Genomic DNA, 144,179 nt, shown 5'->3' with positions numbered 1-144,179 from the left:
CTGTTAAAAGTCTTAATCTCTCTTGCACCTGCTTCTGCAAAAAGTCCAGACAATGCAGCACCTCTGCTGTCATTCCCTCTTCCTGTTTAAAGCCCTCCAAATTTTCCTCCAGAAAATTAACTATAAGGATGATGTCAGCCAAGGTGGCACTTCTGGAACTCAGCTCCTCCGTGGCATCCTTGAAGGGCTGCAGAAGTTTTACCAGCTGACTCATGACTAACCAATCAATCATGATGCCCTAGGGGACTATGCCACCTATCTCCATTTCCAGAGAAAGGTCATGAAGGGGTGTCTGCTGCTCCACTAACCTCTGCAGCATCATATAGGTGGAATTCCACCGGGTGACAATGTCTTGCATGAGACGCTTGTGAGGCATCTCCAAATCAGTCTGCTTTTGTCAGAGAACTTGCCCTGCCTTCACACTTCTGTGGAAGTGTGCTGCTATGTTCCTGCACTTGTGTATTAAGTCCTGTAGGTATTCATTCTCTTGGTGCTTGGACTCCAACCCCAGAGCTGACTTCACTACCAGGTGCAGAATGTGTGCAAAACATCGGATGTTCTGAAAGCCCCCGTCGGATATTGCCTTTACCATGTTTGTATCATTGTCTGTGACAAAGAACCCTGCCTGAAGATTCCTGTCTCACTGGTGTAGCTGCCAGCCCGGCATCATCTGTCTGATGCATGCTAGAATGTTGGCTGAGGTATGGGCGTCGTCCATCAAGTGGGTGTGCAGTAATGCCCACCTGAACCCTGATACTTGTTCACTAATAGAGCTGCTGCCTGCCCCTGCCTCAGCCAGGTCCCACCAGTGTGCTGTCAGGGACAGGTAAGAGTATGCAGCATTCTGTGCAGTCCAGATATTGCAGGTGAAATGCACACTCCCCTGTGCCTTAGCTAGCAGTGCTTGGATGCGACTGTGACACTGGTTGTACAGGCTGGAGATGACCTTTCTGCTAAATGTGGTTCTGGAGGGAACTTTATAATTTGGAACTAAGACCTTCAGCAAATGCTTGAAACATACATTCTCCACTATCTGCAAGGGCTGGTCATCAAGGGCATTCATTTCCCCAATGCTTTTGAGGCTGCCTGCCTCCTTCCCCAGGATAGTGTTACCAAACAGCACCCCATTTCCTCCATGGTGGGTTGTCGCTTCTGACACATGGCAAGGGGCTGCTGGCCTGCCACCTGACTGCTAGAAGGGGCTGAGGGCGTGGGGTAACTCTGCTCCTTTTGAACCACTTTACGCTGCCTGGAAAAACGGGTCCCCTGACTGGTACTGCCACCATCCCCAGATGGCTGTACTGTTGGGTGTTGCTTCGGCATATGATGCATCATGCCAAATTAGTTAGATGTCCCATTTGCTTGCCTCTGCTAATAGCCCTGGCACAGTAATTACACTGAGCAAAACGCGGGTCCTCTGTCACTTTAAAGTGGCTCCACATCGCAGGTTTGTTTCATGATCCCTTCTCTATAGCCTTCGGGGTGGTTGCTGGCACTGGACCTGAAGTAGTGGGTGCACCCTGAGAAGCAATGCCAGGGGTGTCAGTCAAACTATGTGCCTGCACTGACTGCTCTTCCTCATCATCAATTTCATTTCTCCCCTGCAGCACTGGAGTAGAGGCTAAGACAGAACTCATTAATCCACCTAAACCTTCTTCAGCTATTACTTCTTCCATTTCTGATGATGAGAATCCTGAACAAGATGATTCTTCATCGGAATAAGAAGCAAACAGTGCCTGCGCTACATTTTCAATGCTAAGTCAAGTCTGCTGTCGCACTGCTGCTTTTGGGTCTCGCCCTTTTGTCTTGCATGGCTCAGCCTCCCCTTCCCTCATCTCTAAAACTACAGGGTCAGAAACAGGTGGTGGCGATGCATCACCTTTAAATTTCATTTTTTTCTGGATGGAACTGCCTGGCCCTCCAGAGATTTTAGATTGGAACAGATCCCTTTTTAACTTTAATGGGGAACTGGCACTGCCTTTTGAAATGCCTCCTCTGCCAGTGCCTCCTCTGCCAGTCCCAATTAGTCGACTACATCTAGCTTTCCCTGACATCATGGATTTAATGTCACTGCCTAATAGGGATTTCAATTAAAAGAATTATTTCCAAAAGAGGCCTACTGGGGATTTCGCTTCAAAGAGCACCGCTGTCCCAATATATGTGAGTTTGCAAAACTGCCCACTGATGTCCATTGCACTGCCTTGTTGGATTAAAAGAGCACTGCTGTACCAATATATGTGAGTGTGCAAAACTGACCACTGACACTGACACTGCCTTGTTGGCTTAAAAGAGCACTGCTGTACCAATATATGTGAGTCTGCAAAACTGCCCACAGATGCAGTGCCTTGATGTACACTACAACTGGGACCGCTGTATGTGCACACACCAAACTTGTAACTACAAAAGAGGCCTACTGGGGATTTGGCTTCAAAGAGCACCGCTGTCCCAATATATGTGAGTCTGCAAAAGTGCCCACTGATGCCCATTGCACTGCCTTGTTGGCTTAAAAGAGCACTGCTGTCCCAATACATGTGCGCATAGGTGCAGTTCCTAGATGTACACTACTCTATGGGCCAGATTTTCAAAGACGTACGCGTGTAAGATACGCGCGTACCCCCCGAAAACCTGGCCCAAACACCCCCTGCGCGCGCCGAGCCTATGTTGCATAGGCTTCCAGCGTGCGCAAAGTCCCGGGATGCGCGTAAGTCCCGGGGCTTTCTTCAGAGGGGGCGTGACGGGGGCGTGTTGCGATTCGCGCGTCATCGATGGGGCATATCGGGGGGCCTGATGCGGCCGGCGCATCATCTGGGGGCGGCACCGTGGGCGTATTCAGCCCGGGGCGTTCCGGGGGAATGGCCGCGGCCTCCAGACCAGCCCCCGGACCGGAACATGGCGCACGGCAGCCGGCCCGGCGCACACAAAGTTACGCCTGCCTCGAGCAGGCATAACTTTCGCGACGTAGGGGGGGTTTAGATAGGGCCAGTGGGTGGGTTAGGTAGGGGAAGGGAGGGGTATGTGGGGGAAGGCGGAAGGAAAGTTCCCTCTGAGGCTGCTCTGATTTCGGAGCGGCCTCGGAGGGAACGGAGGCAGGCTGCGCAGCTCAGCATGCGCAGGCTGCCAATTTTGGGCAGCCTTGTGTGTGCCGACCCTGGATTTTAATGGATATGCGCGGCTACGTGCGTATCTATTGAAATCCCGCGTACTCTTGTTTGTGCCTGGTGCGCGAACAAAAGTACGCGTTTGCGCAAGTTTATGAAATCTACCCCTATGTGCACACAACAAACTTGTAACTACAAAAGAGGCCTACTGGGGATTTGACTTCAAAAGCATCACTGTTCCAATATATGTGAGTCTGCAAAACTGCCCACTGATGCCCAGTGCACTGCCTTGTTGGCTTAAAAGAGCACTGCTGTACCACTATATGTGAGTCTGGAATACTGCCCACAGACACCCAATGCACTGCCTTGTTGACTTAAAAGAGCACTGCTGTACCAATATATGTGAGTCTGGAAAACTGCCCACAGACACCCAGTGCCTAATATACTGTATACTGGCTCTACTAACCCAAAATCCCATTATTTGCTAGAATCCCAACATAAAACAATAGTCAATGATAGAGAGGAGCAACTTGGTGGTAGGGTGGCGCTTTATGTCCAAAATGGCTTAGAGTCTAACAGGATAAAGTTCCTGCATGAGGCTAAATTCACAATTGAATCTTTATGGGTACAAATCCCTTGTGTGATGGGGAAGAGAATTAGGGATGTGAATCATTTTTCTGACGATTGAAAATATCATACAATATTTTCAAACTTGTCCAAAATTGGGGGGTCCCCGAAAGCGATAGGAAAACCCCACGAAATGTTCGCGGGGTTCTCTTATCGTTTTGGGGGTGAGCAGGAAGAAAGGGCACACAAAAACAACCCCCAAACCCACCCCGACTCTTTAAATCTAATTCTTTAGAATCCCCCACCCTCCCGACCCCTCCAAAACTTTATGAAAGTACCCAGAGGGGTTCCCGGGAGCGATCTCCCACTGGGAGTTCCAGAGCGATCTCCCACTGGGGTTCCCGGGAGCGATCTCCCTCTGGAACTGGGAGTTCCAGAGGGGTTCCCGGGAGCGATCTCCCACTCTCGGGCCATCGGTTACCACTAATCATTTTTAAAGATGGTGCCAGCCGTCCATTGCTCCTACCATGTGACAGGGACCGGCCAATAGTACCAATAGCCTCTGTCACATGGTAAGGGCAGAGGGCCATCGATGCCATTTTGTTTACTGACAGCCGATGGCCCGAGAGCGTGAGATCACTCCCGTGACCCCCGCTGGACCACCAGGTACTTTAAGAAAGTTTTGGGGGATCGGGAGGATGAGGGATTCTAAAGAATTAGATTTAAAGGGTCAGGGTGGGTTTTTTGTTGATCAGCTTGGGCGCAGCCGATAAAAAAAGAACAGTTCGGACGGTGGGAAACAGAATTTCCCAATGGTCCATGAAACCGAAACCAGAACCGATTCCGGTTCTGATTCACATCTCTAAAGAGAATAGTGATAGGAGTATACTGCCATCCATCTGGCCAAAATGATGAGATGGACAGTGAAATGCTAAGAGAAATTAAGGAAGCTAGCCAAATTGGTAGTGTAGTAAAAATGGGAGATTGACTGGGTAAGTGAAACATCAGGGATGGACCCAAAAATCAAAAAGGAAGACAGTCTATCAAAGCCGTGAGGATTAAAAAAGAGATAGATCCAAACGCCCTTGAGAAGTATTTATTGAGGAAATGAATTGCCCAGTAGATGCCCAACTCTGGCCTGAGTTTCACCGATAAACAGGGAGCTGCTTCAGGGGCTACAGAATGTAAGCAATCAATAGAACAATAATTAAAAACAATCATAAAATATTAATAAATAAATACATATGAGAAACACATATATAATGACGTTGTAAAAATCCCACAAAACATAATACATGCATAAAAATTTAAGTCTATAACGGTGTAAATATTAACTGCTGGATCTTTTAAATGTGCATACACACATAGAAGTTATGAAGCCAATAATTCTAGTATACAGATAATGGCCCCCTAAAAAGAAAAAAAACAATCAGCTGCTTAAAAAATTAAAAATTGACTAACAAAGTGGAAAACAAAAATCTATGCTTCATTGCAGATCTAATCTGAAAAACTGATGCCATTTGGCACCAGAGGCACGAAGGATACCATTAATGTACCACTGAGAATTCTAGCTAACAAATGATGGACGCCTACACAAAGGATAAAAAATAAATTAAAATAAATTAAAAATGACTATCAAAAGAAAATTATTTCAGATGTGTTCCCTACTTGAACCATTGTCAACTTTTCTGGATATTTTTCTTAAAAAACAAGACCCCTTGATTCCATCGTACATCAAAGACTCATCAGATTTTATTACTATTTTAGAAAATTTTAAAGACATTGAAGAAGATATGTTAATGGTTACTTTAAATATATGTATTATGTTTTGTGGGATTTTTACAATGTCATTATATATGTGTTTTTCAGATGTATTTATTTATTAATATTTTATGATTGTTTTTTATTATTGTTCTATTGATTGCTTACATTCTGTAGCCCCTGAAGCAGCCCTCGGTTTATGGGCAAAACTCAGGCCAGAGTCGGGCATCTACTTGGCAATTAATTTCTTCAATAAATACATCTCAAGGACATTTGGATATATCTCTTTTTTTTAACCACTAAGTGAAACATCAGGACATGCTAGAGTGATATGGTTCCTGGATGGAATAAATGACAGTTTTATGGAGCAATTGGTTCAGGAACTGATGAGAGAAGGAACAATTTTAGATGTAATTCTCAGTGGAGCACAGGATTTAGTGAGAGAGGTAATGGTGGTGGGGCCGCTTGGCAATAGTGATCATAATACGATCAAATTTGAATTAATGACTGGAAGGGAGGCAGTAAGTAAATTCATGGCTCTAGCGCTAAACTTTCAAAAGGGAAACTTTGATAAAATGAGAAAAACAGGAAAAAACTGAAAGATGCAACTACAAAGGTAAAACGTGTGCAACAGGCATGACATTGTTTAAAAAAATACCATCCTAGAAGCACAGACCAGATGTATTCCATGCATTAAGAAAGGTGGAAGGAAGGTCAAACGATTACAGGCATGGCTAATAAGTGAGGTGAAAGAGGCTATTTTAGCCAAAAAATCATCATTCAAAAATTGCAAGAAAGATCCATCAGAAGAATATAGGATAAAGCATAAGCATTAGCAAGTTAAATGTAAGACATTGACAAGACAGGCTAAAAGAGAATTTGAAAAGAAGTTGGCCGTAGAGGCAAAAACTCATAATAAAAGCTTTTTAAAATATATCCGAAGCAGAAAACCTGCGAGGGAGTCGGTTGATCGAGGAGTTAAAGGGACACTTAGGGAAGATAAGGCCATTGCAGAAAGAGTAAACAAATTCTTTGCTTTGGTGTTTACTGAAGAGGATGTTGGGGAGATACCAGTTCTGGGGAAGGTTTTGATGATTCTGATCAACTGAACCAAATTACGGTGAACCTAGAAGATGTGGTAGGCCTGATTAACAAACTGAAGAGTAGTAAATCACCTGGACTGGATGGTATACACCCCAGGTTTCTGAAAGACCTAAAAAATGAAATTTCAGACCTATTTCAATGAATTTGTAACCTATCATTAAAAATCATTTGTTGTACCTGAAGACTGGAAGATGGCCAATGTAACCCCAACATTTAAAAAAGGTTTCAGGGGTGATCTGGGAAACTATAACCAGTGAGCCTGACTTCAGTGCCAGTAAAAATTGTGGAAACTGTTATAAAGAATAAAATCATAAAACATTTAGATAGACATGGTTTAATGGAACACAGACAGCATGGATTTACCGAAGGGAAGTCTTGCCTCACAAATCTCCTACATTTTTTGAAGGGGTGAATAAACATGTGGACAAATGTGAACCAGTAGATGTGATATATTTGGGCATTTGACAAAGTCCCTCATGAGCGGCTTCTAAGAAAACTAAAAAATCATGGGATAGGAGGCGATATCCTTTTGTGGATTGCAAGTTGGTTAAAAAACAGGAAGTAGAGAGTAGGATTAAATGGTCAGTTTTCACAGTGGAAAAAGGTAAACAGTGGAGTGCCTCAGGGATCTCTACCAGGACTGGAGCTTTTTAAAATATTTATAAATTATCTGGAAAGGGGTACGACGAGCGAAGTGATCAAATTTGCGGATGACACAAAATTATACAGAGTAGTTAAATCTCAAGCTGATTGTGATAAATTGCAGGAGGACCTTGTGAAACTAGAAGACTGGGCATCCAAATGGCAGGTGAAATTTAATGTGGACAAGTGCAAGGTGATGCATATAGGGAAAAATAACCCTTGCTGTAGTTACACAATTTTAGGTTCTATCTTAGGAGTTACCACCAGGAAAGAGATCTCGGCATCATAGTGGATAATACATTGAAATCATCAGCACAGTGTGCTGTGGTGGTCAAAAAAGCAAACAATGTTAGGAATTATTAGGGAGGGAATGGCAAATAAAACAGTGGATGTCATAACGCCTCTATCATTCCATGGTGAGGATGCATCTAGAGTACTGTGTGCAATTCTGGCCCCACATCTCAAAAAAGATATAGCTGCACTGGAGAAAGTGCAGACAAGGGTGGCCAAAATGATAAGAGGAAAAGCTAAAGAAGTTAGGGCTGTTCAGTTTAGAGAAGAGATGACTGAGGGTGGGATATGATAGAGGTCTACAAAATCATGAAAGGACTTGGACAGATTAATATAAATTCGTTATTTACTCTCTCAGATAGTAGGACTAGGGGGCGATCTCCATGAAGTTAGCAAGTAGCTCATTTAAAACAAATCAAGGAACATTCTTTTCCACTCAGAGCATAGTTAAGCTCTGGAAATCATTGTCAAAGGATGTGGTTTCTCACATCCTCTGACAATTCCGAAAGGAGCCCTTGGGTGTGGTCCCCAGCTGAGGACCTGTCGCTGCAGTGACTGTGCTAGGTGAGTTGGGAGGGAATATAAAGCAGGGTATAACAAATCCCCCAGGTAGCTGTACATGAAGGCTCATGGTACCAGATCCCATCCCCGGTTCAGATTAAGGGGGGTCATTTTTCAAAATGCGATAAGGCGATTTCGCATGCGTTAAGGGCTTATCGTATGCGAAAAGCCCTGTTAACGCATGCGATAGGCCCTTACCGCATGCGAAAACGTGTTTACCACATGCGATCGCACCATATTGTATGGTGCGATGCAAATTCCAAAAATAGGAGGAGTTAGGGGCAGAGAGTGGGCTGGGTTAGCCTGTCTGTGAAGTACTATCGCACAGCCATAACGCCGATTTTAACTAGCTGCCGTGACCGTGCGGTAAGGTTTCATCGCCCTTTGCGATGTAAGGGTCCAGAGCCCTGGAGAGAGAGAGAGGGAGATGGCCAGTCTCTCTCTCTCTTTCTCTCTCTCTCCCCCCCCCCCCTGGGATCATTAAAAACGGGTCCCCCAGTGGTTGAATGCAGGAAATACAACAGGTCTGGCACTTATCGCAGAATCTGAAATGGTATCGCAATTTGCACTAACTTAGCTCTTCGCACAGGTAATTAGTGCAAATTGCGATAAATGCTAAATTAGCATAAAACACGCCCCTTTTGCTATCGCATGCGGTACTTACCGCATTTTGATAAATCCACCCCTAAGCTGGAAGTAAAGGAAAAAAAAGAGCGGAAATAAACTGCAAAGTGGGTGTTTTTGTAATTCAGTTACTTTAGTGACCTGCTTCCAGCTAATGCCATGGTTTGATATAGTTTTTATTTTATTTATTTATTAGATTTTTAAACTGCATTCCCCAACTCAAGAGTTTACCCAAAACGCTGTACAATCGTTTTAAAAACTTCATATAAAAAAATTAATACAATAATTAAAAATAACAGCGAACGTCACCAATGAAGGTGATCATGATGTTATCAGCATTTACTCTCCCCTCCTACCCTAATTAACATAATATTGCAGTACCATCCCACTGTATTATAACACACCAGGACTAACCTTCCTAGGTATTACCTAATACCACAGACCCAAAAGAGTCAAAGCTAACATACAATCCCTTCCAAACCATCCCTCTGATCCGCAGTCTCCCATATGTTAGCCTGCTACATCCCTTTTACTGGCCCAGTCAAGCCTTACCAAGGAAATAACCATGCTTTAACCTTTTTCCTAAAGGCAATATTATTTTGTTCCAAATGGATATCTATTAGCAATTTATTCTAAAGAGAAGGAGCTACTATCTTTCAAATATCTTATAGGGACATTTAACACTGTTCCCTGATGAACATATATTCAAGTTGCTCTGTAATCTAAGAAACTGTATTGCTGCTGGTCTCCAGCATTTCACAGTATTGCTACTATGACTACCATCCAGCTGGTTACATGACTTGTACTCTTGCAGGAAACGGTCATTCTAAAACTGGAAATCAGGTGGTACATATCCCATGTACAGGCTATTCCAAGGGGAGCTACAAAAAAACTGGAAGGCGTCATTTTCCATCATGCAGTTCCATTCATAAACCCCTCGCTTTTCTAAAATACACAGACCCTTCCTGTGTCCCAGCACTTTGCTTCCTGTGTACTCTTACAACACAAGACATATGACTAAGGCTGAATTTTTCACTAGAAAAGAAAGATATATCTAGTTTCACACAAAGCAGCCACACCATTCAAATGTTTCAGAAATATTTATTTATTTATTATTTAACAGGTTTTTTTTTATACCGACATTAAAATACACATCATATCGGTTTACAATTTAACAAAAAAGGTGGAAATTACAATAAAACGGGAGGCGGGGGGGGGGGGGGGGGGAAACAGGACAACCAATGAATAATTTATAGGAAGCAGTGAAGAAGTAGGAGTTTACCAGTACGAATAATCGTGTCATGTAAATTTTCCAGTACGAATAATCATGTCATGCAAATTTTAAACATACTTCCTTGTTGAATACGTGTAGTTCTGCTAGGCAAAATAGTATACAGTATCTCTGGAAATTTCACACTGAGTAAACGTGTATCTCACGTTGATATATATATATATTGCTCCGAAGATGTTGGCACTTCATAGACATATTAATGTCATGGTGAGTCACTCACTGCACGCATGCATATCAACAATAGTGTCTTTTTCTTTATTATTATTGACAATTTTTATTAACTATAAAACATAGCCAATAAACCAGAGCCAACTGATAGAAATATAACATGGAGAATAGCATATTCTAGCTAAAATAAGTAATATACTTCTAATAACAATGGCATATTTTGGCTGTATAGTTCCTACTGTCTGAAACAATAGTGTCTTTTAGGGGTCTCCAACTTTGGGTCAACTTCTGAGAGAGACCAAGCAGGTCTAATTTTCAAGGTAACCAATCTATTCAAATCAGCTTTCTTCTTCCACCAAGTGCTTGCAAATACATCGGATTAATATTAATTTGGGATATTTTGAAAACCAGGTCTTGAGGAACAAAGTCGGGAACCCCTGTGGGTTTAAAAGGACTGAGATAGATCTGTGTCAGTACCTCTTAATGACCTTGGACTTCTTTTTAGTCACAGTCATCAGAGCTCATGTAGGAGTACATTTTCAAACAGATTTTGTGCATAAAAATGCCTTGTTCGCATGTATGTTCAACATATGCACTTACAAGCAGTTTTCAAAACAAGCCAGGTATGTGCGTACTCGTTTTCATACAATACAGTGTGCATGAACAAAGTGGGCATGTTAGGGGGGGGGGGTGCCAGGGCAAGGAGTGGATGTTTGTGTGTACTTTGCAACTTTATAAAGAACCTACACGTGAGCACTTATACACCAGCTATTAACCACACCAAATTCAAACTTGCATCGTCTCTTTGGACCCGGTACTGGCTTCTCCTGGTGAGTGGACAAGAGAAGAGGGAGAGGGGTGAGGGGTCTAATTGGGAAATTGTTGTCCTTACATGAAAGTGTGTTTCACTGTATGTTTTTTTTTTCTCAGGTTTGTCCTTCTGTCTTGCACTAAGTTTGCTTCCATTCTTTGAAGGAACCTTGTTGTGCATGGCACTGCATTTTTGTGAGTATGCGTGCTGGTGAGTGGGGCTCATGTCGGAGGGGGGCCCTCATGGGGCTGATTGAGCAGCTAGGTAGGGTGTCACTGGAGCTGACTGGGGATGTGTGAGTGGAGGTGAAGTGATGGTTTTACTGCTTTGGCCCAAGAGGCCCATTCTAGCATCACTGCCTACCAGCTTGGGATACATTGCCCTGCTCTTCTCTGCCTTTTCCCTAACAGGTGCTAGAAGATATCCACTTAAAACCTGGTTCATGATCAAAATGGCATACTTACAGACTACAGCAGATGTCCACGGCAGCAGGACCCACCAGCAGAGAAAAGAAGAGGAGGAGGTACCCCTTAGCAAGTGCATATAGGAGCAGGTCACACTTTTTGGATCTTCCTGAAGAGCAAGTCTTAGTATATATCTTTCCAATGTAGCATAAGAAAACAAAATGTTGCCATACTGGGTGAGGGTCCGTCAAGCCCAGCATCCTGTTTCCATCAGTGGCCAACCCAGGTAACAAGTATACAAACATTAAATTGATCCCATGCTACTAATGTAGTAATAGCAGTGGTATTCCCTAAGACAACTTGATTAATAGCAGTTTATGGACTTCTCCAATGAAACTTATTTAGATCTTTTTAAAACCCAGCTACATTAACTGTTGCGTGTCCCGGTCACGTTGATGCCGTGACTGGGCCTGCTTACATCGCGCTGCCCTCTACAAGCTCTGGCTCCTCTTCCCTTGCTGCGGTTGCCAGCTCCCGATGCCCCCGACGCTCTCCTTGGGCCTCTCTGGCTTCCTCTACATGACAGGCCTCTCAGCAGAGCTCCCGTAGGAGCCATCTTCCAGCGGATAATGAATGAGATCTTTTGAGATCTTCTGTACTCATTCATTGTAGTGTACCTGGACGATATATTGATCATCTCAAAGGATCTGGATTCCCATCACTCCCACGTCCAAATCATACTCCAGCGACTCAGAGACCATCACCTCTACGCCAAACTGGAGAAATGACTTTTCGAGCAGTCCAGCCTTTCATTTCTGGGGTACATTATCTCTAGTCAGGGGTTTACCATGGACTCTGACAAACTCCAAGGTATTCGTCATTGGCCCCAGCCGGTGGGTCTGCAGGCCCTACAAAGATTCCTGGAGTTCATGAATTATTATCGTCACTTTATAGCAGACTACTCTACGCTGGCTGCTCCACTCACTGCCAAGACAAAGAAAGGAAGTGACCTTCGGCTCTGGAGCCCCAAGGCTCAGTCTGCATTCCAAGCCTTGAAAGAAGCCTTCTGTATTGGCCTGTGTCTCTGCCATCCGGACCCAATCCGCCCCTTCGCTGTAGAAGTTGATGCATCTGCCATTGGACCCGGGGCGGTCCTGAGGCAGTATTCTACCAAGGGAGCGCTTGTCCCATGCTCTTTCTATTTTTATAAGTTCTCGCCCACAGAACGGAATTATATCATTGTGGACCGTGAACTTCTAACAGTGAAACTCGCCCTCCAAGAATGGTGCCCCTGGCTTGAAGGGGCGCAACACAGGTTTACTATTTTTACTGACCATAAGAACTTAGAACACATGAAAGAAGCCCAGCTCTCAATCCGAGACAAGCCTGCTGGGCCCTCTTCTTTGCATGCTTCAACTTTGAGCTTCGCTACCGCCTGGCGGCAAAGAACCTCCATGCAGATGCGCTCTCACGCTCCTTAGAGCTGAAGGATACTCCCGAGACGCTGGCACATATTTATCATTGACTCTGTCTGTATCTCCATTGCAGACACCACCACTGTACCAGCCGGTAAGACGGTTGTGCCCTGTTGCCTCTGTGAACGTATACTCCATTGGGCTCACGACTCCAAACTTGCTGGCCATCCCAGCCGAGCCCGAACTCTTGAAACACTCTGCAGACATTATTGGTGGGCTGGTATGGTCAAGGATTCCCGTGACTATTTGACTCATGCCCCGTCTACGCACAACAAAATCTGCCCACTGAATGTCCTTGGGGGCTTCTCCAACCACTTCCTGCACCCACCGAACCATGGACCAGTCTATCCACAGACTTTATCATGGACCTGCCCCCTTCCAAGGGGCATACTGTAATCTGGGTCATAATAGACCGTTTCTCTAAAATGGCCCACTTTGTCCCCTTACCTGGGCTACCATCGGCCCTAGAACTGGCTCAACTCTTCCTGACTCACGTCTCATCTGCATGGGCTTCCGCAAGAAATAGTTTCTGATCGGGGCCCTCTATTTGCCGCAAAATACTGGAGGTCCTTCTGTAGGAAGTTCAATATCACCCTGAATTTAACTTCAGCGTACCACCCACAAGCTAACGGCCATGCCGTGAGAACCAACAGGTCTCTTAAAGCATTCCTTCACTCATATCGTCAACGATCAGCAAGACAACTGAGCTGACCTCCTCCCTTGGGCAAAGTTGTCTCACAACACCCACATTGCCTCTGCTACAGAAGTGTCTCCATTCACAGTGGTCTTTGGCCACCAGCCCCGCCTACCTCTGCCGATTCCACTCAGCATGCCCTCACCAGCAGCCCAGTCCACAGCCCAGATTATTCATTGGCTCTGGGACCAAGTAAAAGAGCGTCTCTGCCAAGTGGACGACCGAGCCAAATGTGTGATGGATGCCCAATGTCGTGCCGCACCAATGTTCCTGGCTCAGCACCAGACATATTTGTCTCTGGTTGTCTTCTCAACGGCTGGCACCTAGATATGCGGGCCCGTTTCCCATCCTTCGGTGGGTGGGAGCTGTCACATACCAGCTCAAGTTACCTCAGAACCTTGGAATCCATAACCCTTTCCATGTGTCTCTGCTCAAGCGCCTAGTACTATCATGGCCATCTCGAAGACCTCCACCACCGTCTCAAGTTTCAGCAGAGTCCAAAAACACCCTGCAAGTATGAGAAGTCCTGAATGTCTGAAGCCGTAGAGGGCACTGGAAATACCTCCTTTCGTGAAAGGGCTTTGGCCCTGAAGAAAATTCTTGGGAGCCCTCTCACCACATCCTTGATAAGAGCCTTCTCCACAACTTCCATCTTCAGCACCCTGAGAAACCCAAACCAGTAAGGGGGAGGCCTAGAAGGGGTGGTGGGGGGTACTGTTGGGCGTCCCGGCCGCGTTGGTGCCACGACCGGGCCTGCTCACCTCGTGCTGCCCTCTACAAGCTCCGGCTCCTCTTCCCATGCCATGGCTGCCAGCTCCCGACATCTCCGACACTCTACTTGGGCCTCTCTGGCTTCCTCCACGCCACAGGCCTCTCAGTGGTGCTCTCGTATGGGCTCCGAGTCTTCGGCGTCCTTGTTCCCGCCCCTAGGCATGTGTCCGGCTGATGTCTCTACGTTTAAAGGGGCAAGGGCGGGAACCTCGGCCCGGATGCCTCCCGATGATGTCACCTAAGCAGGACTATAAATAGCGAGGCCCTATCCCCAGGAACTCGCCTTGGCAATCAGATCGACACCTTCGGTGTAGCTAGTTTGCTGTTCTGTGTTCCTGTGTTCCTGTCTTGTTCCAGTGCTCTTGCGTTCCTGTGTTCCTGTCTTATTCCAGTGCTCCTGCCTTCCTGTGTTCCCGTGGTCCTCTGTGTTCCAGCACCTGTCCTGATTCCTGCTCCATGTTCCTCCTCCTGTCATACCTTCTTGGACTGATTCACGGTACTGACCTCTGCTTGCCTGACTACATTTGACCGCTGCCTGGAACTGACCACTGCCTGCCTTTGACTACATTTTACCACACCTGGAACTGACCTCTGCTTGCCTGACCATATTGACCGCTGCCTGGAACTGACCTTTGCTCATCTTGACTACGCACGGACTGATCTCAGAAATGACCCTTGATTTGGCTGACCACCCTTGGTCGGATACCCTGGCTTTGACCCTTGCGCTACACTCGGATGCTCTGTTTGCTCTTGTGACCACCAGACCAGCCTGCTCGGACACTACCTGCAGCCTACATCAGACTAGACCAGTAGGCGATGCCTATCTTGCCTGGAGGACCTTCATCTCCTGTTGCCTTCCAGAGGTCACTGGTGATCCTGGTTCAGGTCTAGTTCCTCCATTCTTTACCAGCCACACTCCTTTGCTCATGGTGGGCACACCTCTCCGTTACTTCTCTGGGAGACCCTCTGAGGCCCACCATATCCAGGCGGTCCAGGTACCCAAAGGCTCAACCTGCGGAAACCCCGGATTGCTTTTGGCGAAGCTCCAGCTAGCCTCTGACTCCTTCAGTGCTCCGCCTCCTGGTGGCAGGCACTCTCTGGATACGACCAGAGGGTCATACCAATCCTGCACCAGGCCAAGGGTCTACCTCTAGCGCAACATTAACTGCCCTAACCACATCCTCCGGCAACAAATTCCAGAGCTTAATTGTGTGTTGACTGAAAAAGAATTTACTCCGATTTGTTTTAAATGTGCTACTTGCTAACTTCATGGAGTGCCCCCAGTCCTTCTATTATCTGAAAGAGTAAATATCCGATTCACATTTACCAAGTTATTCCTCTCATGATTTTATAGACCTCTAGCATATCCCCCCTCAACCGTCTCTTCTCCAAGCTGAACAGAACTAACATCTTTAGCCTTTGCTCATTAGGGGAGCCATTCCACCCCCTTTATCATTTCGGTCACTCTTCTCTGTACCTTCTCCAGAGCAACCAGAATTGCACACAATACTCAAGATGCGGTCTCACCATGGAGCAATGCAGAGGCATTATGACATTCTCCATTTTATTCACCATTCCCGTCTTAATAATTCCTAAACATTCTATTTGCTTTTTTGACTTCTGCAGTACACTGAGCTGATTTCAATGTATTATCCACTATGACGCCTAGATCTTTTTCATGTAACTTTTTGTAACTACAGCATGGGTTATTTTTCCTTATATGGATCACCTTGCACTTGTCTACATTAAATTTCATCTGCCATTTGGATGCCCAATCTTCCAGTCTTGCAAGGTCTTATCAAATTATCACAATCTGCATGTGATTTAACTACTCTAAATAATTTTGTGTCATGGGGAAATTTGATCACCTCACTCTTCGTATCCCTTTCCATATCATTTATAAATATATTAAAAAGTACTGGTGCAAATACAGATTCCTGAGGCACTCTACTGTTTATCTTTTTTTCCACTGAGAAAACTGACCATTTAATCCTATTCTGTGTTTCCTGTCTTTTAACCAGTTTGCAGTCCATGAAAGGACATTGCTTCCTATCCCATGACATTTTAGTTTTCTTAGAAGCCTCCCATGAGGGATTTTGTCAAACACCTTCTAAAAATCCAAATACACCACATCTCTTGGTTCACCTTTATCTAGATGTTTATTAACCACTTCAAAAAAATGAAGCAAATTTGTTAGGCAAGACTTCCCTCGGGTAAATTCATGCTGGCTGTGTCCCATTAAACCATATCTATCTATATGTTCTGTGATTTTGTTCATTAGAATAATTTCCTGTTAGGATCCTGCCAGTGGCCAGCCAGGCCGCTGACGCTTTCCTTCATCTTCGTGGTTGGAGCCACCGCTGCTGATGCCGCCTCCGCGGCAATGAAGACCCCGCTGGGATTTCTTCTTGCAGCAGGAGGCCGCTGACATCGGGGCTTCGGATCCAGTCTTCACAGCGTCTGTGGTCTTCTTCCTGATACAGGTCCTCCGTGGTCTTCCTGTGCCTTGATGGATCTTCGTTCCATGTTCTTCGTGTTCCTGAACCTCTTCACTTTGATGTTCCTGGTCTCGTCCATTGTCAGAACTCCCTCGTTGACTGTTTCGTGTTCCAGATGTTCCATCTGTCCAGTTCTCCTGATGTCTTGATGTCCTGGTGTTCCATGTCCTGAGGTACCATGTTCCACATTCCTGATGTCCAGTGTTCCTGTCCTGACTTCGTATGACTCATCTTCAGCTCTTCTTCCAGTTCTTCCAGTTCCCAGGTCCCTCATCTGTTCACCCTTCTGGCGTACTACCATCATAGTCCATGCCCAGCCCATGGGGAGCTGTGTAGGATGCCTCATGGTGCAAGGCCTTCTTCTTGTCTGCAGCACAAGCCTCTGGAAGACTCCTGTTTTTAATGCCTTCTGAGAATCCTGAGTCTTGAATCCTGAGTCTTGAATCCTATCCCGGTCTTCGGAGTTCCTTGTGCCTGCTTCCGTCCATGCCCAAGACTGCCAGAACCTGCTCCTTTCCAGCGTGGTCCGCGACCAGCCACAGGCAGCTGTGTAGGGCGCACCCCGGTGCAGGCATCTACTGACTCTTCGACATGTTCCATTCTCAAGTTCCACTTCTTCGCCTGGAGTCTTCTTTGCGTCCAGTGTGGTCCACGACCAGCCATGGGCGGCTGTGTAGGGCACGCTGTAATGCAGTTCTTCCCAGTACTTTCGCCGGAGTAACCTGAATCCTTGTCCGAGTCTTCTGAGTATCCTGAGTCTTCGTCCGAGTCTTCTGAGTATCCTGAATACTTGTCCGAGTCTTATGAGTATCTTGAGTTCTTGTCTGAGTCCTCCGAGTATCCAAGTCTATGTCTGAGTCCTCTGAGTACCCTGAGTCTTCGTCTGAGTCTTCTTGTTCCTGCTCTCAGCCTCCGTCTGGCCTCACTCACTTGTCATTCCCAAGCGGCGGGTACGGAAGTGCTATCGAGTGGCCGGAGGGCTATTCTTGAGACCAGCATTGCGTTGCAGGGTCTCATTGGTGTGTGTAGGTCCAGTGGAGGGCTGAGCCTGCCTTGTTCCTGTTCCAGATGTTCCTCGCCTTGTCTTCAGTCCAGCCTTGCTCCTGCTCTGCCCATGCTCGTACCTGCTCACCTCTCGCTGTGTGTCTTGGAGCTCCTCCCTGAGCTGCGCTATGATCCAAGGGCTCACAACCTCCTTTGAGATAGGACCACGCCTCCGCGCTCCTAACATTTCCACTATTCTTCCCTGCACTGAAGTCAGGCTCACCGGTCTATAGTTTCCTGGATTACTCCTAGAGCCCTTTTTAAATATTAGGGTTACATTGGTCACCCTCCAGCCTACAAGTACAATGGTCCGTTTTAATGATAAGTTACACAGTTTTACTAATAGATCTGAAATTCCATTTTTGAGTACTTTCAGAATCCTGGAGTGTTTATTAGATGATTTGTTACTCTTTAATTTATCAATCTGGCCTACTACATCTTCCAGGGTCACCGTGATTTGGTTCAGTTCATCCAAATCATCTCACTTAAAAATTGTCTCAGGAACCAGTTTGTCCTCAACATCCTCACTAGTAAACATGGAAGCAAAAAACTAATTTAGTCTTTCCACGGTTGCCTTATCTTCCCTAAGATCCCCTTTAGCTCCTCCATCATCTAACAGTCCAACCGAATCCCTCAAAAGTTTCCTGTTTAAGATATATCTAAAAATGTTTTTATTATGAGTTTTTACCTCTACAGCCAACTTCATTTCAAATTCCTTCTTAGCCTGTCTTATCAATGTTTCACATTTAACTTGACAATGCTTATGCTTTTTCCTATTTTCTTCAGATGGGTCTGTCTTCCAATTTTTGAAGGAAGATATTTTGGCTAAAATGTCCTGTTTCTCCTCACTTTTTGACCTTCCTTCCACCTGTCTTAATGTGTGGAATACATTTGGTCTGTGCTTCTAAGCTGGTATTTTTAAAAAATGTGTAAATGGGGTGCCCAAAGTAAATAGAAAAAAAATATGGATTTTCTGATTCAGGGACTGGTGTGAGTGAAGCAGCGCCAGGAAGCCACAGAGTTCCTGACACTGTGATGTCATCGCATTCAAGGATCCCAGAGTGCCTTCAAAACTGCTGACACTTTTAGAATCTGGAGAGAGAGAGAGAGAGAGAGAGAGAGAGAAGCCTGACTATTGTTAGAGCAGGAGCGCTGATGCAGTGCTCGGCTCCTCTGGCCTTCAAAAAGTGTAAAAGCACTGAAACATTTGAAAGGACAGTTGTAACATAGTAAAGATTGTAAATGTGAGTGTTATTAAGGCCGCTCTCAGTCACGGTAAGTACCAAGACAGAATAATTTAAAGATTAAGTTACTGCTGAACCACATTTAAAAGGATGTGTCTGATGTGTTGAATCTTGTACTTTGAATGACTGCACGCTGAGGAGTAAAGCTGGGAATAACTGCATATTAGCGAGGAGGGAAGGAAGAGCTCCAGTCCACAGCACCCTAAAAAAGAAAGAGCTGACTTTTTCTAAAGTGCAACTTTGAGCAGAACCTACCTACAAAGTGTCGTGTGACCACCCCACATCCAGAATGCAACACCCTGTGACTGAGGAGCAGTTCAGAGGGAGAAAGGGAAAACACAGACTTTCTCAAGATATCTAATCAGAGTCCGACAGGGCTAACCATAACATAATCGCCAAAAGAAAGAAAGAACGCAGTTGACAGCAGTAAGCACCATTCCCGAGGAAAGAGAGAAAGAGTGAATAAAGCAGTGAATTGTTCTTTTTCAGAGACGTAGGGCCGGACTAATTATTTTTAATGTATTTACTTTGAAAAAATACAGTTACAATAAGGCAGCTTTGGATGAATGATATAGCTCGCGGAAGATCCACAAACTCGGTGTCAGGGAGTCAGTCTCTTTCATTGTGTTCTTTAAAGCGTAACGTAGTGGGTGAGAGAAGAACACAGAGGAAGAAGAAAAGAAAAAGATAAGAAACACCGAGCTGCATTCATCAAGGAAGGACTTTACCGCCAGAGATAAGTGTGCACTCTTTGCAAAAACAAAGCCAGGCCTGAGCTAAACAGTTCAAGAAAAGACTTAAAATATACACAAGAACAGGGAAAGGAAAGGGAAAGAAAGGGAGAGGAAAGAGCAAGGAAAGTTAACAAAGACAGAATACAATTTACACTACATACCTTGAAAAAGTCCACCTCGGAAGCAGCTGTCAGCAGCGCTGAAAGAAAAACAAGTTTCTGAACCAATTGCTCTATAAAACTGCCATTTATTCCATCCAGGAACTTTATCTCTCTAGCATGCCCTGATGTTTCACTTACCCAGTAAATATTGGGGTAATTGAAATCTCCTATTATTACTGCTTTACCAGTTTGGTTAGCTTCCCTAATTTCTCTTAGCATTTCAGTGTCTGTCTCACCATTTTGGCCAGGTGGATGGTAGTATAAGAACATAAGAACATAAGAAGTTGCCATGCTGGGTCAGACCAAGGGTCCATCAAGCCCAACATCCTGTTTCCAACAGAGGCCAAAAGCAGGCCACAAGAACCTGGCAATTACCCAAAAACTAAGAAGATCCCATTCTACTAATGCAATTAATAGCAGTGGCTATTCCCTAAGTAAAATTGATTAATAGCCATTAATGGACTTCTCCTCCTAAACTCCTATCACTATTCTCTTCCCCAACACACAAGGGATTTCTACCCATAAAGATTCAATTGTGCATTTAGTCTCATGCAGAATCTTTATCCTGTTGGACTCTCTGTCATCCCAGACATAAAGCAAGCACCACCCCGCCACCAAGATGCTCCTCTCTGTCATTGCGATATAATTTGTACCCCGGTATAGCATTATCCCATTGGTTATCCTCTTTCCACCATATCTCTGAGATTCCAATTAAGTCTATGTCATCATTCACTGCTATGCACTCTAATTTTCCCATGTTACTTCTTAGATTTCTGGCATTAGAATACAAACATTTTAAAGTGTGTTTTTTGTTTGTATTTACATTCTGCTTTTCATTTGACAGGCATAAATTGGAATCTTTTAGCTCAGGTGAGTTTTTAATATAGGCACTTGGGCAACTTTTTTTATTATTAGAACCTCACTGTTGGGATGTCCTAACTCTAAAGCTACATTAGTATCCTTTCAAGATACCTCCTTCTGAACCATGCACTGCTGAGTGACTGTTGGCTTTCCCCTTTGTTCTAGTTTAAAAGCTGCTCTATCTCCTTTTTAAAGGTTAGCACCAGCAGCCTAGTTCTGAGAGATCTGCCGGTCGTAATGATTGGCAGGCCAGGGTAATACGGGCCCAGGCACGCTCTGGGAATGGCCGGTCCTTGGAGGGGGTGGGGGGGGGAACGCCTTAGTGAGAGAGGAGGGGTCACAGAAGGGGCAGGGGCAGATGTGGGGCAGGAGGTCGGCAGGGAGTCAGGAATTAGGAGGGGTTTAGGATGGCTCTGGAAGGCAGGGATTGGAGGGGAGCTGGGAGCTGCTGCTGCCGTGCTGGCCGACCAGGATTGGTCGGCAAGCCCGTGCTGGCTGCCTGTAGGGGGGGTAGTCCCGGAGCATCGCAACGCCGTCCTGCACTTCGGCGCGGGTGCTCCGGGAAAGCAGAAGGCCATTTTTCCCTCCCACCCGCCCTTAACTGTGTTGTTGGTGTTTGCTGTTGTTTCGTTGTCGCAGCGGCGGATGGCCCGAGCCAATGCTGTCTATACAATGGTTAAATGTTAAGATGGATTTATGTGGCGATTTGAGAATGGTGGACAACTGGGGAGTTGTGGGGGGTGGACTCCTTGCTGGAAGGCGGCGGGGGTCGTCTGGCAGGCCTGGCTACTTGCTGGTCGGCGGCGGTGGCCCACTGGGTTGGCTCCTTTGCTGGCAGGAGGTGGGAGTCTGAACTTGGTGTGGAGGCCGAATGGCGAGCCGAGTGGCTGGTAAGAGTCGTCTTGCTGAAGGAGCGGCGGACGGTTGGGAGAAGCTTGTTGTTTGTATTTGTAAAGTTGTTTGGAGGGGGGCTCGGGCCTCCAGGTTTTATTAAAGCTGCGGCCCTGTTAACCCATAACATGTTGTCTGTGATTAATTTGGAATGTAAAAGGACGGATGTGAGCGAGTGATGTCCTGGATGCCCGTATTACACCCTGGTTAAGGTGGAGCCCGTCCTTTTGGAAAAGTCTCCCCATCCCTAAAAGGTTCCCCAGTTCCTTACAAAACTGAATCCCTCTTCTTTGCACCATCATCTCATCCACGCATTGAGACTTTGGAGCTCTGCCTACCTCTGGGGACCTGTGCGTGGAACAGGGAACATTTCAGAGAATGCTACCCTGGAGGTTCTGGATTTCAGCTTTCTACCTAAGAGCCTAAATTTGGCTTCCAGAACATCCCTCTCACATTTTCCTATGTCATTGGTGCCCACATGTACCACGACAGTTGGCTTTTCCCCAGCACTGTCTAAAATCCTATCTAGTTGAGACGAGATCCATTACCTTCGCACCAGGTAGGCATGTTACCAGGTGTACCTCACACCCACCAGCCACCCAGCTTTCTACATTCCTAATAATCGAATCACCTACTATGACAGCCCACCTAACCCTTCCCTCCTGGGCAGCAGCTCTGGGGGAGACATCCTCGGTGCGAGAGGACAATGCACCACCTGGAGAGCAGGTCCTTGCTATAGGATTATATCCTGCTTCACCAGGTTGATACTCTACGATCATGAGACCTTCCTCTTCTAGTGCAACACTAGGGCTGCCAGACTGGAAGTAGGACTTGGCTACTATTTCTCATTTATATACCTTTCTATCTGCCTCAGCTCCTTCAGGTCTGCCACTCTAGCCTCCAGAGATTGGGCTCATTGTCTGAGAGACAGGAGCTCTTTGCATTGGATGCAGACGTACAATTTCTCACCAGCGGGTCAAAAATCATACATGTGACAATCGATGCAAAAGACTGGGAGACCCCCGCTTGCTGCTGGACTGCTGGCTTCATCTTAAATTTGTTCAATTCCTAGTTAAGTTTTAGGAGTAGGAATGCGTACAATTCGGGATCTTTAAATGTATTAGTGTATTGACTATATATCTGTTAGTGACCTACAAGGGAATGATCAAACTCTTGATAAGGTATGGGGAATTTCTGAATTTAAGTTAAATGGCTTAGTTTTTAAAAAAAAAATTTTTTAGTATGAAAATGACAACTGTTATAAATTAAAGGATGAGCTAGGTGTGGGTGGGAGAGGGGTGGGGGGCGGTTGGGAAATACAAACACACAAACTTCTGTTTGTTTCCTGCTTTTCTGACTACCTATTTAAAACAAAAGATGCAAACTTCTGTTTGTTGCCTGCCTTTCTGACTACCTATTTAAAACAAAACACAAACTTGTTTGTTGCCTGCCTTTCTGTCTACCTATTTAAAACAAAACACATAAACTTCTGTTTGTTGCTTGCTTTTCTGATTACCTATTTAAAACAAAACACACAAACATACTAAATAATATATCCCAATAGCTTACTTCTCCCCAATACTTCTAAGTTTTAAAAATTTCTCCAAGCAGTACTTACTGATTCTTTCTAGCCACCAGCAAAGTGATCATCTTCTCTCAGTGCTCTCACTGGATTGTGGGTTATATATATATATATATTTCTATTTTAGGGATGTGCATTCGTTTTTCACGAATTAGACAATGTCAACGATATTCTCTAATTTGTCATGGTTTAGCAGCACCGACATACGAAACGATTTTTGCCAAAATTTCAGCAAAATTCGTATTTCGTGTTAGTGCGCACGCGTGTTAGTGCACACGCGTACTTTTGTTCGCACACCAGGCGCGAACAAAAGTTTGCGGGATTTTATAAGGTACGCGCATAGCCACGCGTATCTTATAAAATCCAGGGTCGGCGCGTGCAAGGGGGTGCACATTTGTTCACCTTGCACGCGCCGAGCCCTGCCCTCGCTGCCCGTTCCCTCCGAGGCTGCTCTGAAATCGGAGCGGCCTCAGCGGGAAATTTCCATTCACCCCTCCCGCACCTTCCCCTCCCTTCCCCTACCTAACCCAGCCCCCGGCCCTATCTAAACCCCCTCCCTACCTTTACCTTAAAAGTTACTACTGCCTCCGGGCAGTAGCAACTTTTGGGCAGCCTTGCGCGCGCCGACCCCGGATTTTAATGGATACACGTGGCTACGCGCGTATCTATTAAAATCCCGCGTACTCTTGTTCGCGTCTGGTGCGCGAAAAAAAGTACGCGCTCGCGCTAATTTATAAAATCTGGCCCTCTGTGTGTAGAATTGACTAATAAGCTAAATATTGGGTGAATGTAGATCAAAGCATAATGGGATGATGTACTAATTTTCTGAAGCCTTTTCCCATCTTTTATTCGCCACTCTTCACTTGCATAGCAGGTATTTAATTAGAAAGGGTGATACCCTACAAACATCACTAAACACTTCTTTGTTACTGTATGGGTCACATGTATTAGAAGATGTCAGGCACTTCCTTGAACACGGCTATCCCACGTGTGTTATTAAACACGCTCTCAAACGTGCCTTATTTGTAAATTGTGATTTACTGTTTCAGAAAAATACTGCTGATAGCTCAGATATGGTCACCTGCATATTTCCTTATTCACCAGCATGCCACACAGCTTATAAGATCATTCGTCGGCACTGGACCTGCCTACAGCCTTCCAGAAACATCTCCGTTTCGTGTTTCTCCGTGGACAAAATCTCCGGGGTCTTCTGATATCATCTGGATATCGCCCACCTTCAATTGACAATACACTGCCGGCTGGCCATACTCCATGTGGCCACTTGTAAGGCACTTTCACTCTCATTAACAGCATGTACCCATCCGGTCTTGGCTCATGTATACCCTTTACGGTTTTCCTCTGACTGCTCAACAAAGGGAGTTGTTTATGGTATTTGTCTATTTGATGCCATTGTGCCCATCTCTATGTTGGCAAGGTGTTCCAGACAATTTGTACTCTTATATTTGAGTGCAGCTCCTGTTTATGCCTGGGACAAGAAAACGCCCCTTTGCTCTCACATTGGGTGAATGCACAACATACCCCGGGGATCTCCATTTTTGTGTAATTGCAGTTTATTCCTCCAAAGCCCGCAATGGGAATTTTTCACATTAACTCCTGCAACAAGAACATAGGTGGATACATTGCTTAAATTCCATAGACCCTGATGGGTTAAATGCAGCAATTAAGTGGTCTATATTCTATTGATGTTTTTTGTTATTTAATAATTTTTTATGTTTTTTGATTTTCTGATTTGTCTGACCTTTTTGAGTAGTGCAGCTTTAAAAGGTTTTTTCTTTATTCAATTTTTTTTATTTATAATAATTGTTTCTATTCATTTGCATATCATTTGTATTTATTTACATATTTGTATATCATTTGTATTTATTTACATATTTTTTCTAACTTTTTTTAATTCCTTTTATTTTGTATTTTCTAAATATCTATATATCTATTTATGTCACTTTTGTGCCCTATTTGTGATGCTTTGCTTCCATCCTTGTTTCTCTTGCTAGTAATTCATATATCAGTAAAATGGCTTTACATTGGCACTCCATGTCTCCTATTATTGTGCTGCTGATTCCTGCTGCCTTGGCTTACCACTTTTCACCACAGTTTGTTTACAACTGCTTGCTATCACACTCACTGACGTCACCTGTGACTTAGAATTTGGCATGCTATTTGCATTGATGTTATTTAATGCAGCAGCACTGTCAATGCATTCTGAATGCTGTTCTCGAAAGGTTTACTTTGAGGTTACACTGAGGTAAGAGCGATTTTTTGCCATCTCTCCTCCCCCTCTTGAACTGCATCTCTGTTATTCGATGTATGTGAAGGCAAATCCATTCCCAACTACCTCCCTATGCCCACAGTGGTAATTTTCCTCAATATAGATTATAATTAAAGTAGTTTTTACTTTTTATATTTACTTTTTGTATATTCATATGATTAAAATGCTGTAGTGTTATTTACTGTCTTTTGTGTGTTAATTCTTGTTAAATTTTATAAGTTCTGAGCCCTTCTAAATCACTACCAGTGATTTTGATATTTATTTTGTTAGTGCTGTCTCTTTCATTTGATTTAAGATAGTGCACTTAATTTATTACAGTGTACAAGCCAAATCATTTCTTTTATGTTTCTTTTATGTATCTCAGTACATTGACCTCCTTTATTTATATAGAAACATAGAAATGATGTATTTGGCATGTTACTTGTCTAGCCTCCCTTTTTATTTATTTATTTATCTATTTATTTATTTAAAATCTTTTCTATACCGTCGTTAAGATAGATACCATCACAACAGTTTACAGTAAGGCACCTAAATTAATGTTGCTAAATGTATCAAATTATATCAATTAAACTGGTGCCATAATGGTTCGGTAACATAGTTTTATAATAAATATTAATTGGGAAGTGTGATAAATCATGTCCATTTCTATCTGTATCAGTTTTGATTACAAGACTAGATTTATAATTGTTTCTTATCCTTTAGTGGTAAGAGAAAAATAAAATAAACTACACACATATTGATTAAGGTGATGTGTGTGGATGTTCTACGGTCCGCACCCTACACTTCCCTGGATTCTATTCTCCATTCTCTTTGTGATAAGCTTGTTTAAAGATCCATGTTTTTAAACTTTTTCTAAAGGTTTTGATGTCTCTTTGTAATCTGATCTCTAAAGGCATGTTGTTCCATAGTATAGGACCTGCTAAGGATAGTGCCCTTTCCCTTACTTGGGTTAGTCTTTCTGTTTTGACTGAAGGAATAGTTAGGAGTGCTTTGTTGGCTGATCTCAGGTTTCTGTGAGGGACGTGTATGCGAAGGGCTATGTTCAGCCATTCTGCTTTTTCATTATGTATTAATTTATGTATGGTGCATAGTGTTTTGTACTGTATTCTTTGCTCAATGGGTAACCAGTGTAGTTCAGCTAGAGTTTCGGTGATGTGGTCTCTTTTACTTTTACCAGTCAGAACTCTAGCAGCAGTGTTTTGTAGTATTTGGAGTGGTCTTAGTGTGGTGTATGGTAAACCTAGTAGTAGGGCATTACAATAATCAGTGCTTGCAAAAATTAAAGCCTGTAACACTGATCGAAAGTTGGTAGTTGTTAGTAGTGGATTTAGTCTTCTGAGAATCATGAGTTTAGCGTATCCTTCCTTTACTTTTAAAGATATATGTTGTTTCATGCTTAGTTCCGTGTCAATTATCACTCCGAGGTGCCGTACTTTCTCTGCTAATTCTATTTTTTTGTTGTTTTTGAGTGTGATTGGGTTTTGAATGACCTCTATATTTTTACATTCTAAATGTAGCTCCATTTGGTTTAGTAGCTGTTTGATGATATCTAGATACATGTTAGCTATGTTTAATGTTTTTTCAATTGTGTCGTCGATGGGTAGTATTAATTGAATATCATCAGCATATATGTAATGTGTGATGCCCAGACCAGCCAGCAGGTGACATAATGGTAACAGCTATATGTTGAAGAGTGTAGCAGATAGAGCTGATCCCTGTGGTACTTCTGTTTGAAGGTTTATTTTTTCTGATATTACGTCTTTGATCTGTACTTAGAAGTATCTGTTATTTAGATATGATCTGAACCAGTTGATTGTTTTTTTGTTTAATCCTATTTCTTCTAATCTGTTTAATAATATGTCATGATTTACTGTATCAAAGGCCGCTGACAGATCTAGCATCACTAGAATGTAATGTTTACCACTGTCGAAACCTCTCATGATGTTGTCTGTTAGTGAAAGCAGACAGACAGTGTTAGTTGCTGGGATGATAAATTCTTTTTGCTGGCTATATATATAATCCATGCTGTTTTTCTGTTAGATAAGGGCCTCCCTGTATAATTTGCCTTTTAGCTAAGGACTGTCTACTGAGCCACATCTGCATCCATATTCATGTTCTTCCTTATCTGCGGATCTGTCCCTCCCAATGCAGTTAACAAAACACGATCCATGTTGTGGGACTGTGAACACCATTATTTGAAATGTTATTCCTATTAAGCCAAAAAAACATACATTTTGAACATCTTATAAAATTTGTGGACTTGAACATTTCACCACATGTATTAGAAGACATCAGAGTGTTTGTTTCTAGAGAGCGTCTCCTTTGCTCTATCTACCCTACATACTCCATTTAAAGAAATTTATAACTGGATGGGAGGCAACTGAGAGAACTGACAGTTCTGAGCCTGCTTCAGGTGATTTCTCTCTAACTCTGAAGGGTTGCTTTTTGTGGGTCCTTCACCATTATAATGGTTCTGGTGAGTGAGAGGAAGAGGTAATGTTTATATCTTGGAGTCCCTGAAAGCTCACAGCTGGGAGCTCTAATGAGAAAGCCATCAAATACTCCTTTTGCCTACATGTCTTATAGAAGATAGGGGCCCAAGGGGAACCTCTGTTCTGAATAGCCTTACCTACATTGGCATGTGGGGCTTTCAGAGATATAAGCATTGGCACATGTATGAAAGGATTTCCAGTTGGAAGGTGAGAAGCTTGTGGAGGTTAGCTGGCTTCTACCTGGGAAGAGAGCTGGTGTATGCAGAGAAAAGGTGAGGATTGGGCCTGTACTGTAGTTACACTTGTTGAACTCCAAGTTGTTCTTCATTACCATAGAGTAAGGCTGAGTTTGTGCCTTATTACTTTCATTGATGTAACCAGCTTCTGGGAGAAAGAGAAGAGGTGAAAGACTGGGACTTGATTCAGACAGATTCTGTGGAAAGGAGCTCCTATCTGCACAGCTATATGACACCTTTTGTCTGCTGGAAGGTTTTCTGTTCATGAAGGTGTCACTAAATTTCAGCTTCTTGTCTCCCCCATTGGGTGTTGTTTGTAGTGGTGAAGCAGACTAGATGTTTCCCTCTCTAGGCTGTAACATTGTTCGTGGCTGGGCCACACTCACATCTCTGGCATTTGGAGGAGGTATGTCTTAAGTGATAAATTACAACTTTTATGTTTTGTGCCCATTACAGGAAGGACATGCAGGGGAACTAGGTACAGAAAGCTGGGACAAACAAAGTGGAGTGAAACTGAGGCAGTTGTAAGGGTAGATAAGTGAAGGATAGAGGTCTGAGGAAAGAGCTGCATGCCTAACTATATAGAGGCCTGTGTATGGATGTGAGAGTCAGTGCAGTAGCCTATCCTGAAAGGGGTTAGACTCTGGGATGGCACGGCACTCAGCATGCATAAGTTGAATTTTAAAATTTCTTTTATATAAATATAGCAAAATGTAAAACATTTTTCAGTTCAGCCAAAAAAAAAAAAAAAAGGGGGTAGGAGTGGGAATAACTAGGGAGAAAACTATTTACATAAATTAAAGGGTTCAAGAATCTCTGGACAGGTCCTGATAGGCTTAGGGGGGTTGAGGCTGTTGTAGGTAGCCTCATAACCTCCAGCTCAAGAGCAGCCGTGAATGCCTCTTGAACTTGAGTGAGATGCTACCCCATATCCACCAGCCTCCTGAGGTCAAAGTATATCTCGTTGACATCCTCCCTTATCCTGTGACCTGTGAACCCCGTAGCTGCTAGAGCTTGGACCTCTGGGCTTGGAGCTGGTGCTCCAGCTGCAGAGCCCATCTCCGCAGCCATGAGGTACAGGCCTGAATCAGGGGAAAGCTGCCCTACAATATCCTCACCTCCCTTGCCCAGCAATGACTGGGCACCCTCAGCATTTGTGTTCGAAGGTCCCAGTGCAAAATGTGAAGGCAGTCCTACAGGGGAGGGGAGAGGAAGGCGAGCCTGTTGAGGCTGATGGCCAGGGGCAGCAGTTGAGAAGGTATCTGCTTTACTAAGATTTATTAATCACCTAAAGCCGAGGCCACTAGGTGATGTACGAACTACACATTCATAATTCAAGAACGATACAAAACGATTTCCTTAGAAGAGACATAACTGTACTCCTGTACTGCTTCAGGGTATGGTGATGGTGGTGGTGGCTGCCGGACGATCTGCAACCAGCACATCAGGAGGGGCTGGGTACTCTTTCTTGTCCTCAGAGCTGATGGTGTCTGTGAATAGAATAGAGAAAAAAAATGTGTGTCACTTTGTGAGCTAGGTACACTGCGGTGTGATGTGCAGCACCATAAAAACCGTAGGAGTGCATTCCATTTATGGGAAAAGTGAACACAAATATATATGTTCCCTGAGAAATGGCTTTTGTACTGCGCTCCTTTACAGCATGGTGCCTACCTAATGACAAGGGCTCTGAGGTAGCCTGGGTGGTATGGGTTGGAGTGTTTCATGGATTCAAACCTATCAACAGCCATTATGCTGTCACAAGGCAAAGGGTCCACTTTGGAAACAGTATTTGGCGTAGGTTCTAACACTCTACAATCTTCTATAGTTGGCCTGTGAGTGCATATAAGATCATGAAGCAGAGATTGTGTGGTGTCTACCATGCCTCTGGATGGACAGCTATGGTCGCAAGAAGGAAGAAAATTTATGAGCATGAGAGTTTCTTGCAGCTAATTACAGAAACAGAGTATTGTTGAGTGGAAGGGTAATAGTGAGGACTGTGAAGGAAGAAGACAGACTATGTTGACAATTCCCTGATGGGTGTTTAGGGAAATTACCACCGGCCTCCTCTTGCCTGACACACATAATTGCTGCAACCAGTCTCCCTGCAGGTGGTGAATTTCCCAGGCTTTCTTCTTGAGGTCCTCAATCTATACAGAGGAGAAAGAGGAATAAAATGCTTTTAGTGAAATGTATCAGATTCTGTGACCTCCTCAGTGGCTCTTTGCCATCCCTTGTGATATCCAGATATGCTCCACCCTGCTCCCTCCTCTTAGCTTCCCCCTTTTCCCCATCCCCATCCCCACCCCGACCCCCAACCTTTTCCCTCAGTCTCCAGCCACTCCCCTATTTTCATCAAGGTATTTACCCTGCAGAGATAGGAGGCTTCAAAGTTAAAATCTCTTTGGAGACCTTGCCTCCTGCAAGGTTTAGGAATTTTTTTGGACTCCCTGAATGGGAAACAGCCATTTGTCATCCCTCAACACCAGGGAAGCCGGTCTAGCCACACCCCTGGTGCTGAAGTTTGATTGTCTTGCTGGGAGGGCCATTTCTGAAATATCCTGCCCCAGCAAAACTGGAGGTATGCGTGCATGTATGAAAAATCTCACATGTACTTCTGGGGGTGAAGATAAGCATATTTTAAAATCTATGCAGCTGGATCCGTGCAGGTTCTAAAATATGTTATCAGCCCCATATGCACTATACAAGTGCATATGGGGCTGTGTTGGGATGTCTGAAAGTTATCTGCATATTGTAATATCTCTTTAATGAAGAAAGAGAGAAAATATGTAAAAACAGGAGATGTTTGAAGTGTTGTGGCTCAGTAAGCAAGATCCAAAGAGATAGATAATAGTTCAGTGATTTCCAAAGTTTTCATGTCTTTCCCAAGATACTGCAACTCACATTTTTTCAACTTCTGTTTTATTGTTTATAGTTTCTAAAAAACAAGAACAGAAAAAGATAACATATATCTCATATATTCTCTCACACAGGGGAGATTGTTTTACTAGCAGAAAGCAGGACAACTGTAAATCTCTCTGCCTCTCACAGTTGGAAAGACAAGAAGACTCAAAAACTGAAGCACAGTCTTCTGTCTAACGTGACCTGCATGGACAGAAAGCTTAATGTTAATAAGGTGAGACAGAGTAAAATAAACTGTTCAACATTGGATAAATCAGCTCAACTGAGTGAAATATTGCATTCCCTGTGTTGTGTCTGCTACTGCAACTCTACAGGTGACAGTGGTACTGTATCACAAGGTCAGAACGGAATCATTAGCATTTTATCCCCAATATTTTTTTTAAAAATACCATTTTCCTGAAGATTCATCTTATCTTTACTAGGTAACAGTATGAATAGAAAATGTTTAATTCTTAGCTGGTAGTGGTTTGCCAGAAGCATTACCTTTTTTGTTCCACAAACTTAAGGAATGGCAGCTGGATTTCATAGAAGTTTTGTGCTTTTATTCTTTTTCTCTTATCTCACTTTTAAACAAAATATTTATATAGCATGCAATTTATTTTTTATTTCCTGACCTCGATCAGTTTTTTTCCAATAAATGTTTCAGAGTCTTGCTGAAATAGCCAACCTCTTTTCCACTTCAGTTTCTTCACTGACTGTGGGACATTAGCTTCTGGGATATGTTGTTATTTATTTGAAGCCAAACAGGTAGATAAAACATCAGAAAAAGCCAGAAAGATGCTTGGTTGCATAGGGAACAACCAATGGTCAGCAGAAAAAAGGAAGTGATTTTGCCCCTGCATAGGTCCCCGGTGAGACTTCACTTGGAATACTGTGAACCAATTCTGGAGATCACACCTACAAAAGGATATAAATAAGATGGAGTTGGTCCAGAGAGTGGCTACTAAAATGGTCGGTGGTCTTCATTCTAAAGCATATGAGGAGAGACTTAAAGATCTAAACATGTATACCCGACAGGAAAGCTGAGATAGGGGAGATATGACAGAGACATTCATATATCTCAACGGTTTCCATGCATAGGAGGTGAGCCTCTGTCAATGGAAAGGAGGCTCTAGAACAAGGGGTCATGAGATGAGGTTGAAAGGGAGTAGACTCAGGAGTAATCTTAGGAAATATTTCTTTACAGAGAGGGTGGAAGATGCATAGAACACCCTCCCAGTGGAAGTGGTGGAGACAAAAACATCTGAAGTAAAAAAAAGCATGGGATAAGAACATAAGAAATTGCCATACTGGGTCAGACCAAGGGTCCATCATGCCCAGCATCCTGTTTCCAACAGAAGCCAAACCAGGCCACAAGAACCTGGCAAGAACCCAAACACCAAGAAGATCCCATGCTACTGATACAATTAATAGCAATGGCTATTCCCTAAGTCAATTTGATTAATAGCAGTTAATGGATTTCTCCTCCACGAACTTATACAAACCTTTTTTGAACCCAGCTACAATAATTGCACTAACCACATCCTCTGGCAACAAATTCCAGAGCTTAATTGTGCATTGAGTGAAAAAGAATGTTCTCCGATTAGTCTTAAATGTGTTACTTGCTAACTTCATGGAGTGCCCCCTAGTCCTATTATCCGAAAGTGTAAATAACTGATTCACATTTACTCGTTCAAGACCTCTCATGATTTTAAAGACCTCCATCATATCCCCTCAGCCGACTCTTCTCCATGCTGAACAACCCTAACCTCTTCAGCCTTTCCTCATAGGGGAGCTGTTCCATCCCCCCTATCAACTATGGAAATCAATACTTGCATTGTTCTTGGGATTGATGAGTTCATTTCGGCTTGCTCGCTGCATTTCATGATTATATGCATGCAAACTGCAACATGGGCTAAGACCGTCATAGCATCCCATATAGGATAAATACAGGGGATCTCTAAGGAAGAGATGGGAATTATAATGCTAAATTAATTAGATGGATGAACAGACTGGATGGGCCATACAGTCTTTTTCTGCCATCATGTTTCTATGATTCCTTCCACCCATATAAATTATTCTGTGCCTCTTGTTGCCACACAATCCCATAGCATAATAGATCCACCCCTGTGCTTATCGGTTCATATGATATGCTTTTTTTCAAATAGTTCACCTTTTTTTTCTCAAAGATATCATGTGTGGCTGTGTCTGAACAGGTAAATTTTCATTTCATCAGTCCAAAGCACTTTGTTCTAAAAAGTTTCAAGCTTATGAAGGTTTTATTTTGCATACTTCAGGCAGTTACTTTTGTGATGAGGTTATAGAAAAGATTTCCTTCTGATTACTCTCTCATTCAGATTATTGTTATGTAAGCAATGTTGTACTATACGCCTGTGGAAAACTACTCTAGTGTCAGCTAAATGTTTCAGCAGATCAATATCGTCGATAATTTCAAAATCGTCAGAAATCGGGGGCTCCCTCGAAACGATAGGGAAACCCCACGATATTGATCGTGGGGGTTCTCTTATCATTTTGGGGGAGGGCGGGAAAAACGGCACACAAAAATAACCCCTAAACCCACCCCGACCCTGGATGGCCGGCTGCCACTAATAAAGATGGTGCCGGCCATCCAGTGCTCCCTCCATGTGACAGGGGCTGGCCAATGGCACGGATACCCTGTCACATGGTAAGGGCAAAGGCCATTGGTGCCATTTCTATTAGTGGCAGCCGATGGCCCGAGAGCGGGAGATCGCTCCCGGGACCCCCACTGGACCACCAGGTACCTGTAAAATGTTTTTGGAAGGGTCAGGAGGGTGGGGGAAGCAAAGGGGTTAGTATTAAAGGGTTGGGGCGGGTTTTTTGTTTATCGGCTCGGGCGCAGCCGATAAACAAAACCGCGATTGGGCCCGATTGAAAAAACCACACATGTGAATAGGAACCAGAATCCGAACCGATTCTGGTTCCGATTCACATCTCTACTGTCCCACTACTGACCAACAGCTCCGCAGTTGTTGTTGTGCCTGTTTGCACCTTGTTCAGTACCTGTTGCTCTTGGTTGTTGCAGGGAACAGTCTGGAGCTTGATTTTCACACATCTGTGAGGACTACCATCCTGCTTGTCCTAGGATAAAGCGCAGTTGTTTATCTTTAACAAGTGTTCTCTAGGACAGCAGGATGTTAGTCCTCAGCAAACCTGCCCACCGCCCCGTGGATTTGGGTTCTCCTGCGTTTTGTTTTTTATTTTTCACTCGTCTTTTCCTTTTCATTTGTGCAGCTAAGGAGTTGTTAGCATGAAAAATGCAAAAAAACAAATCAAATGGTCCAGGGTAGACAAAAGAAGGATGAGAAAGCCCTAGGGGAAGTGATGTTTTTCTGGTGTTTATCTAATAAACACTTTTTTTTTTTTTTTTTGCAAAGGGGTGTATCAATTAAAACTTAAAATCAGAAACTCTAACTATAATGGGAAGCAAATGAAAAATAAAATGAACAAATGAAAATGTATCAGCACTTGAAATGAACCAAACGATTGACTGTGACCTACAAAATGAACAATCAAACTGAAACAAAATTTTACCTCTCCACATCCCTAACACCTGTAGCTGTTGTTCTTGTATTACATCTGTAATAATAGCACCTCCGTTACAGGCTGAATGCATATTCAAAAGACCAGATTGTATTGACTCAGACCATCTATTTTTAAAATTAGTAATGCCAATGTAATAGAAACCAACCACAAGGGGCTTCTAAACCTTCTAGGTCTAAAATTACCAGGTTTTATTTCCCAGACTATTCAAATAGTACATAAGAACATGCCATACCGGGTCAGACCAAAGGTCCATCAAGCCCAGTATCCTGTTTCCAGCAGTGGCCAATCCAGGTCACAAGTACCTGTCAAGTACCCAAACATTAGTAGCTGCCATCTGAGACCAATCAAAAGGAATGTGGTCAGCAGCTCACCTGTAGGGCCTGTATACTAGCTAACTGGAGAAACTTTGCAAAAAGAATCCCAGGCAGACACTATAATTTAGGAATACTTTCAAATGTGATTTCAGGCATGATGTAGTTGCCTTACCATTTCTTGCACCTTCTCTTTCACTGGGTGCAATCCCTCTACATCAATGACATAATCCAAAAATTATACAGATTCTCCCAAAAAGGAACAAGAGAGAGAGAAAGAGAGAGAGAGAGAACCTAGTCATAATGCCTGCATCCTAGATAGGTATTTATATCTCTATAGGAGGGCCACCTAGTAATTCGAGGTGAGTTTTAGGTATTAATGTAGGAGTTGGGGGTCACTCTGACATTCAAAATGAGACGTACGAACAGAACAGTGCTCTCTTGTGAAGATTTGATGACCTTCGGAGTGAGGAAACTCACCCAAAGATGAGATTTGTGCAATGTTCTCTCAACCTAGCTTGATGGGTGCTCTCTCTCTATCTCTCTCTTTCTCTCCCCTGTTGTTGTAGAAGGGCCCTGACAGCTAGAATGGCTCTCCAGGCACTTAAAACTACATTTGCAAAACATCACAAAGTGCAATAAAGCCCTATCACACGGCTTTACACAAATTAAAAAGGTGTAGTTAAAGCCGTGCGATGTGGCTTCGCAAAATTGTGAACCCAGTCACACTCCTCCCTTTTTACTGAATTTGCATCGCACCATGCGTTATGGTGCTTTCTCAGGCATTAAGGTGTTTTTGCAAGCGTTAAAGGGACTTAACGCATGCGAAAACGCCTTATAGCAATTTGATAAATGACCCTGTTGGTTAGGTATTTTGGGGGGTTTTTTAAGTATCTTTGGCTATTTCAATCTAATGTCTCCAGTATCTCCTCAGACATGGAGGTCTGGAAGGGAGCAGTGGTTGCCTTGCTTGTTGTAAACCATGGTCTGGGTGTTGCGCGCTCCGTCCGTGCTCAGCCAGTGCACAGGCCTGCTCACCTTTCCAACTCCACTGCAGGTCCCGGGTTGGCCTCTCCATCAGCTGCTGCAAGCTCCTTCAAGCCTCGGTGTCCCGCGGCAGTGGTCACCGGGCCTTCCTCAGCACACCAGGCCTCACGGCGGGGCTTGGCGTCCTCCATGGAGTCGGTCCCGCCCCTAGCATGCACGCGCGGACCGCCCGGTCTCTTATAGGACCAGGGGCAGGTCCAAGCTCTGCGGCGCACCCTGATTGAACGTACTACTAAAGGAAGTGCCTGCCTGAACTTCCTTGCCTTGGTAATCGGGTCAACACTGTGGTGTACTGAGTTTGCCTCCGTGTCTCAGCCTGTTCCAGTCTTGTTCCAGCATCCTCGTGTTCCAGCGTCTGTCTGTTCCTGTGTTCCCCCAGGTAGTACCTCTTGGACTGACTCTCTGATACTGACCTTTGCCTGTCTCCATGACCACGCTGATCGCTGCCCGGATTCTGATCTTTACCTGTCTCCTTGACCACGTTGATCGCTGCCTAGATTCTGACCTTTGCCTGCCTCCTTGACCATGACTGACCTCTGGAACCTGACCCCTGCTTTGGCTGACTACTCTCGGACTGATCCTTGGAACTCGACCCCGGCTATCCTTGACCTCGCCTCCTTGATTCTGGCCCTGCTCCTAGCCTTGTCATCGTAGACACTGCACTGGCCTTCCTTGATTCCTCAGATCTTCAGTCAAGACATCAACCGCACACCCTTGATCCTGGTGGGCACACTATGAGGCCCACCTAAGTCCAAGCGGCCCAGGTCCCCAAGGGCTCCACTCGGGGGAGACCACGGGCTTCCAGTGGTGAAGCTCCAGCTAGCCTCTGGCTCCTCCTGTGCTCCACTACCTGGTGGCAGGTGCTTCCTGGGTTCGACCAGAGAGCTGTTCTCCACTGCTCCAGGACAAGAGTCCACCTCCAAGCGCAACATAGGGACCTCTGTTTTCAGTTTTTATTTTATTTTGCCTAGAAATTTCAATGACAAAACAAAAAAATAAATCAGTGGAAAAATGACTTTCTACTGATTTTTTTTTTCTATGTGTTATGTGAAAGTCATTTTCCCTCTAACTTTTTTGTGTTGTAGTATTGAAATTCCCAGGCAAAGTAAAATAAAAACTGAAAACGAAGTTTCCTAACCATGGCAAAGTGTCCTTAAAGAAGAGATGCATGATATTAAACCACCTTTGGGTTAAATATGCTAGTTAATTAACACACACTTGTCTCCTGAATTGCAGAGTTCCAGTCTTGGCTGAGTAATTTTGGATTTTTTAATAGTATTTTTGATTATTTCAATGTTTAGAATTTGTTAGACCATGTTGTATAATTTGCAGTATTTAAACCTTGTAAATAAATAAATTGATATAGTTTATATTCCCACCCAATTTCCAAATTCACCTCCAGTATATACCCTGCCTGAGTGAGGAGAACAGGCCTTTCTTCATTTCATTTCTTGTTTTATAAACCACCATCCTGGTCCTAACAGTAAAACTACCCAAAGCAGTGAACAAAAGGTTAAAACCACAATATAACAAACAAAACATCGGAAATGTCCTACAGATTCCAATTACAAATCAAAATAACGTCCCACCCCAGATAAAATAATCTACTAGTGAATACCCCACACCTCTCCCAACACCAGCCACCCAGAGTCCCTTAGAAACAGAATAGTTACTTTAAAAAAAATCAAGCAGCTCACTAGTCTTACTCTTAAACCTTAAATTCCATTCATAGGGAAGTGTCACATTTTCAACATTTTCCTAAAGGAAAGTAGATTTTGCATTCTAATTCCCACTGGTAGACTCTTCCACCTTGAGGGGGCAACAATAGAAAATACCCTCCTTCTGACCCATATTTTCCAGACCTCCCTAGATATAGGCATGCAATGCCCCTTCCCTTGACCTCACTTGATGCATATTTTCATACCACTTAAATTGTTCTTCAAATATAAAAAGTTGTTCCCTCTCATTTTCCTACACATCATGGACTATGTCTTAAATTGCGAACAAAACCCCAACCAGCAGCCAATGCATGGAGGTTTGCCCTAGGCACCTAGGCATCACCTTAGCCACCATATTTTGGATAACCCGAAGCCAAAATATATCTGAATGCTCTGAATAAACTACAGTCCAAGAAAAGCTGAAGCCTTCTAACTAGTCTAAGCTTCAGAAAAGCATCACATGCTATCAAAGCCACATGCATCTCCAAGTTAAATATATCCAACTTCATGCCAAGATTTTTAACAGCAGTTGCAGAAGTAATGCTTTCAGAATTCACACAGAGAGTAAAGGGGAAACAGATGGTGAGGTATTAATGTACCTCATAATCTCAGTTTTCCGAGCGTTCAATGCCAACTTGCTCATCAGCAGCCAGTTTGAAATTTCACATAGACTTGTGTTAACTTTGCAAGCTGTCTCATTTACATAGAATGATACCTATGCCTGTTTCTCTTTCTCTTTCTGGAAGGTGGTTTGGACTCCTTTTTCTGCTGTGTATTGAAGGATATTTGCAAACAGGATGATTTACCCTTAACCAAGAATGATACTGCAGTTCTTAGCTATCATTTCAGGTTTTACTTACATTTAAACTAAGCAAAAGGAAGGCACAAACTGGACTCCCCCACTTGCATAAGCAGGCAAGATAATTAACATACTCCTTGATGAGATAAAAAGTAGAATATAAATTAGACAGTAACATGTAGAAGACAGCAAGCAATAGTAGAGGAGAGATAGCTGACAAATTAAAGAAAAATAAAAAGAGGACCAAAGGAAATAGAGAAGGAGGTGAAGCCTCTTCTTGCAGAGTCATGTCTGCAAATGCTCATGTTAATAAAATCACAGATCCGGGAGTTCATCATTGCAGAGACTGACATGGATATAGTTGCAATCACCATGTCCTGGTGTAATGAAAACCAGGAATATAATGTGGTCATCATATAATCTCATCAAAAGAGAGAGAAGAGGAAAGGGGGGAGAAATAGCTGTATTTGCAATACCGTAGTAGCCATTGAAAAAAGGGAAAGCATGGAGAAGCTGAATTACTGTGGGATGCTCTGGAAAGAAAAGCTAAGAGAAATATTGTGCACTCCGGAGTATTCTAAGCAAAGGGAAAGGAGGTAGATTCTGACCTAATAAGAAGCATCACCGGGATGATGTGCAAAAAGGAGGTCCTGCTTGTAGGCAGCTTAAGTCTACTGGATATGGACTGTAGCCTGCATGCTGCAACACCAACCATAAGTCCTAGTTGTACTAAAGGGTACATTCCTCAAGCAATTAATTGAAGAACCCACTTGAAGAGGGCTACGTTGGATTTGCACCTGATAATTGGAGACAGTGTCACTGACCTCATGATAAGAGAAAGGATAGTGTCTAGTGGTCACCATGAAATCATCTTATTTACATAAAAAACAGAACTCACTATAATGAGTTTTGCCAATCCGAATCACAAGGATAGAGATCCAAATCAACTCTGTATTTGACTGTTCTTCCACAGATTTATCTGTGCATGTTTGTATTATGTAGGGATGTGCATTCATTTAAATTGAATGAGTAATTTAATCTAAAAAAAAATAGCCCTTTTTCACTTCTGTTTTTACTGGGTTAAGTTAATCTCTCACTCCTAGTTTCTTAAAACAAGTTCTAAAATTACTTTCTGAAGAATTAAAGATCTTCCATCTTATACATTGGCTCAGGCAATTCAGTTTTCACCTGACTTTGGGGACCTATCATTGGGAGACAAAAATTCTAACTGGAACAGCAGCTTTAGAAAGGCTTTTGATGCAGTTGTTCAGTATTATACAAGAAAAAATAAAGATCATCTACCATGGTACCATTTTGGTTTGAGAATTTAAAAAAGACAAATCAGACACTTAGAAAGAAGATGGTGGACAGATAAATAGCCATGTGATGAATTCATGTTGAAAACTTATATTAAGCATTACTTATCAGAGGTTAAGTGCGTCATGAAAGACTATTTTAAAGTCATTTTAGCTAAGTCCGAAAACATACCTAAGAAGCTTTTCCAGGTTATTTCACATGTCTCTGGACACAAATTCTCTGTTAATCAAGCATCCAGTAATATCACTACTGACCTCTTCTGATTGTTTTCAATAATAAGGTGAATAAAATCTGAGCAGAATTTACTGGTATTGATACCTCTAAGGTAGATTATCAACCTTTATTTCTAACTTTTTCTTATCAAAAAGATATTATTTTCACCAGGAGATTATCAGCTTTCAATACAGTCACTCTAGCAGGCCTTCGATTGTTATTGAATCAAATGACTTCAGTTTTCTTAGCCTTTGATCCTCTGCCTTTTCAACTTATGAAGAACCCAGATGTCTCCACTGGCAGACATAACACCAGTTCTGATACAGAAATATTCTGCTCCCTCTTAAATCATCCATGGTTCACTCAGTCCTCAAGAAAGTTCATCTGGATCACAATCTCCCAGAAAATTATCGCCCAATCTCGAACCTCCCAGCCCTTTCCAAGATTATTGAAAAGGCTTTTGAATCCCAACTTTTTTCCTTCTTAAACAGTCTGGGTATCAAAAAGGGTACATTACAGAAACAATTCTTGTGGCCTTATCAATGATATTAGCTTATGTCTAGACAGAGATGAGAAGCCCTTTTAGACTGTCTTAATATGAGCTCAGCCTTCAACACAGTAGATCATCACGGTTATTATTCAATCACTTATTTGAAATTGATATTCAAGATAAGTCCCCCTTGTGGTTCAAGTCTTTCCTAGAACATTGTTCATACAGTGTCAATTGAAATTTCACTGTTTTCTTCCCCGAGTTCATTGCACTGTGGTGCACTTCAAGGCTAAATATTATCTCCTATCCTTTTTAATCTTTATCTTGCTCCTCTTCCAACCCTGATTCAAAGCTTAGGATATACCTGTTATTTGTATGCCAATGACATTCAGATCATCGCCAGTTGTGATCCAGAATCCCTTCATTTACTTTCTGACTTCAGTGATTGGTTGCAGATTGGTTAAAATTATCTAAATTTAAAGTTATTCCTGACAAGTCTGAGGTAGTTTGGTTTACGTGATAACAAGCTATTATTCACCTCCTCTCTCCCACTATGGCTGGTTTTGAAGGGGTCTGAACGCTTCAACCTGACAAAGGACTTCATGTACCAGAATTCCCTGCTTCATGACGGGTTTACTTACAGTCTGCAATACAGCTGTAATTAGGACATTGAGAAACTCTCTGTCAGCACATTGCACATTTTCATTTTTTTGGCTTCGCTGTTCTTATTCTCTGATAAGCTTTCACTGCTGTAACCTAGATTAGAACAATGGATGTATTATGTGATGGGCTGTATTACTGCAGACTCGCAAATTCCTTTCCAGAACTGCAAGTCCCAGCAGCCTCTCCTGCAGAACATGGGAGAAGTTTCACGAAAGTTCCAGGGTGTCTAGGGAGGGGGTCAGTAGCCCCTTCAGCCGGAATATGCTTGCTCAGCAATGCTTAGAACGCATGTGTAAAAGATAAGAACTGTAAAGTGCATAAGAGTCTGCTCCTGGAGGGGAGGGGCATGCAGTTGTACTGAGCCTTTGTCTTAGCTGCATCTTGCTGGCAATAAAAGTCTATCTTTACGGATCAGTTGTCTGGACCTCCTTACTGACTAAAAAGAGACGGTTACATTTGGCGAGCCAGCCAGGAGGTACCGGGGACGCTATTTTAGCCCCCCAGTTGGTCCAGGGGATTTTGTGGTGGAGTGATCCCCCAGACTTGCCTGGTGAGTGGCCACCGCTGAGTTCAGTGATCAGGTATCTGAGGGGGTCATTCCACGGAGATCCTCTGAGACCTTTGGGCTGGTGATCCGGGAAGAAGGCTTTCATGACGATCGGAAGACCCCTGCAGGCGAGTATTATGGGAACAGTAGAAGAAGTGAAGAATAGATAAAGAGTAACCGGTCCATCCCCGGCGGACCGAGGGGGCCTTGATCACACCCCACGCAGTGTGTTAGTAGGAATTACGTTCCGAAGACCACGCGCATGATAAGGAAAAATTATAAGTGAAGCATACGATAGTGGGAATAGGTTTCTTGTTGTGTGAAAGAGAATGAATGGCCTCGCAGTTCTAGGCCGGGCTGACCGCGTCCTAGTCGGGGCGATTGTGACCCTTTTGTGTCTGACGGATACGGACCCCTTACCTATCCGTCTTCCCTTCCCTCCTTTGTCTGTGAATTCTATCCTGATGGGAGGGGGCGGTTCGACTCCATTAAAAGTCATGACGGAGCACTATAGTGAAGTGTTTGATAGACATAAATGTACTAAACCCGGAATGATTCAACAATGTACCCATAGGTGGCCCAGTTTGTGTGTAAATTGGCCTCCGGTAGGAACTTTCAATTTCCAAACGGCCACAAGGGTCCAGAATATAGTTATACGAGAAGGGAATCCGGGTTGCCCTGAAGATATACCGTACATAACTGCTTGGATTGCAGTCATTGAGAATCCTCCATCATGGGCAAAGAAGTTAGTGGAGGGAGCCGCCCTCGTAATGGTGGCTCAGGCGCACAAAATGGGGAACTGGAAGTCCCCATTATTAATTAAGGATTGTAATGTATGTAACTGCTATCTGTGAATTGCAAGCACATGTACCAGGGATTTTTTTAATTGTTTTAAACCCTAATAAGAAGAGATTTTGGTTTACAGATGCTGCACAAGACTACTATACAACAAATTAATGTACAGTGTTAAGTTAAAATACTGATTTGATTACTGGAGAATGCATTTACTGGTGTTGAAGTTTAGAACTTGATGGCAGTTAAGGGTTAACGGCAGAGATAATTACAGGAGAGAGGAGGGAATCGAGCCAGAGGAAAAAAAAAAAAAAAAGACGTTGAGCCAGTGCGTAGTGCATTCAATATGGCTGTGCGTTTCAATGCTGGCGTTGTTAATCAGAAGTTTTTAGTTTTCTCATATCTTCTATCCCAGTGTCCTCCCTATGCTTATCCTTCTCTCGATACATCCACAGGTTAGTCAATTATTCTCTAATACCATGTTAATTATTGTTCGTACTTGTCTCCTATATATTATCTGTTATTTAAAAGTTACATTGGAACGCATGATAAAGTATGAACTCCCTTTTTCTGACGCAGTTTATTTTGAAGCTGTCTCTGGGAAAATTAGAGGAGAAATGATTAAGAATGGGACCTTTGTTAAAGCTTTGTTAAATATGCAGGGCATAGCAAGCGGCAAGATAAGACAGCTGCAGTTCTGACTGTGGGAATTACAGGATGCCGTTTGTAAAAAAAAAAACAAAACAAAACAAAACAAAACACAGAAAACAAAGACTTAATATTAAAAATTTTGATTCAGTGGTAGTGGCCCACACACACACACATATATATATATATATTGCAATTATGTTCTTTTACCACTGGTGGGGGCTGGGCTCTGGCTATTACCATATGTTCTTAGTGTTTGCAATGTAATTGATACAAGGCTTCCAAGGGTTTGATCATCACTCCTGCACACCTAAAGCGCCCCCCCTGGATCCTTGCCTGCAGATCCAGGTTGACTTTATTGAATTAACCCAATGCCAAACTTACAAGTATGAAGGAAGCAATGTTTTGCAGCTTCTCAGCCTCGTCAGAACTGATTTGCCTCCAGGCGCAGGTCACCTATTCAATTTCCAGATGGACTGTGATCTTTTCATCGTATTTTGAGATGTATGGGAACAGGGATCAGGAAGAGAAGAAAAGGGCCCGTCCCTGCAACCAGGAACTTAATAATAGAGACCCGACATCCGAAAGAAGCTGCAGAAGGCCAAAGGCTTTGAGGGCATGAGCCTCAGCCAGTTAAAAGCTATAGCAGACCAAGTATGTGGAAATAGAGAAGTGGAAGAGAAAAGAGAGAAGCAAGTAGAGACATGAAGGAGAAAGTGACTGTTAGCCGCCGCTCTCGAGGACACGCGGACGGGAAGGAGCCAAGACAATGGCAGACCGCGAAGAGGAGGGGGAACAAGACCCCCCCTTTGGGAAAGAATCAGTGTGCGTACTGCAAAAATGAAGGCCATTGGAAGAGAGACTGTGAAGAATGGCAAAAGAAATACGGGAGCCCTGCAGTGAATACTAACGACAAAAATGGACCTGCACCGACACAAAGGGGCCGAGGAGGAAGGAGATCGGACAACCCCCACTGGCAGATGGCGGGGGAGGCGACAAGGAGCATACAGCCTGAAGAGACCGGGAGGGAAGAATCCCCACTGACCCTCTGGTGGAGATCCACGAGGTAACACAACAAAAATCAGGGGCCTGTTGGACTCAGAGGCCAACGATCTGTCATGACTGCACCAATCGGCCCCCCCGACGAAAGAGACTGTTTCTATAGTGGGTGCCTCAGGTCAGGTACTCACTGCCCCTCTGCAGAAAGAATGAACTATACAAGTAGGCGGGACCATGGTATCCCTTATCGGATGGGACCTGCTGTGTAAGCCTCAGACCACATTGAGATTTCAACCAACAGGGGAAGTTAAAGCCTCCTTCGGGGACCATCCAGTGATACTCATCTGTCCCCTCCAAGAAGAATGGAGACTACATCTTCCCATAGTCGAACGAACCATCGAACATCGATATGAAAACAACACCCCCCTCAACGAAAAACGAAGACAACTGATGGATAGTGTACCCCAAGTATGGTCCGAACAGAACCCGGGAGGAATAGCTATCGACGCTACCCCCATATGGATAGAGATGAAACAGAATGCACAGGTGATTAATCAACCTCAATACCCCATTCCATATATGGCCAGGCAAGGAATCCAGATACATCTGCAGAGACTGTATGATTTGGGCATTCTCCGGCGAATCCGATCTGCTTGGAACACCCCTTTGTTGCCCGTAAAGAAACCTGGTTCTACTGATTACCGACCCGTACAGGATCTACGGAAAGTGAATAATCAAGTAGCAGATCTAGTAGCCCTCGTACCAAATCCATACTCAATCTTGGCTCAAGTTTCCCCTGCATCCAAGTGGTACAGTGTTATTGATCTCAAAGATGCTTTCTTCTCCGTTCCAGTAGCAGAAGAATGCCAGAAGATCTTTGCCTTCACATGGGAAAATGCACAAACTGGAATCAAGCAGCAGTACACATGGACTCGCTTGCCGCAAGGGTTCAAGCACTCACCTACGCTGTTCGGTGAGCAACTGGCAAAAGACTTGAAGATGTACCAAGTCATGTATGGGCCAGTAATACAGTATGTGGATGACCTTCTGTTGTTTCGTGAAACGTATCACGAATGTGCAGTAGCCTCTCTCCACCTGCTAAAGACGTTGTACTCAAAAGGATACCGTGCAAGTAAAAAGAAGGCGCAAATCTGTGAAGTGGAAGTAGAATACTTGGGCTTCCAGATCCGGGAAGGTACCCGTTGTCTTGGAATATCCCGTACCAGTTCAATACGAGGTCAACCTGTACCCACTTGCAAGAAAGAGCTCCGAGCGTTCCTTGGAGCTGCTGGATATTGCAGGCTGTGGATTGCTAACTATGCTGTTATTGCCCAGTCTCTGAACGACAAGCTGCGGGGAAAGGAGGCAGAATCTCAGCCTTTTCAATGGGAAACCCATGAATTGACAAGTTTACAACAACTGAAGGATGCCCTGATTGAACCTCCTGCCCTAGGATTGCCAGATGTAATGAAACCATTCCATCTATTCGTCGATGAGAAAAAGGGGATGGCCATTGGGGTATTGACTCAAACTCTAGGCACATGGGAGCGACCTGTTGCATATCTCTCAAAAGGAATGGACAATGTTGCAAAAGGATGGCCTGGTTGCCTTCAAAGCATTGCTGCTGCATGCTTCCTGATACCCGAAGCTGTTAAGCTACCATTTGGACAGACTTTACAAGTAACAACTCCCCATACTATTCAAGGACTACTAGAGACTCATGGACCAAAATGGATGACTAATTCACGTCTCGTCAAGTATTAAGCCTTACTGTGTGAAACACCTGAACTTCAAATACAAGACAGCAAAAACTTGAACCCGGCCACTCTTATGCCGGCACCTGAACCAGTTGCCCATGACTGTGAAGAAGTCATGACTACAATACATTCCAGTAGACCAGACCTGAGGGATCAACCCTGGCAAGGAGCTTGGACTTTATTCACTGATGGGAGCAGCCAAATCATTCATGAGATACGTTCTGCTGGATATGCTGTTGTATCCGAAGATGAAATCATTGAGGCTCAACCTCTTCCCCCAGGAACGTCTGCACAAAAAGCTGAACTAATTGCCCTTACTCGAGCTCTGCAGTTGGCAGAAGGACAAACTGTAAATATCTATACAGACTCTAAATATGCCTTCCTTACAATTCAAGTGCCTGGAGCATTATAGAGGGAAAACAACTGAACAATCAGGCTTCAGGCAGTCCTGGAGCTCATCACCAACGACTGCTTTCGCTCTTAAACTCTGGGCAAAACAAAATACCAAAATTATGACTGCAGTGTACCAGAATAGATTGGTTTTAGATTACCCTCTGGCCCAGGAAGGAGGGTTTGTGGAACATTTAACCTCTCCAATTGTTGTTTACAGGTAGATGACCAAAACAAGGTTATCCAAGACATCACTGATCGCATGGTCAAGATGGCACACGTCCCTGTCCAGCAATGGAATAGTGCTTGGGACTGGGCCAATGGATTCCATGGTTGGTTTTCCATGATCGGTGGATTTAAGAGCTTGTTTGTTATCCTAGCCAGTTTAATTCTGTTTTGTCTTTTAGGACCCTGAATTATTCCTTTCTTGCTTAAATCGCCTTCGTCGGATGATGGAGGACATTGCTGAACGCAATACAGCCACGCAGCTCATGTCACTGTACATGTATTCCTCTGAGCCTATAGAACCTGTTTAACCATCCTCATGTTTTATCCTGGGCCATCTTCCCATACATGACAAGTTCGGGCTACAAAGAGGGGTGGAGCCAATAGGGCCCATCCGTCTCAAACCCGTGAAGAAACCATCGGACTGTTTGGGAAATTAGGGCCCCCTGAGAACTCAAATTGCTAATTTTTCTTGTTTCTGTTTCTTTCAGCTCCACAGTTGCGTTGTGATGGTGTGATACTTTTCATAAAGAATGATAAGTATCAAAGGGGGGAATGAAGGGGTCTGAACGCTTCAACCTGACAAAGGACTTCATGTACCAGAATTCCCTGCTTCATGACGGGTTTACTTACAGTCTGCAATACAGCTGTAATTAGGACATTGAGAAACTCTCTGTCAGCACATTGCACATTTTCATTTTTTTGGCTTCGCTGTTCTTATTCTCTGATAAGCTTTCACTGCTGTAACCTAGATTAGAACAATGGATGTATTATGTGATGGGCTGTATTACTGCAGACTCGCGAATTCCTTTCCAGAACTGCAAGTCCCAGCAACCTCTCCTGCAGAACATGGGAGAAGTTTCACGAAAGTTCCAGGGTGTCTAGGGAGGGGATCAGTAGCCCCTTCAGCCGGAATATGCTTGCTCAGCAATGCTTAGAACGCATGTGTAAAAGATAAGAACTGTAAAGTGCATAAGAGTCTGCTCCTGGAGGGGAGGGGCATGCAGTTGTACTGAGCCTTTGTCTTAGCTGCATCTTGCTGGCAATAAGTCTATCTTTACGGATCAGTTGTCTGGACCTCCTTACTGACTAAAAAGAGACGGTTACAGTTTTAGCATTCAAACTAACCCCTAGATTCATCAAAAAGTGTTAATTACGCAGTGATAACACCCACGACAACATGTTTATCCAGGTCATTCATCAAAATGTGTTATGGCATTAATGCCATAACGCATGCGTTATTGTTCATAATATACTGTGCAAATGCAAATTTTTTTTGGGAGGGTGGGATCAGGGAGGAGTTCGGGTGGAATTTTGTTAAATGAGGGGTATTATCACACTGAGCGATAACATAACACATGCTATCACACAGTTTTAACACCGGAAATAACTACACCTTTTTTCCTGGTGTTAGGCTGTGCAATATGCCTGAAATGGCCATAACACAATTCACAATACATTTTTGGGGAGAGAGAGAGAGAGAGAAAGAGAGGAGAGACCACCTCTGTGGAAAGCCTCACTGTGTGCACCTATTTATATCTCTTAGGAGGGTCATCTAATAGGTCGAGGCGAGGTGTTGGTGGTGGTTTAGGGTTTATGGTTTAGGGGCTAGTTTCGCATGTAGAGGGAGATGTACGAACAGCACAGTACATCTTGGTGAATATTTGACATCATTTGGAGTGAGGAAAGTCTCACAAAGGTGACATTTTGTACTAAGTTATCTCACCTTAGCTTGATGGTACCCCGTTATAGAGTCCATCAAGCTACAGTAAGAGAACATAGTAGAAATGTCATCTTTGTGAGACTTTCCTCACTCCAAATGATGTCAAATCTTCACCAAGGTGTACTGTGCTGTTCGTACATCTCACTCTACATGCGAAACTGGTGCCCTAAACCCTAAACCACCACCAACACCTCACCTCGACCTATTAGATGACCCTCCTCCTATAGAGATATAAATTGGTGCACACAGTGAAGCCTTTCCCAGAGGTGGTCTCTCTCTCTCTCTCTCTCTCTCTCTCTCTCTCTCTCTCTCTCTCTCTCTCTCTCTCTCTCTCTCTCTCTCTCTCTCTCTCTCTCTCTCTCTCTCTCTCACACACACACACACACACACACACACACACACACCACACACACACACACACACACACACACACACACACTCCTCCCCCCCTTCCAAAATTTATCATTAATTGTGTTATGGCCATTTCAGGAATATTGTACAGCCTACTGCCAGGAAAAAAGGTGTAGTTATTTATGGTGTTAAAACTATGTGATAGCATGTGTTATGTTATTGCACGATGTGATAACACCCCTCATTTAATTAAATCCCACCCAAACTCCTCCCTGATCCCACCTCCAAAAAAAATTTGCATTTGCACCTTGCAAATGCAAATCTTTTCACATGTGTTAATGCGTTATCGGATGTGTTAAATGCCATAAAGCATTTTGATGAATGACCCAGTAAAGATGTTGTTACTACATTAGGAGTTAGGATTCATTCTATGCTAAATTTCAGTAATCATATTACCACTTTAATTCAAAGCTCTTATTTTTTTCTAAGGTTTATCTATCAACTTCGATCTTTCTCAAATCTGCCTGACCTCAAAATACTTACTCATTCACTCATTCTGACTAGATTAGATTATTATAATTTTTTATTTCATGGTCTTTCTTCCACTTAAATCAGATGTATTCAAATGGTTCAAAATATAGCTGCTAAGATGATATTTGGAAAATCAAAGTTTGATCATGTCATACCTCTTCTCTCCGAACTGCTTTGGCTTCCTGTATCTCCTTGAATTCAATTTAAGACTGGATGTCTGACTTTAAAGCCTTGCGTTGGGGAGTACCCTTTTATCTCTCCGCACTCATCACTCCTTATCAACCCACATGGATGTTATCATCATCCCAGCAAGAACTACTAGTGCTTCCTTTAGTTAGGGAGATTTGCTTTCAGAGAACTAGGGAGATGTGTTTTTTCTTTTTGGCCCCTTGTCTTTGGAACACACTTCCACTCTCTATTGATCTTGAGAAAAACTACTTAAAATTTAGAAAGACCTTTAAGAGCTATTTTTTCTCTTGAACTTTCCCACTTGGTTATCCGATTTTTATTAAATCCTACCTGTTCCTTTATGCGACTATTTATTAAGTTGTTTTAATATGATAATTTTTCTTTTATGTTATGATTTTCTTATTTAAGGTTTTGGGGTTTTTTTACCCATGCTATGTTGCATCTGCATTATTTATTTTTAATTGTATATTGCTTTCATACTGTTTAGTATGTTTTTTAGATTTAATATAAATATTATTACTTTTATTGCATTTTATTATGCTTTTTACACTGTTTAGTATGCTCTTATATTCAATGCTAGTATCATGACTTTTATTGTATATTTCTCTGGTTTACTAATTGTAATAAGAAGTGATTAATTAAAGAAATGAATAAACATAAACATGAATGCATGATGCCTAAAATACCCCCCCAAATATTGAAGGTGTTTTTCATTTCAGCAAATAGCGCACATTATCGGCCGAATTTTAAATCGGTCACATGCGTAAAATTCACCACTTACATGTGTGGCTGGGACCTGCATGCACCACGCACATTTTCAAAAGGGCCCAGCCATATGAATAAACGGCAATACGCACACGTACTGGGCCCTGAGAAAGGGGTGGGTCGGGGGCAGGGCGGGTTAGGAAGGAAGCCGGCCGGGACAGCGGCCATTAGCTGCTGTGCCAGGGAAGTGCATGCCAGCAGTTGGCCGGCGCTCACAAACTACTTCTGCTACAGGGGAGCAGTAAGTAGTAAAAAAATATGTAAGTCTCTGGGACGGGTTTAGGGGGTGGGAAGGAGAGGAGAGGAGAGGGGAAGAGGGAGGGGATTTCAGTTGGGAGCTATGGAAGTTCCCTCCCAGTCTGCTTCTTAATTGGAGCAGACTGGGAGGGAATTGGGGAAGGGCCGATTGCATTGCCGTGCGTGATTTGCAAAAATGTAATCCCCGTGCGCGTGCTGCCCGCACATGCGTGCACACATTGTAAAATATGGCGCACGCATGCGCGCGGCCACCAGATTTTATAACATGTGTACACCGGCGCACGCATGTTATAAATTTGGCGTGTCCATGTGTGCATGCCGGGAACCATGCACAAATAGACGCTCGCACGCATCTTTTAAAATCTACCCTATGTGCTAAGAAATTTTTAAATGCAACCCCACCACTGACCCTACCCCTATCTTCCACACCCAGCCAAAATCCTAGCCAAGCATTGGCATCCCTGGGCTCCCAACCCCATTTCTGCCCCCCCCCCCCAGAAATCAGCTGGGGATCTCCCTAGCCCCGTATACTCTCAGCTCACTCCTGCACCATTGTATCTCTTTAAAAATGGTAGGGATGTGAATCATTTTTTGATGATTTAAAATATCGTCCGATATATTTTAAATCGTCAAAACTCTTTAGGGCCACGATACAATACCAATTCCCCCGATTTATCGTCAAAAAATCGTAAATCGGGGAAGGGGGAGGGCAGGAAAACCGGCACACTAAAACCCCCTAAAACCCACCCCCGACCCTTTAAATTAAATCCCCCACCCTCCCGAACCCCCCCCCCCAAAGCTGGCCAAAAGTCCCTGGGGGTCCAGTGGCGGTCCGGAAAACGATCTCCTGCCGCGAATCGTTTTCCGTACGGAAAATGGCGCCGGCAGGAGATCGACTGCAGGAGGTCGTTCAGCGGCGGTCCGGAACCCCCGCTGAACGACCTCCTGCAGTCGATCTCCTGCCGGCGCCATTTTCCGTACGGAAAACGATTCGCGGCAGGAGATCGTTTTCCGGACCCCCGCTGGACCCCCAGGGACTTTTGGCCAGCTTGGGGGGGCCTCCTGACCCCCACAAGACTTGCCAAAAGTCCAGCGGGGGTCCAGAACGACCTCCTGCAATCAAATCGTGTTGGTCTATGGCCGCCGCCATTTTGTGCCGCCATTTTGAAAAATGGCGCCGGCTGAAGACAACACAATTCAATTGCAGGAGGCCGTTCCGGACCGCTGCCGTTCCGGACCGCCACTGGACCCCCAGGTAATTTAAGGCATTTGGGGGGGGGTTCGGGAGGGTGGGGGATTTAATTTAAAGGGTCGGGGGTGGGTTTTAGGGGGTTTTAGTGTGCCGGCTCACGATTTTCACGATTTTCACGATATTTCAAACACCCAAACGGCAATAATACGATTCCCTCCCCCTCCCAGCCGAAATCGATCGTTAAGACGATCGAGGACACGATTCACATCTCTAAAAAATGGTGCCATGCTCTGAGCCCATCTTCAAAGTGACCTCAAAATGGCACAGGTCTCAGGGCTGACTAATGCTGTTTTCTTCTTTATCCATATGCCTGTACAATCGTCCAAGAAAATGGTGTCAGCTGGCCCTAAGACTGGCACCATTTTGATGTCACTTTGGTGCTGAGCTCAAATAGACATGCTGAGAAGGAGCGAATGGTAATTGCTCCTGCCCCTATTTTCTGCCAGCACCACCCATGAAAGGAGTAAGTGTAGATTGCAGAGGTCCATGACTGATTTCTCTAGAGAAAAAGGGTGTTTTGGGGATTTTTCTTTTTTTTTTTTTTTCTTTTTAATGTTTGCTTCAGTTCAGCAAATAAATCAAACTAAAATTAACATTAAAACAAACTGGAAAAAAAAAAAAAAAAAATTCTGGTCAGCACATCACTAGTATTAAGCTACTTTAACTGCATTAATTCAATAGTGTGAAAAAATGTGCTAAGATTCATATTGACTCCACCATGATACTACTCTTTTACTTTTGGCATGGAGCTAAGTGATTAATCACCTGCAAACATAACAGGTATGAAAGAGATGCTAATAATCTCTGGAAAGGGTGCATAAAAAAATCACCATCGAAAGATTTTTCAGTATGATAAGAAGTTTTACTCATTCATCTTACTGATACATTAAGGAAAGTCAGAACTGTTAGCCATAATTACATTTTTTTTCAGTCCTAATAGTGATCCTGCTCCAATGAAAAGCTCAGAAAGAAGTTCATGGGAGTGCCAGGGGCGAGACCTAGCAGGTCCTCCCGGTTTGTCCACACAGTGCAGCTGGAATTAGGTTTTGCTGATGTCTAGGGCCAACACTTAATGAATATGGTGTAAAAATATGGGTGGTGTTAATATAAAATGTATTATAATGGAAGGTATTAACTAATTAGTGCTGGAGGAGTGCACAGTTAATTGCAGCAATTTTCCCCATCTGATGCAACCTCAAATGCTTATGAATAACCTTCCCTTGGTTTTCTTTAGCATCGAAAATCATGAATTTGAATACTGAAAAATGTATATAGGTAATTTCAATAACAAAAAGGGTCAGTGCATGAATGCACCAGTTGCAATGCAACAAAAAATGCATTCAACAAGTTTCATTTTAAATTTCAATACTAAAACTGGCATATCTATAGTAAAAAGGACTGTCATATAAGTGCACAGTGTATTCAAATACACTTTCTTAGTGCCACATAAGTATAATCATGGCAGATGCCATCAAGTAGAGCCCCTGAATTTACAGCTTTGAAATGTGACATCATATTAGGCACAGGCATTTGAAAGGGAATGTTTTTAAATGCATATTTGGGAAAAAAAAGTTTGAAAAGGTTTTAGGAATCTATATTTATACTTAGTATATAGCACTGAGAAGGTGAATTTGAATAACTGATACACTTCTATGATAGTCCTGTTACTATAGATATTCCAATTTTAGTATTGGGATTTAAAAAGAAAAATATTTGTTGAATGCTGATTTTGTTGCATAAAGATATAAGTATCACTGGAGACTTCCAAGAGTGGAAGAGCCATTAAGGAAAAAGCAGAGGATTTTCTGAGTCAGAATAACTGTGATATACCTGAAGAAGACATCATTAAAAGATATTGAGATCAATTCAATCCTGGAGGTTTATGGCCTGATTTTAAAAGGCCCGCCTGTGTAAAAAATGGAGGTTATGTGTGTGGGGGGTGATGTTACAAGGGTCTAGAGAACCTTGCGCTCTAGGCTGACCAATATAACACTGCCGCCCCCCCAAGCCCACCCTGAACTGAAAGTGCCCCTCTTATAGTGGAGAGATATATAGAATGTCAGATTGTCTTCCTAACAAACAGGCCGATACAGAACAGTGCGCTCAGCCTAGCGCACCGTTTAGCCCCCATTTGACCACGCATTTTACACATGCTATTATTACCCCTTATACAGTAAGGGGTAATAGCGCATGGAAAACATGCAGCCAACCCCCCCCCCCCCCCCCCCCCGAAACAAATAGCGCTCATCACATGCAAATGCATGTTGATGAGTCTATTAGTTATCCCCGCGGGATACTGAAAGTAAAGGGGCAGATTTCAAAAAAATATGTGCGTGCATACTTTTGTTCACGCACCAGGCGCAAACAAGAGTACGCCGGAATTTAATAGATACGCGCGTATCTTTTAAAATTTGGGGTCGGCACGCGCAAGGCTGCGCAAAATCGGCAGCCTGCACGCACTGAGCCGCGCAGCCTGCCTCCGTTCCCTCCACCCCCCCGGAACTTGCCCTCCTTTCCCCTACCTAACCCACCCCCCCAGCCCTATCTAAACCCCCCCTACCTTTGTTTGAAAAGTTACGCCTGCCCAAGACAGGCGTAACTTGCGTGCACCGGCCGCACGATTCCCCAGCCCGGGAGCAGTTTCAGAGGCCTCAGCCATGCCCTGAAACACCCCCGGTGCAGAAAGATGCCCATGGCCCCCCCCCGGATGATGCGTCACCGCAACACGCCCCTGACACGCCCCCAGGAAAGCCCCGGGACTTACGTGCGTCCCGGGGCTTGCGCGCGCCGCCAAGCCTATTCAACATAGGCTCAGCACACACAGGAGGAACTTGGGGCAGGTTTTCGGGGGGTACGCGCGTATCTTATACGTACCCCTTTGAAAATCTGCCCCAAAATGTGTGGCCAAGTCGCACATTTGACGCTCAGAAATTAACGCCTGCCTTTAATCACGGACAACACTGGGAAAGTATACAGAAAAGCAAAAAAACCTGCTTTTCTGTACAAGCTCTGACTTATTATCATAGCGATAGTAAGTCGGAGGTCCCAAAAAAACCAAAAAACGCTGTCCGTCGGCCTACGGGTTGGAAAACGGACGCTCAATTTTGCCAGCGTCCGTTTTCCGAACCCATGGCTGTCAGTGGGTTCCACAGCCGATGCCGATAAAATTAAGCGTCAGTTGTCAGACCCACTGTCAGCCGCCACTTCCGCTAATAAGGAGGCGTTAGGGATGCACAAGTGTCCCTAGCGCCTCCTTATTAGTGAGGGCCCTAATTTAAATAAAGAATTGCGAGTCCAGGAGAGGTGCCTGGGCGCGGGTTGGGAGAGCAGGCGCTCAACACGGAGCGCCGTCTCTCCCGTGGAGTATTTTGAATTGGCCTGAAAGGTTCTAAGGTTCTCTCTCTCTCTCTCTCTCCCTCTCACTCACTCACACACACACAGACACACACATCAGAACCAGCAGTAAAGTTTCACTGGTAATATGGCAATGCGAGCCATGATCAGCCTTTGCAAAATTCAGGTTTATACACGGAAGTCTTTGCCATGCCCCCTTTCTGCCTCCTTATTCTTGACGCGCACAAGTATGTACACGCATACTTCCCAGCTTCTTAAAATTGGCATTGCTCGCATGCAGCCCACATTTGCATGTATGGGGCTGTTTTTGCGTGAGCAACGCTTTTAAAATCTTCCCGTTAGACGGTAACTTTCGAACCGGCGCACGCACACACATTTGCGTGCATACGTTGGCCCACGCCCATTTTATCACGTACGCGAGCATCTGTGTGCATGTTATAAAAAAATAGCCTGGCTGTGCGCACACGAGCCAAATTTTAAGTGGGTGCCCACATGTGAGCACAAATGCCATTTCTACCGCGTAAATCGGGGGATTTTAAAAGGGGCACGCGCCGACGCTATTCCGTTTTACCAGTTTGTACCCTGTTCACTCAGTTAAGAGAGATCCTCCAAACCCCCCTCAGTTTAATAGCTTTCCCTCCCCTCAGTTAGCCGCGACCCTTAAAACCCCACAGATCTGCCTAGTTTTCTTTCGTTTTTAATTTAAACATCACCCATAGCAGAAGTAAAGTTACGTGACAGGGGGCCTCAGCGCCCGCTGGGTTGTGTCAGTATTTATGCGCACATTTTAGGTTCACGCCCTGAAATATCCATGCCCAGACCGCGCCCACCACCCCCTTTTTGAAATCTTTGGAGCTGTGCGCACCGCGGGAGATACGCGCGTATCTTGGTGGCTTTCATAATCCGCTCGTCGTGCGCGAGCCCCACTTATTTTTAGCAGCCCCTAACTAATGCGCCCATCGGGCTTTTAAAACTCACCTCTTACACATTGGGGCGGATCTTCAAAACTCCGCGAATAGCTTACTTTTGTTTGCGCTCCAGGCGCAAACAAAAGTAAGCTGGATTTTAGTAGATACGCGCGGAGCCGCGCGTATCTACTAAAAAACCTGGGTCGGCGCGCGCAAGGCTATCAATTTTGTATAGCCGGCGTGCGCAGAGCCGCGCGGCCTACCCCCGTTCCCTCCGAGGCCGCTCCGAAATCGGAGCGGCCTCGGAGGGAATCCTCTAACACCCTCCCCTAACCTTCCCCTCCCTTCCTCTACCTAACCCACCCGCCCGGCCCTGTCTAACCCCCCCCCCTTACCTTTGTTGGGGGATTTACGCCTCCCGGAGGGAGGCGTAAATCCCCGCGCGCCAGCGGGCCTCCTCCGCGCCGGGCCGCGACCTGGGGGCGGGTACGGAGGGCGCGGCCATGCCCCCGGACCGCCCAGGGCCATAGCCATGCCCCCGTACCCGCCCCCAAAACGCTGCCGACACGCCCCCAAAATGGCGCGCCGACAGGGACCGCCCCCCGACACGCCCCTGACACGCCCCCCTCGGAGAACCCCGGGACTTACGCGAGTCTCGGGGCTCTGCGCGCGCCGGTGGGCCTATGTAAAATAGGCGCACCGGCGCGCAGGGCCCTGCTCGCGTAAATCCGGGCGGATTTACGCGAGCAGGGCTCTGAAAATCCGCCCCTATATTTGTCCATTGTAGAGTGCGCTTTGAAATACTTGAAAACTCCCAGGGAAGAGCGTGAAAACAGATATTTGGAGCTTTTAGGATGCAGTTTGCTTCTGCTTTTTATTATCAGACTCAGCAGCAGCACCTCCAGCCCTGCCCCTAGTCGGTTATTTACCAAACAGACTGTGCAGCTTTTAGTTGCCTTACTGCAGCCTCTCAGAAAATAGATTTCCTATTTCTCAAAGCAGGAACAAGTCTAGCTAGTCTCCCTTTTTTTGCTTGCATAATTCCCATTCTTTCCGGTGGGACAGAAAAATGTAATTTTTATTTTCCTTTCCTTCCATTGAAAACCATGGGAGCCAGCCTGTGCCAAATTATTTCTTTTTACTCTTTCCGAGTCCATTGTTATGAAATCTGGAAGAAGTGCCAGGAAAGAGCTGAGAAAAGTCCAGCCTTAGAATTATTTCTCACCAAGTTTAGAGAGACATCATGGCAACACATCACACTATTTTTGGAAAAAAAAAAAGTGACTTTGATAGCCCCTCTCTACTTGCCAAGCGCCTCACCTTCAGTTTTCATACTTTTCATACATTTTCACATTCACTCTCACATACCTACACTACTAGGACTTACACTGCACACTTGCATTCTTACTCCAGCACTCAAACCCACCATTCACACTCTCACATCACAAGCTTATTTTATTAAATGAACAGGCTACTGATATTATCATCAACAACAATTAAAAAAACCCAAAAAACAGTAAACTAAATTTTCAAGGGTTTCCTCTTCTCAGATTAGGTGGTAGCAGTGTCTCTCTGAGGGCTGCATATTTCAAAATGATCTGAACCATACTAAACAATAAACATAGGGCCAGATTTTTAATCTTATGCACAGGCGTAGATTTGTTCACGCAACCCGGCGCGAACAAATCTACGCCCAATTTTATAACATGCGCGCGCTGCCGCACGCATGTTATAAAATCCAGGGTCGGCGCACGCAAGGGGGTGCACACATGCGCGCCGAGCCCAAGTGGAGCCCTGATAGCTTTCCCCATTCCCTCCAAGGCTGCTGTGCCGGAGGATTCTTCCCCGCCCCCGGACCGCCCCCCAAACCTCCGCCACGCCCCCGGCCCCACCCCCGAACCTCCACCATGCCCTGGCCCTACCCCCGGACCGCCCGTTTTTTAAAGCCCCAGGACATATGTATGTCCCGGGGCTTGCGCACACGCGCGCCGCCGAGCCTATGCAAGATAGGCTCAGTACGTGCAGGGGCAGGCAGGTGCAGCTTTTTGGGGGTTATGTGCGTATGTTACGCGTGTAACCCTTTGAAAATCTGCCCCACAGGGTCTTGGACTTGAGAACTGACTTCAAGATAATGAGTGATAGTGCTGAGGAGGTCCTATTAGAAATCCATGAGCTGAAAGATAACAAAATAATTTTGGTCAGAATAAAAGGAAGCACGTGATGACAACATATCTCTGTGCAAGGCAGGTTAACAAAAGGTAAAACAAGAAAGGGAACAATATCATTCTTTAAGGAAGTAGAAGAAATATTAAAAGCAAAGGGATAAATATTCAGCAGCTGAGTGGCTAGTTAAGTTAGCTATATACACATATCTTGCTAACTTAACCAGGATATTCAGCAGTGCCGCTGAATATACCCAGATAAATTAGAGTTAACTGGATGTGTGGTATCCAGCTAACTTTAGACCTCTACTATGGCACATCTAGAGTTAGCTGATTTCGTTAACCGGCTAACTCTGCCCCTTCCCGGAGGGCCTTCCGGTTCCGCCTCAGGAATGCCCCCAATTTACCCGGCTGGATCAGCTTTCTAAATATGCCACTACTTTTTTTATTTATTTTTTATTTATTATTTATTTATTTATTTTTTATTTTTTATTTATTTTTTTATTTATTATTTTATTTATTATTTTTTATTTATTATTATTTACTATTATTTACTATATAAATAATATAATATTATTTATTATTATTTATTTATTATTTTTACTTTTTTATTTATTATTTTATTTATTATTTTTTATTTATTATTATTTACAGGAACATCGGTATATAAAAATTAAAAAAATAAATAAATAAATAAATAAATACTTTCCCGTTATCCATCTAAATGGCTTTTGAATATGTACCCCATAGAGATTAGCATTCAATAAATATAAAAACCAGAGACAGAGGTGGACAATCAGACTTATCAGGAAAAACAAAGGGAGGCAGGGAAAGTAGAAGAGTAAAGGCCCAAATGAGGAGACAATTACTGAAAAAGTCATAAAATATTATTTAGATCATATGTGGTAGAATCAGCAAAACAATGAGGGAATGGGTAAGATAAAGGGAGACAGTTGGTTTTGCAAAGACTCGCAAAATGAGGACATTTTAAATCAGTTTGTGAGGAGTGTATATTTCAGGATGCCAGTCTACATTTAAAGTCCCACTGGTAAAACCTGGACAGCCTTCCTTACACCTCAGCCAGAAAACTGCTGACTCAGAAAGGTGGGGCCTCTTTTCTCTGAGGTCACAAAGGCTGACAGAAACCAGGAAAAGCAGGATGCCTGAGGAAACATCCAGAAGACATATCTGGGCCCCCAAGTGGATGAGAACATGGCACAAATCTTTCTAAACGGGAACCCAGATATGCAAGTTATCACAGGGGACTGAGCAGGGAGCCTGATGGGAAAAACTGTCGAGCAGCTCAGTTTGTTCACTAAAAAAGTTGATTTTTAAAAGAGCTGCATGTGTAAAAATGAGCACATGCCTGCACATATTCATGCAAGTGCTATTTCATAAACCTCAAACATACATGAGCAAATAATGGTGCGCTAATAAATTTGTTCATATAAAAAAAAAAGGGATAGGTTAGGGACGTCCCGGGGCAGGGACAATATTTATGCATATAAGGTGCTGTTTTAAAACCTGTGCATGCAACACACGTACGGCTGTTCCCTGCACATATTCACACCTGCTAATTATCTGGTTTAAGTCAGAAAAGAATTCTTTATAGCTGAATACTGACTGGGTGAGAGCCAGGGTAAACTGGGAGAAGTACAGCCTGAAGAACCAGGGGCTTTTGATGAACTAGAGACAGACTGGGCAAATTGGTGGACTAATTGGTTAAACTGTAAATTTCCTTCATGTGCGCATGTTATTAAAATTATAATTTATATGCATAAAAGCTGACAAGGGGTAAGGAAAATAGACGAGTTACATTTTCCTCGTGTAAATGATTAAAATTAGGAGCGAAGATATGTGTGAATAGCAGATGTCCATCACTTATCCCGATAAGTCTTAAAAAGTGCTAGACAGGTGGATAAGTAAGATAGCTGGCTAAGTCTTCAAACACTAGTTATCTATCATACTTATCTGCCTATGTAGCGCTTTTCTTTTACTTATCTGGCTATCTTAGCTCTAGATTCATCAAAATGCTATAAATATAGCAGAAATAGTGCCCGTGATAACAAAGGGGGCACGGTTAGGCTAATTTCCCTGCTATTTGATTGTAGCTAAGTAGAAAAGTGCATCAAGCTAGGTAGAGAGTACATTGTACAAATCAACTCCTCTTTTACCTTTCATCTTTCCAAATGACAGAAAATCTTCATTATTAATGGCACTTTTGCTGTTCATATCTCTGTATATGTAAAACTGCCTTCCCCCCCCCCCAAAAAAAAAAAACCGCCTCACCCCGAGTTAATAGTGATCCATCTTACAGTGATATAAATAGTAGAGTGACATACTGGTCCCTATATAGGTGGTCTTCTTGGTATGTGTAGCTAAAATAAATAAATGATTATCTGTGTTCCTAACTGAGAACATGCTGGACTATGATCCTCACTGACATCCACAGGGATCCATGGCTCTAGGGGCTGCCAAAAATATTAAATATAAAATAAACTAAAGAAAATTTAAATAAAATACAAGTGGGGGTCAAATCAGAAGACCTAATTTGCCCTGTTGAAGTCCAGCTGATTTTGGAGTCAAACCCCCCTAAAAACACAAAGGGGCGGATTTTAAGAGCCCTGCTCGCCTAAATCCGCCCAAATCCCGGCGGATTTAGGCGAGCAGGGCCCTGTGCGCAGGTGAGCCTATAGGCCTACGCGCGCGCAGAGCCCCGGGACTCGCGTAAGTCCTGGGGTTTTCTGAGGGGGGCGGGCCCGAACCGTGGGGCGTTCTGGGGGCGGGCCCGGGGGCGTGGCTACGGCCCGGGGGGTCCGGAGGCGTGGCCGCGCCCTCCAGACCTGCCCCCAGGTCGCGTCCCGGCGCGCGGGGATTTACGTTTCCCTCCGGGAGGCGTAAATCCCCCAACAAAGGTAAGGGGGGATTTAGACAGGGCCGGGCGGGTGGGTTAGGGAGGGGAGGGCAAAAGAAAGTTCCCTCCGAGGCCGCTCCGATTTCGGAGCGGCCTCGGAGGGAACGGGGGTAGGCTGCGCGGCTCGGCGCGCGCCGGCTATACGAAATCGATAGCCTTGCGCGCGCCGATCCCGGATTTCAGCGGATACGCGCGTATCTACTAAAATCCCGCGTACTTTTGCTGGCGCCTGATGCGCCAGCAAAAGTACGCCAAATCGCGCGGTTTGAAAATCTACCCCAATATCTGGGAAGGTTTGGTGGTGATCACCAGAGGGGAACCCAAACACTCTGGCACAGGTGGTTGGAAGAGCTGTAGGAGCAGCAATTTTTAAATGATATACAAAAATGCCCATGAGTGACCTGGGGGTTATTTAGGGTTTGGAGCAATAAGGATAAAAATGGAAAAGCCCTGAAAATATTTTGGTTGGCTGGAAAACACCTTTTGGGAGAATTTAAAAGCAAAAATTAAAAGGTTTGAGGGAAACGGTATCTTTCTTTCCTGCCTGTTAAGATAGTTTAACCCGGCACCTGCCAAGCAAAACTAGGACTGCTATGACAACCAGGTGAAACTCTGAAGCTGTAACCACGGCTCCATAATAATGGTTTCCTTGGAAACGGGCAAAAGGCCTAGCATTGGGACCAAAGATTGCAATGAAAGCACCAGAATTGGCACGGAAAAAGGGGACAGACATGGGACATTGTAACATTATAAAAAAAAAAAAAATGTAACTTCAGTAGCAGTAACACCAAACAAAGGAAGGATATGTAACAAAGCATTTAATAGGCACACCATTAGACCTTAAGAGCTATTTAAGAACAAGACATCAGCCAAAGCGATAATCTTCAACTCTATGAGTAAGGATGGAAGTTTAGAAATTGTGCCAGTAGCCCCAAGAATTTTAGTCAGAGAAGGAGCTTTTGGTTGTTGTTGTTCCTCTTTGGGCCTGAATTAAAGTGCAGAACCACACTTAATACTAACAGAGACAGTTTAGGGAGAGTGTGAGTTAGAGAGTGAACGAACGGTTGTGATGTAGGAATCCTGCCAATGTAAAGGACAGGGCAGCTAAAGTTAATCTTAAATTTTGGCGGACTCACGGGAAAAGTAATGTCAGCATTTGTTAGACACCAGGATAGTGAGAGACTGTGGTTACGTTGTGTAACAGTGCAAAGGTGAGAGCGGTAACCTGAGATGAGAAAAGGATGTAACTATACAGAAGCATCTTTCTGACACTAAGAGGTGAATTTTAAGACCCGCGCACGTGAGAACATATGCACACGTTTGCTGGCTCACGCACATGGACATGGACATGGCTGGCGCGCGCATGTTAGAAAATCAGCGCATCCATGTGCGCGCGCACTGGGAACCGCGTGCTCCTATGGACGCGTGTGCGCTCCTTTTAAAATTGACCTCCAAAGGAGAGAGGTTGTAGTTCAGCTACACTAAAATGGGAGCAAAACGGAGGCAGGCAACTACAGGCCCATTAAGCTAACTTCAGTAGTGGGCAAACCTATGAAAGCAATGCTAAAGAAAAAAGATAATACAGCATCTCAAAACAAGTAGATTACAGGCAACATGGTTTTACAAGGGGAAGATCCTTCAGACACACTTTATTGAGTTATTTAATGAGGTAACAAAAGTGCTAGGTCAGGGAAGGAGGTGTGGTAGACATTTATCTGTAAGACTTTTGACACCATTAGTGTTTAGAAGACTGCTAAGTAAGTTGGATATTATGGCAGTAGGCCAGAAAGTTGTAAACTGGGTAAAGAGCTGCTTGAGCGGCAGATGGTAGAGGATGGTACTACTTTAAATGAAGTCCACTCTGATGAAGGCAGTGACAAGAGGAGTATTCCTCTGTTTGGTAATGGGACCATTTTGATTGTCTTAATTAGCAAGTGTTACGACTGTCGCTGCCCGACGTCTCCACTCCACCCTCCTTACCTCTCTGGCGACTCCTCCCGCGGTTGACGGATGTTTGGCTGCCGCAGCGTCTGCCTGCTGTCTTCTCTGGCGTCCCCGGACCGGCTTGGGCGCTGCCTCCCACCATGCTGTTCAGCTGCCTTAAGGCGCGCGCGCCGCACGGCCCTGCTTCAAGTAACTTCAGTGGCGCGAACCTCACGGGCGTCCCCCTGTGATGATGTCATGCATCCAAGATACAAAAGGCCTACGCGACTGCTAGCTAATCGAGTTAGCAAAGGTTTCCTAACGGATGGGATTCGCTCTCCATAGCTTGCAACACTGCCTCCTTCGGACCTACTCTATTTCGGGTACCCGCTCCTCGGGGGCCTCTCTCTCTTTTTTATCTTTCAGGTCACAGTCTGGAACCGGTACTCGCTCCTCGAGGGCAAATGTTCCTGGACTCACTACTTGGACTCCTCTTCTGCCAGGAAGACACTGCTGCCTATAACATCTGTGAGTTACAATATCAGTTTTCTCTATTACAGCACAGCCATTGTGGGATCGCTGTTCTAGAGCCTGAAGGACTACAAGCCCAACCGGACTACTTTCCAGCTCACTACTGCCACCTCTTGTGGTTCACCAATCCTGTATAATAAAAGAACTAATGTGTGTGTGTCTCCTACGTTGAGCCTGACCTGTGGCCCCTCACGGGACTTCCTCCCGTGGGCGTGGTCATCTGCCACAGTAGGGATGTGAATCGTTTTAGGACGATTAAAATTATCGTCCGATAATTTTAATATCGTCTTAAACCGTTATGGAACACAATACAATACAGATTCTAACGATTTATCGTTATAAATCGTTAGAATCGTGAGCCGGCACACTAAAACCCCCTAAAACCCACCCCCGACCCTTTAAATTAAATCCCCCACCCTCCCGAACCCCCCCCAAATAACTTAAATAACCTGCGGGTCCAGCGGCGGTCCGGAACGGCAGCGGTCCGGAACGGGCTCCTGCTCCTGCATCTTGTCGTCTTCGGCCGGCGCCATTTTCCAAAATGGCGCCGAAAAATGGCGGTGGCCATAGACGAAAAAGATTGGACGGCAGGAGGTCCTTCCGGACCCCCGCTGGACTTTTGGCAAGTCTCGTGGGGGTCAGGAGTCCCCCCACAAGCTGGCCAAAAGTTCCTGGAGGTCCAGCGGGGGTCAGGGAGCGATTTCCCGCAGCGAATCGTTTTCGTACGGAAAATGGCGCCGGCCATACGCGTGTGGCCGGCGCCATTTTCCGTACGGAAAATGGCGCCGGCAGGAGATCGACTGCAGGAGGTCGTTCAGCGAGGCGCCGGAACCCTCGCTGAACGACCTCCTGCAGTCGATCTCCTGCCGGCGCCATTTTCCGTACGAAAACGATTCGCGGCGGGAAATCGCTCCCTGACCCCCGCTGGACCTCCAGGAACTTTTGGCCAGCTTGTGGGGGGACTCCTGACCCCCACGAGACTTGCCAAAAGTCCAGCGGGGGTCCGGAAGGACCTCCTGCCGTCCAATCTTTTTCGTCTATGGCCGCCGCCATTTTCGGCGCCATTTTGGAAAATGGCGCCGGCCGAAGACGACAAGATGCAGGAGCAGGAGCCCGTTCCGGACCGCTGCCGTTCCGGACCGCCGCTGGACCCGCAGGTTATTTAAGTTATTTGGGGGTGGGGGATTTAATTTAAAGGGTCGGGGGTGGGTTTTAGGGGGTTTTAATGTGCCGGTTTTTCGATTTTTCGATTTTTTCGATTTTTTTAACGATTTTCACGATTTTTCACGATATTTTACCCCCCCAAACGGCAACAATACGATTCCCTCCCCCTCCCAGCCGAAATCGATCGTTAAGACGATCGAGGACACGATTCACATCCCTATGCCACAGGTCCAGGGATCCACCCAAAACCCTTACAAATAATAATAGCAAGATTGCTGAGAAACTTGAGGGCAAAATGTGCTTTTTTGCAGATGATACAAAATTCTGTAACAGAGTGAACATGCTACAAGTGGTAAAAAAAAATGTAAGGGGACATGAAAAAACTGGAAGAATGGTTGAAGGTTTTGAAAAAAAACAGTGCTATAAAATGTGAAATCCTGCATTTGGGATGCAAGAATCCATTAGTCACATATCAATTAGAAGAACAAGAAGTGGAAACTGTCAAACAAGGAAGAGATATAGGAGTAATCATCTCAGAGGACCTTAAAAGAGCTACTCAATATAATAAATCAACCAGAAAAGATAACAGTGTGCTCAGTTGCATAAGTAAAGGTATCATCAACTGAAAAAAAGAAGGTAATATTGTTCTTATATAGGTCTCTAGTGAAACCATACCTTGTGTATTTCATTCTTTTCTGGAAGTCATACCTTTGTGAGGACATTGACAGGCTGGAAACAGTTCAGAATAGGGCTACTAAAATAATGCAAAGCCTGCAACACTCACAATATACTTACTGGAAGAAAGAAGGGGGAGATATAATCAGAGCATTCAAATATTAAACAGGCTACAGTGAATTATAGGAAGTTGAAATTTTCCATAGGAAGAAAATTCAAGGAGCCCTGGCCAGCTTATGGGTCAATTTTAAAAGTGTTGCTCGCGCAAAAAACGACCTTGCACGAGCAACACACATTTTAAGAAGCTGCAAGGTATACGCATACATACCCATGCATTCATCAAGAAGAAGGGGGCGGAAAAGGGGGAAGGGGACATGGGTATTCTGAGACGGGGCCAAGACATGCACAAAAGTCCGCATTTTAAAAAAGCTGACCATGGCACACCTCGGCTTGTTATCCGTGTAATTCTACTTCTGGTCCTGATGAAGAGCAAGTCTGGAGATGTCGAGTTTTAGGGCATTTAGAACAGTAGGAGGGGGTGGGGTCAAGTGGGGAGGTTGCAGGATGTAGAACTCGAGGGCTCTTGAAGACCTCAATATGAACTGGGCAAACTGGTGGACTTCTTGGAAAAACTGGTTTATTTCCCTCCCGCGAGCATGCTTTAAAATCCGCCTGCATACGCACATAAAAGTGTTGCATCCATCGCTGCTCGATGCCCTCACTCCGCCCTCCTTACCTCTGTGGCAACTCCCTCTGGGTCTGATGGACGGTTCGCTGCCGCAGTGTCTCCTTGCCTTCGTCCTCCGGGGTCCCTGGACCGGCACGACGCTGCGGATCCACCATGTTCCTGATGACGTAGGGCGAGCGTGCGCGTGCGCTCCGATGTATGTACCAGCAAGGGTGCGAATCTCGAGAGCGTCCCCCTGAATTGACATCATCCACTTCCAATATAAAAGGTCTCAGTATTTGCTAACTAATCGAGTTAGCAAGGGGGGAGATTTCTCCAAGCTACTCTGCCTCCTCGGACTTGCCAGAGGTACTCGCTCCTCAGGGGCCTCGCTCTCTTTTTTCTATTTCAGATTATAAATAGGAACCGGTACTCGCTCCTCAAGGGCCCATGTTCCTGAAAACTCTGAAGATTCTCTACTGCCTGGAAGCTATCGCAGATGAAGATTCTCTACTGCCTAGAAGCTATCGCAGATACAGACATTTGTGAGTTACTATTTCAGATTACAAATAGGAACCGGTACTCGCTCCTCGAGGGCCCATGTTCCTGTACACTCTGAAGATTCTCTACTGTCTGGAAGCTATCGCAGATGAAGATTCTCTACTGCCTGGAAGCTATCGCAGATACAGACATTTATGAGTTACTATTTCAGATTACAGATAGGAACCGGTACTCGCTCCTCAAGGGCCCATGCTCCTGTATACTCTAAAGATTCTCTACTCTCTGGAAGCTATCGCAGATACAGACAATTGTGAGTTACTCTCTCTCGGAGCTTTCCCTGGAACCAGGTACTCGCTCCTCAAGGGCCTAACCATTTCCAGCTACTGAGCTTCTTAAGACCTTATGTGAGTTTTGTCATCCAGTTCTGACTATGTACACAGCATACCCTGTCTACTCACTATCTATAATTTTCTCTACAGCTCAGCAACCCAGGGAACACTGTTCCAGTACCTGAGGGACTTCAGCCCTGCTGGGCATATCATCTCATTACTGCCACCTCTGGTGGTTCTACTACCTGTCTAATAAAAGAATTATTGGTGTCTGTCTCCATACCCAAGCCTAGCTGGTGGTCCCTCTCAGGATATCCTCCTGGGGGCACTGTCATCTGCCATCGGCCCAGGGATCCACCTATCTACATTTCTCTGCAGCCAAGTGCCCTCTCTAAGTACTCCGCTGGTACAGATTCCTAACTCCTCCTACCACGGGAGCCAAAGCATTACAGATTGCTAACTCCTCCCTCTACAGGAGCTAGTTCATAACAAGATTGCTAACTCCTCATGGAGTTTCTAACAAGATTGCTAACTCTCTAGCAGATAGGGATGTGCAGAGGGACGCTATACGTTGCATTCGAGATTCATATTCATCGGGGGCAGATAAGTTGTATTCGGCAAGGGGACCCCCGATACATTTATACATCAATTCCTATTCGTTTCCCCGCTAAAATTAAATTAACTACAACCCTCTTGACCCTCCCAACACTTACCAAAACTCCCTGGTGGTCCAGCAGGGGGTCCGGGAGCCATCCCCTGCACTCACACCCTCGGCTGCCGGTTTCAAAATGGCGCCGATAGCCTTTGACCTACTATGTCACAGGGGCTACCAGTGCCATTGGTCAGCCCCTGTCACATGGCCAACGGTGCCATCTTGTGCTCCTACCATGTGACAGGAGCTGACCAATGCCACCGGTAGCCCCTGTGACATAGTAAGGGCAAAGGCTATCGGTGCCATTTTGATTACTGGCAGCCTGATGGCCCGAGTGCAGGAGATTGCTCCCGGACCCCCGCTGGACACCAGGGACTTTTGGCAAGTCTTGGGGGACCCTCCTGACCCCCACAAGACTTGTCAAAAGTCCAGCAGGGGTCCGGGAGCGATCTCCTGCACTCGGGCTATCGGTTGCCAGTATTCAAAATAGCGCCGATCGCATTTGACAGCTGTAAAGAATATTATTAATGAGAATAACAAAGATGGAGAATTAAGGCAAGTGTGCATGTTCATTGTTCTTCAACAGATGTGTATGTTTGCATTAAGCTATTTTGACTGCATTACTTGAATGGTGGGGTAACAAAATGATCAGATTCATACTATATCCACCTTGTTACTGTTTTTTACTTCTAGCACGCAACTTATCAATTTATCATCCGGAAAAATAAGGTATCAACCAGATGCCGCTAGCCCCTATGAAAGAGTGCAGAATAAAAAACACCATAGAAATATTTTTCAGAATGATATTTCATTCATAAGTAGCTGAAGTCAGCTTACTGATACAGCAGGGAAAGTCAGAACTGCCAGTAGTAAAAGCATTTTTTTTTCCAGGCCTAGTAGTGCTTATACTCCAATGAAAATCACAGGAAGAAGTTGATGGGAGTGCCAGGGGCGAGACCCAGCAGGTCCTTCTGCCTAGTCCTTGCAACACAGCTGGAATTAGGTTTTGCTGCTGTCTTTGGCCAGCATTTAATGAGTACAATGCAAAAGCTATGGGTGTTGTTAGCACAGTGCTTGCTGTAATGGACTGGATCAACCAATTAGTGCTGCAGGAGTGTACAATTACTTGGAGAATATTTTCCCAGCTGGAAGCCAGAGACAAAATCCAGTGCTTATGTTTAAATAACCTTCCTTTGCCTTTCAGAGCTTGTTTAGCATTGAGCATCCTGGCTTCATAGTTCTGAAAAAGCTAAGTTAACACCGGAGACATTCAGGAGTGGAAGAGCCGTGAAGGAGAAAGAAGAGGTTTTTTCAGAGCCAGAAAAACTCTGTTTGGTATGAAGACGATGTCATTAGGAGGACAACTTTCAAAGCAATTATTGGGGCCGATGTAATAAGACCTATGGCAAAACAGGCGCTAGTTATGAGCGCAGGTTTTGATCACCACGCGCAGCTAAAGCTGGTGCTTCCGCGGGTTATAAAAAAAATAAATTATGCAAATGATTTGCGCGCAGAAATCCATGCACACATAAAGAAATCTGCATGCCTAAGCGCAGCAAGGCCCTATGTAATAAGCGGCCGCATCCGTGCTGAAAAGCCGTGCCAATAATCCACACATAAAAGTGAGCGAGCGAACTGGTCTCCCTATTCTGTGAAAGTATGACCCTGGAATGTATTTTGAATAACTGTGCTGCAGAAAAAAATGGCAAATATTTTCATGGGTGATAATTCACACCTCATGGCAGTGAGATAGGTGCTCAGCTGGCCACAAACTTGGACAATTGGGCATCCAGAAAGGCGCCTAGGTAATCACCAATCTGAATGCTCAGGCACCCAGAAAAGCATCTAGCTAATGGCCGCGAACATGTCTCCCTGTTCAGTAAAAGTATGACTCTGGAATGTATTTTTACATTTTACATAACTGTGAGCTGCAGAAAACATGGCACAATCAGAAATCTCCATCATCAAAATCACACCAGAGCTGCACGGACACACCACCACACCACACCAATGCAAGCAATGGAATAAAACGGTCCCCCGAGTCAGCGCTGTCACTTAACTCGTGCCCTGACCGTGGTGGTAAAAAGCACGCATTAAAAATCCCGCATTAGCATTAGCACGGCTCCTTGCATTGCCTATGATTAAGTAATCACCTCCTTTGCATGCAATTAGCATGCATTCGTGCAGAAAAAAACGCAGATCAGTAAGCGCATTCATACGCACTTTTTTCCCACATACAAAACCCTTATTACATCCCCGTATAGGGCTTTGCGTGGGAAAAAGTGCGTACAAACCCGCAGCAGCTTCAGTGCACCTTATTACATCGGCCCCTGTGTGAGTTAAAAATATTCTGCTAGCTAAACCGGTCCCTGTTATCAATTAAACTCCACTAACTTTCGGATTTTAAACCTTATCCCTTCCTCTTCCTGAACAAACACTTACTTGTCTGGGCTGTCTGTCTGTCTGTCATCTCTAGCTTGTAAGCTCCATGGAGCAAGGACTGTCTTTTGTGTGTCTATATAAATGTTTAGCAGCAGGAGTATTAGCTAATCGATTGCCTGGAAATTGCCCTGCCTCAAAAGTATGTGCATGAGAGACACCCCGGAGGCAGATTTAGCTCAGGGGAGGAAAAATAGATGCATAGTTGTAATTTTGGTATCTTGGCACGTTACTTTTACAACAAACATTTGCCCACAGAAAAAGCAAGAACAAGAGACAGCACATACTTCCTGCTCATGGCAAATTCCAAAGGAAATGTACGTGCCTATGTCCCCTGTGAAAATTAGTGCAAAGCCAGTGGCTAAAGAGTGCATGCAGTCTTTGTCCCATTGCAGAAACTTCTCCTTAAAGAGATTGGAATCAATTCATCCTGTGAGGTTCAGGCCTCTTCCAGATGAAAAGCATCTGAATATTGGGTTTTCCCAAATATCTATTGTTATAGAAGGGGTAATTATCTGCTTCATGGTGCACTTTGAAACATGTCAGAACTCAGGCAGAAGAGCCCAAGAATGGATATTCGGAGCATGTAGGAGGCAGAGCCTTTTTATACTCTTCATTAACAGACATGGGTGCAACTCCAATCCTGCCCCCAAAGGGTGAGTCGTGCAGCTTTTATTTGCCTCCACGACGCCTCTGCCCCACAGAGAAGGAGCATGTCTGGCTGGCTTTCCAATTGTATACCTAATTCCCATTCTTTCCTATAGAACAGAAAAATGTAATTTTAATTTTCTTTTCTATGGAAAATCATGATTAATTGTGTTTATTAATTTGGTAGACTGCCTTTCCCATAGACACCAAAGCAGTTAACAAAACTAATCATTTGATATATAGCAAAAATAATAAAACATGCAATACATAGTGTTGCGAGCGCAGAGGTACTGTCGCTTGCTCTAGATGGATTGTGAGCCCTTTGGCCATAGCTCAGCTCAGGAAGGAGCCCCAAGATATATCATAGGAGGTGAGAGTGTTCAGGCACGGGCTGGAGCTGGAACAAGGCTGGACCAGGATCAAGTCATGGAACATCGAGGAACTGGAGCAAGGCAGACTCAGACCTTCACTGGACCTGCACGCACAGGTGAGAACCAGCAATGCAATGCTGGTCTCAAGAGTAGCCCTCCGGCCACTTGGTAGCCCTATCAGACCTGCCACTTGGAAGCGACGAGTGCATGAGGCCAGATGGAGGCTGAGAGAAGGAACAAGAAGAGACAAGGAACTCAGAAACTTGGAAGACTCAGATGAGGATTCAGGACACTTGGAGACTTGGACCACGCCGGAAGCGAAGCAGACTCCAGGCGAGAAAGTGAAGACTTGGAACTGAAAACATGTCGAAGATTCAGGAGAGGCCTGCACTGAAGCACACCCTAAACAGTCGCCCATGGCTGGTCGCGGATGACGCTGATGCGGAGCAGGTTCTGGCTTGAGTCTAGGGCATGGACGGAAGCAGAAACAAGGAACTCCGAAGACCAGGAACAGGATTCAAGACTCGGGAATCAAGATTTGGAACTCGGATTCAGGAACTGACCTCGGCATTAAAAACAAGGGCCTTCCAGAGACTTGCGCTGCAGACATGAAAACAGGCCTTGTGCCACAAAGCACCCTGCAGAGCTCCCCATGGGCTGGTCATGTACCATGACAGTGGCACGACAGGAAGGGTGGACAAGCAGGAAACCTGGAAGCAGGATGGAGAGTCGGAGACAGGAACATCAGGAACATGGAACGCCGGAACATGGAACTTCAGGAACATGGTGTTATGAGCGCCACCTCTGGCAGATGTAGGTACCAAGGGCTTGGGGTCTTCGGATCCCATTACGACCCGCGGGCATGGTGGCCTTCGGGTCCTGTTAGGAGTACGACCTCCAGCAGCTGTTAACTCCATGGCACAGAGGCGCGGTCGTCTCTAAAGCTGGAGATGTGAGCCCTTGGACCACGGCATGACCCAGGGAGGAGCCCCAAGCCATACTGTGGGAGGTGAGCTGGTGCGAGCATGGGTAACGAAAGCAGGACAAGACTGAAACAAGGACTAGGGTACAAGGTCTGACCCTCAACCAGACCTGCATGCCCCAGGATAACCAACAACGCAATGTTGATTGATGAACAGTCCTCCGACCATTCCAAGCCCTTTCGGGCATGCTGCTGGATACGGCAATGGGCGGCAGGACGGACAGAGGATGAGGGCAGACGGAGTCCTTGGAACACAGAAGACATTGGACAAGGGCTGAAGTGAAGACACTGTAAGCAAGGACTGAGGTGAAGACACTGTAGACGAAGGCTGGAAGAAGAAATCATAGACGAGGACTGAAGCAAGACACCACAGATGAGGACTGGAGTGAAGACATCATGGACGAGGGCTGAGGTGAGACATTGTAGATGAGGGCTGAAGCAAGACACTGTAGATGAGGGCTGAGGCAAGATCGAGATCTGGGGCGAGTCTGCAATGCAGCGCGCCCTATACAGTCCACCCGCGGGACTGGTCGCGGACCCCGCTGAGCTCAAGGCAGTACTCCAGGAGGAATAGTGGATGGTCACCGCATCTCAAAAAAGATATAATTGCGATGGAGAAGGTACAGAGAAGGGCTACCAAAATGATAAGGGGAATGGAACAACTCCCCTATGAGGAAAGACTAAAGAGGTTAGGACTTTTCAGCTTGGAGAAGAGACGACTGAGGGGGGATATGATAGAGGTGTTTAAAATCATGAGAGGTCTAGAACGGGTAGATGTGAATCGGTTATTTACTCTTTCGGATAGTAGAAAGACTATGGGGCACTCCATGAAGTTAGCATGGGGCACATTTAAAACTAATTGGAGAAAGTTCATTTTTACTCAACGCACAATTAAACTCTGGAATTTGTTGCCAGAAGATGTGGTTAGTGCAGTTAGTATAGCTGTGTTTAAAAAGGATTGGATAAGTAACTGCTTCCTTCTACACAAATAGGTTATTGAATTGTTTACTGTACACCCCTGTTATATGTAAACCGGCATGATGTGTTTGCAACATGAATGCCGGTATATAAAAATTTTAAATAAATAAATAAATAAATAAAATAAGTTCTTGGAGGAAAAGTCCATTACCTGCTATTAAGTTCACTTAGAGAATAGCCACTGCCATTAGCAATGGTAACATGGACTAGACTTAGTTTTTGGGTACTTGCCAGGTTCTTATGGCCTGGATTGGCCACTGTTGGAAACAGGATGCTGGGCTTGATGGACCCTTGGTCTGACCCAATATGGCATTTTCTTATGTTCTTATGTTCTTATGTTCTTAAGCTGATACCGGAACATGACAAAGCAACTGCAGACACCTGCACTGGGATGCGCCCTACACAGCCCCCCGCGGGACTGGTCGCAGACCACGCCGGACTCAGGGCAAGTTCAAACAGGGACTTGACATGGACCACGCAGGTTGCAATAGGCTCTGAAGACCGGGACAACTCTGAAGCAGGATTCGATACTCAAGGATTAAAAACAACAGACTGAAGCAGGAGGTCTTCCAGAGGGTTGCACTGCGGGAGATGAAGATGGCTTTGTACCGTGAGGTGCCCTACACAGTACACCCATGGGACTGGTCATGGACCACAACAGCGGTACACCAGGAAAGTGAACATCAAGGAACCAAGGCATGGAGGTGGAGATGAAGGCAAAGACATAAGGAAATCAGGGCAACAGAAGAGCAGGACATCAGGCACCGGGGACACGAAGACATCTGGGCAACAGGGACAGAAGACATCAGGAACCTGAAGACATCTGGACAATGGACATCTGGAACATGGAGATGACTAAAGACCTGGACGAAGGACATCTGGAACAAGAAGACGATGGACATCTGGAACATGGAGACAACTGAAGACCTGGACGAAAGACATCAGAGACACGGAGACGAAGCCGTCAAAGCGAAAGGAGACCACGGAGGACCTGGACCGATGAAGGAGCACAGACAACTGTGAGACTCAATCCGAAGGCAACGAAAGACTGAAGAGGAATCCCTTTTATAGGGCTGAAGCAGGATGTCATCATCAGAAGGAGCCAGCAGCACTTCCTGTGGCTGGCCCTTTAAATGAAGTGAAGAGGCGCGCGCCGGCGCCTAAAGAAGGCTGGAGCTGAAGAGAGGAGCTGCAGCACCGCAGACAGCAGCACCCGGTCGCATAGGAGCAAGGAGGAGCAGGCAGGCCACAGGATGGCCCCTTGCCGTCCAAGGAGGACCCCAGAGATGATGTCACGGCTCCCTGCCACAGAGGCTGACCTGGGGTGACTCCAGGCCGCAAAGAGGAGGTGGAACAGCACGGCCTCCAGGCTGTGGGTCTCGGCGGCGGTTCAGGGCTGCAACAAGATGGCGCTGGCGGCAGCTTTGCCGCAAGGGACCCGGCCTGGGCATCGGCTGAGGCGGCTGCTCGGCGGGACCGGGCCTGCCGAGCAGGGCAGGAACCGCTGCAGTCTCCGGGCTGCAGGAAACAGGGTCAGCGGCACTAGAGTGCACTGAAGAGGTTTCTGCTAGCTGGACTCCCTGCCACGGAGCAGGCAACGTGGCTAAGAGGTGAGAGGCCTGCTCACGGAGAGTAGCTCCGCGGGCAGGAATCGTAACACATGGAACATCAAGACATGGAACAGGCGACGAAAGAGCTCTGACGAGGAACAAGACCAGGAACATCTGACATCAAACGAAGAGCCATCTAGACACGAGGAAACCACGGAGAACCTAGACCGGAGAAGAGAGGCATGGACAGCCTTGGAGATCCGATTCGAAGGCCCTGAGGAGAACAAGCTGAGCCCTTTTATAGGGCTGGACAAGACACAGGCTGAAGATGTCATCCGTCAGGGTCGCAGGGCTTTTCCCGCCACTGGCCCTTTAAATAAAGTGAAGAGGCAGGCGCCTGCGCCTAGAGGAGTCCAGGAGTTGGAGGAAGTCAGGGAGGCCATGTCGTTGGCGTTCCTGCAGCATGAAGGAGGCAGTCAGCAGTGGCACCAAGGCCACAAAGAAGATGAAGACGGCGGCAGCTTCCTAGCCCGAAGGATGAGGCGTCCCAGCTGTGGCTTGATGCCACATGAAGAAGCAACAGCGGCCCCTCCTGCCACTTACCGCGGTGCTGGGCCACGAGGCGTGCAAGCAGTGATACAGGGCAGTCTAGGCCACAAGAAGAGTACATCCTGCAGTGGCAGGCCAGCACGGAGGTGAGAGGCTGCTCGTGGGATGGGGTCTGCGAGCAGCATCATAACATATAGTAGTAAATCAAAAGTAATATAGTAAAAAATTTGATTACACTAGATAAAAAGTATAACAAATACATAATTACTTAAACCAATAAATAAAGATGGTAAAAGAATACAGTAAAAAGCTACAATAATCATAAAGAAGCATGAAGAATCAAAACAACCAATAATTAATAAAGGTAATAAGTAAGAATGACTATAAATCTACTAATTTTTTTTTTTTAATTTTGCTTTTTGTTTCGGCTCTTTAAAGTGGATTACATTCAGGTACTATAGGTATTTCCCAATCCCCAGGTATTTCCCAATCCCCAGGTAATTTTATAGCTGAGGCAACACAGGGTAAAGTGACTTGCCCAAGGTCGATCTGCTGAAGAGACCCAGTTTGCAAGACTTCACTTTGTTGTTGATAAGCACAATCAATGTGATAACAATTAAAGTCCTTAGAGTAGATCGTGGGATAGGGAAAATAGGAATGCTGGTGATAGGAATATCCAGTGTCTTCTAAACACTACAGGCTGGATTTTAATACCCCGAGGTGCGTAAATCTAGGGGTTTACGCGCGTGGCCGAGCCTTACGTGCGACGGGCCAATTTTCAAACAGGCCCGGCCATGCACGTAAACCCTGGGACGCGTGAAAGTGCCAGGATCTTAAAAGGGGGCAGTCCAGGGGGCAGGGCGGGGCTAGAGGCACCCGGTACAACGGCTATTTCCCACTGTGCCGGGGGATCACGCACAGGCAGAGTGCCGGCGCGAGCAACTTGCTTCTGCTCCTTTGCAGGAGCAAAAGGTAAATTTAAAAAAATTGGGGTAGCTAGGATAGGGAAAGGGGGAGGGTAGGATAAGGAAAGGGGAAGGGGAAGGGAAGTTAGGGTAGGGGCTGGGAAGTTCCCTCCCAGTCCACTCCTTAATTGGAGCGGACTGGGAGGGAACTGGGGCAGGCCCTAATGCGTCGCCGTGCAAATTTGCAAAATTATACCCTCCTTGCATGCGTGCACATGTTATAAAATCATGCATCCATGTGTGCGCTTCCGGGTCTTGGCAAAGTTAGTAATGCTGCAATGTCAATGGTGAAGAGCAGTGACCACTGCCAGAGTAAAACTTGAGATCTGTTGAGTTGTGTTTCTTGAAGCAAGATCACAACCACTTGATGTTCTGAGAAGGTAACATATCACACCAGGCTCATGCGAAGGCTTCTACATCGAAGGAGGCAAAAATCTGCCTGAGTTAGAAAAATTCTAATAACTTGAGCAAAGATTCACTTTCATTCTAGGAGCACACAACAGATCTATCGTCCAAAAATGCAGACCTAACTCTTCTCAACAGAAAGACAAGAGAGAAGACATGCCAGGCTTACTGGAGTTGGCAGGAGGACTCATTAAGAATATTCCTCTTTGTCCAATAGCAGTCCCAGAGGACTAGCTAGCTGGATGAAGGCCAGTGGACAGCAACTGGGTATCACAGTGAAGACTGCAGCTGTCAGTCATACATTGGACCTATGTATGTGATGCCAGCATGTTTAGATTGTGTCCAGCACCATTGCCAAATTTGCACGTTAGCAGCATTTAAAAGAACCACATCTGTTTTTGCTGCCTAAGCATAGCTGAAAAGCATCTTGTGTTATTTAGTAATCATGAACAGCAACTTTTAATAGAAAGTGTAAGTGGCAACAGTCAATCTTTTGGCCTCCAGCAGTGTCCATTTGTGTGGATATCACATGGTACCTCCATGTGTACTGGCATGCTTCCCTGATCAGAGCTATGACATTAGGAGATGTACAGGTCTTCCTATCCTAGAAGTAATATACCAACATAAGAACATAAGAAAATGCCATACTGGGTCAGACCAAGGGTCCATCAAGCCCAGCATCCTGTTTCCAACAGTGGCCAATCCAGGCCATAAGAACCTGGCAAGTACCCAAAAAAAGTCTATTCCATGTTACCATTGTTAATGGCAGTGGCTATTCTCTAAGTGAACTTAATAGCAGGTAATGGACTTCTCCTCCAAGAACTTATCCAATCCTTTTTTAAACACAGCTATACTAACTGCACTAACCACATCCTCTGGCAACAAATTCCAGAGTTTAATTGTGCGTTGAGTAAAGAAGAACTTTCTCCGATTAGTTCTAAATGTGCCCCATGCTAACTTCATGGAGTGCAACCTAGTCTTCTACTATCCGAAAGAGTAAATAACCGATTCACATCTACCCATTCTAGACCTCTCATGATTTTAAACATCTCTACCATATCCCCCCTCAGTCGTCTCTTCTCCAAGCTGAAAAGTCCTAATCTCTTTAGTCTTTCCTCATAGGGGAGCTACTCCATTCCCCTTATCATTTTGGTTGCCCTTCTCTGTACCTTCTCCATCGCAATTATATCTTTTTGTAGATGCGGCAACCAGAATTGTACACAGTATTCAAGGTGTGGTCTCACCATGGAGCGATACAGAGGCATTATGACATTTTCCGTTTTATTCACCATTCCCTTATGTATCATAAGTGTATTGTACAAAGTAGCCTAGTGCTTGCAAAAGTGGGATGTATGAAGGCGTATCTCCCTCTATCGTGGGCCAACTGCTGGGGATGCAAGAAAGTTGGTGAAGTGATAGAACCTTTGAGTGTGACAGATGAGGTTTCATCTCCCAGTACCCCTATCCCTGCTGGCCAGTATTCCTGTGCGGAAGGGAACTAGTAAGTTGTGAGGCCGTGCAAAGATTGAGGATTGCCTCACGCATATATGTGTGTGACTAGTGTCCTGTGAATGTTGTGCCTTCATGGAAAGGATGGATAATAAATAATGTGTAGATGGAAAAAGTGTTTCGCAACAGTTTACTAAGTCATTGGTGTTTTTTTCTCTGTAATAAACTTTATTTGCATTTTTCCTGTTGGATTGTATGGAAATGTTGCAGGTAAATGCTGGAGAGTGATAATTTGGAGAATGACCATATGGGCAGGTGTTTTGGGCTTCCGGCTCTTAGTTCATGCAGCTGTCACAGCCCGTGCATGCTCGGGGCAGTTCTCTCCCCCCCCCCCCCCTTTTTCTATGGGGGATCCATACCACTTAAGGGACTACATGTCCGATAAAGAGTAATGCGGTACATGCATATTGTAATGAACCTAGTCATATCTTCCAAGTTTGGGAGCCAGATGGACCTCAAGTGATTTACTTTGTGCTCGTTATTTCCCAATTCACTGCTATTTGGCCTCCTGTGCATTTTCTGTTTCTGCTTTGAATAATGTTATGCTTTTTTTTTTTTTCCTTCTTTTTTAGGACAAGGGGGGCATTCACAAATAGCTATTCACCACAACTTCCTTTTTGGCCTCAAGTTTGCTTAATCTAGACCATTGTTTCAAAAGCCATGTCATCCAGCAATTACTTGCAGATTTAAATGCTAACCTGGAGCCTGCCACACTCACTGTACACAATGCTGTCCCTGCATGTGTTAAATTGTGGTGTTGCCCACATCATATTGTTGCCTGAGGCTCATTCCAAACTACTGCACCAGCTGTGGATGCTATAAATATAAGACAACGTTTTCAAGAACATTGCAGCAAAAGATTAGGGCTCTGATAGTGAGGGCAGGGAAATATAGAAAATATTCTAAAGGGCAACTAGCACTTTGTGCCACCAAGCTGACATTTTTTCAACTAGCAGGGTCGCCTAATGCTGTGGATTGCAATCATGTTGATCCTGCAGGCATGAAGAAAATTATGTTGTAGTTGGAAAATTCCTAATTCAACAAAGGTGCATGTCATATGTAATGCTGCTTTTATCAAACCCATGTAGTAATTAAGTGTGCTGTGTCTGTACATTAGTTCTACTAATGTTTAAGAATCCGGCTATCTACAGCAAGTTGAGAGACGGAGCATATTGCTGAATGATCACTAAGTAGAAGATGTTCTATTTAGGGAATTGTAAAATTCTCCAAACCCCCTCAGATAAAAGCATCACTGATAAAAATTACTTTGTTTTACAGGAATCAATGGCTGTTGAGGGATTAAGACACCATGTCTTAATCCCTCAACCCACCCCAATAAATGGGTAGCTGTGGAATGGGATCTGACAGGTACTTCCAACTGATCTGGACTGGCCACTATCAGAGAGGATGCAGGGCTCAGTGGACCATTGGTCTAACCCAGTTTGGCTTCTTGTTATGTGCATTTCAGGACAAGGTCAGTGACTGAAAAAATTTTGGGGAAAAAAAAACAAAACTTCAAATATCTTGACCACAATGAAATATTTCTGCACTCTAAACCCAAGACAGTATGTGGCATCACATCTGCTGCATATTAGGAAGCAAAGCATCAAATAATTCCTATGAAGGAACTTCCAACCCTTCATTTCTTAGCCTGTCTCATGTACAGGAGGCATTGCAGAAGGCATGCAGAGGTGTAATGACTTGATCACATTTGAGGCTATGGCAAGGTAAGCCAAATATTAGGTAGGTTTAATTTTCAAAAGGCCTTCCTAGTATACACTGTACACACAGACTTTACTGAGTATTTTGAAAGCAAATTTACTTGTATAAGTTTGCTTTGAATGCACTCAGATAATTGACATAAAGTTACATCTCTTTATTGGAGGGCGTAAATGACATGTGTACCCTTGCATGCATACTTTTTTTAAATCCAAAAGCATTCACGGAAGTGCCACCTCCCTCCCTGCAACGCCTTTGCCGAGTTTGTGTAAAAGTACGCATGTAATTTTTACACGCATTTAGCCCTGGGCTATTTCAAAACAGCTGTTTGCACAGATAGAACTATGTTTTACATGCTTCAAAGCCTTTGAAAATTACCCCCTTAAACACTAGCTGAAGCCCAAACAGCCGCGATTATGCCGTAAAAGACTACATAATGTGGCATTTGGAAATGTCCTGCCTCCAAACCACAGAATGCATTATCAGTCTCATTAAAATACGCTTAAGCCTCATTATCCTTTTTTTGGATATGCAACGTTGCTGCATTGATGTTGGTCACCTATTTTTTAAAGGTGTAGGAAGCCACAAGAAGTGACATTAGTGCAACCTAAGAGAAAGAAACTAAAAAAACAGTTGTCCACACTTCAATTACCATATCACTTCATTCATATACTCTCTGAATTTCACTAGAACTGCAGCAAGATACCTATAAAACAAAAATGCCTTGTTATAGTCTTACAACATTCCTGCAAATGGTTCAAAAGGCTGAAAACACAATGTACTGCAGTCTACCTTCTCCTTATTTGATTAACAGTTTTGCTGCCCATAAAAGTGAAAACCATTGACGCCTTAGATGGCAAACCACAGCTTTCAATTGCTCTAAGAAACTGTACTCTGCTTTCCCAATGCTGACACCTCAGATATGCTTAAGTCAGAAATATAGGGGGCAACGTGTAATGGTGCCCTTGTCTGCTCATAACTGCTATGCCATGGTATAACTTTAACAGAACAGGACCTGTGAAGGAGGTAAATAAAAGCACAATTACATCAGGCCATGTACATGGACAATCTCAGTCTCTTAGCATCCTTAACTGCTATGTTATGACACCAGCAACACACCACACAACTTCACGTCTACTAGACAGCTCTTACGTGTAATGCTGGCATACTATGTAAGCTCTAGGCCTGCTGCTCTGAGAACAGGTCCTTCACCAGACTCAACTTCCTCATCCTAATCCACCTCTTCTGCCTCCACAATCTTTTCCTTTGGAAGATGGTGCCAGGGTACATATGTTGTACAGTAAGCAGCACAAAACAAATAGCATGCTGACTTGGACAAGTGCAAGGGGTGGGAAGCCTCTAGTATGGTCCAGCAAGCAAACCTGACTTTTTAGCATTGGTGCACTCACTAAGGCTCCAGTGAAATGATGGGCAAACTTGTACTACATTTCAGAAATAGGGGAATGCAGGACTGGAGTTATCACCTACAAGCAAAGAAACGAAGTGGTATGCCTATGAAACTCTAAAGGCTATGAAATATATCACTAGCACCGCTGAAAACAATAAAGGTTCCTGCACTTACCCAGTAGAACCCCATTTCTAGAATGTCAGGTACACACAAGTCATAGAAAGGGCTCTGCCTTAAAATGCAGGCATCATGGCCGTAACTAGGAAAGTTGACGAACATATCCATCTCCAGTGAGCAAAGGTCACAGCAGAGCCAGATCTTGAGGCTGCGGTAATGCTTATGGATCCAGGAAATGGCTTCCTGGCTTTTGGAGGAACCAATTCCACACGAGTACAACTGAAAGATGAATTATAATGTAGAAGCCCATTTTCAAACTTGAAAAATCTGACACTATTTGCAAAGTATTGGTCCAAACCAGCAGAGGTGAATCAACTCCAGTGTGTTTATTTGTTATTATTTTTTTTTTACTAGCATGGTATTTTTTCATAGGCAGTGATAGTCTTACCCTGTAGGGCAGCCTGGGTAATAGCACTGATGGTGGGGGACGGGATAGCTCAGTGGCAGGTTAGAGTGACAATACTAATAAGGGATTTAGTGGTGTATCCCACTGGGATAAGGGATTAGTGGTGTATCCCACTGGGATACACCACTAATAAGGGATTTAGAGCCATGTTTTTGGACATCCAAATGTTAAGATCATTAACATAGAGTGGTGTTTTCCATTACAGAAGACCAACAACAACATTACATTTTTGGTGATGTAAAAGGAATTAAGGGAAAGATTGAGGTAAGAAGTAGAACAGAGTTGATGGCCATCAGTAGTTGGGTTCAAAATAACATATTTGTTGATAATTGTCATTATGTTGAAATGAAGTAATTAACAATATATTTATATTAGGGTTTTATGTAAAAATTGAAACATTAATATTTCATTGTATTTTCAATAAAGTATTATCATTTTAGGAAAAAATAACATTTTTTGTATGGTGAATTTATAAGTGGTAGTGCTTTTTTTCTTTTTTCCAAAAGTTTTCTTTGGGGGGTTTTTTTGCTTATATATATATATATATATATATATATATATATATATATATATATATATATATATATATATATATATATATATTCTATATTTACACAATATATAGAGTAGACTAGTAGTAAACAGTAGGGATGTGAATCGTTTTTCAACGATTAAAATTATCGTCCGATAATGTTTATATCGTCTTAAATCGTTATAGAACACGATACAATAGAAATTCTAACGATTTATCGTTAAAAATCGTTAAATCGTGTTAGTGTGCACTAACTCGAGTTAGTGCGCACTAACTCCCCGTTAGTGCGCACTAACTCGATTTAGTGCGCACTAACTGAAAATGATACAAATAAACACTTTCCAGGTCACTGAAGGTCAGTTAGGAATGAATATGTGTTCCTATTGGCTGGCTGCCCTCTTATCTATTGATGTTACCAAGGTTACCACTGAGGTGATGGTTGGGGGGATGGGAAATGGAACTGGAAACTAACGAACACCAACAGAAAATGAAACAAAGTGTTCACACTTCCCAGGTCAGTAAAGGTCACTTAGAAATGAATATGTATGTATGTATTCCTATTGGCTGGCTGTGCTCTTATCTATTGATGTTACCAAGGCTAATACTGAGGTAATGGTTGGGGGGATGTGAAATGGAAACAGTTGGAAGCTTGACAAAAAAAGTAATGTAATGATCAGCACTCACGTGACTAGAACTTGTTTGTTTATTATTTTTGTTAGCAGGCACCTGAAATGCTAGTGCATGTTGAATTTGCCAATCACTGTGCATTTTAGAAAGGTGGTCCTGGCTGGAACTGTACACAGTTCAAATATATGTAATTGATTGTTGGTAAGTGTATTTTTTAAGTAGCCACACTGGCACAAGTATGTTTACTTTTCCTCCTACTTAACTCACTAGCTCAGCTTTGTAAGAAGGGCTTCTCTGCTTGTGTATTGTTTTTGTTTGGTGTGAGGAGAGCAGAAACATCAGATCTTTATTCAATCTACTACAGTCATCTCTTACAGTGCCCTATCCCTATTAATACCAGGAGTGTTGTGATCTTCCTGCACACAGTGCCCTAACCCTGATACCAGTCTGAGACAGCTCCCTCCCTGCATTACTAGTGAGAGGCTGGCTTCACAGACAGGGGGGAGCTGCCTGACCCTCACTCCTGACTTCCCCCATGTCCCAGCTAGTGAATGGTGTGTGGGTGAGGGGGGGGGGAGGATGGTGAAGTCTGAGACAGCTCCCTCCCTGCATTACTAGTGAGAGGCTGGCTTCACAGACAGGGGGGAGCTGCCTGACCCTCACTCCTGACTTCCCCCATGTCCCAGCTAGTGAATGGTGTGTGGGTGAGGGGGGGGGGGGGAGGATGGTGAAGTCTGAGACAGCTCCCTCCCTGCATTACTAGTGAGAGGCTGGCTTCACAGACAGGGGGGAGCTGCCTGACCCTCACTCCTGACTTCCCCCATGTCCCAGCTAGTGAATGGTGTGTGGGTGAGGGGGGGGGGGAGGATGGTGAAGTCTGAGACAGCTCCCTCCCTGCATTACTAGTGAGAGGCTGGCTTCACAGACAGGGGGGAGCTGCCTGACCCTCACTCCTGACTTCCCCCATGTCCCAGCTAGTGAATGGTGTGTGGGTGAGGGGGGGGGGGGAGGATGGTGAAGTCTGAGACAGCTCCCTCCCTGCATTACTAGTGAGAGGCTGGCTTCACAGAGAGGGGGGAGCTGCCTGACCCTCACTCCTGACTTCCCCCATGTCCCAGCTAGTGAATGGTGTGTGGGTGAGGGGGGGGGGAGGATGGTGAAGTCTGAGACAGCTCCCTCCCTGCATTACTAGTGAGAGGCTGGCTTCACAGACAGGGGGGAGCTGCCTGACCCTCACTCCTCCGGGGTATTGTGATCTTCCTGCACACAGTGCCCTATCCCTGATACCAGGGGTGTTGTGATCTTCCTGCATGCAGTGCCCTATCCCTATTAATACCAGGAGTGTTGTGATCTTCCTGCATGCAGTGCCCTATCCCTATTAATACCAGAAGTGTTGTGATCTTCCTGCATGCAGTGCCCTATCCCTGATACCGGGATGTGTGCAAGAAGATCACAACATCCCCGGTATCAGGAATAGGGCACTGTGTGCAGGAAGATCACAACACCCCCAGTATCAGGAATAGGGCACTGTGTGCAGGAAGATCACAACACCCCTGGTATTAGGGATAGGGCACTGTGTGCAGGAAGATCACAACACTCCTGGTATTAATAGGGATAGGGCACTGTGTGCAGGAAGATCACAATACCCCTGGTATCAGGGTTAGGGCACAAGTTCTAGTCACATTGACTGATCACATTACTTGTTTTGTCAAGCTACCAACTGTTTCCATTTCCCATCCCCCATATACTGTCAGTAGGAAACTTGGTAACATGAATAAATAAGAGGGCAGCCAATAGGAATACATATTCATTCCTAAACTGACCTTAACTGACCTGAAAAGTGTCAAATTGTATCATTTTCAGTTAGTGCGCACTAACTCCCAGTTAGTGCGCACTAACTCCGTTAGTGCGCACTAACTCGAGTTAGTGCGCACTAATCGGAAAAAAACGATTTTTAACGATTTTTTAACTAAAAAATCGTGCCTAAGACGATTTTCTTGCCCTGCCACACGATTTCTATCGTTAAGACGATATGGAAAACGATTCACATCCCTAGTAAACAGCTGTCCAAGGCCGAGAAAATACTGTGACATGTAGGACGTACGTAATCGGAATGTGTGGTAGTAGAATCACACTCCCATCCCCTCTTTCTCTTATTCCCCTACCAAAGCCCCTTTATCCCTTCACTCTCCCTCGTTCACATTCTCCCCTGACCTGAGCCCTTCACGCACCCTGGCTTCCTTCCCCTCGCAATGAACCCATCTCTCACCCTGATTGCCCCCTGCATTCCACCAGGACTCCCTCACTCACTCTTGTTCCCCCAAAAACGCCTCACACTGGTTCACATCCTCTCTCCCCAATTTACTCACTGATTCCCCCACTTCCTATTGTTCATTCTCTCCACCTCAGTCACTGTCTCGCTCTCTTTTTTACTTCCTCCCCCACCCAATCCCCTCACTCACCCTATTTCCTCCCCCCTCCCAAACCCCTCACTCACCCTGGTTCACTACCCCTCCCATTCATCCTGGTTCAGCACCTCCCCAAACCCCATGAAGCCCTCTCCTCTGTTCATTCCCCCCATCCCCAGTTCATACACTCCCCCCCTTTCCTTGGTCAGTTTGTTCTCTCCCCCTCTCACCCCCCCCCTCTTGATACTCAGTTCACTCTCTCCCTGCTCCCCCGCAGATCTCCCCGCCTCATTGGGTTCGATTGGCCCAACAGGAGAAGGAAAAGAACGGTGACATTGTAATGTCTTTCGGCTTGTCTGCCTTCCACCCCTGCCAGGGCAAGAGTCGTGGTTCAAAGCATGCAATCCAGGCCCCAGCAGGGGAAGGGGGAGGATGCACTAGAGACACTGCAATGTTACTATCCTCCTCCTCCTCCTGTTGGGCTGATAGGAGTCAGTGAGGGAGGGGGATTTAAGGGGGGGGAGAGTAGATTGCACTGTTAGCTTCACCAATATGTCTCTTCCAGGGCAGGCAGGCAGACATGAGAAGGTAAATACGCCATCCACTGCCAATAATGTTTCTCTTCCAGGGTGGGCTCAAGTTACATATAGAAAGGGGTAGATTTTAAAAGAAGCGCATGCGCATCCATGTGCATGCAGTTCCCAGCATGGGGGTGGGGGTGTCCCGTCCAGCCTCTGTCCCACCCCACCCCTCCCTGCCCACACCCCTCCCCCCAGCCTGCCCTTTTTGCAGGGCCTGGCACTTGCCTGTGTAACTGCCGGTATTTGCACACATGGCCCTTTTAAAATCCGGCCTAAAGAGAGGGGCAATGCTAGAAAGTCATGGAGGAAGGGGCAGCCCTCAATTTGCATACCAGTGTTACAGGCGCAGGGAAACTTCCTTCTTTAATGTAGTTATATATATATATATATAATATGAGGTGCATATTCAGAGGTATTTAGCCAGATAACTCACTAGTTATCCAGTGAAATTATTTGGCCACCTATCCAGCGAAATTTTAGTCAGATATCTTATTATCCGGCTAAAATTTAGCTGGATAAATTGAGGGCATTTTGGGGAGGAGTTACATTAGCTGGATAGGTTATCCAGCTAATTCTGATATTCAGAGTTAGCCGGATAACTTATCTGAGTAAATCTGGTCATGCCATAGATCTGTCCTAAAGTTAGCCTGCTAATTTCTATAAGGGAGGAGTTTCATTAGCTAGATAAGTTATCCAGCTAATTCTGATATTCATAGTTAGCTGGATAACTTATCTTGTTAAATCTGGTCTTGCCATAGAGCTGTCTTAAAGTTAGCTGGATAAAATTAGCCTGCTATATTCAATAGTGTGGCTGCACTATTGAATATACCTCCAGTGTACGCCAGATATGTTTATCCAGCTAACTTTGCTAATCAGACTGTGATTGAATATGGATCTCCCTATAGTTATATATAAATATATATGTATATTTAATTTATTATTTTATTTATTTAAAATCATTTCTCAGCCACCTTCCTGATCAAACCAGATGGTCGTCCAAGGCGATGTACAATATAAAAATCGCTAAGCAATATAATACAAATAAACTAAACTAAACTAAATTAACAAAACAATATTGCAGCACATAATTACCAGCAGCTAAAATAAACCCACTTGGAGGAGCAGCCATGATTTAGGGAACACAATACTGAGGGAAATAAATCACAAATCGGTTCCCCAATATACACTATCACACAACACAAAAGGAGAACCTTAACTATTAATCTCATATATAATTTTAAAATTATATATGAGATTATATATGAGATTATATATGAGATTATGAGATTATATATGAGATTAATAGTTAAGGTTCTCCTTTTGTGTTGTATGATTTAGGGAACAGCAAATAATTAGCTTCCAGTTTAACATCCAAAGGCAGTTTTTTCATAATGATGGTGCCACCACCGAAAACATTTTGGCATACAATGTTGATCTTCTTACCACTTTACAAGTAGGAACAATCAAAGAAGTAGACCATGAAGTACAGAGAGCATGAAAGGGAAAATACCAAAGCACTTTTTCTTTTAAATACTGAGGCCCATTTCCATGCACCAACCAATAAAGCAAACAGAATGATAGGGATTATTAGGAAAGGAATAGAGAATAAAATAGAGAATATCATAATGCCTCTGTATCATTCCATGGTGTGACCTCATCTTAAGTATTGTGTGTAGCTCTGGTCACCACATCTCAAAAAAAATATAGCAGAATTAGAAAAGGGACAGAGAAAGGCAACCAAAATGATAAAGGGGATGAACAATTCCCCTGTAAGGAAAGACTAAAGAGATTAGGACTCTTCAGCTCGAGATGGCTGAGGGGAGATATGATAGAGGTCTATAAAATAATGAGTGGAATGGAACGAGTAAACGTTAATCAGTTGTTTACTCTGTCAAAAAGTACAAAAACCAGGGGACACACAAAGAAGTTACTAAGCAGTACATTTAAAACTAATAAGAGAAAATTTTTTTTTACTCAATGCATAATTAAGCTCTTGGATTCGTTGCCTGAGAGTGTGGTGAAAGCTATTAGTGTAGCTGCATTTAAAAAAGGTTTGGACAAATTCCTGAAGGAAAAGGCATTATTCATTATTAAGACAGAGTTGCAGAAATCCACTGCTTATTATTGGGATAAGCAGCTTGGAAACTGTCTACCCCTTGGGATCCTGCCAGGTACCTGTTACCTGGCTTGGCCACTGTGGGAAACAGGATACTGGGCTTGATGGACCCTTGGTCTGACCCAGTATGGCAAGTCTTATGTTCTTAAAATACTTACATCTATATATAGATATATATATATAGAGAGAGAGAGAGAGATTCTAGAAATACAGCTATTAGTGTTTTTTTTGGTGTTCCAGAAGGGTTATCTGCCTTCATAATATAAAGGCATTGCCTTGCTGAAAGCAATTTCTCTCTGAGATGTGCAGAATCCACTGACTGCATTCTCTTCACTTGGTATTCAGAAAGGGACCTTTCTGGTTCCAATGCATGGCTCAAATGACATGACGGCTTTAACCAAACATGTTCTCTGGACCTCCACATACCTCAAAGGCAACATTGGCTAAAAGCCTTATTCCTTCACTATGTGTAGCATGAAATGACTTGCCTTGCCAATTGGTGGAGTTTGCAAGATTACTGAGAAATTATTTCTTGTCAGCTCCCTGTGAGGCAAAATGAACTGGTTAAATTGGTCACATACTATCCAGTATCTTGTACAATCTTTGAAAAGTATTAGTAATGCCTTAGCTTGCTCTGGTAATTTTAGCATTTAAAATCATACCCTTTTCAGCCAGAACATTTATAATTGTAATCATGCTTACACTGGCCCAGTGACACATGTGTAATCATTCAAATTAGACTGCTTTATAACCTCTGCAGTGAATCTGCTAGTGTTCTCTGAATCTTATACAGATTGTGTGAAGCCTGTACAATTTGAGTGCAGAACTCTATACAGAGGACTTATGTGACTTATGTTTTGTTCTTTTTCCTGGGTCAGATCTTCTGCAGAGGCAGCATTCACAGTCCTTCAAAATAGCAAACACCTAATGACCTGATTCAGGGTCCATGATAGCAGAGTTCCCTCACACAGAGGGACTCTATCACTTTCTCACCGGGATAGCCAGGAAGCAGAAGTGGAAGAGGCTAGGGTGTTTAGATGGGTTATGGAGGAACTCCAGGGGGTACAAGGTGAACAGAGAACCAGTTGTGGCAGTGAAGAAGATCCACTTTGCAAGTTTTTGCCCATGCATGTCTGCCATTGTCCAGCATGGCACCTTCTGTGTGTATCTGTGTCTTTTTATGTGGTGTCCGTCACTGCCTGACATGGTGTCTGTTGTGTTCATCTGTCTTGTTTCTGTGTGTCATTTGGTCCAACTTTACCAGAGTGCATTGCTTCCTCCTTTTGTTCCTCTCTGTTATGCCCCTGTGTGCACAGTGTATGTGTGCCGTTGTTTCCTTTCTGTGCATTGTGCACTGTCCTTTCTTGCAAGTGCTTTTCTGTGTTCGCTGAATAGTGTCTGTCACATTGCTCATCTGTATCTTTCTTTATGTATTTTCTGTTCTGTGCATCCTGCCTTTGCAATTTTTGGTGCATGTATATTAGCGTACTTGTTACCCATTTGAATCTGAGTTTCTTCAGACTTCTTCTTGTTTCCAGAGTCTACCTAGCCTCTCCAAAAAGCCATTATCTTGCAATCCAGGCCATCTACCAAACTATGCATGCAGGCATTCCCTGGCGTTTACTCTTGAGGTGCCTCCTATTAGAGGCATATGTAGCCTGGTAACTCTCAGGGACCGAGCTGGGCTCAAGGGTGGAGGTAAAATGTCTCAAAGCCCTGCTGGTAGGAAACAATATAGCCTGAAAAAGACAGTGCACAGACAGTCTTGAGTTTCTCAGGATGTTTCTTTCCTTCCAAAATCCATGCAGAGATCACAAACTTCAAACAAAACTTCAGTCCTTTACACACTCCATTCCCAGATAGGAAATCATCAATAGAAGTCACTTTTGTAGGTGGTAAAGACTGAACAGAAATTAGAGTTGTTCCCAATTTCAGACTTTGAGATTCAGAGTAAATGGATAGGAGTCTTCCATTTGCGCTGTGATTTGCCACCTTTTTTGAAGCCAAAATGGTAAGTAAATAAGAGACTCATCTTCTGTCCACGTGTGACAGAACCTATGATGACGTCACCATTAAGACCTTGCTGAGCCTTTAGTTCAGCTGGTGAGAGTGCAGGGTAGTGTGAGGGGGAGGTTACCACTCAAATCCAGCCCCTCCCTTTGAGGGGTTTGGAATGGCCGTCCCCCTAAAAGACCGTATAGAAGTTTCCTACATAGAGCTCGGGAGGCAGTCCCTTCCTTCAGGTTTGCCGAGAGTTAGGAAGCAGAGAGGAATTTTGCTTGAATTGTTATTCAGGTCCAGTCAGAGGAGCCAGGCAAACACTACCTGGTGATCCGGACAAGGGTTGGGAGGGGGTTTCCTTTTCCAGTCCAGTCACTGGCTGGTTAGGATTTTTCCTCTGGGTCTATTTTTTGGGTTTTAAGAGTTTAAAAAAGGTTTGGATAAGTTCTTGGAGGAGAAGTCCATTACCTGCTATTAATCAAGTTGACTTAGAAAATAACCACTGCTGTTACTAGTATCAGTAGCATGGGATCTTCTTGGTGTTTGGGTAATTGCCAGGTTCTTGTGGCCTGGTTTGGCCTCTGTTGGAAACAGGATGCTGGGTTTGATGGACCCTTGGTCTGACCCAGAAAGGCAATTTCTTATGTTCTTAAGTAGCAGAAGCCTTGTGAGAGCCTGTATATCACCTGGGCTCAAGGCATGGGGAGCCCTGAGTCTGGATATGTGCAGGTTAAGCAGGGCCGGCGGAAGCACTAGGCGAACTAGGCGGTCGCCTAGGGCGCCAGCTTCCCGGGGGCAGCACTGCCCCGGTAAAATTAAGAGAGCCGCGCTCAGCCGCTGCCCCGGTAAAATGAAAAGAGCTGCATTAAGCCGCCGCCCCCCCGATAAAAATAAAAGAGCCGCTGCCGGCAGCCCGCCCCAAAAGACCCATCTGACCTCCCCCAGCGGTTCGCGTGCTCCTGGTCTCTCCCGCTGCCGTTGCCGCCGGGCTATCAGCACGTTCAAGCCCAGCAGGAACGCAGCAGTGCAAAAAAAAAGCTGTGGCATCCGCGGCTGCCCTTTTCTTCCTCCCGCCCCCCCCCCCCCCGACCCAGAACAGGAAGTGATGCGCGGGAAGGAGAAAGAGCGGTGCCGCATGAAAAAAATAGCGGCGACAGCAGCATCGGCCCCCGAGCAATTGAAGCAGCCGGTAATCGGGAAAGGAGTCAGCAGCATGAGCTTCCCGCGGCCGATGGGATTCTTCCTTCTTGGCCTGCGGGGGCTGGAGGAGGAGGCTGTTGCAGCTACCATTTGGGGGGGGGAGCATGTGTGTGTGATTGAGAGCATGTGTGTGTGATTGAGAGCATGTGTGTAAGTGAGAGAATGTATTTGATCGAGAGCATGTGTGTGTGTGATTGAGAGAAACTGGTCAGAGAGCTGATGTATGTGTATATGTGAGAGACAATGAAAGTGACTGCTCAAGGAGATGACTGATGTGTGAGAGTGTGAGACAGTCAGGGATGTGACTGATGTGTGTGTGTGTGTGTGAAAGAGAGAAAAAGCATGGAAGTGAGAACTCTGGGTATGTGAGAAAGCATGGGAGTAAGAAGCCTGGTGTTGTGGGGGTGTGTGTGAAAGAAAGCATTGGAGTGAGAAGCCTGATTATGTGAGAGAGAGCATGGGAGTGGGAAGCCTGTGTGTGTGTGCATGTATGAGAGAGAGACTGGTTGGTAAGGTGACGGTGTGACTGGTGTGTATGTGAATGTGAGAGAGAGAGAATGTGATTCAGGGAATGAGAAGCCTGTGCACCTGGAGAGCGAGCATGGAAATGAGAGAGAGACTGGTGTATGTGTGTGTGTGTGTAACAGAGAGAAAGTGATTATGGGAATGAGAAGTCTGTGCATGTGAAGAGAGTGAGCATGGGAGTGAGAACCTGGGTGTGTGTGAGACACAGCATGGGAGGGAGAAGCCTGTATATGTAAGACAGAACAGGTGACTGGTGTGTGTTTGTGTGTATGTGAGAGAGAGAAAGAAAGTGATTATGGGAATGAGAAGCCTGTGCATGTGAAGAGTGAGCATGGGAGTGAGAAAGCTGGGAGTGTGTGAGATACAGCATGGGAGTGAGAAGCCTGTATATCTGAAAGAGAACATGGGAGTGGGAAGCCTGTGTGTGTGTATGCATGAGAGAGATCAGGTGACTGGTGTGTGTGTTTGTGTATGTATGTGAGAGAAAGAAAGTGATTATGGGAATGAGAAGCCTGTGCATGTGGAGAGAACAAGCATGAGAGTGAGAGACTGGTGAGTGTGTGTGAGAAAGAGAAAGTGATTATGAGAGTGAGAAGCCCATATATGTACGTGGAACACGGGAGTGGGAAGCCTGTGTGTGTATGGCATGAGAGAAACTGTTCAGGAAGGTGACTGGTGTGTTTGTCAAAGACTGTTTGGGAGATGATTGGTGTGTGAGAGACAGAAACTGGTCATGGGGGCATGACTGATATGGTGTGTGTGTGAGAGACATGGGCCTTAAGGAAGAGGACCATGAGTATAGAGCTTAGCCACTACTGCTGCTTCTGGTGTGTACTACAGCCTGCATGGAAGAGGAGTAAGAGAGCTGCTGGAGGGGGTAAGTAAAGATGGCTTTTTAAGTTTATTTTTCTTGATTGACTGCCATTTTAATTATTTAATATTATGTGATGTGTCTGCTTTTTTTGTTTGAGCAACAAGTATAGCTTTGGTTTATGTTTATTTTATTTATTTTTATTTATTTATTTATAAAAGTTTCTATACCGTCGATAAGACAAATAATCTTATTCCGCCCTGGAGGCGACTGTTCAGTTCCTTGTAAACCGGTGCGATATGTATTCTTTACAGGAACATCGGTATATAAAAATTATAAATAAATAAATAAATGGCATAAAAATGTCAAATAAGTGTTCTGTTATAAATACAGACTTCGTTATTTTCATTAATGCACAATGTAAGTTAATTGTGTGTGGAGGCGGGGAGGGGGGGGGCGGCATAGCTGACGTTTCGCCTAGGGCGCCTAATACCCTTGCACCGGCCCTGAGGAAGACCTACCCTCCAAACCTGCCAAAGGAAAGAAGGTGTCAGTGACCTACTGCAAGGAGGAACTCTGGTGTTAAATTCAGTTGGGGATAAAATACTTTGATTTCAAAATCCAGCAGGAAATTCTGGCTGTTCTTCCTTCCTGTTTGAAGCAAAGAGAGCTGTTTGCTTTCAAGGGGATCCCTCCCATGAGGAATCCAGAAAGAACTAAAAAGACTGTCAGGCCGATACAGTACAGTGCGCTCCGGTGGAGTGCACTGTTAACCTGCATTTGGACACGCGTTTTCGACGCGCTAGCTTTACCCCTTATTCAGTAAGGAGTAATAGCGCGTCGGAAATGTGTGTCCAACCCCCCCGAGACTAATAGCGCCCGCAACATGCAAATGCATGTTGATGGCCCTATTAGGTATTCCCGCACGATACAGAAAGTAAAATGTGCAGCCAAGCTGCACATTTTACTTTCAGAAATTAGCGCCTACCCAAAGGTAGGCGCTAATTTCTGCCGGCACCGGGAAAGTGCACAGAAATGCAGTAGAAACTGCTTTTCTGTGCACCCTCCGACTTAATATCATGGCAATATTAAGTCAGAGGTCCCAAAAGTTAAAAATAGTCAAAAAAAAAAAATGTAAAATCGGCCCGTGGCCCGCGGGTCGGAAGATGAATGCTCAATTTTGCCGACGTCCGGTTTCCGAACCCGTGGCTGTCAGCGGGTTTGAGAACCGATGCCGGCAAAATTGAGAGCTGGCTGTCAAACTTGCTGACAGCTGCCGCTCCTGGCCAAAAAGAGGCGCTAGGGACGCGCTAGTGTCCCTACCGCCTCTTTTTACCGCGGGCCCTGATTTGCATAGGCCACCCTCCTGAATCGCGCGCCCAGGAGACTTTGTCTGTATCGGCCTGTGTGTAGGAACATCTGCAAAGCTTGAGTAAGGGAAATCAAACATCACTGTGGACACACATCTGGTGTTTCACTACCCTGGAGAAAGAGAGATTTACTCTCTGTGCCATATACTTTTTACCAGTTGTATAAGATTGGAACTGTTTTTTTGACCAGTCTAAAGAGACCCTGCCCACCTGGGAGCTCCACTTAACCAAGCCCTGGAGAGTGGATGTTTCCCTGGCCCTGATATGTGAGTCCTGTACAGATAGAGGACAGAGAATTTATAAAAAGAGGCAGAAAGACTGTGGTGCTGGAACATATTTATTGTGCCATTAACTAATCAGTGTTTGAAGTAAAGGCTTTATTTTTCGGTACTAATCCACTGGCTCCAGCTTGTTTATTTGGGCACTCAGCACACAGTGAATAGAAATTACCCTCTCCCAAGAAATTTCAGGAAGGAAGTTAGCCACCCCTGCATTGGGACCTGAAAGGAACCCTATCTTCACCAAGTGAAAGGATCCATACCTGGGGAAAAGGGGCTCCTAAAGAGGTAGCCAGGGTGTTTGCCCGAAGATATTACAAATAAGTTTATGGCCCTACCCATGTAGGATAGGCACCCCGGGGTGGTGTTACACATGCAACTCTCAGATCCTTGATCTCAAATGAGTTTCATGTTGGATGATCAAGATTCTTTTTATTTATTTATTTCATCTCATTTAAAAAGATTTGTTACCCTCATGGTGAGCTATAGCATACGATCATAATCCATGTGCAAACAAATACCAATAAAAACAAATCCACTTTACATAAAAATATCAATACCCAGAGTCAAAGACTCAACTGTAGACAATCTGCCCCTCTGTCAATAAGTGCCCAATCACAATGCATGCCTACTCCTTTAATCAAAATACTTGCAAAAGAAGAATGCTTTAATTACTTCCTGAAGGTCTATGTGTGTTTGATTATCTTCATGTTCTCAGGCAGGAAAAATCCACAATTGTGGCCCAGCCACCGAGAATGCTGTATCCCTGGTCTCTGCTAAACATGTTAGGTGTGGTGAGGATACATCCAACAAGCATTAGCTAAAGATTCTACAAGTCCCATATCCTGATAATCTTTCACACATCGTATGGGTTCATTCCACCAACCTGAAGGCAAGTTACCAGAGATGGTGTAAATCAGTGATTTCCAACCTGAGATTTGTGGACTTCTAGGGGGTCTGTGAGACCATCAAAGGAGGATATGCCAGAAGGAAGACAATCAAAATGCAATTCCCGGACTCATCCTTGAGGAGATCTGCTCTAAGTCTTCTGCTGGCTGGTACCACTGCCTGATCTCATGCTGCCTACACCAAGAGGAGTGTTGCGTGCCCTGGCCACGTGGGTGCCGCGACTGGGTCTGTTCACCTCGCGCTGCCCTCCACTAGCTCCGGTTTTGCTGCTGCCGCCAGCTCCTGGCATCTCCAATGTTCACTGCGGCCCTCTCCAACTTCCTCCATGCTGCAGGCCTCACAGCAGAGCTCCCGTCGGGGAGCCGCATCTTCAGCCACCTCGGCCCCGCCCCTAGGCGTGTGCGCGGCCGACGTCCTCAGCTTTAAAGGGCCAAGCGCGGGAAACCTGACTCAGACGCATCCTGATGACATCACGTAACCCTAGTATATATAGTGAGGCCCTGTCCCCAGGACCTCGCCTTGGCAATCGGGTCGACCCCGTGGTGTACTAGTTTGCCTGTTCCTTGTTCCAGCGTCTTCTTGTTCCAGCGAATGTTTATTTTTGTGAATAAGGGGAATGATGTTCACTTCCATTCCTGCCTTGACCTCAGCCCCTCTCAATACTGGAGCTGCCAATTTTTAAGAGAGAGATTTTGAGTCTATGATATCACATGCCTTCACAACCTCCTCCCCCTTCCATCTTTCCAATAAATTACCTTATTTACCATGGTCACTGCAGGATTCAAAAAAGTTCAGATACCACCTGTCCCCTCACCCTTGACCCTGCACAGCTAGTACCAAAATCTTCACAAAATTTCAAATAAACAATTTTCCAACCTTTATGTCTGTAGTTTGCATCTATCCTCCATCTCTGCTTGCTCTTGGCTTTCTCTCAGTTTCTTCTCTGCCTTATTATTTCTTTTTCTTTTAAAGTTTATATAGTCGTCTTCCTCTCATGTCTTTATTATTTATTTTTCATCTTTCTGTCTCCTGGCTATCCCTCCACAACTCATTAAAATCTCTCACCTCTTCCAAGTCTCACCCCAGCCTGCTTCTTCCATTCCTCTTCTCACCTCTTCATGCCTCTTCCCTCCACCATAATCCTCTCTCCTCAAAACTCTTCTCCTGGTTCACGTCCCCTATCAGCTCCCGATCCTCTCTGTCTACATAGTTCCTTTCCTAGGCCTCTTCACCTCTCTCTTCCTCTCAGTTTCCTAATCAATCACCCTACTCCTTTGTTATCACTACCCATGTCCTCTCTCCCAGCTTGCATCCCTTTTTTCCTTCTCTCAGCTAGTTTCTCCTTCTTACAGTCCATGTCCCCTCTCTCAGCCCTCTATGATTGTCCTCATAGCCTGTCTATTCCTTTCCTCCTACAACTCCTCTTCTAGTCCCTTTTCCACTCACAATTCCTCACCTCCTCCTCTCCCAGCCAGAATTCCTTCTTTTATTTCCTCTCCCAGACCCTCACGGCAATGTTATCTCCCCAGCCAGTATCCCCTTTTACAATCACTTCCCATCTTCCAGCCTGCACTACCTTTCCTCCTTGCTCCATCTCCTAGCAGTTCTCTCTGCCCCTCTCTCACCCTCCTTATAGCTCCTCCATCCCTCTTTCCCTTTACTAGTCCCTCTATCAACAGCTCTCCCCAGCCTAACTGGACCTCTGGATGCCTGTCTGTCCTACACTGCTTACTGTTGTCTGGTTCCCCTGGAGTCCATTGATCAGATATTCCACAGCCAGACAATAGGCTGCAGAGGGAGGTGGGAGCAGTCAAAGAGAAGATACAGGCTTCCTGCTTGCCCTCTTTGGCAGCTCATTGGTCAGAAATTCTGCAGTCAACCAATAGGTTGTACAGGGAGGTGGGAACAGTAGCAAAGAGACGGATGCACTTCCTTACTGCCTTCCCCAGCTGCCCTACAGTATGGAGTTTTCAACTCCTAATCTACCGGAGTGTAAAAGGCAATTTTGGGGATGCTCAAGCACCCACAGAGTTGCCAACTATGAATATATTTGGGATAGACACCTCTGAAGATAATAAAAAGCTTGTTTCTAGGTGGGTGAATAAACCTTTCTCTTCAGGGCTAGAGGTGGAAAAGAGTTTCCTAATAGGCTGATTCAATCTCCTATGTATTCTGAATATTTATTTATTATTTATTAATTTTTAATTTTTATATACCAGTGTTCCTGTATAGAATACATATCGCACCGGTTTACAGAGAACTGAACTGTCACCTCAGGGGCGGATACATTGAAACAGTAGTTGAAAACTGAAAACTTACAGAGAAACCAATGGAATGCACTTCAAAACATGATTAGCAAAAAGAAGTATAATACAAAGCCTAAACAATTCAAAACATATTTACAGTGGGGTTGGTGGACCAGTGTCCGTAAAGCTCTCTTCATCGGCTCTTAGCTATCAGGGAACGCTTGGCTAATATATATATTATGGCCTCTTATGAATAACTTTTGGAATGTTTTGCACACAGTTAGATGTCCCCTTTTACTACAGTAGATATTTCGGAAAACCCTAATGGAGGCCCAAACATCTAGGGATGAATCAACCCTTATAACAGGAGCTACACAACTTAAACAGTGGACTTTCCAGAGATATTCCAGACCCAAGTAGGCATAAGTATATTCAGCTCTGTAGGCCACAGATAGCATAGAAAAGGCATATGAGTAAGTCGTTAATCCTTAGTGGGCCAGTCTATGGGTGAAGTTGTGTGATTTAATGGATCATCTATGGTAGATCTGCTTCTTAAGTGGCCCTGATATTTTTTGGAGATATCTTTCTAACTACTATGATCATTTCCTGAATATTTCATTGTATGACTGCTGCTAGTCAGCAAAACCCAAATACCACGAGCTATTTGCTGTCAGGAGCCCCAAACACGGAAAGAATCAAACCCTTTGTTAATAAACCGAGGTACTTTTTACATAATCTTTTTAATGTAGCTTAATAGAAGTGCATTTGTGTATATACACATGTATATTTGCATGTGTTTTTAAAAAAGTTTTCAAAGTTATTCTGTGTCATGTTCAGTCACTCCATTACTTAGTGAAGGTTGCAGGTACCTTCTTCTTAATAATAATTTTGATTTCTATATACCATCCTACCCAGGGCACCTTGCAATAAGAATGTATGCAATGTAACTTAAAAGGCACATAGAAAAATTAGGTTATTCAGCTTGTTTGACAGACTCCTTCTCTATGCTGGCCTTCCTTTTTATTGCTGGTCACCTTCTCCTTGGTTCTTATGAAGTCTTTCCAGTGGCCGCAAAAATCTGCAACACTGAATGTGTGGCTCCTAGTGCATTTATACCATTGTGTGGGTATAAAGCTAGGGGGCTTTCACCACAGGACTGGTCTCATATGATCCAGGTGCTAACAGTATAACGTTGCATGTTTTCATTTCCTCTACCGATATCTCCAGGTCTTCCTGCAAGAAAATTACTTTCCTATTGCTCCTTGGTCCCTGGAAGCTTTGAGCTTCCTGTGCAGACATCATGGTGCCTCCCAAGCTGTAGGAAAAAAAATGATTTTACACTTTGTTCCTCAGCATTCCTCTCTGAAGCTACTGCAAGAGTCCCTTTCTCTTCAGCAAGCACAGCATTTATCCTCAAGGCCATTTATGCCTCAAATGGGTTGAGTCTCATTATTTTAGCAATCATTCAGTCAATATTTAAAAAAAGAAAAGAAAAAATAATATACAGCAGTCACATTGTAGTACAGCACAGTTTTGCAGTAGTGACAGTTTGATGTGTCAGGCTTCCAGTCATGACTGTCACCGGACATGGGGAGGACAATTTTTTAAGCCATTTATTTGAAGAAATTGCATGTCTGAAAATGGCTCTTAGCCTGGCTAAAAGTGCATATGGTGGTTCCATAGTGAGCATTCATGCAGCCAGTTTGAGGGGAGGTGTTCCCATGAGGGGCATGTCTTGGGCAGGCTTATAAAAAACCGCACGCATGGATGGGATTTTCACATTGGGGATGGCAACTTTTAAACAGCCACACGGGTGCACATGTATGTGCTTATGCCGGCTCGCACCAGTGGAAGGAGCCATTTTATAACATATGTGCGTATATGCACACATGGTATAAAATAGGCTGTATGCACATGTGTGCACAATTTTATATAAATTGTGCATGTGCATGCAATTGCTGCCTCTACTGCGTAAGTGGGGGAATTTTAATAGATACGTGCGCTGACACAATTGCCAGTTTTCCCAGTTCACCCAGGCAAAAGATAGGACTTTCTAACCCCCCTAGTTAAATAGCCACCCTTTTACCCTGTTAGCTCCAACCCTTAAAACCCCACTGACTAGCCTAGTTGTTATTGTTTCATGACTTATATGCCATCCATAGCAGAAGTAAAATTATGTGGTGGGGACCCCGGCACGCACTTGTATGTGTAAATACATTTAAAAAATCCAGGAACGTCTATGCCCCACCCATACCACACCTATGCCCCTTCTTTCAAAAAATGTTTTGTGCACATACCGGGAGATATGTGCATACTCGTGTACCTTTTGAAATCTGTGTGGCATGTGGCAGCCCAACTTCTAACCATATCTGCCGGCTTGGCACACATAAGGCTTTTAAAATTTGCCTTTATGTGTGGTATTCTTAAGCAAATATCTTGACCAAGCAGGTGTAAAATCCACGAGTCTTTTGTACCCATGGGCAGTTTCCAAAGAGAAAGTTGTGTGCATATATGAAAGCAAAAGTACATCAAGCCCAATATTTGTTTTCATCAGTGGCCATTCCAAATCACAAGTACCTCAAATAGTAGATAGATAGTAGATCTCAAATAGTAGATAGATTCCAATGCTGCTGATGCCCAAGGATAAATAGTAGTTTTCCCCAAGTCATCCTGGTCAATAATAGTTTATGGCCTTTTCTTCCAAGATCTTGTCCAAACCTTTTTTAAACCCATCTATGTTAATTGTCTTTACCACATCATCTGACAATAAATTCCAGAGCTTTATTGTGTGCTGAGTAAAAAAATATATTCTCAAATTTGTTTCAAATGTACTACTTAGTAACTTCAATGAGATTGAAGGACAGTCTATTTTCTATTTGGAGTTTTGTGTTAAAATTGAAGAATACAGACTTACTGAGGCCAATATTGAAAGTGTATTCAGTTCTATTTAACTAGATTTAAATGTAACTTATGTGGCTAAGTAGCAGCCACGGAATATGTCCCTAAGTTCAACGGTCACCACTTAGCTGCATAAATCACTTATATATATTCTGGTTTTGATTTACTTATTCTATGCATATACTTTCTTGTATCTTATTTCTATTGCATTTGTATTATTTTTCCTTGTTTACATTATACCTTATTCTTATGTGCATTGGAATTTTTTTTATTCCTAGATTATTATATATTTTCAATTTACTGGGACAATAAATGTGAAAATCAGCTAAGTATAGGGTGAAGATATTCTCTTTTTGTCTATGGGAATTAAGAAAGACAGCCATTAGCGACCTTAGCAATTCCCTAACAATTACTTCCACCTTAATAATGGTTTATGGATTTTTCTTCCAGGAACTTGTCCAAACCTTTTTTAAATCCAGCTAAACTAATTGCTTTCATCACATCCTCTGTCAATGAATTCCAGAGTTTAATTATGTGTTAATTAAAAACATATTTTCTTCTGTTTGTCTTAAATGAATCACATAGTAACTTTATTGAATGTCCCTAGTCTTTGTCTTTTTTTAAAAGAGTAAACAATTGATTTGCATTTACCAGTTCCACTCCACTTATTATTTTATAGACCTCAATCATATCTCCCCTCAGCCATCTCTTCTCCAAACTGAGGAGCCCTAACCTCTTTCCTTATAGGGGAATCATTCCATAGCCTTTATCATTTTGGTCACCTTTTTCTGTACCTATTCTAGGTCATTTTTAAATATGTTAAAAACCAGTGGTCCTAGTATAGAACTTCACTATTTACCTTTCTCCAATGAAAAAATTGACCATTTAGCCCTACTCTCTGTTTTCTATCCTTTAACTAGTTTTCAATCCACAATAGAACATTGTCTCCTATCCCATGACTTTTAATTTCCTCAAGAGTCTCTCATGAGATACTTTGTTAAATGCTTTCTGAAAATCCAGATACACTATATCAACTGGCTCAACTATATCCACATGTTTATTCACTCCTTTATAATAATGTTGCATATTGGTGAGGCAAAACTTCCCTTTGGCTAAATCCAAGTTGACTTTGTCTCTTAGCTAAGTCTATCTATATGTTTAGTAATTTTGTTTTTTAGAATAGTTTCAACCATTTTTCCCAGTACTGACTTCAGGCACAGAGGTCTGCAGTTTCCCAGATCACCCCTGGAAATGTTTTTAAAAACTGGTGTTACAGTGGCTACCTTTCAATCTTCAGGTGCTGTAGCTGATTTTAATGAGTTTACAGATTACTAACATTATATCTGAAATTTCATTTTTCAATTCTTTCATCACTCTGGGATATATAGCATCTGATCCAGGTAATTTGCTACTCTTTAGTTTGTCAATTTGCCATAGTACAACTTCCTGGTTCACTGAGATTTATTTCAATTCTTCTGCATCATCACCTTTAAATATCATTTCTGGCATGGGTATCTGCCTCACATCTTCCTCAGTAAAGACTGAAGCAAATAATTTATTCAATCTTTCTGCTCTGGTCTGGTCTTCCTTTAACGTCCCTTTTATCTCAACTGACTCCCTTGCAATCTTTTTCCTTTGAAAGTACCTGAAAAAAATTTTATTATGAGTTTTTGTTTCCACAAGAAGTTTCTTTTCAAATTCTGTATTTGCTTTTCTTATAAATGCTTTGCATCTAATTTGGTAATGCTTATGCTGTTTCCTTTTTTCTTTATTCCAATCCCTTTCCCATTTTTTGAAAGTTGTTCTTTTGGCTAGAATAGCTTCTCTGATCTCACCTTTTAACCATGCTAGCAGTCTTTTGGCCTTCCTTTCACCTTTTTCAATGCATGGAATACATCTAGTCTGTGCTTCCAAGATGGTATTTTTAAATAATGTCCATGCCTGATGTAAAATCTTGACCTTTGCAGCTGCTCCTTTCAGTTTTTTCCTAATCATTTTTCTCATTTTCTCAAAATCTCCTTTTAAAAGTTAAATGGTAACACGTCTTCCTTCTGGTTATCAATTCAAATTTGATCATGTTATGATCATTATTGCCAAGTGGTCCTAACACTATAACCTCTTTCACCAAATCAGATGTTCCACTAAGGATTATGTCTAAAATAGATGCCCCCCCCCCCCCTTGGTTCTTGTACCAGCTGCTTCATCAAGCAGTCATTTATTTCATCTAGAAACATTACCTCCTTAGCATGTTCTGACATGATATTTTGCCAGTTAATACTGGGGTAATTGAAATCAGCAATTATTATTACTGGGTTGCTAATTTTATTAGCTTTCCTAATTTTTGTTATCAGTTCATCATCCATGTGTTCATTCTGGTCAGGTGCATAATAGTACAACCATACTGTTATTCTATTCTCTTTCTCACATTGAATTTCTATCCATAAATATTCTACAGTGCATTTTGTTTCCTGTAGAACTTTTAACCTGTTTGACTATGCCTTCTTTAACATACAGTGCCACCCCTCCACCAATTTGATCCATCCTATCATTGTGATATAATTTGTATCCTGGTATCACAGTATCCCATTGGTTAATTTCCTTCCACCAGATCTCTGAGATGCCAATTATTATCTACCTTTTGTAGTACTTATATGCAGACATGTTTGTATTAACAACCTGATTATCAGTTTATGGGGTAATTTGGAATCTTTCTGCTCTGAATGCACTTTACTTAAAGGCACATGGGCTATTTTAGCATTTACTAGGGATATGCATTCGTTTTGCGACAAATTTCCTATTTTGTCGCATTTTGGGAGGGCGCCCAAAATTTGTGCGAACAAATCTACGCCTGCACGCATGTTATAAAATCTGGCCCTAAGAGCCTAAATTTATCCTCCAGAACCTGAATCTGAGACTCCCTATTTCAGTGTCAGCCAATAAGAATGCAGTTTGAAACGAGTTTAGAAGGAAGGTTCAAGCACTGGACCTAAGGTATTAGGCTGGGATATTTTTAAAGGAAATGAGAACCCATTTAGTGCACCCCAGAAAAATCTATTTTTCCATCCAAGGGAAGACAGGGGATCTTTGGGATAATACAAAGGGACCACAGAAACAAGATTATTGCTGGATTTGTTATTGCTGTGATAATGGATACTATCAGGAAAAAATCAGTTTATTGCCAATTTTTTTAAATTTAACCAAGTGGAACTGTAAAATTTTATTTTGAACACCCTACTTAAGTGTCTAGCCTGGTAACCAGGTCCTAGTTGCCAGGTTATTGGCAATAGACAGTTTGAGATTCCACCCACATTCAGAGATTTTTATCCTATACCTTGGACCTTGGAGATCTGTCCTTCCCCGCATTCGAAGAATCCATGCTGAGATATGGTGAGACTATGCCTGGACTAATCCCTGGGACTGAGTGTGCATCCCTACCTTCCTAGCAAATGCTGGAAGAGGAGCTACACATATTTTCCCTTTCACAATTAGGTGGACTTTGCAATGGGCTGTAATACTCCATATAAATTAGATGGCAAATGCATACATAAGATACACCAATTTTCAAAGGGAAAGTTCTGGTTTACCCATAGAAATGCTTTTAAAAATTACTCTCCCTATGATGTAGTCAAGCCAGCTGATCTTCAACTTGACTATATCATTAAGTGGGCAATTATCATAGTGTACACATTTAGGTTCTTTGAGAAAGGATTTTTTTTAATGTATGTACTGCAAAGTGCTGAGTACTCATGGACATTGCTTTATAGGCATTCTAACAGTGGTTTCAGCATACCAAGAATCTATACATGGGTTCATTTGTATAATTTGTACCAGTATTTTTCTGTACTACATGACCATAATGTGAACTGTTGATAACCTCATAATGAATATACCCTTTGGGTGTGTATACATTGACTGTCAGGAAAACATGCATGGTTGTTACCTTGTCCAATTAGCATATTACATTTTGCCCTCAAGAGCTGGGTGTGGTGTGAGTGATAAAAAGAACTGTACAATGACTGCATGAAGCCTACAACAGAGATGCATACCCTGTCTAGCCTAATGAGGCATGCCATTGTATTATAAAGCTCATTACATTTTATGGTAGCTTCTTGTCCTATCTTGTTTTATGAAGTATGGCATTTATTTATTCTTGTTACTATTAGCATGAATTTACAGTGAGTGTTGTGTAGTGCTGTCCTATTTTACACGGTGAGTTATAAATCTTTTTTGCATTCCTTGTACAGTGTGGTTCTGTATTTAGAGTTAGTTGACCATTTGTGAAATCCTCCCAAGCTTGAGAACCTGACCTTTCTACCTAAAGAATCTGTAGGCAAACAACATTTGTCAGGTCTCAACCGGCTTGCACTAGAAGTAAGAGTAGCATTTTATGTGGTATTATTGCAAACTATAAAATGGCAAGAAGATTATCTGAGCTGTGATTGGATGCCAATGATGGTGCAATATGAAAGTACTGTTCGTGATTCCTTCAGTTCTCAGGATTCTCTTACATTAACAAACTTAAACAGTTCATAGAACAGTTCATATAAAAATGTCTTTATTGATCCCTAAGATATAAAGAGTTCTTCTGAGTACCCCAAAAGCTAGATGTCCCTGCTACAGATAAAGCCACATTATAAGAAAAAAATGTTCACCAGTGTTGCGGTTCTGGCCGCGGCCTTACCTCCTGGACCTGCTCCCGCTTCTGGAGGCCTGGTTTGCGGCGTCCCCGCTGGGGCTGCGCCGCCGCAAAGCCTCCCATGGACGCCCTGCTTCTAGGTGCACGCGAGCGCCACTTGGGTGCTTTTCTAGGCCGTTTCCCGCCACTGGTGACTCCGCCCAATTCCTGACGTCAGACGCCGTGGCCTTGATAAGCCGGCCATGGACATTCAGTCTTTGCCTTGCAACGGGTTTACCTCCCGGTTCCCTGTTGTGTTGTGCCCCGGAGTGACCTGCCTTGCCATATCACTCCGTACCTGTTTGGTTCCTGCTTGCCTGCTACAGTTCCTGCCTGGTTCCAGTACCCGAGTCCTGCTACAGTTCCTGCCTGGTTCCAGTACCCAAGTCTTGTCACAGTTCCTGCCTGGTTCCAGTACCCAAGTCTTGTCACAGTTCCTGCCTGGTTCCAGTACCCAAGTCTTGTCACAGTTCCTGCCTGGTTCCAGTACCCGAGTCCTGCTACAGTTCCTGCCTGGTTCCAGTACCCGAGTCCTGCTACAGTTCCTGCCTGGTTCCAGAACCCGAGTCTTGCTACAGTTCCTGCCTGGTTCCAGAACCCGAGCTCTGTTACAGTATTTCTACTGTCCTAGTCTGGTTCCAGTTTCCTGTTCTTATCCACAACCCGCCTAAGTCCCAGCGGTTGGGCTCCTACGGGCTCCTCACGGGGGAGTACCAGCTTCCAGGGTGAAGAGCATCTCTACGTCCTGCCTGAACATCTGCCTCCCGGCCTGCCACTCACTAGAGACATTGACCATCTTTCCCAGTCTCCTGCAGGTCGGCCCAAGGGTCCACTAAACTGAGACTCCCATAACACACCAGAACACAAAAATTCAACCCGCTTCTCAAGAAGCATAAACTTCAGCAAAGTGATGATGGCAGGCAGTTTTAAACATAAAGATAAAACAGCATTCAGTTCACCATGCAACCCTTCCTTCGGCATAGGTCTGCCTTCCCTTAGTTGACTGAGGCAAACCCCTGTCTCCTTTCTTAGAACTGTGTTTATATTCTTCTCCTTGTCGGACACCTGTTTACTCCTACTGCTTGGTTTATGCAAGTCAACCGGAGTTGCCAACCCATTCCATTTTTTATAAGACAGACTGATTCAGTCCTAGTTTTAGACCTATTGCATTAATGGCCGTCCAGTTCTGATTTCCCTTATTGAATTCTCTAAGAAAAGCAAAACTACAATTCTGTGCATGCAGTGGGGTGAAACCAGGACTAGATGTGTCTGTCCTGAAATGAGTGGGGGAAACAAGCAAAGATATGGCTTGAGGAATGCCAGTCCACATAGATTTCTAGAAGGGGAGATTATGGCTCTCACCTTACATAGTATTCCTCCCCGTCAACTTCTTTGACAATTCACTGGAAACATGTCATTTATATGAATTAATGTTCTAAATGGATTCAGCCATTGGATTAAGGAATCTTAAATGCCTAATCAGTCTTTATGACTAGAACATTAGCATATGGTCAAAATATAGGTTACTTACTAAGAGGCCGAAGCAATAGAGTGTGCTCAGCTGAGTGCACTGTTTAACCCACAGTTGGAGCTGGGCTGTGTAGGCGTTCACAGCCCCTTATAGTAAAAGGGGATTAGCGCCTTCACAACGTGCGTCCAATGTGCCACAAAACCAATAGCACTCATCACATGCAAATGCGTGTTGATGAGGCTATTAGTTAGCCACCCCAATTGCAAAAAAAATGGTGCATCCAGTATGTACATTTTTGCCCTCAGAAATTAATGTCTGCAGGGCAGGCTTTAATTTCTGAGCACCCCAAAATAGTTGTACGAAAAAGCAGAAAATACTGCTTTTCTGTACATGCTCCGACTTAATATTGTGGCGATACTAAGTCAGAGGAATGAAAGAGTTAAAAAAAAAATTTGTTTTAAAAGTGCCAGTGGTCAAGTTCGGGAAACGGATGCTCAGTTAACCGATTAGGAAAACAGATGCTGATACATTCAGTGTCCGTTTTCATGACCGGCGGACAGCCCAGGACAGCTGACTTCTCCCGGGCGCTTCCTTGACAGCATGACCCCTAATTTAAATATTTCATGGTGCCTTCAGGAGAGGTGCCTGGGGGCGTATTAAGAAAGTGGGCGCTGACCACTCAGCGACTGCTTTCAGTGCATTTTGTTTGCATCGACTCAGACTGTCTCCAGCATGAAGTGTGGGTTAGTGCTGGCAGGTAGTGCTCTTGGGATGTTGGTGGGCAGGCTATTCCATAGCAACCCCTCCTCTCTCCCTGGCATTAGCAGAGGATAAAGAGTCTCTGATTGTTCAATATGAAATGTGGCTCCAATGATGGTCTTAGTTTACAGTACTGCAATTTAGTATGTAGTTGCCATTTAAGGCCCTCTCTTGCCTTTCCTTTAGTAGTGCTTTGCAGTATTGTTGCTGGTTTTTATAAGTATTTTTTATATTATATCTTATTTCTATGTATCTACTTTTTAAGGCCATTGTTTTAATTAATTGTTTTGGAGTATACATTTTTATGGAGTTTTTTTTATATCTGACATTTATGTTTTATTTGTTTTTAACTTATGAATGTACAATCATAAAGCGCCAAGAAATGTTTCAAGCTGGTCTATAAATGTTAAATAAATAAATAAATAAGGGGGGGAGGGTTTAAGGACATCTTAAACTCCAAGTTCCCAAACCCCACCTTCTATGGAAGTGATCATGTAATAATTCTTCTCTCACAGAGCTTATTACCACATTGAGGCATAGCCTAGTTTGGAAATCATTTCCAAAGTCAATCCAATGCCTGCTTTTCCCACTTTTTTCATTTAATGTAAATTCTAGGGGCCATTCTTCATAGAAACATTTGAATGCTGTTGGGAGATTGAATGAGGAAGGAGAAATCTTGTTTAAAATGGCCTTTGAATTCTTCTCGCCTGTAGGGAGGTGGAGTCGCCGTCGTTTTGGACCTGGAGGAATCTCTTCTTTTCGCTTATGCATATGGAATATCTGTCGTCCCGAAGCTCGGCACGTCAGTAGAGTTGTTTTTTGGCAATTTGGGAACCTTATATTCAGACTCTTCCGCATCCAGCCCGGAGTCGACTACTCAACGACTGATGACATATATTCTAAGAGGAGTCTTTCAGTAGTATTACTGCAGTTATCTTTTTCTTTTCTTTGTTGGTTGCGGACTCCACTCCAGGAACCAGGGGGGGTGGGGATGGGGGGGGGGGGGGAATGGGCGGGTATGGTGTAATTGTGCTTGAAAAGAACTGGGGGGTGATGCAGTGTCCCGCACCCCTCCCAGTATGTTTGTTTGTTCATTTTTTATGGAAATGTAATAAAAACCGTTTAACCATAAAATGGCCTTTGAAGATTAGACATTATGACAGATGACTGGTATAGATAGATGACTGGTGTTGTTCCTTCCAGGTTCAGGCTCTCTGTTATGTTTTGTAATGTTTTTATTGTTTTGGACAATTTTATGAGTATTATTTGTTACCAACCTTGATAAACATCGCACTGAATATACTCAACTACATACAGCTGGATAACTTTAAAATTTAACCAGGTATGTTTGAATATAATTGGTTAGGTTTTAAACTTATCTGGCTACTTAACTGGCTATCTTCAAATCTCTCCTGTCACTATCCATGTGGTTCTGTTAGGATTCGTGGGTTTCATGTACCCTTAACCCGAGGTGGAGGTTGATGCTATCTGAGGGGCCCCACAGGTCCTCACCGTCGGGAGGCGAGGTCAGCTGAAGCAGGAGACATGACTGAAGTTCAATAGAGTGAGAACGTCCTGCATCACTACCACGTGATTGCAGGTACCTGCGCTGAGATATACTGTGAGGTGCCTCGAGGTGCGGGACGGAGAAGCACAGTTCAGAAGGGTCACAGTACTTAGGCAAGACTAAAGGTATGAAGTACCAGAGAAGGAACCTCTAAGGCAGAGGTGCGCTAGGCAGGCACCAAGGAGCGGGGAGCGCGGAGACAGGATCTCTGAAGGAGTGATGCAGGGACTGTCCCGAGGGGCAGGGAAACATAAAGTCACTGATGTAAAGACGTTGAGACTGCCCCAAGGAGCAGGGAATTGTAGAGTCAAAGTCTCTGATAAAGTGATGTAGATGTTGCCCTGAACAGCGGGGACGCGTAGAGTCAAAGTCTCTGATAAGGTGACGTAGAGGCTGCCCTGAGGAGCGGGGAAGCATAGGGTCAAAGTCTCCAGTGTGGTAAGGTAGAGACTGCTCCAAGGAGTGGGGAAGCGAAGAGATGGAATCTCTGATAGGCAGTGCTGAGGCTTCCCCGAGGAGCGGAGGAGCGAGTCAGCAGGAACTCTGGTGAGGCACACAGGAGCTACTCCAAGGAGCGGGGAAGCCTGGAGACCAGGTCTCCCGAAGGAAGCACAAACAGGCCGCCAAGGAGCAGGTACCCGAGCCAGAGTCCAGATCAGCAGGTGGAGATCCAAGGCAGGAACCATGGGTCTGGAGAGACAGGAACAAGCACCAGAGAGGCAAAGGAGCTCGTTGCCAAGTCAGTTTGCATAGGCCAAAGGAGGTGCTTAAATATCCCAAAGTAATGATGTCATCAGTCAGGGACGGCCCAGGGATTCCCGCTATTGGCCCTTTAAATAGAGAACAGGTGGCACGCGTGCGCACCTAGGAAGGCCCGGAGTCGGAGTGTGGGCCAGCGGCGTCCCAGCTGCCATGTGGAGCAAGGAGGGCCAGGAACAGCACGGCAACAATGGCTGGCCAGAGCCGCGAGTTCCCCTGGAAAGGAGGGCCAGGCATGCATGATGTGATTGGGTTGGCTGCGGCCGCCCGTGGCCGACGGTCATAACAGGTTCATAATGATGCTGTATGCAGTGCTTTCTGTAGAGCTCCTCTTGGTTCAAATAGTGTTACTGTATGAACTGCAGGGGCCATGACAGGAAGAGAAGTGGAGCCAGCACTGCAGAAAGAAGCTTAGGTTTTAACGTGACCGTCTGGGACGCGGATGGAGGTGAGAGGGAGAAAGTTAGGCAGGGTGGGGGAGCGCAAGCTTCAAGCTCCAGGAGGAAAGAGCCAAGGTTCTACTGCATCAGTGACAGGGATGGGATGAGATGGGGAGAAGATTTGAGGAGGAAGGGGAAGGGGAAGGAGGAGGGGAATAGGAATGGGAATGAAAATGGGTGTTGTTGGATAGGGTGGGAGGAAGAGATTGCAGGGACTCCAAATTGGTGGGTAGGGTGTGAATAGAATGGGGATTCCAGACTGGGTGCAGAGAGTGAGGATTTAGGAATGGGAGGAAAGCAGAGGCATGTGGAGATTTGTGAGGATTGGATAGCAGCATGGGCATTTAGAGATTGAGGAGAGAGGAGGAACTCAGAGAGATAGTAGATGGTTGGAAAGCTGGAACTTGGAGATCGGTGGGATTGCAGGGACTCAGCTATTAGATGGGAGGTAGGAATGTGGGTTTGTTGGATGAGCTAGGAAGTTCAAGATGAAGATGTGTATATCAGATGAGGGAATGAAAAGGGGGATTATAGAATAGAGAGGAATTGAAATTTAGTTTGAAGGACCAGGAGGTCTGGAAGAGGATGAGAAGCAGTGGAAACGTTGGGTGTTTGATGGGTTTGCAAGAGGATAAATATGGGTTGGGGAGGATGTGAAAAAGGATTAAAGGCAAACTGGGTAGGGGATAAGAGAAAGAAGAAAGGGGCTGGAGGTAAGGGAGAAGATGAGCAAAACAAGAAGCTGAGGATTATGAGGGAATGAGACGCAGAGAATAGTAATTGAGGGCTGAGGAGGGGGTGAGTACAGAGGTTGGAAATAGGGGAATAGGGATTGGGAGAAATAGGCCGAGGAAGATGTGAGAACAAAGGTAGAGGGAGGACTGTGAAGGAGTGAAAAAGGGGAAGATGGTAGGTAAGTGATGTCAAAAGAGGGCTAGAGAGTGAGAAGGGGAGAAGTGTTCATGGGATGTGAGTGTTTGTGTATGGTGAGATGTGGGGGTGTTGTGTATGGTTAGTGTGCAATGGGGATCTGTGTGGATGGAAGTGTGTGTGTGTGTGTATGTGTATGTGTGTGTGTGTGTGTATGTGTATGTGTGTGTGTGTGTGTGTGTGCATATGAATTCTGTGTAGGTGTGTGAGTGTGTGTGAAGGATGAAAGGATTGTGGGGGATTGGAAGGGTGTGGATGTTTAGGGATATGTGTGGCTGGGTAAGCAGGAAAAAACTGAATTATAAAGTATTTTTGGGTGCCACCCTTCGCTAGCTGCTTTGGTGTTTTACATCTTTGCCTGCATGCGCAGTTCTGGAACTGAGCATGCTTAGTGTGGATGCAGCCCCTCTTCTTCCTGAAATACATAAAAGCCTGCCTTTCCCCTCCCTCCCTTTGTCAGTGCTGTAAAGTGGAAAGTCAGTATTGGGTTAGGCACTGGAACATTAGTTTCTAGAGAAACTGCAAGATAAACGTTTGACTATTGTTTTAGTTGTCTTATCTTTTGCTTCTTTTTCTTGTGTTCTCAAACTAATGTAAGAACATAAGAACATGCCATACTGGGTCAGACCAAGGGTCCATCAAGCCCAGCATCCTGTTTCCAACAGTGGCCAATCCAGGCCATAAGAACCTGGCAAGTACCCAAAAACTAAGTCTATTCCATGTTACCGTTGCTAATGGCAGTGGCTATTATCTAAGTCAACTTAATTAATAGCAGGTAATGGACTTCTCCTCTTTTTGTGAGTGAAAGGATGTCTGAAAGTTATTATTTTATCTTACCTGTCTAGTTTGTGTTTAGAGTACTAAAGATTGGAGTGTCTGGGCCTGTGAGGTGTGAGAATGGTAAGTGGCAGGGAAGCAAGTGATTCTGGTAGGCATGTGACTAAGGTGAGCGAGAGTGTGGAGGATAGTAGCAAGGAGAGACAGGAAAGGAGGGTGGGAGAGGAGATGGAGAGGGATGATGAGGAGGAGGAGGGCAGGGACAGTGGTGGGAACAGTAGCAGCAATAGCGAGCATGAGGAGAGGAACAGGGAGTGGAAAAATATCAGTGGGAGACGGCAGTGGTGGGTGAGATAGTAGGCAGGTGGAGCTTGGGGGGGGTTTCAAATTTCTTCATGGAAAAGGTGATGGATGCCTGGAATGCAATCCAGGATGAGGTGGTGAAGACAAGAACAGTAATGGAATTCAGAAGGGCATGGGATAAACAAAGAGGATCCCTAGTGGCTAAAGGATGGAAATGAAGATATAGAGTAACCTGCACAGAGTGGCAGTTACTACCCTTAACAGAAGGCAAAGGAGTAACCTTCATGGACTGGCAGTTACTGCTGTGGCGCCCGGCCGTGGTAAGCCACAACCGACTCTCCTTACCCCTTCCGCCGCCCATCTTCACTGCGGACCGGCGCAAACAACCCGTCCTGCAGCAGGCCGACCACGGCCTTCCATGCGGTCGCTGAACGCTGTCTTCCCCAGCTGGCAGTGCTCCTCCTAGGCATGCGCGCGGGAGGCTCCACCCTTTAAAGGGGCCACGGCGGGAAACCTCGGTCCGGCCCCAAAGAATGACGTTACATCTTCAGGGTATTTAAACCCCACGGCAGACTCCAGCAACTTGCCTTTGCAACAGGTCTTCTCTTCGGAGTGCTAGTTGCTGTTCCTGACGTCCTGTGTTCCAGCTTCTGCTTTGTTCCTGATCCTGCCTTCATTCCAGCTCCTGCTCCAGTCCTTGTGATCCTGCTTCCAGTTCCTGCCTTTGTTCCCACTTCTGTTCTGTGCCTTTTTCCTGCTTCCAGCCTCATCCCTGCTCCAGTATCCAGTCCTCGGCTTGATCTCTAGGTTTGACCTTGGCTCGTCTTCTCGTCTCTGCTTGTCTGCTGCTCGTCTTGACCCCTGGCATGTTTCTCCGTTCCTTTTTGTCTGCTGCCTACCCCGGATCTTCTGCCTGGACTCTGTTTTCGTTTCTTCACTGCCTGCCCAGATCCATACTGGTGACCCTGCCTCTGTCATCCTCTTCACCTGCTTCTCTGAGGCACCCGCACCTAAGTCCTGCCGGCCCCGGCACCCAAGGGCTCAACCTGAGGGGAACGAGGGCTGGTAAAGGTGAAGGTCCTGCTGGGTTGTCTTCACCAACGCCACCTCCTGGAGTCAAGTTTCATTGGGGGCAATCCCTCAGTGGTCACCACCACTCGCTCTGGCTCAAGGGTCCACAACCGTAACAGTTACTTCCCACAGCAACAACAAAAAAAAGTTGCTGGGCAAACTGTCTGGATCACTTGGGACTTTTTCTGCCATCATTCACTATGTTACTATGTCAAGTAGGGTAAGAGTTCATTCTTTTACATGCAAAGGAAAGGCAGTGAGAGAATTGTGAAGAGATACAGAGTCTTATGTGATGTGGAAGACCCAAGAAGAACTGCTGTACATCACATGCACGAAATTATGAGATGATTCATGTGTGTGTAACTGTTGGCGAATCTGTCAGGACTGAGAAGACTTACTGCAAATGTGAATTTAACTGGGAAACAAGAAGCGTAAGTTGTCTTATTTTCAAAGTTTAAAGGCTTCTAGAGATTTCTTGAAAAAAAATGCAGCAAACACTTGGAGTAGCAATGTTTTCTACAGCTATTGGTCAGTACATCTCTTGATATTAAAAGTGTCTCATTGAGGTTTATTAATGACCATGGCATTGAATGTTTAACAATTTGGAGGTGAGGACTTAAAAAAGCATGATGTCGTAGGAATTGTATATAGGAACATGTTCTGTATTATAGGGTTTGTACAAATGTATTCATTGATCTTAACATTATGGGGACAGCACAATCATGTGCAGGACAGGCACAACATTTTTAGCCAAGATCCAATTGTATAATCACAGTTCCATGCACTACCATAAATATTTTTTAAACTGTTTTTGACAATCTAGCGGGAGCACTGAGAGGAGAGGATCATCTTGCTGATGGCTGAAAGGAATCAGTAAGTTCTGCTTGGGACATTTTTTAAAAGTATTGGAGAGAAGTACACTATTGGGGAATATTATTTAATGTGTTTGTCTGTTAAATAGTCGGTAAGACAGCATATAAACAGAAGTTACTGTTTGTTTTTTAAATAGTCAGTAAGGCAGCTAATAAACAGAAGTTAGTGTGTTTGTATTAAAAAGAAAAAAAAAGCCTGAAGCTAGAAATAAGTTAGGAGCAGTGTATACCTAAGTAAAAAGGTTGAAAAGTTCAGTTACTCACCTTGGAAAGGTGTTAAGGTAGTGTGATTTGGTTTGATTAGGTACTAACATTTGTTAATCAGGACAGTGAGTCACTCAGGCTGACTAACAGAAGTGTTAACGTTCTGTGATTGATTTGATTAGGTACCATCATTTGTTAATCAGAACAGCAGTGAGTCACTCAGGACAATTACCTGTAGTGTAAATCTCCAAAGCACAAGATATATTGTAAGGGAAGAGCTTAGTAAAACCAGTGGGATCACTGAGAGGAAGGATCACCTTGCTGGTGGCTGAAAGGAATCAGTAAGTTCTACTTGGGAACTTTTTTAAATGTATTGGGAAGAAGTAAACTATTGGGGTATATTATTTAGTGTGTTTGTGTGTTTGTTTTTTAAATAGTAAGACAGCTTACAAACAGAAGTTAGTGTTAGGTCGGCCATTATGGTTGCTGATTCGATTATTAGGAATGTAGACAGCTGGGTGGCCTGAGGGCATGACAATCTCCTGGTAACATGCCTACATGGTGTGAAGGTGACAGACCTCATGCGTCACCTAGATAGGATTTTAGACAGTGCTGGGGAGAAGATGGCTGTCATGGTACATGTGGGTACCAACGACATAGGAAAATGTGGGAGGGAGGTTCTGGAAGCCAAATTTAGGCTCTTAGGTAGAAAGCTGAAATACAGAACCTCCAGGGTAGCATTCTCTGAAATGTTCCCTGTTCCACACACAGGTCCCCAGAGGTAGGCACAGCTCTGGAATCTCAATGCATGAATGAGACGATGGTACAAGGAAGAGAGATTCAGTTTTGTAAGGAACTGGGAAACCTTTTGGAGAAGGGGGAGTCTTTTCCAAAGGGATGGGCTCCACCTTAACCAAAGTGGAACTAGGCTGCTGGTACTAACTTTTAGAAGGAGATAGAGCAGCTTTTAAACTAGAACAAAGGGGAAAGCCAACAGTCGCTCAGCAGCGTATGGTTCAGAGGGAGGCATCTTCAAAGGATACTAATGACGCATTAGAATTAGGGCATCCCAACAGTGAGGTTCTAATAATAAGAAAAGTAGTCCAAGTGCCTTAAATTAAAAACTCATCTGAGTTAAAGATTCCAATTTATCCCGATCAATTAAAAATCAGAATTAAAATACAAACAAAAACACACTTTGAAATGATTGTATGCTAATGCCAGAAGTATAAGAAGTAAGATGGGAGAATTAGAATATATAGCAGTGAATGACATAGACTTAGTTGGCATTTCAGAGACATGGTGGAAGAAGGATAACCAATGGGACAGTGCTATACTGGGGTACAAATTATATTGCAATGACAGAGAAGAGCATCTGGGAGGCTGGGTTGTGCTTTTCGTGTGGGGTGGCATAGAGTCCACTTTAGATTATTGTAATTATCTTTTATTTGGTTTACCTGGAAATTCTTTAAGCCCTTTACAGCTTTTCCAAAATGCAACTGCCAGAGTCATATGCGGAGGAAAAAAATATGACCATATCACGCCAACCTTGATGGATTTACATTGGCTTCTGATAAAGCAAAGAATTGAATATAAAATTTTGTGTATCATACACGAATCTTTAACTGCAACCAAACTGAATAGCTAAATTCCTCCTTACGTCTGCACACATCTCAAATGAATCTTAGGTCCGCAAATAAAGGTCTTCTTACAGTGCCTTCCATAAGAACAGCACATCTATCTGATGTTAGAGACTGAGCAATCTCAGTGGCAGGGCCTAAATTATGGAACTTGCTATCAGATGAGCTTCGACTCCAAAAAGATATCAAAATATTCAATAAAACCTTAGGGGCAGATTTTAAAAGGCCTGCGCGCCGGCGCACCTATTTTGCATAGGCCGCCGGCGCGCGTAAAGCCCCGGGACGCGCATAGGTCCCGAGGCTTTCGAAAAGAGGCGGGAGGGGCATGTCCAGGGGCATGCCGTGGCATTTCGGGGGTGGGCCCGGGGCGTGGCGCCAGCCCGGGGGCGTGATCGAGGCCTCCGGACCAGCACCTGGGACCGGAGGACGGAGCGGGGCTGCCGGCCGGTGCGCACAAAGTTACGCCTGCCCCTAAGGTTTTATTGAATATTTTTATATCTTTTTGGACTCGGGGCCGGGGGGGGTGGGTTAGGTAGGGGAAAGGAGGGGAAGGTGTGCAGGAAGATCACAACACTCCCAGTATCAGGGATATGGCACTGAGTGCAGGAAGATCACAAAACCCCTGGTATCAGGGATAGGGCACTGCGTGCAGGAAGATCACAACACTCCCGGTATCAGGGTTAGGGCACTGTGTGCAGGAAGATCACAACACCCCTGGTATCAGGGTTAGGGCACTGTGTGCAGGAAGATCACAACACTCCCAGTATCAGGGATATGGCACTGAGTGCAGGAAGATCACAACACCCCTGATATCAGGGATAGGGCACTGTGTACAGGAAGATCACAACACTCCAGGTATCAGGGTTAGGGCACTGTGTGCAGGAAGATCACAACACTCCTGGTATTAGGGATAGGGCACTGCATGCAGGAAGATCACAACACTCCCAGTATCAGGGATACGGCACTGCATGCAGGAAGATCCAACACTCCCGGTATCAGGGATAGGGCACAAGTTCTAGTCACATTGACTGATCACATTACTTTTTTTGTCAAGCTACCAACTGTTTCTATTTCCCATCCCCCATATATTGTCAGTGGGAACCTTGGTAACATGAATAAATAAGAGGGTAGCCAATAGGAATACATATTCATTCCTAAACTGACCTTAACTGACCTGAAAAGTGTCAAATTGTATCATTTTCTGTTAGTGCGCACGAACAATGGTTAGTGCGCACTAACTTCCGTTAGTGCGCACTAATCGGAAAAACCGATTTTTTAACTAAAAAATTGTGCCAAACACGATTTTCTTCTCCTGCCAGACGATTTCGATTGTTAAGACGATCGGGCACACGATTCACATCCCTAGTAGCGATACTGCACATTTTGTTTATATCTTAATAAAGCGGCTAAAGTGAATGTTTTGTTTTCAATCATGATTTATTTTTAGCTATGCATATACTTTTGCTTCACCAATCAGCGGTGCACGCTCAATATTACTGCCCCACTACTTGAAGAACACAAACACTGTTTCTACTACATACTCGAAAGGTTTTACAGTCAAACAATTTGATCATTGGGGTGGGTTTTATTTTGTTTTATCTTCATTATTAAGATATATTGAACTTGGAAGCATGCCGCATCAAAATTACAAAAGTTTAGTCACTCTTGGAGCTACCTGACTACAAGCATCGGCAATACAAATTTCCTGGTAAACATTCAATATCTAAATAGAAAGGACAGGTTAGCCCTATTTGACTTAATATCACCAGCAACGGGTTAAGTAAATACTTCCACGTTCTCTTTGCATTTGAATAAAGTCACTATTGAAAGTACACAGTTTGTCACAATCCTCAGACCTCCCGCAGCGCTTTCACTCAACCTAACCCTGCATGAATTGATTTCACCCATATAGGCTAGCTGACATTTTTCTTATTTTTAAACATTTTCTAGTTTCTTATAATTATTTAGGTTTTGATTTTTTATTCCCATACAACACATTTTATCAATTTTTTTATTTTTTAACAAATAATTGATTATATTTTTATTTATATGCATACCTTTTTTAGACCATTCATTCTGTGAAACAATGCCATCAGATTAAATGCACTTCCATTGCATACAGGTAAAATTGTTATTATTCTTTTGGTAAAAGTGTCTCAATGTAGTGTCACACACCATTGAACAAAAATCTTACAGTCCAAATATGCTCTAAGAACCAGGTTGCTGATTTTAAAAGCCCTACGCACTTGTTTTGCATGTGGGACTGAGGTGTTTTGCTAACGTTTAGTGTCTGTATCAAGAACTGTAACCATTCAACTTTCTCTTTTTTTCAATCTGTTCCTTCTAGTAAAAAGGTGTATTATGTTATATAGCAATTACAATGGGTGACCGTGAGAGAGAGCATATGTGTATGCGAATGAGCATATATGTGAGCATGAAAGAGAATCATGAGTCAGCGAGCATGTACGTGAGTCTGAGAGAGTTCCCAGGTATGAAAAGCAAGGGCATTTTCTAATCCTTATTAGCTCTAATTATTGGGTGTTATTTGGTGTGTGCTGTTCTGAAATATTATATTGGTGCTGAGGAAAATTTAAAAAATGTGTGTGTGTTTTGAATTATTAGATATTCTATTTGTCAGCTGTTTTGAAATACTTATTCTTTTTATTAGTATTAGAATTTAAAGAAAGAAGTAATGCTATTCTGTCAGGGGTTAAAGGATATATGCTAAATAATAATAATTCATTTGTCAGAAGGGGTTTTAGAATACTTTGCAGGTTATCATGATGTGTGTTGAAATGATTGTCTTTATAATATACTTGTGTCTAAACTTTAAATTAAGTTGTAGGGTATTGTTACTTGAGACACCCTTAAATATAACTGAATTGTTTTCATAAGTGTGTGTGTATATAGTTTAGTATTGTTAAGTGCCTGAAATAATTGAGTTAAAATATTTTAAAGTGTCACACATGAATTATGTCAGATTTTGCAGACTATTTAGACATCCTTTGTTGGGTACACTCCAAGGTATTATTATTATTGATAAGAGTACAACTAATAGGATTCAGACTTGTATGGCTACTGCTCACCCATGTTAATCTTGGGTCCCTCCAGAAAACCAGTTCTGGCCTCGCCACTGCTTCAGAGGCATAGAGAAATTCAGTAATAATTACTCACATCTCTCTGCCCGTAGGTATCACTCTCTTGTGACTAAACTGCAAGAACAGAGCAGTTAAACATCCAGATGCATCCACAAGTTATCCAAAGAATTATCTTGGAGAACCAACCACTCACAATGAAACACCTAGTCCCAAAGACCAATCACGGCATAGTCTTAAATTTTCTGAATGTTTTTATTGTACCTCACCTCGATCTTTTTGTAGATGGTGAGTAATAAGTAAATTAAATAAATACATAGACTCAATTGCTAGAGCCTGCCATATCATGTTTTTAATTGCCCATATAGAACCTTGGCTAGAAAGAAATGTGATGCCCGTCCTGCATCTGATTGTCTCTTTCTACCTATTTTTTAAGGGTATGTGACATTAGTCAAAATCATGAGAATTAACTGAAAGGGTTGTTTGTGTGAATTTACTAGTAGGATGTGGAAGTGTCTTCACTCAAGATGGAGAATCTAAAGCATAGGGGTTATTTTTCAAAGCATTATCGCGTGCGAAAAGGACCTTTTCGCATGCGATATAATGCAAATTAGGGGGAGGGGAGGAGTCAGGGTGGGGGGGAGGAGTTGTAGTGAGGAGGGGGAGGAGTTGGCCGTGGCACCGCTGCCGGCGATAATGTGAGGAACATTATCGCCAGCAATAGCACGGCGAATAGTTATACCTTTTACGGTGTCACTATTCGCTGCAAAAGGCTGCAGCCGGCCCTACTATGGCTGGCGAAATCGCACCGCCACAGTGCGAATGGCTGTGGCCTTTCACAGGCCCGCCCCCTTTTTCACAGGATTCATCATTCTGCAACGTGCTGGTAAGCTCTGTTAGTTCTTTAGAGCTTTGTAAATCATTAGGTGGCCGGGTATTGTGCTGTATGATATGCTGTTGCAGTCCAGGCAAATAAATGATTTGATCTGGTACTCAAAGTACTTATCTTGAAGTCCACTTGAAATGAGGGTTCTTGCTGTCCGACAACGCGTGGTTTCGGGGTAAGGACACCCCTTCTTCAAGGACCTGACTTGGAATAGAATGCGCAGTGCATATTGTGTTTTTGCAGAGCGATGCTGGCCGCTATCGCTAGGGAATCTTAGGTATGGCAAACGCTTGTAATTCCTGGAAGATGCAAAACCAATAACCTGTATTTGTTATCTTATGAAGGTGGACCATTAATTTATAGAGAAATTACAGGTAGCAAGTTTTATATTTTCTATATTGATTTTTTCTTGCTTCCCACTTTTGGGTCTTAATTTTGAGTATTTTAGAAACCTCGACAGCATGCATGTACTTGCATTCTCACACATAAATGTGAATAGGGAAAGAAAAGGGTATAATTTAGGGGCATTCAGAGAGGGGTTCAGAAGTATACATGCAAGTTGCTCTTTTGTAAGCAGTATACATGCATATGTTAATGAACTTGTCTGCATATTTGTACACCTACTCATTGACTCATGCAATGGAAATTGAATTTGTCTTTTAACTGTGGATTTTGGGTGGTCTGGGTGAACTGGTGAAGGCTCGGGATGAAGTGCTGGAGGGTGCAGATGAACTGGTGAATATCTGGGTGAACTGGTAGAGGTATTGGTGAACTGATGATTCCAAATATGCAACAAGTATTTTCAGAAGCGAAGTATATGCATACTTTATAAAAATACCTGCTTTCATGTTTAATTTTGGGTTGTTACCAGGAACTGTTGCATTTGTTACACATATAGGAGGTAATTTTCTAAGGAGTTATATGCGGGGAAAAATAGCATATACGTGCATATGGAGCAGACTCCGGACGTACATATACCCGATTTTCCAAAAGGATAGTGTATGCGTGTATACTCACGTTTGTGAGCAAAAATATGCATGAACAAAGTGGGCGTGTCAGGGTGTTGTTTTGTAACTTCATGCACATTTTGCTATTTTATAAAGAATGCATGCATGAATGTCATCAACACGATGCAAACATTTTACTACAGCTAATTTATGAGCCAAATTCTAACGTGCATTATCTTTATCAACTTGGTGTTTGGTGACTGGCTTCTCCCAGTGAGTGGACACTGCAGCAGGCTAGGAAGAGAGGTGGAGAGGGGGGCAATCAGGGAAATCCTGGTCCTTGGCCAGAAGTGTAATTGCATGATTTTTTATATTATGGTTTGCTATTAGCCAGATACAAGGTTAGTGTGTGTATGTTGACTGGGGCACGCAGGGGGTGAATGAGTGAATGTGATTGGGTTATCCTGGGGGGCTGAGTTTCAGCAGAAATAAATTCCAAAAAGACAATAATTAAGTTATGGATACTTATAGCACAAGTACACCAGCCCTTCCTCTGCTAGAAGTTGTGTTGTTGTTGAAAGGGCCACTTAATGTGTGCTCCTTGTCTCCCCAAGAAATATTTTTAGCAGTGGGAAAGCATACAAGATGTTTCCCTCTGTAGACTATACCTGTTCATGTGGCTTGACTGCCCTCATATCTCAAGTACTTTGTGGGATAAGATGTAAATGTTGATTTACAGCTCAGAAGTTTTGTGCCCGTTACAGCAAGGGGAGCTAAGTACAGAATGCACACCCAAATAATCAGGAGTGACACATAGGCAGCTATAAAGGTAGCTGAACAGAGGATAGCGATTACAGACCAGAGCTGCATGGCAAGCTAAATGCATGGCAGTGCATGAATGAGTTAGTGATTGAAGTAGGCTATCCCGAAAGGGGCTTAACTCAGGGTGGACATGGACCTTAGTATGCATAAAAATATAAAAACCTTTAAAGCTGTATACAAATATTAAAATAAAAAGGGGGAAGGGTGGAAAATTAGGTTTACATCAAATAGAAGTGCACAGGAGCATCGGACAGCAAAGTCCTCATTGGCCTAGGGTTCTGGGGACTGTGGCAATCACCTCATGCCCATTAGCTGAAGAGGGCTACGAAGCCCTTTTGAGCCTGGGTGAGGTACTCAGCCAAGTCTACTAGCCTCCCCATGGCAGCTTGCATCCCACAAAATGCTTCTCCCATCCTCTAGACTGCCTGGCCAACAGCTGCAAGAAAACAGGTCTCAGGGTCTGGAGCGGGTGCTTTAGCCATTGAGGCCACTTCTGCAGCCAAGGGATGCAGTCCAAAATCAGGGAGAAGTTCTCCCTCACCCAGCAATGGCTGGGCAGTCTCAGGACCTGCATCCAGACAATGGGGAGGAGGCCCTACCAAAAAGGGGAGAGGATATCACATGGTGGGGAAAGTGGCTGCTGTAGGGTTATTTTGGTAATGGTTATTGTGGTGGTAGTGGTTGCTGCTCCGGGCCCCCTGCAGTGGGCACAGCTGCTGAAGCAGCAGGAGGGGCCAGGTGCTCTTCCTCCTCTTCACCCTCCTCCTCCTTCGAGCTGGTCTCATGTATGAAAAGAGCAAATAATGTGTGTCAAGCCATCGGCTGGTTTGCTCCAGGATGTGATGTGCAGCATCATAAAAACTGTTAGAGGGCACTGCATTTCTGGAAGACGTGGAGACATTAGAAAGTGCTCCAAGCGGTGGGACACCCATGCACTATAGGGGATAGCAAGGCCATAGATAGGTTCCTAGAGATACAGTACATAAGTTTCTATACAGCGGTGCTTTCAAGTATGGTGCCTAGCTAGTGATAGGGGCTCAGAAGTAGTGTCTGGTTGGTATGTGTTGGGGTGTGCCCAAGATTCTAAACCATCAATGGCCATGATTCAGCCATAAATCAGTGGGTCTTTGTTGGATGGGAGGCCTTGACATTCCCTGGTAAGGGTTTTAGGAGTATGTTCTAACACCCTTTTGAGTTCAATAGTTGATCTCTGAGTGCATTACAAGTTGTGCTTCATGACAGTGCTGCCCATGACCCATGGAATTATAAAAGATCAAATCAATGTGCATGAGGATGAAGTCAATAAGCATGGAGACAAGGTCTTGTAGAGTGGCAGGGCAACAGAGGGGCTTGTGATGGAAGAAGAAAATAGACAGACCATGTTGACATTTCCCTGATGGGCATTTTAGGAATTTACCTCTGGCCTCTTCTTGCAAGGCATGCATCTAGGCCAGTCACTCCCCTTCCTTCTAGAGCAGTTTCCAGGCCTTCTTCTTGAGGTTCTCAATCTATACTGCAAAATAGGATAAAAAGGGACAGATTTTAAAAAGGTTACCCACGTAAATCCGGAGGATTTACAAGCGTATCCGGCCTTACGCGCGCCAGACCTATTTTAAAAAGGCTCAGCAACACACGTAAAGCCCCGGGACCCACGTAAGTCCCGGGGCTTGCAAAAAGGGGCGGGGAGGGGGCAGGGCATGGGTGGGACGGGGCAGGGGCGAGGTCAGGCTCCCGGTGCAGCAGCCATATTTGCCTGCGCGCGCAAGTTATAAAATCGGGCGTACATATGTACACGCCGGGTAGCATGCACACCCTTTTAAAATCTACCCCAAAGCTTTTAGTTCAATATTGCTGGTTCTGTGACCTCCTCAGTGGTATGCTTCCATTTTATGAACTGAAGCCTTGCCTGTGTTTCATGGTTCTTTGCTCTCCCTTTCTTCAGCAATATGTGGTGTCCTGACACCTGACCAGAAAATACGCCAGAACAGGGACAATCCCCAAGTGGTCAAGTTACTCAGTTTCAACAGGGATATTGCAGGGCAGTCCAGGCTTTGAAAAACCCGTCCTTATGCATATTGGCCCAGCAGCACTTATTTCATAGGGAAGAATCAGGGGGGAGTACAGCTACCACACAGCATTCAGGCCGATTCAGTAAAAGTCGCGGGAGAGCGGGCGAGCGCCCGCTTTCCAGGCGCGTGCACAGGCCACTCTCCTATGCGCATGATTCAGTATTTAAATGAGGGCCCGCAGTAAAAAGAGGCACTAGGGACACTAGCGCGTCCCTAGTGCCTCTTTTTTGACAGGAGCGGCGGCTGTCAGCGGGTTTGACAGCTGACGCTCCATTTTGCTGGCGTCGGTTCTCAAACCCACTGACAGCCAAGGGTTCGGAAACTGGATGCCAGCAAAATTGAGCATCCAGTTTTCAACCCGCGAGCCGCGGGCCGATTTTAAATTTTTATTTTTTTTTTATTTTTAATTATTTTTAACTTTTGGGACCTCCGACTTAATATCGCCATGATATTAAGTCGGAGGGTGTACAGAAAAGCAGTTTTTTCTGCTTTTCTGTACACTTTCCCGGTGCTGGCAGAAATTAACGCCTTCCTTTGGGTAGGCGCTAATTTCTGAAAGTAAAATGTGCGGCTTGGCTGCTTAGTGAATCGCGCGAGAATAACTAATAGGGCCATCAACATGTATTTGCATGTTGCGGGCGCTATTAGTTTCGGGGGGGGTTGGACGCGCATTTTTGATGCACTATTACCCCTTACTGAATAAGTGGTAAAGCTAGCGCGTCCAAACGCGGGTTAACAGTGCGCTCCTTTTTACTGCTGGCCCTCATTTGCATACAGAATCGCGCGCCCAGGAGAGTTGCCTGGACGCACATCGGGAGAGCGGACGCTCGCCTCAGAGTGCCGGCTCTCCCACGCATTTTACTAAATCGGCCCGTATATACCTAAAGCCTCTTGCCCTACCGCAAGCCCACAATGACTCCTTGCCCTTACACCCCCACAGCCCACTCCCACCCACACACCCCTAAAAGCCCCCACCCCTTCCCTACTCCTAAATCCCCAAAATGCTCCTACCCCACCCCAAAAAAGCCCCCTAAATTCACATATAACTCTCTAACCCCACCTTTACCCCTTACCCCTATCCACCTTCCTAGTTCCCACAATGTACTTACCCCTATGGGAAGTAGGAAACTCCACAATTTAAAGTAAACTACAGGCTCTTCCAGGCCGGCTGAATCTTTTGATTGTTCCTCCTGACCCCATGGATGCCAGCCTAGACATGTCCTTCATGATGAAATTTGACTGCCTTGCTAGGGGGAAGCCAACTTGGAATGAACCAGTCCCAGCAAAACAGGAAGTGCCCTTTGTGTGCATGTAAAAAACATACATACCTACAAGTTGCCAGGTGTACGTGAACATTTCAAATTATGCACATATTTGTGTGCAAAATCCTGTGTGTATTTTTGGGGGCCATAGATGCATAGTTTAGATGTTGCACAGATGCATCCATGTTGATTATAAAATACAATAGTAAATTTGCACATATATGGGGCCATGCCGAGTTGTTTGAAAGTTATCCTCATAAAATATACATATGTATTTTTATAAAATGGGTAGAGAAAATATGTATGTCCTTGCATTACATATTTATATGAGTATTGAAACATGAGCACATACTTTCTGGGAAGAAATGCACATTATTTTTTTAAACCCTGCAGCTGCTGCCACACAGTTTATCAAATATTAGCATAAATCTCCACACACCCACATAGGTGAATATTTGGTGCCTCTTGTGTACTTTTGAAAATTGGTCTTCCTGTGTAACAGAATATATGCATTCAGTACAATAAATTACAAAATATAATTACAACACAACTACAATAGATTTCAACATAAAAAAGCATATCACATAACACAATGCAACCTAAAATCTAATTTATTCTAACAAAATTAAGACCCTGAAATTATTCAGGGCAATTCCCCATCTTATTTTGCCCAAACTTCTCCCCTCATCTAGTTTAAAATTCTGAACTATCAGTAAACCAATTATAATGTAATCAACATTTTGAAGACTGCCCAGTGTAATAGGAACATTATAGTCCTACTCAATCAAGTCAGCCCAAAAAGCTGAAAGACAGAATATCATCTAATCAATAGATGTCAGATTTTTAACTTAATGTGCAAGTTCAAGTCACTGAGATCTTTATAACAGTCCACAGGGAGCTATTCCATAGGATAGACGGCAGCCACCTAGAAAACTCTTTCCCTGCTCCAAATTTTTATGCTAATCCCTTAATGAAGGCATGTTTAGTAGGACTTCTTGACTCAATTGCATTCCCTCATTGGTCTGTACCACCTAACTTTATCAGACAGATAATCCAGTTATCCAATATGTGCAGCCCTGAATGGAATTTACTAAGCTGTGGTAAAATGGTGTGTTGCCCACCATTTTATCAAAAATAAATTCCCACAGTTTAGGAAATTGCACGTTGATGCAGCCAGGAAGATCACACATTTCCAGCCATCCAGGAGGAAGGGAATGTGGATGCCTCATACGGGACTCGCCTGGACCACGGAAGAGAAGATATCCTTCCTGTTAACTGACAGTATTATGCAATCCACTGTTGTCTTAAATCCCTAGTAGTCTGTTCTTAGTTCAAGATTTGAGCCTTTGCTATCACTGGTTTATTTATTCGCTCCCTTCTAGACACTGTTTTTGATGCAATGTTATTCTACTTCGTTTTTGTTGCTGGAATACCTAGTATCATTATAATTGTAATTCTACTTCGTTTTATAATATTGGAATACCGCGTATCCTAGTATCATTGTGATTACTCTCTTCTGATGCTCTGTTACTGCTTCAATCCAATTGCTCTTTTCTGAAGCATTGTTACTGTTCAATGTAATCCGAACTGTTATTGTTCAATGTAATTGCTCTCTTCTGAAGCACTGTTACTGTTCAATGTAAACCAAACTGATTTGTAACCTCTTACAAGAATTTCGGTATATAAAATTGTTAAATAAATAAATAAATAAATCAAATGAAATGACATAAACATAACAAAAATTTCACTGGGGGTTTATGACATTTCAGATACAAACCACAAAAATTACCCAACACATTTTGTTGATATTTTCATGTTAGCGGACCAGTCCTATTACCAACCTCTCACTACAGATCCTACACCAGAATTTATGATGTTGATAGCTTCGGTAGTAAACGATGCCCTTGACCAGCACTGGATTACTACATGTGAAGCTGCTTTGCTCACTAAACTCCACCCTTGTATGCCGGTTTTTTATATCTTGCCTAAGATATACAAAACTTTACACAATCCCCCAGGCAGTCCCATCGTTGCAAGCATTGATTCCGTGTCAGAACCTCTATCATGGTTTGTAGATATTTTTTTTTAAACCAATGATTTATTTAGTACCTTCCTATATTCATGACTCTGGCCACCTTATTACTTTACTCCAGCAAATTGCCCTTCCAGTCTCACCTGTTTTTCTGGTTTCACACGATATTGAGGCACTATACATTAATATTCCTCAGCAGGATGCCATTGATATTATATTTATTTATTTATTTATTTAAAGAATTTATATACCGGGGTTCCTGTATAGTATACATATCACCCCGGTTTACAAGGAACCAAAACTATCGCTAAGGAACCGTAACTATCGCTTCATTTAGCGGTTTACATTGAACATTTAGCGGTTTACATTGAACATAGTTAATTTGAGAAAACATAAATAAACATAAATAAACATAAAATAGTTAATTTGAGAAAAGGTATATAATATGGTTAACCAGTTAATAACTAAAAGGCAGGTTAATAAGTACATAAGTAAGTAAATAACATTGAACTTGATAGAATCTGGTAACAGGATAAAATATAGTGTTGCATATGCTTAAGTACAGTTTCGTGTTAATTTCTTCAGAGAGATATAAGCTGGGGAAGATACGGAGGATATGAAATGCCTTTTTTCTTGCTCATTAGTTCTATGGGAAAGCTTGTTCGAACAACCAAGTCTTAAGTTTCTTTTTAAATGTAGCGTGGCACGGTTCAAGGCGAAGGTCCGGAGGGAGCGAGTTCCAGAGAGAAGGGCCCGCTGTGGATAGAGCACGTTTCCTCAGGGAGGATTTCGCCTGTTGTGTGGTTAGTCTGTACTGATATGCGCTTCTAGTTGGTTTCACTGATGTGTGTAGCTGAATTTGAAATGTTAAATTGAGTGGAGCGATATTATGTAAGGCCTTATGTATCATCATTAAGGACTTGAATTGGATCCTGTATTTTATCGGGAGCCAGTGTAGATGATGCAGGATTGGGGTGATATGGTCTCTTTTTTTGGCATTTGAGAGAATTCTTGCCGAGGCATTCAGGACCATCTGAAGTGGTTTTGTGGTGCAAGCTGGTAGGCCAAGGAGGAGAGAGTTACAGTAGTCCAGTTTTGGGAGTATGATGGCTTGTAGAACCATGCGGAAATCTCTGTACAGAAGGAGTGGTTTTAGTTTCTTTAAGGTTTGTAGTTTAAAGAAACATTCTTTTGTTGTGTTATTGACGAATTTGTTGAAGCTGAATCCACCGTCTAAGATGACTCCCAGGTCCTTTACTTGTTGAGAAAAGGTATCCGGACTTTGGTTGGCGTTCGGAGGAGTGGATGGGACATAGTTTTCCGGTGCTATAATGAGGATTTCAGTTTTGTTTGTGTTTAAGACTAGGTTGAGGCTGGTGAGAAGGTTGTTGATAGCTGCGAGACATTTACTCCAGTGTGACATGGCTTTGTGTAGTATGTCCTCTATAGGGATGAGGATTTGTATGTCATCCGCATATAGGAAGTGTATAAGCTTGAGGTTGGTGAGTAATTGGCAGAGAGGGAGAAGATATATATTGAAGAGAGTCGGGGAGAGGGATGAACCTTGCGGAACTCCCCTTTTAGATTCGATGGCACGAGACTCTTTGTTATTTATCCTGACCTTGTATGATCTGTCCTCCAAAAAGATTTGAACCAGTTGAACGCTGCTCCTGTAATGCCAATGTCCGTTAGGCGTTGCAGGAGGCACGGGTGGTTTACAGTATCGAACGCTGAAGAGAGATCCAGGAGAGCGAGGAGGCAAGGTTGGCCTTTTTCTAGATTAAAGATAATGGTGTCTGATAGTGAGGCTAATAGCGATTCTGTGTTCCTAGTCTTACGAAAACCAAATTGGTTTGGGGTGAGGATGTTATTTTCTTCAAGAAAGTCTGAAAGTTGTTGTTAACCACTTTTTCCATAGTTTTGGCTAACATAGGGAGGTTTGCTATAGGTCTGAAGTTGGCTGGATCTGAGGTGGGAAGGTTGGGTTTTTTGAGGAGCGGTTTGAGCATGGCTAACTTGAGTTGGTTGGGAACTTGACCTTGAGTGAGAGAGCAGTTGATGATGTCTGCAACAGGTTTGGCTATGGTGTTGGTGATCATACTCAGGGTGTTTGAAGGGATATGGTCCGATGGGTGAGAGGAAGGTTTTATTTTTTTGAGAATGTTCTCTATTTCTAGAGTAGATGTGGGATCAAACTTGTCCAGCACTGATGGGGTTGTGTTGGGTTGTAAGGTGGTTGAGTGCAATGATTGTTGGGCGGTTGAGTGCGGAGGCTGTTGATCTGTTGTGTCCAAAGATTGTTGAGCGGTTGAGTGAGCTGATTGTTGAATGTGGTTTGGAAGTGTAGCTGCTCCTTTGAGGGGGGCTAGGAGTGATGTGATTTTGTTGTCGAAGAAGGCAGCTAGTTCATTCGCTTTGTTGAGAGCTTGGTCGTCTGGAATGGTAGGCGCAGGAGGTTTAGTAAGGGTAGAAACGTATGAGAAAAGTGCTCTTGAATCAAATATGAGGTGGTGGATCTTTTTGGAGAAGAATTCTCTCTTGGTTTTGTTGATGTCATTTCTGTATGAGTTGAGGCACTCTTTGTAGATGAGGAGGGTGGTTGAAGATGGGTTTCTTCGCCAATTTTGTTCCTTGGATCTCAATTCATGTTTGCGTTTTTTCAGCTCAGGAGTGGTTCTCAACTCCCGCCCTATTGGTTTTTTCATAAAGCTGACTTGAATAACCCTTATGAGGAATTTTTTCTCCTTTAATAATATCATATACCAGCAAATCAAAGAGACAAATGTGGGGGCCACATGGCCCCCGATATTGCATGTTTTATGTATCCAAATTTGAAACACTTTATCTTTATTCCTCACATTTTTGGCAGTTTATTCTATCTTGGTATAGATATATTGATGATATCTTTTTGGTTTGGCTTGTCACAGATATTCAGTTTTATGTCTTTTTGGATTGGCTTAATTCTTGTAAACCCAATCTGCAATTTTCTGCTCAAATTGAGCACTGTCATATTCCCTTTCTTGACATTCAGATCTCTGTTAAGGATGGCTTCTTTTTTGCTACAATTTTCAAGAATCCCACAGAAAAGAAGAAATTACTCTCCTATACCAGTTGTCATCCATGATCGCTTAGGGATAACACCCCAGTAGGCCAATTTTTTCACTTGCGTAGACTTTTGTCCACCAAGGATGAATTTGTCTTTCAAGCCAAACATATGTATGTGCACTTTCTCCACCGTGTATATCCTCACAAAGTCCTCAAACATGCTTTTAAATGGGCACTATACATTAATCGTGATTTACTTTTTATCAAGAACTCTCCCATAGACTCTGATGTTACCACTTGTGTACTCCTGTAGTCGCCCATGTGCTGCTCTATATGTGATATTATGTCACCACTAGTCATGTTTAGGTCCTATTGCCATTTTTTTAAAACACCTTCGCTTTGCTTTTCAACGCAGCCATAACCTGTGCAATTTGCTGATTTCATCTGAATATCAAACATCTATTGATCATTTTGTTCCCCACTCTGGACACACTGCATGCAGTCATTGCAAGGCTTGTAAACTCTCTCTCTTACACTTACAATTTTCTCTAGACAGGTCTATCCTCTGCTTTTTTCCTCTGACTGCTCTATGCAAGGTGTTATTTATGTAATACTTTGTCCTTATCCTTTGTTATATGTTGGGAAAACATCTCGTGCAATTCGTACCCATATCTATGAGCATTGCTCTTGTATACGTTTGGAGAAACTAAATGCACCCCTAGTATCTCACTGGGTGAGTGCTCATCATGACATTGATGATCTTCATTTTTTTCATTATAGAAGTCTGTATCCCTCCTTCTCTCGCTACCTTTTACAGTGGAACAGAGATGGATACATCACTTAAATACAGTATTTCCCTGTAGCTTGAACTTAGAGATCAATTGGCCTGTTTTTTTCTGATATGATCTTTTGAAGCCTTTTCAAGTTATATTTTTGTGCTGTGTTGTTTATGTATCTTTTAAAGTGTCTATGTGCTTTTTTGCCTGTTAATTCTCTTATTGTTCCTTCTGGCTTCCCCTGGACTCCCTTTACATCATTTTGACATCAGTTGAGTCATGAGACCTTTGGTGCTCTTTTCTGGCACTTATTTGTAACCCTCAGAGATATTCTTGTAATGCTTGTGCGGTATTTTTGAAATGTTTTAAGATATCTACATTTGTTGCTGCCTGGTTTTGTCCTCATTTCTTGTCCTCATTTGTTGTCATTTTTACTCTTAGATTGGTCTCTCCTGACGCAATCAACGAAACTTGGTCCATGTCGGGGGACTGCGACTTGGTTTATAAAAGCATGAATACCCCACTCTTTAAATGCTTATTAAAAGCTTACCATTTAAACAGCCTGCAATTGTTTAGACAATATAATTTTTACCAAATCTCTCTTTCTTAATCCACAGACTTGGTGATTTGGTCTTCTAACCTCTTTATTTGCATTTGTCATGTCATTTTAAAACAACAGCACAACCACCATTTATAAGGAAAATTAGATTGCCAATCAATTTATGGCTTATTATTCCAATCTTGGATGTTGGTTGTGGACCCTTGGCCTAGGTTGGTGTTGATGCTGCCCATGAGGGTTGAGCCCCATGGGTCACCAGCGCTAGGAGGCGAAACCTGAGGTGATCAGGGGCCAGCTGGAGCATCGCCACTACCAGCCCTCGTTCCCTGCAGGTTGAGCCATTGGGTACCAGGGCCGGCTGGTCTTAGGTGGGGCCCCTGCGGAGACGCTGATAGGCAGGATGAGGTCTGAGTCTGAGGTCCAAGGCAGGCAGTGAGCAGGCGAAGTGAGGTCCAGTCTGAAGGTCAGGGCAGGTGGCGAGCAGGCAAGGTGAGGTCCAGTCCGAAGGTCAAGCCTGGGAGATCCATCCGAAGAGAAAACAGGAAGCAGGGTCCGAATCAGGCAGAAGGGAGGCAGAGGCAGGAACAGGAAGCAGGAGCAGGATCCAAAGCTGGAGCAAGCAAAGAAGCACAAGGAAGACCTGTTGCAAAATCATCAGGGAACCAACTGTTATATAGGACAGAGCTTCTGACATCAGGGGAAGAGGCCGGCGGCATTTTCCCTCCGCGAGCCCTTTAATTCTTCTCCCCAGGCATGCGCGCGTACCTAGGAGGAGGTCAGGCAGCAGACAGCGGCAGCAGCATCCTGCATGCTGGCAGGCGTGCGCCAGAGCTGCCAGCGGGGAGGACCCCCTGGCCTGAACGAAGGTGCTGGTTTTCTAAGGGCATCCATAACCCTCTTGGTTCTGTGACTGGCTTCTTGTAGGAGCCGTTGGGTTTCTTTCCAGAGAAGTTGTAATTCCTGGGCTTTCAACTGAGCCACTGAAGATGTTACTGACAGTGGTACTGGCAATGGCAGAAGAGCTTGCCTGCCATACACGAGATGGAAAGGGGAAGTTTTGGTGGCTGAGGAGACATACGAGTTTAATGCAAATTCAGCCCAGGGCAAAAGGGCCATCAAATCCCTCTGTCAGGCGTTCACATAGCTGCGGAGAAACTGTTTTAGGGTTTGATGGGTCTTCTCCGCCTGACCATTTGCCTGTGGAAGATAGGCTGTGGTGAAGTCCAGTGAAATGCTGAAATTTTTGCACAGGGTCCTCCAGAATTTGGCCATAAACTGAGTACCACGATCTGACACTATATGCTGAGGAAGGCCATGGAGACGAAAGATATTTTGGATGAAAAGCTGCGCCAACTGCAGAGCGGAGGGAAGACTGGGTAAGGCGACGAAGTGCATCATTTTGGAAAACCAGTCCACTACCGTCCAAATGACTGTCTTGCCTTAAGAGGGTGGAAGGTCCACCACAAAATCCATGGCAATGTGTGACCACGGCTCTGTGGGTGCTGGTAGGGGATATAATAGACCCCAGGGTTGGCCTGTGAGAGGCTTCTGCTGGGCGCAGACCTGGCAAGAATCCACATATTTGCCGACATCGCATCTCATCGTGGGCCACCAGTAGAAGCGTTGTAATAAGGCTAAGGTACGAGCCCTCCTGGGATGGTCTGCGGTGTGGGCATCATGGGCCCATTGCAGGACTTTGTACCGGAGTCAGCGAGGGACAACCATCTTCCCCATAGGAACGGTGTGGTTGTAGAGATGATGACCCGGGCCGGGTCTATGATGATTCGTGGGGGCTCAGCCACGTCTTCCGAGACAAAGGAACGGAAGAGGGCGTCCACCTTGAGAGTTTTGGCTGCGGGACGGTAGCGCAGACTGAAATTGAAGCAGGCGAAGAAGAGGGTCCAGGGGGTCTGACAGGGATTCAATTGCTGAGCTTGGTGAAGGTACTCTAAGTTTTCATGGCCCATGTATACAGTGTTGGGGTGTTGCGCCCCCTCGAGCCAGAGCCGCCATTCCTCAAAAGCGAGTTTTACCGCTAGGAGCTCCTTATTGCCAATCCTGTAGTTGTGTTCCGCAGGGGAAAATTGTTAGGAGTAGAAAGAGCATGGGTGAAGAGTGCCGGAAGGAGTATGCTGGCTCAGAACTGCCTCTACGCTGACAGAGGAGGCGTCTACTTCAATTATAAAAAGTCATAGTGGATTGGGATGCCGAAGACAAGATTCCTGAAGAAAGGCGGCTTTTAGGTGCTGGAAGGCCAATACATCCACGGCGGGCCAGAGTTTAGGGTTCGCTGCTTTCCGACTCAGGGCGGTCGGTGAGTGGCGCTACCAATTTAGCGTAATTATGGATAAAGTTCCGGTAATAATTGGCGAAACCTAGGAAGTGCTGCAGGGACCGCAGGCCGAAGGGTTGTGGCCAGTTCTGAATGCTTCTGAGTTTCTCCGGGTCCATCCAGAATCCATGTCGGGAGACGATGTAACTGAGGAACGGTAAACTCTCCATCTCAAAAGAACATTTCTCTAGCTTGGCAAACAGGCGGTTGTCTCGAAGACGTTGGAGTACCTGTGAGGTGTCTCGGTGATTGGTTTGCAAATCTTTGGAGAAAATGAGGATATCATCCAAAAAGATAACCACACAACTGTATAAAAGATCGTGAAACATATCGTTCTTCATGTTTTGAAAAATGGCGGGGGCATTGCACAAGTCGAAGGGCATAACAAGGTACTCATAGTGCCCATCCCGAGCACTGAATGCCGTTTTCCATTCGTCGCCCTCCCTAATGTGAATCAGATTGTAGGCCCCAAGAATATCAGGTTTCAAGAAAATTCTGACTCCTTGCAAATGGTTGAACAACTCCGAGATGAGCAGCAATGGATAGCGGTCTTTGAGAGTAATGGCGTTCAGGCCCCTGTAATCTATACAGGGTCGTAGAGACCCATCCTTTTTAGCCACAAAAAAGAAGCACACTCCAGCGGAGGAAGTAGACTGGCAGATGAATCCTTTAGCAAAATTCTCTTGCACGTATTCGGACATGGCTTTGATCTCCGCAAGGGAGAGAGGATAGACATGCTCTCTCGGAGGTTCTGCGTTGGGCAGGAGATTGATGGCACAGTCGATGGGGTGGTAGGACATCCACTCTTTGTTTTGAAAAGATGTCTGCGTAGGAGGCATATTGGGCTGGTAGGCCGACAGGAGTCAGGGCGGTGGAGAGGCAGCGTTGAGCGGTCAGCGTTGAGCGGTCAGCGTCTTCAGGCAAGAGTTGTGACAGGAGGGTCCCTATTGTGACAATTGCATGGAGGTCCACTCAAACTGAGGGGAGTGTCTCTGGAGCCAAGGCAGACTGAGGACAATGGGATGGATGGCCCGTTCAAGAATGTGAAAGGTGATCTTTTCCTCATGAAAAGCGCCGGTGTGCAAGGTGACGGGAGCAGTGGTATGGGTGACTCTCCCCAGCAGGGGTTTGCCAGAGATGGAGGATATTATGAGCGGCACTGGAGCGAGACAGGTAGGAATTCGCAGATGGTGGACCAGTTGTTTAAGGATGAAATTGCCACCTGTTGCATCTGTCGGTCACAGACGGCTGCGACTGCTCTGCTTTACCTCTTTTCTTCCTCCTTCTCTCTCCTTGGGCAAGATGGCTGCCTCCGGTGCTGAGTGCCGAGGGTCTCGGCATCTCCATCCTAGCATGGGCATTCCAGTCCACCATGCTTACTCCCGTGGCCTCCTAGGGCGCTAGCGTGCACATCTCCCCAAGCTCAAATACACGTCATGGCAGGAACCTCGGGGGCGGCCCCACCGCATGACGTCAATACCTCCAGCTTTATCAAACCTCCTTTTGCTACCACCTTTGAGTTAGCAAGGACTTCGGTTTAGCTACTCTGACCGCTCTAAGCTGCACGCTTAGATGCTGCTTCACGCCAAGGGCCTCGCTCCTCTAGAAGCTCTAGACACCCGCTCCTTGGGGGTCTCTCACTTCCAACTCCCTTCAGGGTCTCTCTAACTAAGACAACCGCTCCTTGGGGGTCTTTATCTCTCTTCTCCATTTCAGGATATCGGACCACCAAGTACTCGCTCCTCGAGGGCCTACCAGCCTATGTATCCTGCACCACGGACCTTCGGTTCCACCATTTAATAATCAGAAAGATGCCTACATTCCTATGAGTACCTCTACGATCTGGTGCTCCAGCTCCACCCACCAGCTGCGGCATTACCCACCCTGCGGGACTCCCGCCTATCATGAACATCTGGGTGAGATTATCCATCTGAGCCTTTTGAACGTATTGGCACTTGGTGGATACCAGTGCCTTACCTTCTTGCCTACATCTTCTATCTACAGCAGTACAATAAAGCCTCCATCCACACTGTGTCTGCTAATTGAGTTCAGCCTATCACTGTGGTTCCCCACAGGGCCCCTCCCCATGGGCGGAGTCATCTCCACAGTGACCAAGGGTCCACAATGCCACAAACACACCGCCTGAGTCAGAGACTATCAGAGCCAGGGTGTGGAAGTCATCTTTTTCACCGACAATGGTGACTGGCAATGTGAGCGGAGGAACCGGAGAGGTTAGGCCTAAGGAAAGTCCCCCGACTTGACCTATGCCCAGGAGTTTCCCGGGCGCACTGGGCAGTGGGCGAGAAAGTGCCCAGCTCCTTTGCAGTCCTGCACGTTGGCATCGGAGGCGTTCTTCGGGAGTCAGATGGCTGCACCTCAACTGCATGGGTTCCTCTGGAGTATCCTTGGTGGCAGTAGGCACTGGCTTGGGAGAGAGCGAATGACGGCAGGATCAGGATGTGGATGGAGGCTTCCTAGAAAACGATAACTCCCAGGTCCTCTCCTGGAGCTGGCAGTCGATACGGCCGGCCAGGTCGATCAAGCCGTCCAAGGACGAAGGTAGCTCGCGGGCTGCCAACTCATCTTTTATTCGAGAGGTCAAACCATCCAGGAAAATTGACCGCAGACAGTCCACGCCCCAATGAAGTTCAGACGCCAAGGTATGAAATTCAATTACATAGTCCGTCAGAAAACGGGACCCCAGCACAAGTGCAGCAAGGAGGTAGTTTGCCATCCGGGGTCATTTAAGACTGTCCGAAAGAGCATTAGAAATGCTTGTAGGTCCTGCAGGACCGGATCGGCTTGCTCCCAGATCAGAGAGGCCCACGCCAAGGCCTTACCATACAAAAGGGAGAGCATGTAGGTGGTCTTGGTGAGGTCTGTGGGGAAGAGCAGACTGGAGACAAAAGTGGAAGTGGCACTGATTGACGAAACCGTGGCAACACTGGGGATCCCCAGTGAAGCATGGAGAAGCAGGGAGCAGGAGAACAGGCCGAGCGGCAGGCACGGGAGGAGAGAGACTCCCCGTGATAGGAGCGTACGCCCCCTGTTGTAGTGAGGCATCCAGGCGCTGGCTGAGCCGGTCAACTGCTGAAGCGAGGGACTCAAGGACCTTCTGCTGCTCTAGAATCTTCTGAGCGAGGCCTGGTATGGCCTGTTGGGTGGAGGCCTCCGTTGGGTCCATGGACTTGGCAATATGTTGGGGCAGACGTCAAGCAGGCGAGGTGAGGTCCAGTCCAAAGGTCAAGCCAGGGAGATCCGTCCGAAGGGAAAACAGAAGCGGGGTCCGGAGCAGGCAGAGGGAGGCAGAAGCAGGAACAGGAACAGGAAAACATGGGCAAAGGCAGGAACAGGAAGCAGGAGCAGAATCCAAAGCTGGAGCAAGCAAAGAAACACAAGGAAGACCTGTTGCCAAGTCATTGGGGAACCAACTGTTGCCCTGTTATATAGGGCAGAGCTTCTGACATCAGGGGAAGAGGCCGGCGGCATTTTCCCACCGCGGGCCCTTTAATTCTTCTCCCCAGGCACGCGCGTGCACCTAGGAGGAGGTCAGGCAGCAGACAGGGGCGGTGGCAGCCTGCACACCAGCAGGCCTGCGCTGGAGCTGCCAGCAGGAAGGACCCCCTGAGCTCGCGGCAGGGAGCCGGAAGATGCAGCCGGCCAGACGCGGGGCCATGAGTATAACAAATCTGTATCGATTAAAAACTGAGGACAATTTTCAAAGGGATCTAGATGTCTAATACATGGAGTTTGAAACCTAGATCCCTGGGTTTGAAATGTTCCCTGGCAAACTGGCTAAATATATATGTGGTTGGGTAGTTTCACAACCTGGCTATATTTAACTGTTGGTAAAATAGGCTTTCCCAGGGGTGGTGTTTGGGTCAGGGAGAAATGTGTGTCAGTATGTGTGTGTGTGTGTGTGTTTTTATAACTGAATTTTCTAGTATATGTAGGTAATTTTTCACTTGAGTCCCAGCTGCATAAACAACAGTATCGGACTGAGTACTCTGGTTTCTGCATGCTTTGCTGCTGTGCAGCTTACTGAAATTTCAGGGGGATTGTAAAATCCTGAAAAGTGGTTTAGAAATGTATTACATTAAAATATTAATGCATTTCATCGGATTGGCCCATCTTAAATCTGGCGGAAAAAGTAAATTGGACTATGCAATTATAAAAAAAGGAAATTCAGAACACCTCTAGCTCCTCATAAGTCACCACGATTGAATGGTTTTATGATGGAATCTTATCAAGCCTTTAGTAGCAAGCTGACTCCCATACTTTTACAACTATATCAAGATTTCATTTCCAAGAGTAAAGCTGAGAGTTTATTTCCTGCTGTGATATGTATTAGAGAAGCCAGGTAGAGTTCCACTAGCCACTCAGAATTCCAGACCTATCACATTAATTAATGTGGATTGTAAGATTTATGGTAAAATATTGTCACAGAGATTAAGTCTTAGAGGATTAATCCATATTAATAAATCTGTATTTTTTTTTTAAAGGGAAGTTACTCCATAGATAATGCAAGGTTATTACATAATTATACAAGGCCCGTGCCTCCAGTTCATGAAGCCAAATCATAACTTGGCACCATGATCCGACATTCTGGGGATTTATTGTAAATTGCTTTGATCTATTAATGGAAAAGCAGGTTAGAAATATGAGAAATACATTTTTAAAAACAAAACTGCCCCCTCCTCCTCTCCCTTCATCTGCCTCAGCGAGAAAATTCCTGCTGAAGTTTCCAGGCACAGAAGGGATTGTGGGAAGGATTGGGAAAGGCAGAAGTAGATCTTACAGCCTGGGGGACACATGCGGTAGCCTCTTCCTGCTGCTGCTGCTGCAGTCACAGCACTTGGAGCTGTCCCAGGACTGAACTAGGATTCTGTATTCACTTCTCTTGCTGGTGCATGTTAGCATGTCCAATTTTCTTTTCCATTTGACCCAACTGGAGCCTGCCCCAGAGCCAGCAGGATAGTCTCATTTGTGCCCCATTGGGCAAGTAGGGATATGATTGGTGCTTGTCAGTGGGTTGTTGATGTGTACCAGGAACTCTCAGGTTCACAGTCCAATGAGCTGGTGTCATCAGCGTGCCGAGTACTTTTCCCATGGTCTTCAGGCACATTCCTCTGGTGTTAGGTCCTCAGGATTGACGTGGATGCACTAATCCTGGCCATGTTTAGGCCAGCTCTGTGTGACAGCAGGGTCACTTTTCACAGCAGCACCTTCTTTTCCTTCCTCTCTTCTCATCTGCACTGGAAGCAATTCCCCCACAGAGCAGGCTGTCCTTGTCTTCGCCACTTCCACATGGAGGGTGTTCTGAGCATTTGCCACCCTTTCTCTAAAGAAATAATTCCTTAGATTACTCCTGAACCTATCCCCTTTCACCCTCATCCCATGATCTCTCGTTCTATAGCCTCTTTTCCATTGACAAAGGCTCACTTCCTGTGCATTGATACTTGTGAATTATTTAAATGTCTATCATATCTCCCCTTTTCCTCCTTTCCTCCAGGGTATACATGTTTAGATCTTTAAGTCTGTGCCCATATGCTTTATGGTGAAGACTGCTGATCATTTTAGTAGCGGTCCTCTGGATGGGCTCTATTTGAAGGAGAGGCCTCCAGAATTTTCAAATGAAAATTCACCAGAGACTTATAAACAGGCAATATTACTTCCTTTTTTCTGCTGACCATTCCTCTTCCTTTGCACCCAAGTATCTTTTCGACTTTTGCCGTTGCCTTATCTACCTGTCTGTTCAGTTTGATTATCCGATACAACCACCTCCAGATCCCACTCTTTTTTTTTTTGTGCTAAGGAGAATTAATTCCCTATTCTGTGCTGTTTCTTTTGGTTTTTTCAACTCAAATGCAGAATCTTGCGATTTTTTAGCATTACATCAGACTCTAGACCATTCCTCAAAGTTCACTAGATCCCTCCTCATGTTTTCCACTGCTTCCTATTGCAAACCTCTTCTGATAGGCTATCTCAGAATCATTTCACACTTAATGTCAACAAATCATAAAATTGATATTATCTAGAAGGGATTTGAATGAAAATCTGCTTTTTTTTTCATTTGATGGATCAGAAATTACATTGTCAAGAGTGGTGTGAGACCTGGGGATACAGATTGACTCTAGGTTATCCATGAAAGAACATATTAAGAAAATCATACAAGGTGGGTATTATAAATTACATCCAGACACCTCCTATCTTTTGTGCTTGAGGTAGATGCCGCTTCCTGTGGGGTTGGGACTGTCCTCGATCAACACAGCACAGAAGGAAAGCTTCTCCCTTGCTCATTCTTCTCCAAATGTTTTCTCTGGCAGAAAAAAACTATACTATCAGAGACAGAGAACTTCTAGTCATTAAACTCACCTTGGAAGAGTGGCAGATTCTCTTGGAAGGCTTTTAACACAAGCTCACCATCTACACAAATCATAAAAACTTGGAATACCTTCCACAGGCTCGACACCTTAATCCTCGACAGGCTCTCCAGTCCCTCTTTTTTCTTGATTTAACTTCGAGCTCCGCTTCCGACTGACCAAGAAGAACCTCCAAACAGATGAATTATCCCTATCCTTCCTAATCAAAGGCACCACAGAAATTGTGCAGGCTGAAGGATCCTTGTGGTCTCTACCATCTCTGTTCCATCAGGAAAGACAGTAATTCCCAAAAGACTCTGGGAAAAAATGTTGAAATGGATGCATGACTCCCATGTAGCAGGGCTCCTTCAGTGCCACTACTGGTGGCCACGCATCAAGAAGAATGTGAAGGACTATGTGGACCGTACCCTATTCAACAGCAGATGGGTCCTATCACTTACCAGTTAAAACATCCCAAAACGCTAAATATCCATAACTTATTTCACATTTCCCTACTAAAATCATTGATTCTTTCCTGACCCTCAGAAAGCCTCCCAGATGACTGTGGAAGAAGACACACAGTTTGAGGTGGAAGACATTTTAGATTTCTGTAGGCAGTGGGGCAAAGTTGAGTACCTCATCACCTTGAAGCACTTTCGTCCAGAGGAGAACTCCTAGGAACCTACTAACAACCTCCAAGCATCACGTCTGATAAAGGATTTTCACAAGCAATTTCCCTCCAATCCCAAGCCCCAAGCTCTGATGAAGGGGATACAATTACATTTGCTGGCTCACAAGCAGGCTTATTTATCCAGTGCTGCCCAGCTAAAATGCAGTTACCAAATCTCCCTGCCCTGCTTCTAGGCATGCACACACCAAACTATAAAGGCCCCAGAGCCTTCTGATGATGTTCCATGGCTGGGTATTTATACCCCGGCCATGCAACTCTGATCTGCCTCAGCAACAGGTCAGATCCTTGTAGATGCTTGTTGCTGCTTCCTTGCCTTCATCTTCCAGCCTTAATATCTTCAGCCTGCCCAATCTTGCCTTTGTTTTACAACCTTGCCTTCATCTTCCAGCCTTGCTTCAGCCTACTCAGACTTGCCTTCATCTTCCAGTCTTTCGTTCTCCTCCCTTGCCTGCCTACCCTCAGACTGATCTCTCTTACTGACCATAGCCTGTGACCTGACCATCCTTGCTTGTCGCCTGCCTTGACCATAGCTAGTGACCGGAATATCCTTGCTTGCCACCCACTCTGACTGCAGCCTGACTTTGGAGCCACTCTTCAGCGTTCACCTCATAGACTGCCACCTAAGACTTGCTGGTTCCCGGAACCCAAAGGTTCAACCCAAGGGGGAAAGGGGCTGTTACAGGCGAAGCTCCAGCTAAGTCTCTGCACTGTCTGCTCCACCAATTGGCAGTGAGGAGCTAAAGGGCCTTCCCTGTAGGTTGTGCCAACCTCACCCCAGCTCAAGGATCCACAAACCTAACATGGTGCAAATTAAGATTAAGTTGGCATGAGGTGTTTAGGGTTTTTTTTTTACCTAGAATGACTTATAAATGTTAGTCCGAATTCATGCTTTTGCATCTTTTTGCTGCTGCTGTCATCCTTTACCTGGCCAGGCCTCAGACCATCCCTATTCCCTAAGAAAAGATGTAGACTACAGAAATGCATTCAATACTTGGGGTTGGGGGGGGGGTCCTCACCGGAGACCTGTACAGAGGTAAACTAAAGATCCAGCACTAATCTGAAGCAATGTCCTGTTGTGAGTTATTTTCTGCCACAATAAAACTCTAATAAACCAAGATGAGCACAAAAAAGGTCTAACATCTAATGAGCCGGATTGTTAATTCTGAGATCCTTTCAAAGTCTGTAGGTCATATTCCCCTACACTATTTGTTCTTTCAGTCTCGCTTCATTCCCACTTGCTTCACTCTGAGCCATAAGGATATTGTTCACTCATCAGTGGTATTGTTAGCATCCTCACTGAAGCATTACAGCATTTTCATCAATATCACTACTGACTATAGATTCATATCAACACTAGCAGCATTCTAACATACCTTTATAAAGTTAACTGTCTCACAATAACTTCCAGTTCAGTGGCATAAATATAATGATAAAAAAACCATATAAATCTGAATATGTTTGGGAGTAAGAGGTTCCTGTGATCGTCACTAAAAATAGTGTTAGCCCACAGTTTCAGGAAGCAGAGCCTTTCGCTTGTTAATACCTGGGCCTGGCAATCCGTTCAAAAGCAAATTGGATAAAGCATGCAGAGAAAGAACATGTAGGTGCGTACGATGATATAGCTATACTCAAGGGAAAAGTGCAGATCCTGTAAATCTGAGCGGCTCACCATATTTGGGGTTGGGAAGCAATGATATTTCATTGCTACTAAACTCACTACAATTATACTGTAGAATTATTTATTAATGTTTAGTTTATCTTTGTTTTTCTCTATTTTCTCTTTTCTAGGCAGAGCTCAGACCAATGATCTCTTAGTTGCAAATGGAGCACTATTTCTTCTTTTTGCTAGGAGACTCATTAGGTCTCTTGAGTTCCAGCAGAGCTAATAGAGATAAAAGGGACTAAGAAGTCATGGACTTTAAATATTACATAGTGCAAATGGTCTAGTTTCTCCATGTTTGTCTATGTGTCTGGTTGCTCATGAAAGACAATGTGCTGTATGAATTGTGCTCCTAGTTGTGCCAGCTTTGTTTCCTGCATATGCACCCATTCAAATCACTTGAACACCAGCTCATCGCTTTTGCAGCATCCATTACTGTGTGTAGGCAAAGGATCGTGTCGAGAATTTGTTTTTCTTTCTCATGTAGTGCATGCCTATGTCCAAACCAATTTCTTGATTACTGCCATTGTAGGCTCATACTGACATATGCCTTCTGTAGCAATCGGTACATGTCCATTTACCACCATTTCCATGATTGTAAATGTGTAATAAGAACATAAGAAATTACCATGCTGGATCAGACCAAGGGTCCATCAAGCCCAGCATCCTGTTTCCAATAGTGGCCAATCCAGGTCATAAGAACCTGGCAATTACCCAAACACTAAGGAGATCCCATGCTACTGATGCAATTAATAGCAGTGACTATTAGGGATGTGAATTGTTTTTCTGATGATTGAAAATATCAGACGATATTTTCAAACTCGTCAAATATCAAGGGGTCCCCGAAAGCGATAGGAGAACCCCACAAAATTTTCATGGGGGTTCTCTTATCATTTTCGGGGGCGGGGGCGGGAAGAAAGGGCACACAAAAACAACCTCTAAACCCACCCCGACCCTGTAAATCTCATTATTTAGAAGCACCCACCCTCCCGACCCCCCCAAAAACTTTTCTAAAGTACCTGGTGGTCAGCGGGGGTCCTGGGAGCGATCTCCCACTTTCGGGCTGTCGGCTGCCACTAATCAAAGTGGCGCTGATGACCCTTTGCCCTTACCATGTGACAGGGGCTATCGGTGCCATTGGCTGGCCCCTGTCACATGGTAGGAGCAATGGACGCCTGGCGCCATCTTTAAAAATGGCGCTGGCCATCCATTGCTCCTACCATGTGACGGGGCCGGCCAATGGCACCGATAGCCCCTGTCACATGGTAAGGGCAAAGGGCCATCAGCGCCATTTTGTTTACTGGCAGTCGACGGCTCGAGAGCGGGAGATTGCTCCCGGGACCCCCGCTAGACCACCAGGTACTTTAGAAAGGTTTTGGGGGAGTCAGGAGGGTGGGGAATTCTAAATAATTAAATTTAAAGGGTCGGCGTGGGGGGGGGGGGTTTCAGCTTGTGACAGCTGAAAAAAAATGCTCAGAACCGCGGGAACGAAGATTTCCCGTGGTTTTTTTACGAACCCGATACCGGAAATGAGTCCGGTACCGATTCACATCCCTAATGGCTATTCCCTAAGTAAACTTGATTAATAGCAGTTAATGGACTTCTCCTCCAAGAACTTATCCAAACCTTTTTTGAACCCAGCTTCACTAACTGCACTAATCACACCCTCTGGCAACAAATTCCAAAGCTTAATTGTGCATTGAGTGAAAAAGAATTTTCTCCGATTAGTCTTAAATATGCTACTTGCTATCTTCATGGAATGCCCCCTAGTCCTATTATTTGAAAGTGTAAATAACCAATTCACATCTATTCTTTCAAGACATCTCATGATCTTAAAGACCTCTATCATATCCCCCCTCAGCTGTCTCTTCTCCAAGCTGAACAGCCCTAACCTCTTCAGTCTTTCCTCATAGGGGAGATGTTCCATCCCATTTATCATTTTGGTTGCCCTTCTCTGTACCTTCTCCATCACAACTCTATCTTTTTTGAGATGTGGCGACCAGAACTGAACACAGTATTCAAGGT

The 144,179-nt window shown here is 44.4% G+C and overlaps 1 long non-coding RNA gene across 1 annotated transcript; it reads right to left on the bottom strand.

Moving 5' to 3' along the window:
- Window positions 1-30,352: 30,352 nt before the first annotated feature.
- LOC115086120 lies at window positions 30,353-122,856 on the bottom strand. Its single transcript, XR_003855084.1, has 3 exons — window positions 122,784-122,856; window positions 31,194-31,227; window positions 30,353-30,439 (listed from the first exon to the last, which is right to left on the bottom strand). It is a non-coding gene; the product is annotated as an uncharacterized LOC115086120 (long non-coding RNA).
- Window positions 122,857-144,179: the final 21,323 nt, after the last annotated feature.

This window comes from Rhinatrema bivittatum, chromosome 2 (assembly GCF_901001135.1).
Source record: "Rhinatrema bivittatum chromosome 2, aRhiBiv1.1, whole genome shotgun sequence".
In the NCBI taxonomy this organism is placed as follows: domain Eukaryota; kingdom Metazoa; phylum Chordata; class Amphibia; order Gymnophiona; family Rhinatrematidae; genus Rhinatrema; species Rhinatrema bivittatum.
This window is presented reverse-complemented; position numbering and strand designations above follow the sequence as displayed.